This window comes from Xenopus laevis, chromosome 6L, assembly GCF_017654675.1.
Source record: "Xenopus laevis strain J_2021 chromosome 6L, Xenopus_laevis_v10.1, whole genome shotgun sequence".
NCBI lineage: Eukaryota > Metazoa > Chordata > Amphibia > Anura > Pipidae > Xenopus > Xenopus laevis.
Window position 1 is genome coordinate 73,425,102 of NC_054381.1, and position 121,896 is coordinate 73,546,997.

The 121,896-nt window shown below is 40.0% G+C and overlaps 3 protein-coding genes across 7 annotated transcripts; 2 read left to right on the forward strand and 1 right to left on the reverse strand.

Moving 5' to 3' along the window:
* Nucleotides 1-16,187: 16,187 nt before the first annotated feature.
* LOC108719044 (ankyrin repeat and SAM domain-containing protein 6) lies at nt 16,188-81,451 on the forward strand. Of its 2 annotated transcripts, none has more exons than XM_041566174.1 (16): nt 16,188-17,519; nt 26,790-27,295; nt 29,508-29,552; nt 30,162-30,366; nt 30,538-30,644; nt 31,292-31,440; nt 43,821-44,031; nt 52,207-52,256; nt 54,025-54,228; nt 67,651-67,777; nt 68,823-68,989; nt 71,036-71,225; nt 72,884-72,951; nt 76,384-76,500; nt 78,332-78,428; nt 80,746-81,451. In XM_041566174.1, the coding sequence occupies exons 1-16, from the start codon at nt 17,227-17,229 to the stop codon at nt 80,793-80,795; spliced, it is 2,586 nt and encodes an 861-aa protein (XP_041422108.1). In that variant the 5' UTR covers nt 16,188-17,226; the 3' UTR covers nt 80,796-81,451. The 2 variants fall into 2 exon arrangements, with proteins under 2 accessions (XP_041422108.1, XP_041422109.1); XM_041566175.1 differs by lacking the exon at nt 16,188-17,519 and adding an exon at nt 22,812-23,296.
* Nucleotides 81,452-85,369: 3,918 nt separating this feature from the next.
* Nucleotides 85,370-107,569, reverse strand: pdcd6.L (programmed cell death 6 L homeolog). Of its 2 annotated transcripts, none has more exons than XM_018266275.2 (6): nt 106,949-107,569; nt 99,309-99,370; nt 90,686-90,730; nt 88,996-89,148; nt 88,530-88,639; nt 85,370-87,255 (listed from the first exon to the last, which is right to left on the reverse strand). In XM_018266275.2, the coding sequence occupies exons 1-6, from the start codon at nt 107,035-107,037 to the stop codon at nt 87,157-87,159; spliced, it is 558 nt and encodes a 185-aa protein (XP_018121764.1). In that variant the 5' UTR covers nt 107,038-107,569; the 3' UTR covers nt 85,370-87,156.
* pigm.L (phosphatidylinositol glycan anchor biosynthesis class M L homeolog) lies at nt 107,551-121,333 on the forward strand. 3 transcript variants are annotated; one of them, XM_018267637.2, is made up of 6 exons: nt 107,551-107,816; nt 110,238-110,598; nt 111,325-111,884; nt 114,098-114,356; nt 115,835-115,936; nt 119,958-121,333. In XM_018267637.2, exons 2-6 carry the CDS (start codon nt 110,419-110,421, stop codon nt 120,117-120,119), a joined length of 1,263 nt encoding a protein of 420 aa, XP_018123126.1. In that variant the 5' UTR covers nt 107,551-107,816; nt 110,238-110,418; the 3' UTR covers nt 120,120-121,333. The 3 variants fall into 3 exon arrangements, with proteins under 3 accessions (XP_018123126.1, XP_018123127.1, XP_018123128.1); XM_018267638.2 differs by having other exon boundaries at nt 107,551-107,776; XM_018267639.2 differs by having other exon boundaries at nt 107,551-107,734.
* Nucleotides 121,334-121,896: the final 563 nt, after the last annotated feature.

Here is a 121,896-nt window from a genome sequence, read left to right on the forward strand (position 1 = left end):
TCATGCCCCGATATCGATAACTTTGAAGATGAAAACACCCCAACTACGATCATTTAACTGGAGGTTCCCAGCCTATCTGAGCACTAATGAGGATTTCCAATTATTTCTTAAAACTAGCTGGGCTAACTATGTAGATGACATCATTAACCATTGGGCCAATCCGCAACTTCTATGGGCAGTGGCAAAACCGGTACTGAGGGGGCAGATAATCTCGTATTTGATTAATCAAAAAAAATCCTACCAGGAAAAATATACTCTTTTACAGAAACAATTGACGGAAAACTGTACAACGTTTAAAAGAACAAATACGGAGGCAGACAAAAATAAATACAAAGAGACGAAAACGCTTTTTGATACTTTATTGACTGGTAATAAATCAGGAAAACTACTAGCATATATAACGAAAAAACAGTCTAGAAACACGTATATACAAAAACTTAAGTCACCTAATGGCTGGACACAAGACCCTAACGAAATTAGACATATATTGACTGAACATTTTAAAAAACGTTATGAAACTCCGATTGATGATCCCACAGATGGTCTCAAATTCTTGCAGGAAGCTAACTTATCGAAATTATCGGTTCAAGATCGTGAAATCCTAGATGCGCCTATAACAGAAAAAGAAATATCAGATACAATTCGACATCTAAAAAATGGGAAAACACCGGGACCAGTTGGTTTCACTGCAGAGTTTTATAAACTTTTGTTACCAGATATTACGCCCCTTCTCCATACGTTATATTCGGATACATTACAGGGTAACCCATTATGGCACGAGGCTAATGTTGCCAGAATTATATTGATCCCTAAAGCTGGCCATAGATGTTGAGATTTTTAAAAGATCAGATCCTGATCATGAGACCACGATCTTCTCAGAACGATCGTACGATCGTACGAATTTACCATCAACTAAAAAGACCAATTTACCAGGAAAACAAAGGGGAGCTGCCTGCTTGGCCCTGCAAACATAGAGAGATTGCACTGGGACCGACAAAGATTTTTTGACCTAGCCGATCAATTTCCCGACAGATGTCGGCCGAAAAATCGTAAGATGTACGATCGTTCGAATACCACTAACCACACGATAATTGGTCGGGCTTCCCTAAAATCGGTCGTTCGGCAAGAAGAATCGTCGCGTCTATGGGGAACTTAAGGAAGGCAGAGACCCAACAGATCCCACTTCATATCGACCAATCTCACTATTAAATAAGGACTTTCTAAAAAAAAATTCTAAACAAAATCATGGCTGATAGACTACAACGAATATTACCCTCCATACTCACCGAAAATCAGGTAGGCTTTCTTATACATAGATATCCAGTCCGAGCCCTCTGGCAAATCTTAACGGCAATCTACATTAGTAACCTGGAAAAAAGAAAACATGGAATGGAATAACACATATGCACTTGCGTCGGTTACTCAAATTCCAACATTTCGGCATACATATGCTTAATCTTTTTAAAAATTTGTATTTGGCACCTACTACGTTTTTGACTGTGAACAACACCAATTCGGACAGATTTCAAATTCATAGGGGTACACGACAGGGGTGCCCGCTATCGCCCCTCCTCTTTAATGTAGCGCTTGACCCGTTGCTGAAACACTTAATACAACACCATAGCTTACATGGTATCCAAATAGGCCAATCTAAACTAAAGGTCACGGCATTTGCCGACGATATCTTAATGTTCCTTGGACGGCCTAAAACGGCTATTCCTATAATCCTACAACTAATCAAAAGATTTGGCAATATTGCGGGATTTCAGATTAATTTAGATAAAACCGAAGCGCTGCAATTATATCATTCAGACCCAGCGGATTGGCTTCCTCACTTCCCTTTTAAGAAAACCATACACAGCATTAAGTATTTAGGAATTAGTTTGCCGTTGTATCACAAAGACACATATTCCTATTCTATAACATACAGAAGATAATAGATACTATTCTACGGGAGATACATCAATGGAAACACACTAACCTAACATTCCTAGGCAGGATACATTTTATCAAAATGTTCCTTTTTCCCCAAAGTGTTATACCCGCTGCAGATGTTACCTTATTACATAAAGAAAACTGATCATAAGAAATTGAATCAAGCATTTCGACTGTTCATTTGGAACAAAAAACGCTTGAAGATTAGCCTCTATAAATTACAGCAACCCAAACACTTAGGTGGAACCAACCTCCCGAACATCAGGGAATATAATGAAGCAGCACTCCTTCGTTATGCTGGAGACTGGGTTCTAAACAGAGATCTTTATACAACAACAGCTCTTGATTCCTACACAGCACATAATCACTCCCTTAATTTTGCTCTTCATTCGCCACTTCACAAAATGCCCGCCTTCCTTACGCGACAATCCTATATTTATTGACACATACAAAGCTTGGCATGCGGTTAGGAAAAAACAAAAGTTATCTCCGACTGTTTCTCCATACTTGTCATGGTTAGACAATGAAAATTTCAATATACGCGCGCGAAATCCTATTTTATCACAATGGAGAGATAAAGGGCTACAAAATTTACATGACATATTGAATGTTTAGCCTTCTCCCAGGCTAAACTGCTGGACAAATTTCTGTTCACGACACAACATATCTTCCTAACCTTACAACTTCTCCACTTCGCAACGAATATGATCAAAAAAATGTCAGACATTGATAACACGAACCCATTCAATACACTTTGGAAAAATAGACGGGTAAGACAAACTACATCACAACTGTATCAAATGATTAGAACACTGATAGACTTCGATAACACTCAAAGACCAGGTTTTGCTTGGACCTTAGACATTCCGAATTCTACAACTTTTTCCAACAACATACGAAAATAATGAAGCTACTTCCAGTCAGTAGGTACCAGGAAATGTCTCTGCAAATACTGCATAACGTTTACTTAACACCAATAAGAAGATACAAAATGGGATATCTGACAATTGCCTTAGGTGCCAGTTCCCCAAGGCAGATCTATTACATAGTCTGTGGTCTTGCCCCTTCCTACAGACCTTCTGGAAGGAGGTTGCTAACTATGGTGCTCAGATGACTGGTAAACCCATTCAAGCACAATTGGAATGGGCAATGTTTAGTGATGTTACTACTTTGACACGTCTATCGAAGACTGACAAAAATTTTATGGGGAAACTGGCTGCTGCGGCCCGGAAAACAATTCTGCAACAATGGCTCAATACTGATTCGCCCGCCATGGCAGTAGTCAAACAAAAATTACACTTCATCTTTCACATGAACTGGTTGGAAACCACGATAAAAAAAGAACAGAACACTGATAATTTTTTTGCGACATGGTCGACGTATATAGAATCTTTACCAATATTACTTAGACACCTTACGGTACACACATTCCGTTATACAACATGGTATGATACAGTGATACTTACGGAACATCCGATGGTTCTCAGAGACTAGCGACTAGACCATCGACACTCAAGTCAAATGCCCCCCGGGACCCATCTCACTAACAGATTATTAAATTCTTACTCATCGAACCCTATATAGGGATTTTTTTTTTGTCTGTCTTAGTCCTTTGTCTGAGCTATTAGTTTAATTTGTTATTACTGTTCTTGATAAATTATGTCTAATGCATATACATTATGTTACAAAACTAACGTGAACATTTTCTTCCTTGGTCTTGACTTTGTAACTATTATGTGAAGATCCTTTAATAAAAACAAGTTTGAAAAAAAAAAGAAGCAAACCTACCCTGTGAGAATTTACGCATGCGTCCTGTCCGGCGCAGGCGCGCGCGTGCGATGCGGTACGCCGGCGACGGGCGCGAAGGCGTTGGCGGCGGTTGCTGGCGCAAGGACGCGGGCGGAAACGCCTAAGACGGACGTGCTGGCGTCAGTTCCGCAACCCTAGCGTCTTATACTCCTGAATTCTTGTTACCGACCCTTGCCTGTACCTGGACTACGATTTCTTCTGCCTGTCTCGACTCTTCGGCCTGTCTCATCGTTTACGAATATCGCTGCCTGCCTTCTGACCTCGGACCTCCTGACCACGACTTTGCCTAATCCTTTTGTACTTCGCTTGATCGTCTCATTGGCTACTCTCCACAACCCTGCTCCCTGTTCCACTCCAGGTGGGTAGCGGTTGTGTGAGGCGCATGTGGGTTCAATATCTACAGCTCCAGCTCCTTCTACGACTGGATTATACTGGTAAGCTTGACAGTATAACCAGGCCAAGATGGATCCAGCTGACGGAGCATCTCCGTTTGCTGTCCTGACCCAGCAGCTGTCTACTCTCACGCAAGCTGTTCGGGAGCTGCAAAGTGGCTACTCGCAGCTACAGGAGCACATTAGAACTCATCCGCCAGCTGTACTCCCTTCCACGGCTGCTGCAACTCCTCCTGCTCCAGCAGAAGTCCAGGTGATTACCTCGGAAATCTCGGAACCCAAGGTGGCCTTTCCGGAGAAATTCGCTGGTGACCGAAAGGTGTTCCGGAACTTCAGGAGCAACTGTAAGCTGCTGTTCTCGCTCAAACCCCACACATACCCTACTGAGCAAACCCGGGTTGGGGTTATTATTTCTTTCCTCACGGGAGAACCACAGACTTGGGCCTTTCGTCTCATGGATCGTCACAGTCCTGTATTGGCCACAGTGGATTCTTTCTTTGACGCAATGGCGGTCATTTTTGATGATCCACACAGAGCCACTACCGCCGAGGCTGCCTTGCATGCCCTGAAGCAAGGGACCCGTCCAGCGGAAGATTACACGCTGGAGTTCCGGCAATGGGCGGACGATACTGAATGGAACCCAGCAGCACTAAAGAATCAGTATCGTTTTGGACTTTCATCCGAACTGAAGAATGAGCTTGCCCGTACTGGCATCCCCGACAGTTTGGAGGACCTCATCCTCCTTTCTATCCAATTAGATCAGAGGCTCAGGGAACGCAAAGAGGAAGAAAGGGCTGAGAAAGCGGGCCTTCCACCTCAGACTTGGATGTTACCATCCGCTCCTCCTCCAGTCCGAATGCCTTCTACATTTTCTCCAGCTATGCCTCCACCCGTCTTCAGTACAGCTCCAGAACCCATGCAGATTGGAGCCATTAGATCTGCATTAATTCCAGAGGAGCGTATCAGGCGTCGCCGACTCAACCTCTGCCTCTACTGTGGACAAGCAGGTCATTTGCTTCGGGGTTGTCCGACCCGCCCAGCGGGTAAGAAGTTGCTTGAAAAAGACTTTACCTCTTGCCATGTTCCTGTGCCTCTCCTGACAGTTTCTTTGTCTTTACAGTGGGGAGACAAGCGGGTAGAACTCCAAGCAATCCTTGACTCTGGGGCCAGCGGGTGTTTTCTGGACAATAGAGTAGCACTACAGTTCCAGATACCGCTCCAGACCAAGAAGAATCCCATAGCTCTCCGTGTGGCAGATGGCTCTCTGATTACCTCAGGCCCTGTGGTGCAAGAGACTGTCTCACTTTTTGTTTTGTTGAATAAAGGGCATGCTGAAGTCATGAACTTTGATGTGGTTTCTTCTCCTTTATTCCCCGTCATCCTGGGATTACCCTGGTTGCAGAAACACAACCCGTCCATCAACTGGGCTACCGGTGAAGTAAACTTTCTTTCGAATTTTTGTTCTTCTCAATGTATTTCCTCTTCAAATAGAGTCTGTTCCTTATCCCCTGCCTCTGAAATCCAGGACCTTCTTCCTCAGGTTTACTGGGAATTTTCGGACGTTTTCAATAAAAGAGGGGCTGACAAGTTACCTCCTCATTGTATTTACGATTGCCCTATTAATCTTCTTCCTGGGGCTCAGATTCCTTTGGACGAGTTTATCCTTTATCCGAGTCTGAACTTGTGGAGCTTCGTTCTTATTTAGATGAGAATCTGGCTAAAGGTTTCATTAGACAGTCTTCTTCTCCAGCAGGAGCCGGGATTTTCTTTGTTGAGAAGAAGGATCATTCATTAAGGCCTTGCATCGACTACCGGGATTTGAACAAAATCACAGTCAAAAATCGTTACCCACTTCCTCTCATTCCTGAACTATTTCAACGTTTGGCGGAGGCTAAGATCTTTTCTAAGCTGGATCTCCGGGGCGTTTACAATCTGGTCAGAATAAGAGAAGGCGATGAATGGAAGACGGCTTTTCGTACTCGTTATGGGCATTTTGAATACCTAGTCATGCCCTTTGGTCTCTGCAACGCCCCTGCAACGTTTCAACATTTTGTTAATGATGTATTCAGAGACTTCATTGATATATTCGTCATCATATATTTAGATGATATTCTTGTTTTTTCTAATTCTTTGGAAGAACACAGACTACATTTAAAGAGGGTCCTGGCACGTTTGCGCACTCATCAGCTGTATGCCAAGATCGAGAAATGTGTGTTTGAACAATCATCTGTGGACTTTTTGGGTTTCTTCATTTCTCCTCAGGGTATCCAGATGGACTCCAGGAAAATTTCTGCAATTCTTAACTGGCCATTTCCGTCTTCCAAAAAAGCTGTGCAACGTTTTATTGGTTTTGCAAATTTTTACAGAAAATTTATAAAGAATTTTTCTCAAGTCATCCTTCCAATTACTGAGTTGACTCGCAATAATCAAAAGTTTTTTTGGTCCACACAGGCTCAGGGGGCTTTTGAGAAACTGAAGACTCTCTTCACTTCAGGCCCAATTCTTCACCATCCAGACGTCTCCCTTCCTTTCATTTTGGAGGTTGACGCTTCAGAACTTGTGGTGGGTGCTGTGTTGTCGCAGAGAACTGGGATTCAAGAGGATCTTCATCCTGTTGCTTTTTTTTCTCGTAAGTTGGCCAAGAGTGAATGTAATTATGATGTAGCTGACCGTGAATTACTTGCCATCAAACTAGCTCTTGAAGAGTGGAGGTATCTCCTTGAAGGGTCTAAACATCCGATTCTCATCTTTACGGATTATAGGAATCTAGAGTATCTACGTTCGGCCAAGAGGTTGAGACCTAGACAAGGGTAAGAAGAATTTCACCGGCACACAGGAATTGTAGTAGCAGGGCAAGCCCTTGCAATTTTATTATGCAGTAGTGCAACGTTTCGGGGTCACGCCCCTTTGTCAAGCAAAGGGGCGTGACCCCGAAACGTTGCACTACTGCATAATAAAATTGCAAGGGCTTGCCCTGCTACTACAATTCCTGTGTGCCGGTGAAATTCTTCTTACCCTTGTTGTGAGGCTGCCGATTCCTCTATCACTGGGCACCAGGATAAGAACCTTTGGGAGTGTGTGGTGTGCGGCTTCTCCATATTCTATTGGTGAGACCTAGACAAGCAAGGTGGGCTTTATTTTTCATGAGATTTAATTTTCATCTCACATACCGTCCTGGGTCATAGAACGTTAAAGCGGATGCGTTATCTCGAATGTTCTCTCCTAAAGACGAGGTTCCTCTGGCTCCTGAGACGATTTTAAACTCTAACACTTTCCTCCTGCTTCAGTCTACTCTTATAGATGGAATTAAAGACGCATCCATAAACATCTCGGAACCATCATTAGTTCCCAAGGAGGGTTTTCTTCTTCATCAAGGTAAAATTTTTGTTCCAGAACAAATGCGTTTAGAGGTCCTTAAGAATATTCATGATTCCGAATTGGCGGGTCATCCAGGTATCAAGAAGACCATTATCTCGGCTAAGAGATTGTTTTGGTGGCCTGGGATGGCTAAAGACTGTTTAAGTTTGTTTCATCATGTGAAGTTTGCACCAGATCCAAGGACTCTCATTCTAAGCCTATTGGTCTTCTTCAACCACTGCCAGTGCCTTCTCGTCCATGGGGTTCAGTTTCTTTGGACTTTATTTCTGATTTACCATTGTCCTGTGATTGTTCCACCATTGTTGTTTTTGTGGACCGTTTAACCAAAATGGCTCATTTCAAGTCGTTACCAAGACTTCCTTCTGCCTCCGAGACGGCCGATACCTTCATTAAGGAAGTAGTAAGACTTCATGTTCTTCCAGATGAGGTGGTGTCGGATCGGGGACCGCAATTCACATCACAGTTTTGGAAATCGTTGTGTGGAGCACTCAAGATTTCGGTGTCCCTTTCTTCTGCTTTTCATCCCCAGTCCAATGGCCAGACCGAGCGAACTAACCAGACTCTCGAGCAATATCTGAGATGTTATTCTTCGTACCTCCAAGACGATTGGGTGAATCTTCTTCCTTTTGCAGAGTTTGCTTATAACAATTCCCACCATTCTTCAATCAATCAGTCCCCTTTCTTCGCAAACTATGGTCTTCATCCTGTAACTTTTCCCTCTGCCATTGTTGCTGACATTTTAGTTCCTGCTGTCAAGGACCGATTAACTTTTCTGTCCAATAATTTTCAAAAACTTCAAGAAAACGTGAAGAAGGCTCAACAAAGTTTCAAAACTTATGCTGATCGGAGACAGAGAGGTGACCCAGAGTTCAAGGTGGGTGACTGTGTATGGTTGTCAACTGTTAACCTTAAGCTTTCTTGTCCCAGTAGGAAGTTGGGTCAACGTTTCCTGGGTCCCTTTCCTATTATTCGTCAAGTCAATCCTGTGGCTTTCCAGCTTAAACTTCCAGCATCCTGGCACATTCATCCAGTGTTTCATGCTGCACTTCTGAAACCGGCCTCAACGTTTCGTTTTCCTGGGCGTACGGCTCCTCCTCCACTTCCTGTTGTGGTCGATGGTCAAGAAGAATTTGAGGTTGAGGAGATCCTAGATTCCAGATTAAGAGGCAAACGTCTCCAGTACCTGGTGAGATGGCAGGGTTATGGTCCGGAAGAGAATTCTTGGGAACCAGCTTCTAACATCCACGCTCCGGAGTTGCTGGAAAAATTCCATGGAACTTATCCTGGTAAGCCTTCTGGTTGTCGCGTCCTGAGGCCGCTCCTTGATGGGGGGCAATGTGAGAATTTACGCATGCGTCCTGTCCGGCGCGGGCGCGGGACGCCGGCGAGGGGCACGGGCGCGAAGGCGGCGGCGGCGGTCGCTGGCGCAAGGACGCGGGCAGAAACGCCTAAGACGGACGTGCTGGTGTCAGTTCCGCAACGCCAGCGCAAAGACGCCAGTTTGGCGCCAAAGTAACAATATTTAAACCAGATCCAGACTAAGATGCATTGCCTGGTTATTAGGTTGTTTGACTGAAACCCTAGCGTTTTATACTCCTGAATTCTTGTTACCGACCCTTGCCTGTACCTGGACTACAATTTCTTCTGCCTGTCTCGACTCTTCGGCCTGTCTCATCGTTTACGAATATCGCTGCCTGCCTTCTGACCTCGGACCTCCTGACTCATTGGCTACTCTCCACAACCCTGCTCCCTGTTCCACTCCAGGTGGGTAGCGGTTGTGTGAGGCGCTTGTGGGTTCAATATCTACAGCTCCAGCTCCTTCTACGACTGGATTATACTGGTAAGCTTGACACTACCCCACCTCCAGGTCTGTTACCAGGTCTGGGAGTATGAGTAAGGTGAAGGCCTTAATATGACAGTGCAGCAGGTGAGGCAGTGTTGGTAGGAGAAAGCCAGGTTTCAGTAAGTGCGAGTAGGTTAAAGGAATTTGCAATGAAATGGTTGTGTATATCGGTGAGTTTGTTGCAAACAGATCTGGCATTCCAGAGAGCACAGGAAAGATTAACTGGGTTTTTGGGTAGGAGTAAGAGTTCTGTACTGTTTGAATTTGCACCGAAGAGAAGGCGCTCCTGGCCGTGATATAACTGGGATGTTGAAGGGCCAGGGTTTCGGGAAATGTCCCCACCTGCCAGCAATAGAAAGGAAAGATAGACTAAGTGAGAGCGGGATTTGTAAATTCTTAGTTTGTATGAAAAATAGGAGTTTTGTGGAATAGCTAAACAGAGTACTTTTTTAAACTTTATGTGTGGAGAGGGAAGGAGAGGAGAGTAGAGAGAGGCTGAGATTTGTATAGAACTGGGATTTGATGGGGGAGGTAGTGAAAAATGTTTTATGAGGCATGAAAGTGAAAGGAGGAGAAATGCAGGATAAAGCATGTTTGGAGTAAGAAGTTACAAACTGGCAGGTACAAACAAATCTGTGTTCTTCTTATCCCAGCTGGTTCAAAGTTGATAGAAGATAGTCCGGTTCCTTTTGCCTTGTCAATGCTTTGTCCAACTGCCTTTTATAACTGTCATTTCTAAGCACTTGTGAAATATTAGCACTTGGGAAATGTTAGCACTCGTGCCATGCCCCAGACAAGAGTGCCATCCCCAATACTGGGTCTGAATTTATATGTAGCAGAATAAGCAGTTGCAATAGATATGTAGCAGTATATGGATATAGCAGAATTACCAGAATAAGGAGTTGCAATAGATATGTAGCAGTATATGGATATATCAGAATTACCAGAATAAGGAGTTGCAATAGATATGTAGCAGTATATGGATATAGCATAACTACCTGTAGGAATGAGGAGAGATAGGAGTTAGTTCCATGGAACTGCCTTGTATAACTGTCATTTCTAAGCACTTGTGAAATATTAGCACTCCTGCCATGCCCCAGACACGAGTCTCCCCACCTCCCCACACGATTCTGCAGCACAACACCGGGTTGGACGCACCGAAGGCTAGCTGACGTGATTGGGTAAGTCGCAGCACATTGGGCGTGTGTATGGTTGTCATTGTGCGAATGCACATGCCAGGGGGCACTCAGTGTGACAAATGGTGGCATATCCAGTGAATTTTCAGTACAAACAAGTCACTGTAGTATATTAATGGTGCTGATTTTGAAGCAAATTTAGGGAGCCGTATGTGTGCAAGTCATGGGGCTGTAATTCAGGCACATTAATATTAGAGGTAGTAAGGAACCAGCATTGCTGGGATGCTAGTACACATCGTAAATTAAATAGAGGTGTGTGGGATCTTATTCTTGGGTCCTCCAATTACAAGGGTAATATCCGAAGTGTCACTACGGTTGACTCCACCTCGCATATGCCTATATCGCCATTACTGCATAACATAACCTCAATTTATCCAATAAGAGAACAAATTGTATCTCTTGAGATACCAATCTAGATACAATCTAACTCTGTGTACTCCGTCCATGAGCTGATGACGTCGAGACAGTTCTTCCTTCCTAATCTCCTTTTAAATTTATCACGGTTTTGGCATTTATTTTTAGTATTGTAAATAAAGGTTAAATTTTACCTTATTTCTAAAGTGTGAACTTAGAATTATATAATGGGATGGTGCAAATTTATGGGACATACTTTCTCTTCTTTGACTTACTTACCTCTGATTATTCTTGACCCTGCACACCACCAACTTGTTTTTATATCTCAAACCAATGGAAGGTGCTACCTACCACTCTATTGACTCTTCTGGCAGGGGTAGAGTTTCAGGCCGGAGCAGTTATGCGCTCCAGGCCCCTCCAAAAAAATGTTTTTGACGGCAGGGGGTGCGCTCTTGGTGTGCCACTGTTGTAACCAGACACCTTATGGGATATTTGCTGCTTCATCTATCCTCAATAATGATTGTAAGTATTTTATGATTTATTTATAAGTCTTATAGGATATGTAAACCTTAAAAAATGTATGTAAAACTGCTCTGGGTACTCTTTTAAGCACTTTTGCCATTTGCATTAATTTTTTTTTTCAATTTCAAAGCTGTTAAGCTGTTTATAAACTGTGAATGAATGAATTTGCAACAACAGCATTTTAGACTTTAGAAAAGTCATCTGAGGTTTCGATCCCTTTTCTAAAGGAGCAACAGCATATGCCTTGTAGCTTCTCTTTCTCTCTTATCTCCCTTTTCTGTAAGTTATTTTCCCATTACCTTTCTTATCATGCTATTTTTCTCTCCATTTCAGGCTACTTCATTCAGCTTTCACTTATTCTCCACTTATCACTTCTTTCTGTACTGCATCTTCATTATCTACCCATTATTCTGCTTTTCTCCTTTTTTACAGCAAATATATTTCAGGTACAGGGTGTTTCTGAGATGTTGCTGTGAAGATGCAGAATATAAAAATTAAGGGAGTGACACTAAGCATTCTGCAGGAGATCCAAACTCTCCTGCCAAATCGTCTGTCCCAGTGTCTCCCTTGCTCGATTGTGATATGCAAAACCTTTTTATAACCTCCAATCATTTTCCTTTCTTTCTGACAGCCTATATAATATACAGTATATATCTATATCTATCTATCTATCTATCTATCTATCTATCTATAGATATAGATATGAAATTGAGCTTACAACAGTGACAGTGACCAAGTGACAGCTTGGTTAAGATGGATCTTCAATGTATTTGTATTATGGTGGGGTGATGCTAGTTCCCTGTTGAGATTCTGTAGTAAGCTGGATGAGGTACAGCCAAACAATTCCTTCTAATTCCTTCTAATTCAAGATAAAGTACTAAAAGTTACTAAATATACCCTGATGGGAGCAGTTATAAATTTTTCCCAATATTAAATATTCATAGCTATACTGTGCAATTAAGAAAGTAACAAGTGCCTGTATAAAAAAAGAAATAATTAATAATCCTAGGCTTAATTCATTATAAATTCTAGTACACGGTTTAATTTATAGTACCCACATTTACAGTAATTAATTACTAATAAAAATCACTTTCTTGATAAATTTTAAAATTAAAAATTGGCGAATTGGAAATTAAAGGGGATGTTACAGAGAAACGTAGTAAGTTTGATTGAAAAAAGACACGTCCATCAAGTTTGACGTTTTAGGTCTATATATAACCTACTATCTATATATATAACTGCTAGTTGATCCAGAGAAAGGCAAAACAACTATTTGAAGCCTCTCCAATCTGCAATTGAACTAGTCCCTGTATGAACTTTGAGCTATCTTTCGTAACCCCGTATTCCTGAATTTGCTAAAAAGTCATCCAACCCCTTTTTAAAGCTACAGTATCTTATGTATCAGTCAGTACAACTGATTCAGAGAGAGAATTCCACATCTTCACAGCTCATCTTCATTGTAAAAAAGATCTTATGAATATTTAAGTTGGCCATAGATGCAAAGATCTCATCGTACGAATCTGTGGCCAGCTTTTGAAGGAACCTACTGGTAATTAAAGCATTAGAGAGGTTTTTGTACGATCCCCTTATATATTTATACATAGTTATCATATCACCCCTTAAGCACCTCTTCTCCAGCGTGAATAACCTCAACTTGGCCAGTCTTTCCTCATAGCTGAAATTCTACATACCTTTTACCAGCTTAGTAGCCCTTCTCTGTACTCCCTCTAATTTAATAATATCCCGCTTGAGCACTGAAGACCAAAACTTTACGGCATATTCTAGATGGGACCTCACCAGTGCTCTGTACAGTGGAAGAATAACCCCCTGCCTGTGAATATATGCCCATTTTAATACAGCTAAAGACCTTGTTTGCCCTTTATGCTGCTGACTGGTATTTCTTGCTACAGCCAAGTTTATTACAAGGACAAGGACTCCAATGTCCTTTTCCATTATGGATTTGCCTAGTGCAGTCTCATTTAGGGTAAGTGGCATATTTTTACAACCCAGGTCCATGACTTAACATTTATCAACATTGAATCTCATTTGCCACCCTGATTGGCAGTTTGTCAAAATCCTACTGCAAGGTTGCCGCATCCTGGATGGAATTAATTGGGCTGCATAGTTTTGTGTCATCTGCAAAAACTGATACATTACTTACAATACCTTCCCATAATGGACAAGTTAAATAAAAGTGTGCCCAATACAAAGTCCTGAGGGACCCCCACTAAGAACCTTACTCCAGGTAAGGAATGTACCAACCACCCTCTGTAACAGATCCTGTAGCCAGTTATCTATCCATGTGCAAATAACTTCATTAAGCCTAACAGTCCTTAGTTTAGAAAGCAGTTGTTTATGGGGTACTGTATCAAATGCTTTGGCAAAATCCAAATAAATTTCATGGACTGCTCCTCTGCTGTCCAGCATCTTACTTACCTCATCATAAAAAGCAATCAAATTTGTCTGAATTAACCTATCCTTCATAAAGCAATGCTGATTGCTGCTTATAATGGCATTTACTAGAACAAAATTTTGAATGTGATCCCTTAACAAGCCTTCAAATAACTTGCCCAACACGGATGTCAAATTTACCGGCCTATAATTGCCAGGCTGAGATCGTAATCCCTTTTTAAATATAGGAATGACATCAGTTTTCCTCCAATCCACAGGTACCATACCAGATGAAAGTGAGTCTGAAAAATATCTGAAATAGAAGCCAGTCTAAAACTGAACTAAGCTCTCTTAGAATCCAAGGGTGTATTTCATCTGGCCCTGGCTACTTGTTCATATTAATATTTACTAAAGCTTTATGAACCTTATCCTGTGTCAGCCACTGACAATGCTGAGCCAACAGTGCTGCTATGAGGTGGGTCTGGGAACTCTAGCTCTATTGTATACACTGAAGAAAAGACCTGATCTAACACATTTGCCCTTTCTGTATCTGTCACAACCATACTGGTAGTATTATTTAAAAGAGCCACACTCACAACTGGCATCTTTTTACTATTAATATAAAACTTTTTTGGGTTAGCCTCTGCCACTATGCGCATTTCCCCTAAGTTGTTACTACATCTGAGACCCCCCTGGCTAGCAAAGCAAAGATAACTATGACCAGATTGGGCTAATATTTGTGCTCAGATATCCACTCCGCGTGCCTTCACATGGGCCGACACAATGGCTTCAGATGCAGGCACAGTGAAAGGCTGATTCCAGCATAAGGGCTGATTCTCACCCTGTGTTTTTCCGCCCTGTCTGGCATTAGCCTAAGGCTTTATGCAGCACTATAGATATTTTGAAAACAATTGTTTCTATGGTAAAAATAATAAGTAATAATGGTGAACATCCACTTTAACCAGTGTTTTCACTGTAATCAGTAATCAGGCCTGGATTTGTGGCGAGGCCACAAAGGCCTGTCCTAGGGCGTCAAAACTTTAGGGGCAGCCGCCCAGCCGCTTCCCTAAGGAGCACTGGGGACTCAAAGCTCCCCAGTGCTCGGATGCTTGAGAGCGCATTCGCTCGTGCAGTGCCAGCGCTAAAACCATGCAGGGCCATCTCTAGGACCTTGTGGGGCCGGTGCTTTGACCATGTGCCTCCCAAAATCCGGCCCTGACAGTAATGTTACATTTTGATAAATCTGCAACAAATCTGCTTAGTGTTGAATTGCCAGGATTGACATATATATTCTCCTATTTTACAAACTTTTATTGCCAGACAGTTTTTGAACATTGTGTCCTGAAAATAATGAAAGATTTCACAGAGGAAACAATCCAGTCCCTTCTGTCAGTTTGCCTAATGTGCCAACTTCCTTACATGCAGTTTACCCTGTATCCACATCTTGTGGTTAATGTACAATATGAATTCCTTCCCTTGCAGTGAGACTAGCAACTCTAGCTTAGTTAATGATCAACAAGGTTCACTTGCCCCCTGCCAGAGGCTGGTCACTTCAAGAGAATTCCTCTCAGAGCCACGGTTTTGTGGAGCTGCCCATATTACATCACAAGAAGGAAGTTGGGGAATGCAAGTGGAGTTTGCGCAAACTGGAGCCTATGACTAAAAGTGCACTCTGAGCCTGTCCTTAAACACATAAAAGGACTTTTGCAGAACCAAACATTATGCTGTCCATTTTAAGACATCTGTGTGCAAATGACAATGTGTCCTGTTCTCTCCACAGTCTATAATCTCAGCATTACTAATATCATGCCTCCACAGTTAGGGACTATGTTCTCCTCCTACATGTAAGGGAATTGTTTGGGCTGCAGCAGCTTCCTCCTCCCCGCCCATCTCCCTCTGTCCTGCAGTGCTCAGTCATTCCTCCTCCCTGTTATGTACTTCATCTGAGCAAATCCCTACTCCCTCCGACCTCTTCCCCGATTCGTCCATGTTGCAGCATTTTACCTGGTATCTTCTCAGTGTCAGACTGGGGTGTCCAGGGCCCAAGGGGATGGCAACTCAGGGTCCGCCCCAACCCAGTTGCAAGCTCATCTGTGCGACCAGACACCCAATGCCACCCCAAACCCCTCTCCCACTCGTGCAGCGCATACCAGAAACTTTCTCCTTGCGGGTGTAGCCCACAGTAATGGCCCTGGGTTGGTGGGGTCCACAAGGGCTGGGGCCCCCGGTGTACTACCTATTGCAGCATTCTGTTCCCAACGATCTTTATACTTTTTTACTACAAGTTATTTTAAGCACTCACAGTTACTAAAACTTATATTTTGAGCACTGTCTGCAATTAAAATAAAATAGTTTGAAATGTAACAGTAATCCTGTTAACAGTGCTGTTCTGGGGCAGAAGCCCCTATGCTGCTCCCCTCTTGCTCCACGCTGACACAATTAGTTCCCAGAGCAGGTCAAAGGAGGCCACATCGCTAGTGCAGATTATCACTATCAGCTCTTGTAGTTACCAGAGATGGCCATTTGCTAGCAGCGCTGAAAAAGCACATAGCTGTATTTAGGGATTCCTTTATTATAAATTAATAGCCATGTTTACATTTTGATTAGTTGAAATGAAAGTAACATAGTACTGTATGATTGCACTCAATGATTCTGTAAGTTTACAGTTAAAATACAAGGACTTTGGGGATGATTATCCAGGGAGGTGATGTGAGAGTCCAGAGGAATCGGGGAGCAGGTAGAATTCTGCAGCAAATAGAATGCTGAATGAATTATGGAGCAGGATGGAGGGAGCAAGAATCAGAAAGGTGAAAGTATGCAGCAGCCTGGAACAAACGCTTACACATAGGAAGCATGTAGAATGTTTCAGCACAGAGGAACTACAGAGCAGGACAGAGGGAGGCGGCCAGAGAGAGCAGGAGCAGAACAGAGGGGAGTAGGGAACAGGAGGGAGGGAGTAGTAATGAGCAGGACAGGAAAAGTATGCTGCACCCTGAAACAATCGCTTATACATAAACGGATTACTCGCAGTTTAACTGGGGAGGCTCGAAAATAACTTTTTGTAATCGAGATTTGACTTCTATGAGAGCAGGAGGAATACTTTTGCAAACCAATGTCCTAAAATGGAGAACCGTAAGGATAAGGAATGCTGAAACCAATGCGTGGGATGTACCCTTGCTCGCTGAACCGCTACTTCTTTAATCACATTCAGTGCCTCCCTTGACTTGGATGTTGTGCGTGGCATGTTGTTGCGGCCCCTGTGTGACTAAGCTCAGTGGACCAGTTTTCCGCACGTGACTAAGCTCAGTGGACCAGTTTTCCGCACAGATAAATCTGGAAAAACTGCTCGGCATTGGTGGCATGGATTGCTCCCGCACAGCTGTCCCTAGCCTGCTGCCTGTGTAACATGGAGTGCACCATCCCCGCTCAGTGCCAGCTGCTTTTCCGAGCCTGCGAGGACGGAGATTATGAGAGTGCAAAGAGGCTCCTGGAACCGAGTTCCGAAGCGCCGGGGAGTGGGGTAGTGGTGTCCGAGCCGCCCTTGGTGCCAGTAGACTGTACTGATGAGGATGGAAACACCGCACTACAGCTGGTGGCTGGGGGAGGCCATGAACCCATCGTCAGATTTTTACTTAGAAAAGGAGCCTCTGTAGACACTAGGAACCACTATGGATGGACCCCACTCATGCAGGCTGCCAGGTACAGTATATTACCAACTATATATATATATATATATATATATATATATATATATATATATATATATATATATAGATATATATATATATATATATATATATATATAATCTGTGACAAGTATATTTTGTATTAATCACCACATTCATGGTGCTGCATAGCTCACTGAATTAGAAAGGATAACACTGCACAACATCTGTGCTAATATTCTGATCATTTGAACAGTTTGTAATATGCTTCTTCTTCTATTTACTATATTTGCAAAAACAGTCAGTTCTGTATAATCAACTGTGCATTTGCTGGACAAATTAGCTGTTTCTGAAAATGTCTGCCCAGTGCAAGTTGGATCATATGTTACTAAATGAATGGAAGAGCGTAAGAATCAGAGCTGGTGTGATAAGCTATTATTAGCTGATCCGTGTATCAACCAGTCAGTGGAAAAGTTAAATATCTAATGTTGTTTTGTTGTTCATTTTAGTCCTACGTGACTTCTAAACCTTTTACTGCTCTGTTCTCTGGCTAGTTTGTTCTCATATATTGTACTTCTAACAATTCATTGCTGAATTGCACTTGATCTGCAATTCACAGGAACCAGAGCATTAGCATGTAAATAGGCCTCCCAGTCATCAATCATTTGGAAATTTCTTTCCCACTTGTTGATACCTTAGAGTTCCAGAGTGCAATCACACATCTGTGTTAACTGATAGCTATACATCTTTTTCTCTTTGTGTAATTTGCTAACACAAAGGTGTCATAAGCATACCAATAATGACCTCACAACAATATGTGATGTCACAAGCATACAGTATACCAACCCACAATAGTGTTGTGATACTGATGTTTCAGGCCACTGACGAATAACTTCAAACAAAAGTTTTTTCTAATCTCTAATTTTTGATTTTGGTTGGTTCCTGTTTGTTGATCTGTAACTGGGGTAATGAGCACTAGCAAGACCTAGCTGGGTCAGATAGTTTGAGGGGGAACAGATCAGCAGCAGGATGATGAGACAGTTAGCTGGGTGGCAGTTAGAAAATCTAGTGTGGGCAAAAGGAAAAGGGAGACTGCTTCGGGGTTTATATATCCCAACAGATTTGCCAGATTGTGTGAAGAAGTTGGGAGTGCGAACTCTGGATTGGGCTGATCTCTCTAAAAGCTGGAAGACCAGTTTCTCTAGTAGTTGTTGGGGGGAGAGAAGAGCCAGGCCTAAACAGATTGTGGTTGTAGGGGATGTATTTATTATGAAAGTAGATAGGGTAATCTGTCGTTAGAGATAGCTACAACTGAACAGTTTGCTGTCTTCCTGGTGCCAGGGTTCAGCATGTGGTTAATCGGGTAGACAAATTATTGGGTGGAGCTGGGCATGACCTGGCTGGCTTAGTACATATTAGTACTAATGACAAAATTAATGGTAGATGAAAGACCTTAAAGAGTGAGTTAAGGGATCTAGGTTCTAAGATGAATTAAATAATTAATTGCATGCTCCAAAAATAATGATATAATTGGTATTACTGATACCTGGTGGAATGAAACATGTGACTGGGCTGTGAATTTAAATGGTTACACCCTTTTTAGGTGGGACAGAGGGATTAAAAAGGGTGGAGGAGTGTGTTTGTATGTAAAGCCCGAATTAAAGCCATGCACTAAAGAAATACCCATTAATGGCACTGGTGATGGTGTGGAATCCCTCTGGGTAGAGATTTCAACTGGGCAAAAAGGTTACAAAGAAAATTATCATTGGTGTATGCTATAAACCACCTCGTAAAAGTGATGAGAATGAAGCCCAGCCACTTGTAGACATAGAAGCAGCTTTGCAACTAGGTCAGGTTATTACTATGGGTGACTTTAATTATCCAGACATTGACTGGGGTTATGGGGTTGCCAAGACAGAAAATGCTAGTAGGTTTGTAAATCAGGGGAATGACAACTTTTTATTTCATCTCGTTAAAGAACCTACTAGGAATGATTCTCTTTTGGATCTTGTAATAACTTATAATACTGAACTTATCTTTAGCATTTGCGTGGGTGAGCATTTAGGGAATAGTGATCATACCATGGTCTCCTTTGAGATTATGTTGCAGAGGCAACTCTATAAGGAAGTAACTAAAACACAACATTTTAGATGTGCAAACATTGATAGTATCAGGGCATCTCTGCAACATATTAAGTGGGAAATGCTTTTGACAAGGTTAAACACAAAAACAAAAATGAGATATTTTTAAAATGCTGCTTAAAGGAACAGTAACATCAAAAACATTTTTTAAAAAAATCGTTAGTTTATTAGGAAATAACTTACAGAAACTCCTCTTCAGAAAAGGCGACATGGCACCCATCCATTCTGCTGCGCTTGTTTTCTCCATCCTGGCTATTCCACTGACAGAGTGTCCCCCGAGAAGCCCAGCCTCATCTGTCCATTGGGGGAAGCGTGGCTGCCGGCATACTCATGAAGACCAGGAAAAATCAAGTGGCCGTGGTGTCAGCGTGGGCTTCGGCAAAGCCCCCCGCAGAGGAGGCAAAAAGACTGTGCTGGGCGCTGGCGGCCTCCCCAAGCACCAGCTGTGGAAGAGAAAGTCCCGCAACTGACTGACTGACAGGACCCCCTTTCAAAGGCTGCACCGCTGCCACTGTAGCTCTGGGAGTTCGCAGGGAAATCGCGTGTGCGTCGGACTATGACTTCCGGGATCCAACAGTAAATACTTCCAATTGCCAGTGCCTATGGATAAGTCTGAGCCGTACAGAACTGGAATTAGGGTGCACTTACCCCCAGGATGAGCGATTAGGATATCGATCGATGCAGTCAGTCAGTTGCTGGACTTTATCAAGCGCCGCAGAATGGATGGTCGCCATGTCGCCTTTTCTGAAGAGGACCGGAAGTGGAGTTTCTGTAAGTTATTTGCTAATAAACTAACTAACAAATTTTTAAAAAAATGTTTTTGATGTTACTGTTACTTTAAGCAGCATTTTAAAAAGATCTCATTTTTGTATTTGTGTTTAACCTTGTCAAAAGCATTTCCCACTTGGTGGCCACGCCCCCAAATACACGCCTATTTTACAAAAACACACCCCTTTCCGTTGGTTGTAATGGCAGCATCAGAGACACAGTGTGCACTAGCATTTAAAGCAGACAAAGTGGCCCCCATCATTTAATTTGACAGGATAATTGTTTTTAACAGGTCCTTGGTATATGGAAATCATGAATGACACAATAAATTTTAATAGAGCTCTTACATGAATTTACCTATTTATAGAATCAATTCATAATGAAATGCAATTAATAGGCTTCCTTCTCCTCTCTCTCTCTCTCTACTACACCCCTCTGTGATCCTGTGTGAGCGCAGAAGAAGAGAAGACTCCTGCACAGACTGACTAAGGTTTACCATGTGGTTGTGGTGGGTGGCGGCACACTGCAGCAGGCAGTCTCTCCCTCTCTCAGAGTCTCCCCACACAAAACAGACACACAGTCGGAGTCCGACTCCAGCCAGCAAAGCCACGGGGGAGGGGGCGTGCATAACTGTTGTGATGTCCACACTCTGTCTCTCCCCACCCACCCAGTCACTAAACTTTATTGTCACTTGATCCTTACGAGTAGCACAAACTGACACTGGGGGCAGGACGGAAATCTGATGGAGGGCGGAGAGCTCGGCTATTATTGTGAGAAGCAGGTAATGTGAGGCAATAGGCCAACTTCCACTCACCAACCCTCCGCCTCTTCCTGATCTCTGTCCCTCCCGGCATCAGCGCCCCCAACCCCTGTCTCTTATGTGTGGGGAGAGAGCAGGAAGTACCCGAACTCAAAACCCGGAAGTAGCAAGATGCCGCTGCCCGTGCCGGATCCAACAACAAGAACAGCTGGCACGGGTCCCCGGGTCATCTTTGCTACTATCCGGGACAGCGGGACAGGAAGAGGAAATTGTGACTCTCCCGCTTAATGCGGGACAGTTGGGAGGTATGCTAATGATGCATGGTTCACACATGGAAATTTAAAAGAAACTAGAACATGTTAAGATAAACAAAGGTCCGGGACCAGATGGTATTCATCCCAGGGTACTTTGAGCTTAGCTCTGTGATTGCCAAACCTCTTTACTTCATTTTTCAGGATTCATTGAGGCCTGGCATGGTGCCAAGAGACTGGTGAATTGCTAATGTGGTGCATCTGTTCAAAAAGGGATCCCTTTCTCTCTTCCAGTTAGTCTGACATCAGTTGTAGGAAAGCTTTTCAAAGGGTTAATAAGCTTCATTGCAAATAATGTGCCAGCATGGTTTTATGTGTAATAGATCTTGCCAGACCAATTTAATTTTTTTTATGAGAAGGTGAGCAGGGACCTCCATTCTGGTATGTCAGTTGATGTGATATACTTAGGCTTTGCTAAAGCATTTGATACAGTGCCACACAGAAGGTTACTGGTTAAACTAAGGAATGTTGGCCTGGACCTGGATAGAGAATTGGCTAAGATAGATTACAAAGAGTGGTGGTAAATGGAACATTTTCTAATTGGACCAGTGCTGTTAGTGGAATACGCAAGGCTCTGTACTTGGTCCTTTGCTTTTTAACTTGTTTATTAATGATCTGGAGGAGGGCATTGAATAGGAATTGTCAGATGGTCCCTAACTGCTGTGCAAGAAAACAATCATACTTATGAACAGCAGGGGGAGCCCCCGCCTTACTTCCCAGTCATGCAGAACTCAAGCAGCTTTGTTTTTATCCCTGTAGAGCAGTCGGCGACAGTGTCGAGATTTGTATTGGATTTTATTTTTGCCTTTACATCCCCTTTACTTTTTCCAATCCAGCTGCAGGGACAAAGATCATGGAGCCAGATTTAAATAGATAAACTGGGATTCTATTTGGTGGATTATTTTGCTGCAGCGACTGGTTCTGCAGAGTTGGAGAAAGTTTATATTAAAAAATACAAAAACTATAAAATCCACATTAGATTACATGACAACACAGGACCCAGTGCAGTCTGCATATTCTGATTATTAATCAGTCTGGCTGTATTGGCTTCTTGTAGATATTATTTGACTTGTGCTGTTTTTGATAATTTATGATGATAAGCAGCCCAGACCACACTGAGCATGTGCACAGTCTTGCAAAGATGTTTAACAAACCTTCTGTGTGGCACTGTATCAAATGCTTTAGCAAAGCCTAAGTATATCACATCCACGGACATACCAGAATGGAGGTCCCTGCTCACCTTCCGTTGGTTGTAATGGCAGCATCAGAGACACAGTGTGCACTAGCATTTAAAGCAGACAAAGTGGCCCCCATCATTTAATTTGACAGGATAATTGTTTTTTAACAGGTCCTTGGTATATGAAAATCATGAATGACACAATCAATTTTAATAGAGCTCTTACATGAATTTACCTATTTATAGAATCAATTCATAATGAAATGCAATTAATAGGCTTCCTTCTCCTCTCTCTCTCCTACACCCCTCTGTGATCCTGTGTGAGCGCAGAAGAAGAGAAGACTCCTGCACAGACTGACTAAGGTTTACCATGTGGTTGTAGTGGGTGGCGGCACACTGCAGCAGGCAGTCTCTCCCTCTCTCAGAGTCTCCCCACACAAAACAGACACACAGTCGGAGTCTGACTCCAGCCAGCAAAGCCACGGGGGAGGGGGCGTGCATAACTGTTGTGACGTCCACACTCTGTCTCTCCCCACCCACCCAGTCACTAAACTTTATTGTCACTTGATCCTTACGAGTAGCACAAACTGACACTGGGGGCAGGACGGAAATCTGATGGAGGGCGGAGAGCTCGGCTATTATTGTGAGAAGCAGGTAATGTGAGGCAATAGGCCAACTTCCACTCACCAACCCTCCGCCTCTTCCTGATCTCTGACCCTCCCGGCATCAGCGCCCCCAACCCCTGTCTCTTATGTGTGGGGAGAGAGCAGGAAGTACCCGAACTCAAAACCCGGAAGTAGCAAGATGTTGCTGCCCGTGCCGGATCCAACAACAAGAACAGCTGGCACGGGTCCCCGGGTCATCTTTGCTACTATCCGGGACAGCGGGACAGGAAGAGGAAATTGTGACTCTCCCGCTTAATGCGGGACAGTTGGGAGGTATGCTAATGATGCATGGTTCACACATGGAAATTTAAAAGAAACTAGAACATGTTAAGATAAACAAAGGTCCGGGACCAGATGGTATTCATCCCAGGGTACTTTGAGCTTAGCTCTGTGATTGCCAAACCTCTTTACTTCATTTTTCAGGATACATTGAGGCCTGGCATGGTGCCAAGAGACTGGTGAATTGCTAATGTGGTGCCTCTGTTCAAAAAGGGATCCCTTTCTCTCTTCCAGTTAGTCTGACATCAGTTGTAGGAAAGCTTTTCAAAGGGTTAATAAGCTTCATTGCAAATAATGTGCCAGCATGGTTTTATGTGTAATAGATCTTGCCAGACCAATTTAATTTTTTTTATGAGAAGGTGAGCAGGGACCTCCATTCTGGTATGTCAGTTGATGTGATATACTTAGGCTTTGCTAAAGCATTTGATACAGTGCCACACAGAAGGTTACTGGTTAAACTAAGGAATGTTGGCCTGGACCTGGATAGAGAATTGGCTAAGATAGATTACAAAGAGTAGTGGTAAATGGAACATTTTCTAATTGGACCAGTGCTGTTAGTGGAATACGCAAGGCTCTGTACTTGGTCCTTTGCTTTTTAACTTGTTTATTAATGACCTGGAGTAGGGCATTGAATAGTAATTGTCAGATGGTCCCTAACTGCTGTGCAAGAAAACAATCATACTTATGAACAGCAGGGGGAGCCCCCGCCTTACTTCCCAGTCATGCAGAACTCAAGCAGCTTTGTTTTTATCCCTGTAGAGCAGTCGGCGACAGTGTCGAGATTTGTATTGGATTTTATTTTTGCCTTTACATCCCCTTTACTTTTTCCAATCCAGCTGCAGGGACAAAGATCATGGAGCCAGATTTAAATAGATGAACTGGGATTCTATTTGGTGGATTATTTTGCTGCAGCGACTGGTTCTGCAGAGTTGGAGAAAGTTTATATTAAAAAATACAAAAACTATAAAATCCACATTAGATTACATGACAACACAGGACCCAGTGCAGTCTGCATATTCTGATTATTAATCAGTCTGGCTGTATTGGCTTCTTGTAGATATTATTTGACTTGTGCTGTTTTTGATAATTTATGATGATAAGCAGCCCAGACCACACTGAGCATGTGCACAGTCTTGCAAAGATGTTTAACAAACCTTCTGTGTGGCACTGTATCAAATGCTTTAGCAAAGTCTAAGTATATCACATCCCCTGACATACCAGAATCGAGGTCCCTGCTCACCTTCTCATAAAAAAAATTAAATTGGTCTGGCAAGATCTATTAAGCATAAAAGCATGCTGCCACATTATTTGCAATGAAGCTTTTTATTAACCCTTTGAAAAGCTTTCCTACAACTGATGTCAGACTAACTGGCCTATAGTTTTGAGGCTGAGAAAGGGATCCCTTTTTGAACAGAGACACCACATTAGCAATTCGAGATGGTGACCCTCTGTGGCCACCTTTGAAAGCATAAATCATTTGTTTGATTAGGCTTGTGGTGCAGTAAGTTCATGTTTATGTTTAGTATGCAAAATACAGCATTTCTAGCTGTATTCGTATTCTATTTTTGAATTTACTTCCACTTTAAGAAGGATATAAATGAGGTGGAGAGAGTGCAGAGACTTGCTATCAAGCTGGTTAGAGGGATGGAAGACATACATTACGATGGTAGACTGTCAAGGTTGGGGTTGTTTTCTCTGGAAAAAGGACACTTGCAAGGGGACAGACATGATTACACTTTACAAGTACACTAGAGGACATTATAGACAAATAGCAGGGGACCTTCTTACCCATAAAGAAGATCACTGCGCTAGAGGGCACCTCTTCAGAATAGAGGAAAAGAACTTTCATTTGACGCAGTGTAGGTGGTTCTTCACAGTGAGGGCAGTGAGATGAAATTCACTGCTAGGTGTTGTTGTGATGGCTGATTCTGTTAATGCTCATATGTGAGTGTATGGAAGGGTCAATGTCAGTGTGTGTATGTATGGATGCTGGGTTTCATTTGGAAGGGTTGAACTTGATGGACTTTGTTTTTTTTTCAATCTGATTTAACTATGTAACGATGTAAGTAAAAGTTTACATTGACATTTCTTGTAAAACAATTAATCAAATGTGCTTCTAATTTAGAGGAGGTGTTAAATGGCTGCTGGGTCATTGGTCATATGGTATGTTGTAATGCTGAAATTCTAGGAGAGGGCTGCATCTGGAATTTATTTTTAACAAAAAAGCTAATTTTATGACAAGTTTAACAAACTGCTCTCATTCCTCTGGTGTTCCACTGGTGTTGCGGTTGTATAATTTGTTTTTACTGGTAATACATTGTTATCCTAACAATAAAGCTCAGTTTGTCAGAACAATATACTATCAGTAAAGTAATAAGCAGTATATACTAAAGTAAAATCAGTAAACTATACTACAGTAACATCTACCAATAACAGTGTAATTGAGACCCATTGGGTCCATATCACTGACATCACCAGATTGCAATGCAATAATCCATTCTAAACATTAGGATGAAGTACAAAGAGCCTTTAAGATCTTAGTATCTCCCAGCTCTGATGTGCCTTAAAACTTTCCCCAGTCTTGTTCTTTGTAATCAAAAAGGTGCCAGTAGGACTGTGCTTCTACAAGAAGGTACAAGATTAATCTTATTTTCCCCACTCTGATACTTTTTCACGCCTGGGTGGAAAACTATTCTTTGGAAAACACTGTAATTACTTCAAATACAGTTATATTTGTATTCATCAGTATGGTGACCATTCCTTTGAGGTTTTATTTTATAAGACTCACCTCAGGCTTAGGTCATTTGCACTTGGGCCACCTGACTTGACTGGTGAGTGATCTTATTGCTTCTATGTTTATTGTGGATACAGGTGCTGAAATTTAAATAAAAAGATCAAGAATTGCTTTTCTGCATTTGTTCCTATCATTGTGGGTATCGATTCATATAGAATGAGACATTACATTATACATGTAGTACTGTGCAGTGCAATTCACTGGAACATGTGCCATGGCAACAACAGATTAAAATGCTTATAGTTATGGTATTAACGTTAATAGAGGCAGGTCAGTTGTTTTTGTTCACCTTCAATTACACGCATAGGGGGTCTATTTTCCAAAATGCTCTGAACCTAGGATTTTCTGTTTTTTTTTAACATGATGTGGTTCACCATACCTTAAGACTAAAAATAATTTTTATTTTTAGGTCAGGTCATCTACATGTTGCAATGATACTTTTAGAAAATGGTGCAGATGTGAATGCACAGAACCGTCTGGGAGCCAGTGTCCTCACAGTAGCATCAAGAGGAGGTCATGTGAATGTTGTCAAGGAACTTCTAGACCATGGAGCCTTTGTAGATAATTATGACCATTTTGATGTTAATATGGTTAGTAGGAATGGAGAAATTGAGGATATGCCTGATATAACAGCACTGATGACAGCCACACAACATGCCCATGAAGCTGTGGTACGTCTACTGCTAGACTGGGGAGCAGATGTAAATTATAGAGTAAAGACCACAGGCTGGAATCCATTGATGCTTTCTGCACTCCACGGACGTGTGAGTGTGGCACAGCAGCTTGTAGATAGGGGAGCTGATCCTGACCAAGTGAATATTTTGGACAAAACACCTTTTGAAATTGCACTTAACTTCAAGCACAAAGATATGAAGGATTATTTGGATTCTATAACAAAGATTAGACCTAAAACTGGTAAGTATATTTTAGACAAAACTCACCTCTATTAATAGCAGCTTATGCAATTTCTCTGCTCAGATGTCTAAGTACAACCAACAACTGTTTTCACAAGTTGTTAATTCACTTTCTTGTTTAGAGCCACAATTTCTCTTTATTTTGTTTATGCTGTTCATACAACATCATATTATTACTTAAAAAAATATTTGTATCTCTCATAGGCAAAAGTAAAATGAGGCTACAGGAGGCTAAGCCTCCAAAAACGAAACATCATGTTATTATAATCTGTCATACTGGGCAGGAAGTAAGCACAATAATTACCATGTTGCTGGAAACTTGGCTGTTTCTAGTCAGGTGATACTGGGAATTTAAATTGCGCATAATATGTAGGATAGCAAATTTATCATTAGAGGTATGGGATCTCTTATCTGTAAACCTATTATCCAAAAATCTTATAATTGCAAGAAGGGCAGATATACCTAGGTGTGAATTTTTTCCTTGTAGCGCTTCGCCACACTCAGACGTTAATTCACAGTGCATACGCTTATTCATCAAAATGCAAAGTTACGTCTTGGCAGACAAACGCTGGTGAAGCGTCGCCAGCGAGAATTCGTCAGCACAAGGATTTCATAGCTAACTTTCGCTAGCGTTACTTTCTGCCCAGTGAAACTTCGTTAACACGCTTAGGTCAATTTGAATAGGACGGGTACATATAGGTCATATATACGTCTTTATTAGTGATGTTGGTGAGATTGCTGGAAGTGTTAACTTATGGAAACAAAATAAAGACAAAAGAGATCCTCTAATGCCCCAGACATGAGCCCACCCTAATAAAAATGTGGCATGTATTTCAATTGGTAAAAAAATGTAAGCGTCTTTTTTTTTATGACTTTTTCGGCATGCAGGATATGATGTCACTGATATAAGATTGTGAAGGATGTAGCTTCATCTTATCAGTTCGCCTGTTATAACCTGGTGAAGCAGACTGGCGAAAAGGGTAACGTAGTGGAAAATTCACACTTATGAATTTGCACAGTAACTATCGTTCACCTGAGCGAAAATTCACCTGGCGAAAGGGCGCTAACTTCGTGAGGGCTGAGTTCTTTCGCTAGAGAATTGTCCTCTATGCCTGTTAGTAAATTGACCACGTCCCTGCAAAGTGTCGTTTTGTCTAATTTTTGTTAGTGATGGCGACTTCGTTCTTTAATAAATTTCCACCAATGTGTCCATTTTTAGCTAATACTTTTTTTTTCAAAATGGTTTCCTTTCTCTGTAATATTAACAATACAGTGTACTTGATCCCAACTGAGCTGTATGAATCCATACTGGTGGCAAACCAATCCTATTAATATAATTCCAAATTACAGAAATATCACATCCAAAAACACATAGGTCCCAGGGATGATCATTCAGGTGCCATCAACTAACTGACATTTCATGCCTATTGGCTATGCGCTTATATGTATCACATTGATCTGCTCATACAGTTTGCAAGCTTAACAATCTGAAAAAAAACATTGGGGTTTGCACTCCCAGTTTGTCTAATACAGTGATGGGAGTTTATTGGTGAAATAAATTAATGTAAAACAAAATTTCATTGTGCCATCCCACACCAAGCTTATGCCCTATACAGGCCTGGACTAGGAGTCAAAAAAAGCCCTGTCATTACATGTACACATAGGCCCAAACAGCCCCCTACCAGCCCACTATATGATAACTTTCTATCAGTAGCGTTCGTTGAGGGGGGCGGGCCCTGGTGCGTGACGCGCAGCCGGGCCCCGCCCCCCTCTGTACCGCTGCATTTTCAGCGACGAACGGACTGCCGGGGGGCCCTGAGGGGGTGCGGGCCCTGGCCCGCTCGCACCCCCTGCTCCCCCGGTAGTTCTGCCACTGCTTTCTATGGAGCCAAACAGCAGCCCTTCTGGCATTTGCCAGAACCCACAGATTGCCAGTCCGGGCCTGGCCTACAGAACCTTTATTTGTAGAGGTTTGGAGCAAAGTGAAACTGAATCACTTCAGGAAAACAGCTAAGTTGCATAACTGAGCAAAAATGCATACAGCGGCATCCTTGCGTGATCTAAGCATGTTACCTGCAGCAATTCTTCAGCACCCACTATGGCAAGGTATTTTCTGTGTTTTGTTGCCAAGACAAAATGCAGGGAATGAAACGCCACATGTCATTGCCCTTAACAGCTAAAGCTTTCTTTTACCTGTAATTTTTTTTTTGCAGATGAAGAAAAGAAAAGACCTGATGTATTTCACGCTGTGAAGATGGGTATGTTGTTTCTTAATATTCACTTGCTCTGCATTGGAAAGGCACCTTTTGCCAGTGTTGAATGAAATATTATTAGACACAGTAAAACACTGCAGCAGAAGCAAGAGGTTCAAGTACATATCTTACAGTTTCAGTTTTCTTTGTCCACCAAGATTGCAGCTGCAAGGGGAAATAAAATCACTTGAGTTTAGAGCTAGTTAAATGGAGTAAACGTTATAGGATCTGTTATCTGGAATGCTTGGGACCTGGGGTTTTCTGGATAAGACATCACAGCTGCTAGGATTGTTTTGCCACCAAAACCTTGAATTGAAAAATTGTAATTTTAAAATACCAATCCCATTTGCAAATATTATGTATTTATTACAGTGCAAGTCCTGTAAAACTCCTTAATCAATAACGTATAGTGTGAAATACTGGGTGAAAATTTGCAGAAGTGAGTGCTCACATATGGCCCCAAATGAGGAATGGGTTAATAATTATGCCAAATGAGTATACACTGAACTTGTTTTTTTTTACTAGTAAAAGGTTTGACTATTTTAGAAATGTTTATAAATCTCTTTATTAGAAATTTACATCAGCTCAAAGTGCCTATGTTCTGATAATGCCTAGGAAATGTACAGTTGGTTAAACTGATTGTTGATGAAGATCCCAGCCAAGTCAATGCTGTAAATGCAGATGGAGCATCTCCTTTGATGATTGCTGCAGTGACTGGAAAACTGGAGCTGGTAGAACTACTGGTTGATAAAAATGCAGATATTAACAAGCAGGACAGTGTTCATGCTTGGACTGCACTGATGCAGGCCACATACCATGGGTAAGTGCAGGTGTACTGCTACTACTAAATGAGTGGGATAAATGAATAAATTACTTGTGGAGTGTGTGTCAGACATCTGCAGTGAAACATTCTGAATGTTGTACTATTTTGCTTTTTAAAACTACCAAAAAAATTATTATAGTTTCTATGGTGTTTTGCTTTTTGTTTTAGAAACAAAGACGTGGTGATATTTTTGTTAAATCAAGGTGCAGATGTCACTCTCCGTGCAAAAAATGGCTACACTGCATTCGACCTAGTTATGCTGCTAAATGATCCAGGTTTGGATATATTAAGGTTTATGCTTGTCTCTTCCCTCTTGTTTGGAAACTTAAATATAGTTTGAAACACTTGACTATTGCTACTGTTGATAGAATCCCTAGTTGCATCATGACTATGTAGGTTTTATATACTGTAATGTTATTTACTACTAATTAAGACAATAGGTTCTCCCAGGTTTGTGGGATATTCTTATATATTACATTTGCACCAGTGTGCCAAGGTTGCCTGTTAATGTGAATGAGGCAGCCTGCCCCATGCAGAGAAGCACAAGTCCTGCATGCTATACCTGCTATTGACCAAGTGTAAAGAGCCCCCTTTTGCTCATTGTATCCCAGTGCAAAACCATTCTATAAGGACAGGAGAGGCCAGGGAGGAATGTAAATATATTTTTTTCAAACAATTCCAATTTTTCCCACCCTCCACATTTTTTCTGGGGAGAACACTGTCTCTATTCCATTTTTTTCTACCCTTTGTAGTTTCAGCATTAGGCACACACTGGTATAATTGAAAGTTAACTAATCATTGTTTAGCACTGCAATATATTTTTTCAACTTAATGGGCAAACCGTGAAAGAATTGTATTCAACTGATAATTTTCCACCATGGTATAAATTGCTTATCATTTCATTGATTTCTGTTTGTTCTAGACACTGAACTTGTGCGACTGCTGGCATCTTTCTGTTTGCAGATGGACAAGGAAAAGTCCAAGCAGAAAAGTAAATCTCAGTTGCTCAACACCATGAACAAACAGTCTTTTACCATACCACCACCAACTGAAGACAAAGCTGGATTAAAGGTAATATATATATATATATATATATATATATATATATATATATATACTGTAACTTTTTTTTAAATAGTCAAAAAACTCTGAACTATTGCAAGTGGATCAATCCAGTTCACTGGAAGGCTATGGGTGGGTGGTATTAGACGCAATAAGAGAGTGATTATATCACAATATGTGCACAGTCCCTTTTTGAACCCCCAAATCAACAAACATGGGTTCCATGGGTTTTCAGTTCAGCCCACTCATCGCTACTTTGAAGTTGCTCATCTGACAGATATTGATATAGAAATGGGTTCTAACTCTAATAAGAAGTAAAAGGCAAGCCTTTACTGACTGTTGTAACCTAAGGTTTGTGATTGCCCATGGTTCGTGTATGAACATGGTAGCTCATAAGAGTCGGAGGGATGATATTGAGTAGATTTATACTTACCGAAATGTACTTTTCCCTTAGTCCATACGGCAGCAACCATAAGATTATTCATTGCAACCTGCTATATAGGTCAATGAAGAGAAAAGATTAAATAACCCCACCCATAAATAGGCACTCCCCCTAGAAATCACCAGTGAATAATGAGTAACACCTATAATGCTTAATATCTTTTATTATTTGGATGGGAAATTCTTGCTGCCATAAGGACTAAGGGAAAAGTAAATTTCAGTAAGTATAAATTTACTCATTCCCTTACGTCCTTGTACGGCATCAACCATGACAGCTAGCGAGTAGGGATGGCCAAATTTTTTCGCCTTGTTTTGCCGCAAAAATGATGCCCATAGACTTGTATGGCAGTGTGCGTCAAAAAAAAAAAAAAGACGCGTGTCAAAAAAATTTCGCCACGCAACAAAATTTTTTGGACGCCCACAGAATTTAATGGGCGTCAGCGAAATTTCACAGCGGCAAATTTTTGCCGACACGAAACGGGTCATATTCGCCCATCCCTACTAGCGGGCATTAAGGGCTGGTTTCATGGTTACATCGCACTTGTAAGGGCCCGAAGGCGCAGCAGTAATAGTTGTGGACCAAAGAGGAGACAAAAACCAGGTTCGAAGTACAAAAGAGTTTATCCAGAAGAATCGTCAGGGTACAGGCAAAATATCAGTTCAGGCGGCAAACAACGGAGTCAAGGAAACAGGCAAAGATCGGTACACAGAAAATCAGTATTAGAAATCACACCCAGGAACACAAGACAATGGAACCTATAATTGGGCAAGGAAGAAAAGGGCAATGGGGTTTAAATAGTCCATGGCTTGGCGCCAAAATGTTGACGCGCTGGCGTCAGACGCAGACGCCAGCATCCCCACGCTGACGCCCTGACGCCGGCGCCCGATTCTGACGCCGGCGTCCGTTCCGTCGCCGGCGACCAATCCCAGATCGAGAAGACGCCGATGTCATAGGACAGCGCCCAGCAGGAGCCATGCGGTGGAGCAGAAGGTCGCCATCTTGGACGCCATCTTGGGTGAGTGTCATAGTTTCCATTACAGTACCCCCTTCCCTAGGGGGGGCCTCAGGACCACCGGGACCAGGACAAGAAGGAAACTGTTTGTGGAAACTGCGGACAAGGATGGGAGCATGAACGTCAGACTTCCTCACCCAGGAGCATTCCTCAGGACCGAAACCCTTCCACTCAATGAGATATTGGAGAGCACCTCTGGAAAAGCGAGAGTCCAAGATTCTGTTAACTTCAAACTCCGAAAGATCATTGACGACAACAGGAGCTGTGGAAGAAGAAGAGGGAGAAGAGACTGCGGGTTTAAGGAGAGACACATGAAATACATTCGGGATCCTCATCTCAGGCGGAAGAAGAAGACGGACAGCCACAGGATTGATGACCTCGATGATGGGAAAGGGACCGATGAACTTGGGACCAAGTTTAGGAGAGGGAATCTTGAGGCGAATATTTCGAGTGGACAACAAAACCTTATCACCAGGAGAGTAAGTTGGCGAAGCAATCCTCTTTTTGTCTGCAAATTTTTTCTGAGAAGAAGCACTTTTTTCCAAATTAGCGGCCGTAGCATGCCAGATGGCCATCATATGGGCTGCTTGATCATTGGCGGCAGGCACGTAAGTAGGAGGTCCTGAGGAAATGCCAAAGGGTTTAAACCATAAACACAGAAAAATTGAGATTTCTGGGAAGAAGAATGAAGGGAATTGTTGTGGGCAAATTCTGCCCATGGAAGAAGGTCCGACCAGTCATCCTGACACAAGGACACATGACAACGCAGAAACTGCTCTAATGCTTGATTGACACGTTCAGCGGCTCCGTTGGACTGAGGATGGTAGGCGGAAGAAAATTGAAGAGAAATATTCAAGGCTTTGCACAGTGACCTCCAAAACTTAGACACAAACTGAGGACCACGATCAGACACGATTTCAGCAGGAAAGCCATGGAGACGAAAAATATGTTTGATGAAGAGTTCAGAAAGTTCCGGAGCAGATGGCGGAGAGGAGTGAAATGAGCCATCTTACTAAATCTGTCGATCACCACCCAGATGACAGTGTGGCCGGAAGAACTTGGAAGATCGACAATAAAGTCCATGGCAAGATGAGTCCAAGGTCTAGAAGGGATGGGTAAAGGCAACAAAAAACCCTTTGGGGGAGAATGTCCAGACTTAGAAACGGCACAGGTGGAACAAGAAGAAACAAAGTCTTTAACATCCTTCCTTAAAGATGGCCACCAAACCAGACGAGACAAAAGTTCAGTAGTTTTTTTAACCCCAGGATGACCGGCCTGTTTAGAATTGTGAGAATGAGACAAAATGGCAAGACAAAATTCAGGAGGAACAAAAGCTAGACCCAGGGGAGTCTCTTCAGGAGCAGAAGCTTGAGCGGAGAGTAGCTGAGGAGCACAGGCAGGAAACAAGGCTGCGATAATTTTGGAAGAAGGAACAACAGGTTCAGGGTCCTCGGAGCAAGAATCCTCAGGAATAAAGCTTCTGGATAGTGTATCGGCCTTCCTGTTTCTGGACCCAGGGCGAAAAGTAATGACAAAATTAAAACGAGAAAAGAAAAGTGCCCACCTGGCTTGCCGGGGATTGAGGCGTTTAAGGGACTGGATAAATTCGAGATTCTTGTGATCAGTAAAGATCGTTACTGGAACAGCGGAACCTTCTAATAAGTTTCTCCATTCTTCCAAGGCCAGCTTAACAGCAAGTAGCTCCCGGTTGCCAACGTCGTAGTTCTGTTCTGGGGAAGAAAATTTTTTGGAAAGAAAAGCACATGGATGAAGTTTACCATCAGAAGAAGATCTCTGGGATAACACAGCTCCAGCACCGATGTCCGAGGCGTCAACTTCGATGAAGAATGGTTGAAGAGGTTCGGGGTGTCTAAGAATTGGAGCGGAGGAAAATGCTTCCTTGAGAGACTTGAAGGCTTCCAAAGCTTGAGGGGGCCAGTGTTGAGGTTTGTTTCCACCACGGATCAAAGCAAGAATTGGAGAAAGTCTGGAAGAAAAGTTTTTAATGAACTGTCTATAGTAATTTGCGAAGCAAACAAACCTTTGAACAGCTTTAACGCTGGTAGGAAGAGGCCAGTCCAGGATTGCGGAGACCTTGGCTGGATCCATCTTGAAGCCGAGAGAAGAAATAATATAACCAAGAAAGGGAATAGAAGAGACTTCGAAGATGCACTTTTCCAACTTGGCGTAAAGATGATTTTTCCTCAGTCTGGATAGTACTTCACGTACTTGGTTGCGATGTTCCTGGAGGTCCTTAGAAAAAATAAGAATATCATCCAAATAGACGACCACACACTGCCCCAATAAATCTCAAAAAATGTCATTAACAAATTCCTGGAAGACCGCAGGGGCATTACAGAGACCAAAAGGCATGACCAGGTACTCATAATGACCATCGCGAGTATTGAAGGCGGTCTTCCACTCGTCCCCCTCACGAATCCGAATGAGGTTATAGGCCCCACGAAGATCCAACTTAGTAAAAAGGCTGGCACCCCTGAGTTGATCGAACAGTTCAGAAATGAGAGGAAGAGGGTACCTGTTTTTAATGGTGATTTTATTAAGTCCTCTGTAGTCAATGCAGGGCCGCAAACTACCATCTTTCTTTTCAACAAAGAAGAACCCCGCTCCTGCAGGGGAGATGGAAGGACGAATAAATCCTCTCTGAAGATTCTCCTGGATATAGGACTTCATAGCAGAAGTCTCCAAGGGAGAAAGTGGATAGGTGCGGCCACGAGGAGGCATGGAACCAGATAAAAGTTCAATAGGGCAGTCGTATGGACGATGAGGTGGAAGATTCTCGGCAGAACTTTTATTGAAGACATCGGCAAATGCTTGATAAGCACAGGGAAGAGAAGGTTTTGAAGACACAGAAGAAATTTTAACGACAGGAACAGCGGGTAAACAGTTCTGTAAACAAAATGGGCTCCACCTGGAAACTTGTGTAGAGGCCCAATCAATAACAGGATTATGGAGACACAACCAGGGTAGACCTAGAACAACTGGAGTGGAAGGGCAATCAATAAGAAGAAAGGACAGTCTTTCCAAATGCATGGTGCCCACCTTGAAAGAGAGTTCTTGAGTAGACTGCGAGATGATAGCAGAAGACAAGGGACGATCATCAATCGCCAGGACTCGAAGCGGATTCGCCAAGGACTGGAGAGGAATGGCATGGTTTTCAGCGAACACTCGGTCCATGAAATTTCCAGCAGCGCCAGAATCAAGGAAGGCCTGAGAAGAAATCTTTTTGGAACCAAACTGGATCTGCACTGGGAGGAGGAAACGTTGAGCAGAAGAATGGGGAGAACGACAAATCCCACCCAGGTAAGTCTCCCCAAACTTACCTAGGCTTTGGCGTTTCCCGGCTTCACTGGGCATTCATGAGCAAAGTGAGCTTTGCCCCCGCAATAGAGACATAACCCCGCCGCCCTTCTCCGATTCTTCTCCTGTTCGGAAAGACGGGCCCGTCCGATCTGCATCGGTTCCTCTGCTGGTAAAGAAGAGGAAGAAGCAGAAGCCGTAGGAGGTGGAGAGGGCGAGATGTAAGCAGGATCGTAGAGCAAGGGTCTCTGGAAACGGGGGGCCAGGATAGGCTGAAATCGTGAATTCCTCTTGGAGCGTTCTCGATCTAGTTCGACCTGGAATTCCCTCTGGCGGGTATCCACTTTCACGGCCAGGGCGACCAGGTCCTCCCATCTGGAGGGAATTTCTCGGGACACCAGGTCATTCTTTATCCGCATAGCTAACCCATTGTAAAAGGCTGCATGGTAACCATTGTTATTCCAAGAAGTCTCCGCCACCAGAGTGCGAAATTCTATGGCATACTCGGAGACCGAGCGGACGCCTTGCTGTAGTTGGAAAAGCCTTGCGGAGGATGCAGTGGCACGACCTGGAGCATCAAACACCGTACGGAGTTCTTGGACAAATGCCCTGGCGTTGTCAATCAGTGGATCCTCCTTTTCCCACGGCACGTTCAGAAACGAACTGACCTGGCAGCAGGGCGAACTGAATCTCGCACTGGTTGATAAAGCCACTGCACGCTTCCGGATCACCGCTAAAAAGAGGTGGAGCAGGGAGACGAGGTTCAGAAACCTGGAGCGGAATAGGAATGGCCGGAGCAGGCACTACCGCAGGAGCTGCAGGAGACAGAGCAGACAACTTCTCCAGAATTGCCTCAAGGGCCTGGCCAAAATGGGATTGCTGGGCTTCATAGGTTTTCATCTGCGAAGCCAATCCACGAATGGCCCCTCCTACATCGAGAGGTGCTTGGGCCTCCTCCGAAGGGTCCATGGCCCAATTATACTGTAAGGGCCCGAAGGCGCAGCAGTAATAGTTGTGGACCAAAGAGGAGACAAAAACCAGGTTCGAAGTACAAAAGGGTTTATCCAGAAGAATCGTCAGGGTACAGGCAAAATATCAGTTCAGGCGGCAAACAACGGAGTCAAGGAAACAGGCAAAGATCGGTACACAGAAAATCAGTATTAGAAATCACACCCAGGAACACAAGACAATGGAACCTATAATTGGGCAAGGAAGAAAAGGGCAATGGGGTTTAAATAGTCCATGGCTTGGCGCCAAAATGTTGACGCGCTGGCGTCAGACGCAGACGCCAGCGTCCCCACGCTGACGCCCTGACGCCGGCGCCCGATTCTGACGCCGGCGTCCGTTCCGTCGCCGGCGACCAATCCCAGATCGAGAAGACGCCGATGTCATAGGACAGCGCCCAGCAGGAGCCATGCGGTGGAGCAGAAGGTCGCCATCTTGGACGCCATCTTGGGTGAGTGTCATAGTTTCCATTACAACACTCTGGAGAATCTTACTGCCAAAGGAAGCTTCCTGAGAGGCTAAGATGTCCACCCTGTAGTGCTGCACAAAAGTGTTTGTGTTACTCCATGTCGCTGCTTTACAGATATTATCCATAGATACTCCTGCAATTTCTGCCCATGACGTGGACATCTTTCTCATGGAATGAGCTGCAATCTGAAATGGACGAAGAAGATCTTCTTTGATATATGCCATCTGAATGGTTTCTTTAATCCACCTTGCCAAAGATGGTTTAGAAGCTTTTAGACCTTTATTCTTCCCTGCAAAGCTGATGAATAAATTTTCATCTTTGCGAAAATCTTTCGCGTGATTCACATAGATTTTTAAGCTTCTTCCCACATCAAGAAATTGAAGCAGATCATCCTTTTCTTGAACAAGTATGGTTCTTTGGACGACAAAGCTTGTAATTCTCCATTACGTTTGGCTGAAGTGATGGCCACTAGGAAGAGAGCTTTGAAGGATAAACATTTGATTGAGCAGTTCTCCAATGGCTCGTAAGGAGAATCACATAGCTTCCTAAGGCCAAGCACAAAATCCCAGGAAGGAAGGGGTTGGAAAATCTTAGTTCGAATCTTGGATATGGCCTTCAAAAACCTCTTAATAAATGGAATAGAAGTAAGGGATTAACTCAAAAAGGCAGAGAGAGCCGAAATCTGTACTTTGATGGTATTAACTGTAACCGCTAATCCCTTGTCGAAACCTTCCTGAAGAAATTTTAGCAAGTTAGGAATTGAAGTCTGGTCACTTGCAATCTTTTTCCTGCTGCACCAGGCTCTAAACACTTTCCAGATTCTGCAATAAATCTTATTTGTAGAATCTCTTCTAGACTGTACAAGGATATCGATCACCTCAGGGGAAATATCCTTTGACTCTAGAATGGACCTATCAGATTCCAGGCCGTTAACCGAAGTCTGGGAAGGTCGTGGCAGAAGAAGATTCATATCCTTTCTGTCTGACCAGCAATCACTCTACACAGTTAGACAAGGGGAAGGAGGAGGTGTGGGGGAATCTGCAGCACACACCGTACAAACATGCTATCCTCAAAACAAGATAACACTGGTTGTGCAGCGTGATCAGAAAGCCAGCTCTGCCTTTTCAGTGCGCCCCTCCAAAGTCTGACAACATTTTAGCAAATAAAGCTGCAGAACACATTCTGAATTACACAGAATTAAAAAAATATATTTAAAAAAAACCAACAACAGACACTGGCTCCAAAAGGATCCATATTATAACAGTGACCCTAGCAACAAACAGCCATGTCTTGTTTAATGTCTGCCATAAAAAACACAGACACAGACAAGTTTATTTAAAAAAACACAGTAATCTTAAAAAAAATACACATTTGCAGAAACAATCTGTTAAAATAAAACAAACTAAAGTAAAAGACCAGGAAAGTATTATGAAAGCAAATTCCTGTGTACAGACCTATGACAGTGCAGGCATAAAGCTTTCAATGTTAACGGACTGAGCACGAGCCTGTGCAATCAGGAAGACGTCCGTATTACTCTGATTGGCCAGTTAAACTATTCTGAGACTTGGGGACGCAAACCACCAGAGTAATTTGCATAAAAACTAACAGGCACACGCTGAAGATCAAATGCGCATACACACGTTTCAAAACAGCCTCTACTGCGCATGTCACGATCGGCGGGATAAGGAGAACAGAGAAGGGGAAAACGGTTCTGTAGCAGCACATATCAGAGAAAATCAGCCTGTGCCGGGGTGGATACAATGCAAATGCAGAGGTATTTTGAGGTCAGACAGGGTCATTTGCCATCCCACGGAGCTGGCTTTAGATGTGGAGGATAAAACTAGTAAGGTAAAAAGAGGGTTGAATTCTCCTTTAAATCTATAGCTGGAAGTCCCCAACATCTCGTAATTTTCAAGAATATTTCTTGATTTAGAGACCACTCCCCCGGTCTGAATGCATTCCTGCTTAGATGATCTGCCAACGTGTTGTTCTCTCCCTTTATGTGCACTGCCATAATACTGGGCACATTGCTTTCTGCCCACTCCATGATCTTCCGTATCTCCTTGCTCAGTAAGGGAGCTCTGGTTCCCCCTTGCTTGTTTATATAAGCCAACGTGGTGGAATTGTCTGACATGATTTTCAGATGTCTTCCTCTCAGATGCCGTTCTAACGCCAAGATTGCCATGAAGACTGCCCTCATCTCCCTGAAGTTTGAGGACATAGTCCTTTCCATTGGACTCCAGACACCTTGCGCTGTTAATTGGTTCAGATGGGCCCCCCATCCTGATTGGGAAGCATCTGTTGTCAGAACCAACCAATTCATCTTCTGGATGGACAATCCCTTTGAAAGATTCCCTTTGTAAGATTGTGATCTTGAAGCCACCACTGAAGCCGGTGTCTTGTCTCTCTGCTGAGAAAAATCTTTTTCTCCAAGGAGTAAAGCTGGCAATCCCATCTGAGGAGAACCACTGCTCGAAGAGGCCTCATGTGAAATCTTGCCCATGGTACAGCATCTATAGTTGCTGTCATCAGACTTAGCACCCTCATCAATTCTCTGAGAGAGGAGTGAGGTTTGGCAATGATCTATTGCACTGATTGCTTGAGCCTGAGAACTTTCTCTGGTGGTATATAAACTTTCATCTTGGATGAATTGATTTCCATCCGCAGGAAGTTTATCACCCTAAATGGAAGTAATGATGATTTCTCCCAATTTATTATCCAACCTAGCTGTTGAAGAAACGCAATCAATCTGTCCAAATGTTTCCGAAGTAGTGACGCTGATTGCTGTGACAAGCCAATTGTCCAGATAGGGGATTATTGTAATCCCTTCTTCCCTCAATACAGCTGGTATTGCTGCTACAATTTTGGTGAACACCGGGGGAGCCGTTGTTATACCGAAAGGCAGGACTCGGAATTGGAAATGACGAAGCTTTCCTCCCATGTACAGAGCTATTCGAAGAAATCTTCTGTGGTCCTTAAAAAGTGGTACATGAAGGTAGGCGTCTTTGAGGTCTAAAGAAGCCATATAGTCTCCATGATCTTAGACCTTTATAGTCAAGCTATTTTCCATACGGTATGCCAACTTCCGGATGAACTGGTTGACAGAACTCAAATCTATTATTGTGCGGAAACTTCCATTTGGTTTTGGTACCAAAAAAACCCTTGAGTAGGTGCCTTGAAAACTCTGGGATGGAGGCACTGGTTCGAGAACCTTGGCGGCGAGGAATTCTGCTATCGCCTTCTCTAAAGCTTCTTGTTTTACTGGCGATGTAATGGGCGTTATGAGAATTCTGTGTGGAGGAAAACAAAGAAATTTCAGGATCCAAACATCTAAAATTCTTTCTTCCCATTCTTGATAAAAGGCCTTCAATCTTCCTCCCACAGGAAGACAACTAATGGCGTCAGAAGTATGTTTTCTTTTTCTGCCCTGCAGACTTATTCTCTCCTCTGTATCTGTTGACTCTGTCTCTGAAGGGACTAAAAGAACTAACTTCTGTTTTCTTTCAATCCCTCTGTAAAGAATCTCTTCTCGGTGAGGAGCGTCTATTCCGAAAAAAACTTTCTTCTATTCAAGTTCTCTTGAGTTCTCATGAGGCAAATGTTTACCTTCGGCTCCTGACAGTGACTCTAGAATTTTGTCTAGCTCTGACCCAAAAAGATGGCCCAAATCAAAAGCTATAGCACAGAGACTATTCTTTGAAGTGACATCTGCTGGCCATGTTCTCAGCCATAGAGCCCGTCTGGCTGCAGTTGATAACGCCATAGCCTTGGCTGCTAATTTTATCCCTTCAATAGAAGCATCACACAGAAAATCCACTACTGTAGAAATTTTAGATGGTGATTCAAGTAATTCCTCTCTAGGAACTTTATTACTTATGTCTTCATAGAACTGAGAACCAGAGAAATCTCGAGGAATGGGCTACCCCTGAGGCTGCTAAAGCTGGCTTACAAGAAGCTGCTTCCGCTGTATAAGAGCGTTTAGGCAAACTTTCCACTTTCTGATCCATAAGGTCTTTTAGACCAGACCCGTCTTCCACTGGAATGACAGTTTTCTTTGATAGCCTTGCTATCGCAATATCCACTTTTGGTGAAGATTCCCACTTCTCCAGCTACTCTTATTGGATAGGAAACAATAACTTGTGTTTCTTTGTAATAGATGGAGCTCTCTTAGGATTTTTCCACTCTCTTTCCATAAGTTCCTTCATGACAGGATGAACAGGAAAAGATTTTGATCTTTTAGCATCAGCAATATCCATAGTAGCCTTTACTTTCTTAATTGATTTTGCCATATTCTAAGCAGTGAAAAGGGCTAGTTAATCTTCCTCCTCTGATGACAAATCCTCCTCTGTATCCCCCAAAAGCCTCTGATTGGTCAGGGGAGAAGAAGCTTCAGCAATAGCACCACACTGTGTATTCGGATCAACTCGCATCTAGACTAAAATCTCTTGCAAAGAGGTCTTAATAACATCCTTAATCCAATCTGAAGAGGGAGTAGTGGCAGCTGTAACTTCCTTCTGAGCGAAGCTCGCTAAAGATTCCTGGCAGAATCTCCTTTCACATCCATCAGGAAGCGGAGTATCACAAGCTCTACAATGAATGTGTTTTGATATCCTCTGCTTCTTAGCAACAGGAATCTCTTGCTGAGGAGGGGTGGACATCTGAAAAACAATAATTAGCAGACAGTGAATAACTTAATGCTCCCTAGGAACACACCCAGTACACTCCCTCCAGTCTCAGCAAATACCTTACAACCTGCCCAAAAGGCTGCAGCCTAGGCAGGGGAGACAGCTCACTCTGTGACGTCATTGCGCACGCATGTTTTGACACACTCGCGTCTTGACGCAGTGGGAATAGTCGCCTCCATGTTAGAGAAGGGTAAACCCTCGGCTGCACAAGATTTCTCAGGCAGGCAATTTAGGGTAGTTCAATCCTATGGTCATCAAGTCTCCTGGAGACCTAGAGCTTGACAACCCTAGAAAAAGAAAAGAAAGAAAACTCTCCTACACAGGTAAGACAAAAAAACACTGGTGATCTCTAGGGGGAGTGCCTATTTATGGGTGGGGTTAATGAACCTTTTCTCTTCATTGTCCTACATAGCAGGTTGCAAAGATTAAATCTCATGGTTGCTGCCATACAAGGACGTAAAGGAAATATTAATTTCATAGGAGATGATCATTGTGGGATAATCCAACGGCAAATATAATTTAAAAAAATATATATCTCACAAAAATAAACAGTACCACTTTTTAATTACATATTTTTATATTTTTCAAATTTAAAGGATGACTACTTAATAAAATAGACTAGAAATGCTGCATATTTACATTTTGGGGTTCTGCACCAGCCTAAACTTTTAACATCGAAGGTCTGTACCTCCAAATATGACCCTAGTAGCTCACCATCTCCCGATTCGCACTATATCATCTATGTTGCTGTCAGTTACTTGAGCTTAGGCTAATGCCATATGGGACTGATTCTTGGCCTGTGGATAAGCTTAGCCAATGCATTGGCCTTGGTGCAGGCACATGGATCAAACATGCAGCCCAGAAATGCATGCTCACACATTTCTGTGCTGAAATTCACTCCATGCACCTGCACCTAGGCCAACTCAATGGCACCTGGTACAGTCGCAGGAGAAGGCTGATGATTGTGGTGTGGATGATTCACAGTCGGTGTATATTTGCAGGCAGAGAGTCAGCCTAGCTTGGCATTAGTCTTAGGGACTGACTTTCAGTATACTGTGTGTATAGAATATAAAAGTCATGATACAAGGATGATTAGTAAATCAGATTCTCATTACATGACAGCCTTGAAAATAGTGCAGTTTGCATCAGAATTTAATCAATCATGTACACACAGCTTATGTTGATCCTTATTTTCTGCTTGATAATTTGCAATGACCCCTAAGCTTAGCTTCTCAGGAGATAGCCAGAGCATACTAAGCATGTGCAATTTTACAAACACTCCTAACAAATATAAGATATGGAGCTCCTGTGCACAACTTTGGTTCCCTGGATCATTTCTGTTATAGAAATTTTGAATCTTTAGGCTGGTGCTATAATTTCTGTATATAAAAAATGTCTTTTCTTGCAAAAATTTTTTAAATGTTTACTTTAAAAATTACTTATGTGTGTTCTCAACAGTCATGGTGGAACAGGATGTCAAATCGTTTCAGAAAGCTGAAACTCACTCAGACGCTGAGACATGGATTCTCTACAAATCGTCTAGTGCCTTTAACAGAAAATGCCAGCGCATCTTTAGACTCTATGCTAAGATCAACTTCACATTCAGATACATCTAGCCCCAGAAGACCTGACTCTACTACAGCATGGACTGCTACCAGAAAGGACAGCGGTAAGCATTCTGACCTTAATCATAAGAATAAGACATTTTTTGTGATTGGTGTCTATTGAAAAGTCCAAGATGAGAATAGTTTTATGTACAGGTTTGAGAAACCTCAATGAAACATCCATTCTGCTAGTAAACTTTGCATCTCTGCAAACCTGGTAAGGGGTGAATTGACAAACTTGGTGAAAATTTCTCTGGTTTATTAAAGGGAATGTTAACCAAAAATAATGTTTTGCCTAATAAGAAAAAATTCTATGCAACTTTGCAATATACATTCATAACAATTTTTTATGTTTTTAAGTTATTTGTAAATGTATTGTATTGAAAGCAGTGTTTGTGCCTGTCTATTTTCTGCCCTGCTGGCTCATACTGTTGATACAGTGTAAGACAAGGCAGCTTATTAACAAACCTGTCTTTGCTGATGAATAGTGATGGGTGAATCTGTGGCGTTTCGCGAAACGGCTAAAAATTAGCAAAACGCATTGAAGTCAATTAGCGTCAAAATAACTTTGATGCGTGTCAATTTTGACAATTTTTATAGGCACGACTACTTGGTCCAAATGCATTATAGTAAATTTTTCGCCACCGAATTGTCTCCGCAGTTTTGCTAATTTATTCACTTGCGGTGAAATGCTGGAAATTCGCCACAAATTGGTGTCTGGCAAATTTATTTACCCACCACTACTGATGAACTAAGACTTTTGCAACATTGTTTAAAAAGTAACAACCAGGAGTTAAGCAAATGCTTTCAGTAGCAATAGTTTTTTACAAATAACTTTAAAAGCAATGACAATTTTTACTAAATGTATATTAGAAAGTTGCTTCGAATTATGTTTTCTTTTATTAGGCATATTTTTATTTTGGGGTTCATCTGCCCTTTAACAAATAGCAAGCAAATTGCATAAATAGTTAAGTCTCTTGAAAGAAACATTCTGTATATATATATATATATGCATTTTTACTGATGAGTAAAATTCAAACTTCTTTTATGAATTTCTCTGTAGTGTCTTTACATTCCAGGTCTGCAACATTATCAGAGCCAGCAGGAACTGCCTACATTATAGTCAGTTATTTAAAAACTGACATTTATAATATAGTTAGTCACAAGCACCAGTAAGCTATTATCTGTGTCATACAAGGAATATGTTTTGTATTTGTCAGTGATGAATGACTTCATATATTAAAGGTTTGGGCATTCTGTCAGCCCTGCTGTTTTCTGCTACTCCATGGAACTGACTGCAGTTATGGTAAACATTGAGTCAGGTCCAGACTGAGATTCACAGTGGCCATTAGAATTACAAATATACATAGGTCCATACACCCCCCTCCAATAGTGTTTGTCTAGGCTAGCATCTTGAAGCAGCCAAAATCTATAGACTACTAATCCTGATCTGCAACCAATAATTGCATATACTTAAAGGAGAATTACGCCTTCCAAACTGAAATTTGATAAAGAGGCCCGCATAACACAGAAACCCCTAATATACTCATCACAGTTACCTGTTTCTTCAAAATGTATGAATAAATGCCATTTTCTATGCTGCAATCCAGTTGGTTAACAGTTATTCTCTTTCTGCATCATTTGAAATCCTGGCAGGGAGGGAGGACTAAAACACTGATGTTACAAATTGTAACAACTTCTCCACAGTTTACAGACAGCATGCAGGAACTAAATAACCCACAATGCATTGCACTATGATGTTCCGTTCCTTATTGAAATCACATGTGCAGGGAATTGTGGTGTTTGGAGGATGCAGTCTAAGAACAGTTGGCTGTTGATACAAAGTAACAGTAGTCAGCCAACTCAGCAAAGTAGTCAGAAAGATCAGCAGAAGAGCAGGGGGCTAGGCTTAGGGAACTGTCAGAAACCATTAAAAATCATGAAAAGTCAAGGGCACATGCGCGGCGCAGAGTGAGTAAGACGCGACTTCGCTGAGCTCTGAGAACGGGCTTAAAGAAAGCCGGTAAATTAGCGTTTCATTAGCGTATTTTAGCACCGGTCCAGGCACAGAGGATCCGGATCACGATGGGGAAGAAAAAACCCAAGGATACTGCAGGTACGATGTCCCCTTACCTCAGTAAATATCCAGGCCAATCTCACAAGCGTGCAGCCCAAGATGGCGCCGAACATGGAGACTCGAGTGAACACGTCTGGGCTCCTGCTTCCCCAGCTATGTCTGCATTAACAGGCTCCCAGAGCCCTAGCCCACAACGTGATGGGACTCAAGATATGCAATGCACCCAGTCTGAATTTACTCCGGTAACGGAGAATATCTTGCTGCAGCATTTGAACAGTCTTAAAGATTCCTTAACTGATACCATTGCTGAAACAGTGGCTCAGGCTCTCTCCACAATCAAAGCTGATGTAGCTGAATTGGGGGACAGGACAAACAAGGTGGAAAACACCCTGGATGAAATAATATCCTCCTGTAATTCTTTGGCGGAAGACCATAATGCCTTACAAGCAGATCACCAACAATTGAAATTGCTTTGTGAAGATCTGGAGAACCGTAATCGCAGATGCAACCTGCGTATCAGGGGTATACCAGAGACAGTTAAACAAGCAGATCTCAAGGACTATTTTCATAATTTGTTTGTGCACCTGGCCCCAGACCACCCGGCAGAACTGTGGCGCATGGATAGAGCACACAGAGCTCTGGGGGCCAGACCACCAGACGCAAAACTCCCAAAAGATGTGATCCTATGTATGCATTACTATGAGAGCAAGGACAGGGTCATTATGGCTACCAGAAACCGCCGGTCTATCGCATACTTGGGAGCAACTCTGCAAATCTTTAACGATATCTCGGCTATTACTTTAGCTAAACGGAGAGCTTTGAAGCCACTCACTCAACAGCTCCGAGAGAATAACATCCCATATCGGTGGGGATATCCGTTTAAATTAATTGCCACCAAAAATGGCAGGCAATTTACTCTACAGGAAGTCAGCCAGACTAAGCAGTTCCTTCACGCTTTGGAATTATCGGACAAAGCCACTCAGCATCGTCCAGCGGAACGTCTTCCACCTGGCAGAATACAGCCGCTTTGGGATAAAGTACCTGCGTCACGCCAACAAAATGATTGATAACATTGGAGCAGCATAGCTTTTCTTGCCCAGATGACAGAGAGGACCTGCTTTACCTTGGAATTACCTCATTGCCGTTCGGCCTTGGACGGATCCACTGTTTTGCTATCTTCGGCCCGGATCGAGCTCAGCCGGAGTACTTTCTATATCTACTACATTTTTTTTTGGCGTTTTACGACGTCTGAACCCGTACCATACCCCGAGGACGGAGACTGGGGACTACCAGCTGAATATCCCAGTGAATACTCCAACCTTGTAGTTTTACTACTAACGCTGATAGAAGGATGATAGTTGAGTGGATTGTGTCTCGCTGTAATACCTGCTCGCCCTCCCGATCTGTGAGCAGGCCCTACATCATTCTTAGCCGTTTTTAGGCTTTTAACTGCTCCAGGAGGACAGATGAGTACACCTTATATCCACGCTTCCTTCACATTTCATTTTCGTTTCCTAAATGATACTGTTTACTTTGTTATGTTTTTGTTTACAGTTGATTCTTTTATGTTTTGTTTATCTGTACATTTTCGGTTTTGTGAGTGGTATCTAGTCAAAAACAGCTATGGGAATAGTTGGTTGGGGGGGATTATGATGGTCATATGGTTTCATCTGCGCCCACTTCCACAGGGATCTAGGAGAGCTGAGTGTTATCGTATAAATGGTTAATTTTGTCTCGTTTAACCTCAAGGGGACTAATTCTCCTCTGAAGAGAAAATTGGTTTTTAAGGAACTTCAGGCTTTGACGGCAGATTTCTCCAGGAAACGCATCATAAAAAACGAGAGCTTTGGAGACTGACTAATCATGTGTTTCCGAAATACTACTCTGCCTCAAACCCCAGTAAAAAAGCAGGAGTTGCTATTTTAATACGTAACACTGTCAATTTCTCCCTCACTCATAAAGAAGTGGATGCGGAGGGACATTATATATTGCTTAATGGAACCTTGGAAGGGGTAAAGGTGACTCTATTAAATGTATATGTACCCCAATAAAGGGCAGATCCGGTTTATGCACAGGCTCAAAACTAAACTTAGAAAATACCACAATGACCCTATCATTTTAGGAGGGGATTTTAATTTAGAAATATAGCAGTTGAAGGATGTCCTTCGGACTACTAATACTCCCCCACCAAGAAATTCAGAATTTTATTCACAAAAATGTAGGCAACTTATTCGACAGATACCTGTGGTGGATATCTGGAGGGTGAAATATCCTACACGGAAACAGTATACTTTTTATTCCCATCCGCATAACACCCATAGTAGGATTGATTATTTCTTTATCTCCCCCCAGTTAAGTGATCCTGACCTTACGGCTGACATTGGACTAATTACGTGGTCAGACCATGCCCCAATCTCAGTAAGCATACCATTTCGGGATCTTGGACCTAAGAAAACATGTCAATGGAGGCTTAATGAAACTCTCCTGACTTCTCCAGATAACTTAAAACTCATAGGTGACAAATTAGAAGAATTCTTTAGGATAAATAAGGGGACGGTGGATGACGTTTCTGTACTCTGGGAGGCGCATAAGGCCACTATTCGGGGTGAATTGATATCCTTAGCAAGTCAGTTAAAGCGTAATAAATTAACTGCTCTAAAAACTTTACGAGATTTACTAAACACATTGGAGCGTCGATTTGCGCAATGGCCTACTGTCCACCAGTTAGCAAGAATTACCCAAATCAGAAATGATATCAAAAAGATCCAAGTCCAGGATGTGGAAAAGTCCATACAATGGACTAAACAAAAATATTACGAATATGGCAATAAGGCCCATACTATGTTGGCGAATAGATTAAAAGATCGCAGGGCGCTTAATAGACCTCTCATAATTCAGTGTAAAGGTAGGCAGGAGACGCAGCCGGATAAGATCTTAGAGTGTTTCAGGAGTTATTATGAGAAGTTATACAATTTGCCACACCACCTGAACAATCAGCTGCAACATCAACAGGCACTTAAAGAATTCCTTAGACAGAGTAGGTTGCCCACCCTTACTATGGAGGAATTATCTAGATTGAATGCCATAGTTACGGTTGAGGAATTAACTCAGATCCTCAAGGATCTTCCTTCCAAAAAAGCACCTGGCCCTGATGGCCTGACTTATAAATACTATAAATGTTTCCTTACCCAACTTCATGCTACTATGTGTGATCTTTACAACGTTTATTTACACGGCAATCCCATTCATAGGGAAACATTGCGGTCCTTCATTACGATCATACCTAAGGAAGGACGTGACCACACTAAATGCGCAAACTATAGGCCGATCTCTTTGCTCAACTCTGACCTGAAGATTTTCACTAAATTACTAGCAAATAGATTAAATGAGATTCTTCCCAGGTTAATCCACAAAGACCAAGTGGGTTTTGTCAAATTCAGACAAGCAGGGGACAATACCCGTAGAGCCATAGATTTGATAGATATCTTGAATAGAGAATCGACCAGCGCCTTAGTTATAAGTGTAGACGCTGAAAAGGCGTTTGATTGCCTAAATTGGGGATTTATGCTCTCTACTTTGGAGGTGATGGGTTTTCAGGGGCCTTTTGTAGAGGCTATTCGGGGATTGTATTCTCAACCCTTGGCACAGGTTAAGTCAGCAGGGTTACTCTCAAACGCCTTCTCAATTCAAAACGGAACCAGGCAGGGGTGTCCTCTGTCACCACTGTTATTTGTACTTAGCATAGAACCACTGGCAAGTAGAATACGAAATAATCCGGATATTCATGGGATTTCCCTACATGGCAGGTCATTTAAAATCTGTTTATATGCGGATGATGTTTTGTTCACGTTGACTCGCCCTCTCACCTCTCTACCCAATTTACATCGGGAAATTGATATTTATGGCCAATACTGGGGATATAAGATCAATAATGACAAGACAGAAGTGTTACCATTGAATGTACCTTCGGCCACTTTAAAGCTATTACAGCTCAATTTTAATTATCGCTGGCAGACTGACAGTCTTAAGTATTTGGGTATACGTCTCACTACAAGTTACGACACTCTATATAGAGCAAACTATGCAGCACTCTGGAGTGCTTTGTCAAAAGATATTGATAGATGGGGAAAGCTCAATTTGTCTTGGTTTGGTAAAATAGCCACACTGAAAATGACTGCCCTTCCCCGCCTGCTTTACTATTTTGAGACCCTTCCAGTGGCAGTCCCAAGGCCAGCGCTTCAAAGTTTGCAAAATCACTGCTACAGGTATATATGGGGGGGGAAGAGACAGCGAATACGTAGGCGAGTCCTACAGCGACAAAGATCACAAGGAGGACTAGACATCCCTGATTTTTATACGTACTATTTAGCTACACATGTGCGACAGACTATACAGTGGTCCTCTAAATTGGCTTACACCAAATGGATGGAAATAGAAAAATTGTCTCTAGCTCCTATACACCCTAGTACACTTTTATGGACCAAGGGCTTTGGGGCACTGGGACACGTAGCCCCACGTACGATTCATTTTACTCTGAATATATGGTCAAGATGTAAGGACCGCCTGTGCCCCAAAGATAGGCTTGCCCCCCTTACACCTTTCCTTTATAATGCAGCGTTTCCTTTAGGCCAAGAGGCGCACTTTATCAGTTTATGGAAGGACACATTAGCCTTTCAGATTGTGCATCTATTCGATCAGCGAACAAAAACTTTTCTGGACAAACAACAATTGATTGAGGGCTATAATTTAAGTGGTTTTAAAGACTACATGTATTTTCAATTAAGGCATTATGTTAAGTCATTATGTCCTAGTATGAAAATGCCAGTATTGACTATATTTGAAACATTGGGTGTTAAAATTGGGGAAAGAGTAGGTCATATATCCCGTTTGTATAGGACCTTAAACTCTTATCCCATAGAAGTAAAACCTCACTCTTACATGCTGAAATGGGACAGGGATTTAAATTTGAGCATTTCGATAGAACAATGGAAGCTTATATGGATAAATGCTGCAAAGTCCTCTATGTGTGTTTCCATAAAAGAGAATATTTATAAAGTAATGTTTGGTTGGTATCATACCCCAGCTCTCCTACAGAGGCTCTTTCCAGAAACGTCGCCAAATTGCTGGAGATGTGGGGAGACTCCAGCTGATCTTGTCCATATATTCTGGTCCTGTCCTCTGATCTCTCCATTATGGTCTATAGTTAGGACAATTGTAAAGAAGGCTACATGCCTGGACCTCCCAGACAATCCCTTAACTCACCTATTAGGACATCCAGTTTGCGGGGTGGGGAAAAGGATTCAGAAAATTCTGAACTGCATACTATCGGCAACTCGTTGTTCGATTGCTGCAAAATGGAAGGATCCATCCCCCCCATCCCTGTGGGATTTAGTTAATAGGATAGAACATGTTAGGAGAATGGAATATTTAACAGCCTTGGCTCATGATAAGGTGCTGGAGTCTGGTTCATGTGGAACGGCTATTACCGAGAACTTCTAGAATCTCAAAGATAACATAGATAAGTTGTGGAGGAGTGGAGGTGAGAAATGCTCCTCACTTATGTATAGAGAACGGGTTTCCATTTAGCCCCCTCCCCCCCGAAGAATGTCTTGGACCCTCTAGGTTATCAGTCGTTTGGGTTCGAATATTGAGAATTACTGTTGACCAATGATGTTGTATGGCTTGCTTTTATCTTGTACACCTCAAACCCTATGTCATGTATTTGATATTGTGTTGATTTGAAAATGTACCACTTACTTTTTCATGTAATTTTAAATAAAAATACAGTTGAAAAAAAAAAATCATGAAAAGTCTGCATATTTTTAACTGATATATATTGCAAAGATGCTTGAAATTATGTTTACTTTTCAAAAAGCTTAAGTGTTTTTGTGGAATTCCCCTTTAAACTTATTTTTCTACTTATCCATCCCATCCCACAAATCTGATGTATTTCATATAGCTTTTACAGTATTGCTTGCCTTGGTTGAGGCAATATTCTGCAAAAAAAAAAACCACCGCAAAGGAATTCCCCTGTGTTTTTAAAAACTGTCAAACTTCAGAGAAGTATTTCAGTTAATTTTTTAAGCTTACTGTGACTTTCAATATACCTTCTAAATATATGTGCTACTTTGTACATTCATTAAAAGGTTTATCCATGTTACAGGGCTGAGTAGCACAAAGATTGAGAATGATGACATACTATTGACTACTATGGTAAGTATTTTTTAAATCTGTAACAGAGGAACAGTTTTTCATATATTATGTGTATTTTTATTTTAAGGACTTTTGCAAATGTTGTCCATTTGTTGAACTATGTGTTTTAGTTTAATAACTCCTCTATCCTGTGATATTATTTTTGGCTGGTGTTTCACTCAACTCTGTACTGTCTAAAGTCTCAAAGTCTTAATCCTCAAAGGGAGAAAAAAATTCCTTTCTGACGCTAAAATGGCAATTGAACCAGTCCCAGGATCAACTTGTACTAAACTAATTTAAATAATCCTATATTTCTCCCTTGCTAAAAGGCCATCCAGCCCCTTCTTGAAACAACTGTATCTTCCAGTATAACCACTTCAGGGAGAGAATTCTCACTGTAAACAAACCCCTGATCTCAGTGGATGCCCTTCTGTTCTCTTCAAGGGCGTTTATAATATGCCCCCTTATATATTTATAAATACTGATATCTCCCCTTCTCCAGGGAAAACAAACCCAACTTGGCCAGCCTTTGTTCATAAATTAGATGTTCCATATCCTAGTAAACCTTCTTTCAATAATATCCTGTTTGAAAACTTGTGATCAAAACTGCACTGCATATTCTAGATGAGGAAATGGGAAGTATGACCCTTTCCTTCCACAAATTTATACCCCTTGTAATATAGCTCAAAATCTTGTTTTGTTCTTGCAGCTGCTTATACGTATTGCTTGCTACAGCAAAGTTTATTATCTACAAATATCCATAGGTCCTTCACCGTTATGGATTTGCCTAACGCAGTCCCATTACAGTTATCAGAGGCTTGCATATTTTTTACATCCTAGGTCAGGGGTAGGGAACCCGCGGCTCCGGAGCCTCATGCAGCTCTTCATCCTGCTTGCTGCGGCTCGGTCTTGTGGCTTTCATGTTGTCTATACAGCCCTCGCACCTGCTAGCAGCTTCTTGAGTATGCGACCGCAGTAAGCTAACAGTTAGCTGTTAGCTTAACGCGTTCGCACACTCAGGAAGCCGCCAGCAGGTGTGAGGGCTGTATAATCGTCCCAGGAGTGACAGACAAGACCAAGCCACAGCAAGATGATTCATCATGGTCCTAACCGCGGTCACACACTCAAGACAACAGAGGGAAGATAAGCATGGAGCTTTAGAAACAGAAGTCACGTTAAACAGATGAGAACACTAGCATTTAATAGGGCTATTCAGTGTTTAATTTATTTCAAAGTAGGCCTACACATACACACAGCACTTCTGTTTGTTGTATTCTGTTGTTGTAACAGTTAAAATTAAAAAAGGTTAAAACTTTTAAGTTTATAAGCTGTGTCATGTTTTGCGGCTCCAGACTATTTCTCTTTGGGGGAGAGGGTGCAAAATGGCTCTTTTGATAGTAAAGTTTGCTGACCCCTGTCCTAGGTAAATCAAAATAGAAAACAGTTATATAGGAGAAAACTGATATAGTGAATAAAGATATAGAGAAAAAAGATTTTGAGAGGGCCCAGTAAATCATAGTAATGGGAACATTTATTAATTGCTTAATTTGAATATTTATCTACAATTTAAATTTTGCTGCATATGCAATATTATGTTCATGTATTATTAAGATTATACTTACATTTTACTTATATTTTGCATTTGAATTATATTTGACCTGCTAGTTTAATGTTATATAATGTAAATGCAGTAGATTTTTTTTATATATATAATATTGCTGCAAAAAGCAAATTAGCAAATTGTTTTATGAAAATGGTTAAACTTTTTTTTGGATATTTGTGCTTATAGCTAAATAATGGGGCTCCATTTGCGAAACTTCCAAATGACAAGCTGAAAGCTGTGATTCCACCATTCTTGCCTCCTTCAAATTTTGAACTCTGGAATTCTGATCGGTCCAGGATCAGCAGGGATGGGAAAATGGAACAGACCAGAGCTTCTATGGCACCAAGACTCTCAAAACACAGTTTTAACAGCAGTGGGAACTCTGATATTGTAAGTTATGATCCTGCTGCCAAATTGCAATTAAAGCTTAATTACTATGTAACTATAAATGAATAGCTCAGTAATTGTCAAAAAAGAGCATTGTGGTTACCCATGAGTTGAGTTACCATTAGAGGGGAAGGTGGGTGTCCTTTCAGGCTCTTAGTGTCAGTGGGGGGCCCAGACTGCTACAAAGGGAAAGTTGCTTGCCAAGAAGTGCAGTTGTATAGCATTCATGTTTAAGTCTCAGCGGCTAAAGCCAATGTAAACACTACCCTATTGTGTTTATTATTAACATGCTTGTTCATTTTATACCAAAAAAGTGCAACATTGGGATTGGTACATCCCTATCAGTTTACAGGAGTTTCTATAAACTATAATTGTTTTTCAGGTTACCCCAATGAGTGTGCAGTGTGGCTTTTAGCAGATTACTATTCCTTACACTCAGGGGGGCAGATTTATCAAGGGTCGAATTTCAAAGTAAAAAAACTTTGAAATTCGACCATCGAATAGCAGAGTCCGACATTCGAAGTCGAAGGATTTTTAAGATCGTACGATCGTACTTCAATCATACTTCGAAACGAATGATTTGAACGATTTAATCGTACTATTGTACGATTTTACAAAAAAATCCTTCGACTTCTGAAAACTTAGCCAAATACTGGCTATAGGTTCTAGGAGGTCCCCATAGACTAACATAGCAATTCGGCAGGTTTAAGCTGGTGATGTGTTGAAGATTTTTTTAACAAATACTGCTTTATTGAAAGTATAACAGAGGCATGAACATACAGTGGCATGTAAAGTACATTTCTGAGTTTACAATCAATATGCAGGATCAATTGCAGTTAACAAAAAACAAAAAAAAACAAAGAATTGACGTTAAAAAAATTGTTGCTACAATTGTATCTCTGGTAGTGCAAGCAGCGAACCTATGACCATATAACTGCCAGTGTGGCCGTGAGGTCCAACCAGTGATCAGAACACTAGACCGTGACCTAAGTCAGAAGGTTATACAAAAAGAACAGACATATAAGGGATATACATGTGTAATATACTTGCGTACGGGGGGGGAGGGTATGGGGTTACAGGAGCCACCAAACCACTACTAAGTTGACAATGTTTCTACACCAGTGTGGGACCATAATCATCCATCCTCCTCCTCATCCAGCCAGATCCCCCATATTTTATGAAATTTTTCCGGGCAGTTCCTTCTCATGTACGTCAGTTTGTACATGGGCATTGCTTTCCTAATGAGGTCCAACCAAAAGGGGACAGTTGGGCCAGAGGAATCTTTCCATTTGAGGGCTATAGCTTTTTTTGCAAGCATTAGTAAAATAGAAAGGAGAGTACACTCAGCACTTTTAACAGATACTTCCTCTACCCTGTTCAATAAGAGTATTAGTGGATCCACAGGGAGTAACCAATTTGTTTTCCCACTAATATTCTGCAACACTCGCTGCCAAAAAAGACGTATCACAGGACAGGTCCACACCATATGATAATAATCGGCCACCGGTTCAGAACATCTGGGACAGGCCGGTGTTAAAGTGGGATTCATCCTATGCAATCTTTGAGGGGTGAGATAAGTCCTGTGTAGGTATTTAAGTTGAGTTAGTTTGTCCCTACTACATATCATCCCATCTGAGTAGGACTCCAGAGCATCATTCCACTTTTCCTCATCTAGCGAGGGTATATCTTTTTGCCATTTCAGATGGGTTTTTTTAAGGTTAGAGTTACCTATTGACATTAAATGATTATAAAATACTGATAAAGGTTTCCGGAGGTCAGGGTTGTGGATATAGGTCTCTAGCCTCCTGGGAGTGGTGTCCACCTGCCCACCCGGAAATTGCGAACCTATGGCATGTCTCACTTGAAAAAAGCGAAAAAGCATAACATTAGGCAAGGTAAATTTGTCTTTCAGAATTTGGAAGGGGGGTAATTTGCCATCAATAAGAATATCCATAACATACTTAATGCCAAATCTCGCCCATAACTGAGGGTCAGGAATCATAGCAAGGTGTTTCAACTTAGGGTTGCACCAGAGGGGGGTAAATTTAGAGCAGTGTGCAAGGATAGAGGGTAAAAAATTTAGAGCCACTTGCCAAGCCCCCACTGTAGCCTTCATAAGAGGGGTGATATGCTGAGAGTCTGTTATGCCCCTATACAGGAGGTCCTTAAGTCCCTCAAATGAGCCCACTACTTGCGCCTCCAACTGTGTGGTGGCATCTTGCGGGGAGGGGGAGGCCCAACGCCAAGCGTTGACCAGCTGAGCAGCCAGATAGTACAGGAATAAGTTAGGTGCTGCCAACCCCCCACCCTTAACAGGGAGTTGGAGAGTAGCAAGGGCAATCCTAGGTTGCGATTTGTTCCACAGCATTGAGATTTCAAGGCTCCGCAAGACTCGGAACACATCCTTATTAATCTTTAGGGGAGACTGTCGAAATATGTAAGTTAACTTTGGGAGGATAACCATCTTGAAGAGGCAAATTCTGCCGTACAAGGATAACGGTAGGGATGACCACGTTTCAACTTTGGACTCTATGTAGTGTATAATCGGCGACAGATTAAGGTCTACAAATTTTGTTAAATCCCTGTGGATCCATATCCCTAGATATTTAAAAGAGTCTGCCCAAGACAGACCATGAGGAAAAGCAGGGACATCTTGGTGTTGTGGGTCAATGGCAAAAAGAAGGGATTTCGCCCAATTTATTCTCAGACCAGAGTAGGCCGTGTGTCCATTGATAATGTCTAGTGCAGCGCCAAGCGCCCTACCAGGGTTGGCCAAATATAGCAACGTGTCATCCGCATACATGGACACTGTTTCCGTGACTCGACCCAGTTGAAGGCCAACCACCCTGGGATTATTTCTAATTCGACAGGCCATAGGTTCCATGGCTAGGGAGAAAAGCAAAGGGGAGAGAGGGCAACCCTGACGGGTACCTCTCAGAATGGAAAAAGGTTGTGAAATAGTAAAATTTGTTCTGACTCTAGCTACGGGGTTATCATATAGGGCTTGAACCCATCTAATGTAAGACTCTGGGATGCCCACTCTCCTCATCGTAGACCATAGATAAGGCCACTCCACTGAATCGAAGGCCTTCTCGTTATCAAGTGAAGCAATCACCCTTTCCCCCGAATTATCATGAGTAATAGCCAGATTAGTGTAGAGGCGTCTTATATTAGCATCCGTTGACCTCCCCTGCATAAAACCTGTCTGATCAGGTGAAATTATCAAACCCAGCAACGGTGCTAGACGGGAAGCTAATACCTTGGCCAAAATTTTCGCATCTGAATTAATCAGAGATATTGGTCTATATGCCGCACAGTCATGCGCAGCCTTGCCTGGCTTCAAAATCAAAACTATTAGAGTTGTTTGCATGGATCGTGGGAGGGGAGAGCCCGAAAGAACAGCATTATATAATTTAGTAAGAAGAGGGGCCACTTGATCTTTATATAGTTTATACCAATCCATGGGTATCCCATCCAGCCCCGGGGTTTTACTCGCAGGGAAAGATGTAATAGCCTCCTTCACCTCATCTACCGTTATAGCTACAGCTAGGGACTGGGAGTATTGGTTCTCCAATACCGGGATCTCAGTGTTACTTAGGTATGTATCTATTTCCAGGGGTCCCTTCTGAATTTTTGAGCAATATAAGTCCCTATAAAAAGCACAGAAAGCATCATTAATCCTGTTTGGGTCTGAGGTGTACTCTGTTGGAGATATTTTCACAGCTGGTATGGTAGAGGAGACTTGCTCATTCCTAGACAGGTAAGATAATAGTTTGCCATTCTTATCCCCATGCTCAAATATATTGGCTTGTTGATAAAGGATGTGCTTTTTTGTCAACTCAGCCTGGGCAAGATTCAAAGCTAACTGTGCATTTAACCATGACTGCCTAGCCTGGTCCGTGGGGTCCGCTACATATTCAGACTCTAACGCCTGTACGTCTTGCGTGAGTGCATGTATCTCAGCACCTACAGTTGCATTGACCGCTTTAATGTTTCTAATATATTCTCCTCTAACATAAGCCTTCAGGGCATCCCACACTACGTCCGCGGACGCAGAATCCTGATTGACCGAAAGATAAGAGGCAATACTGTCTCGGATGGGTTCTTTCAAAGCTGTGTGATTCACCCAGAAGGGGCTTAAGCGCCATACTCTATCGCTTGGGTCAAAGGACCCCATAAGATTGACAACGAGAGGGGAATGATCAGATATGCCTCTCGTAAGAATCTCAGCGGAAGTGACTAATTTGGTCATATCTGACGTCCCCATCGCAAGGTCAATTCTGGATAAACATTGATACCCAGGGGAATAACAGGTGAATTGTTTGGCTACTGGTTGTCTGGCGCGCCAAATGTCACTAAGGCCATAGGTAGAGACCCATTTGGCAAAATTGGGATTACGGGCCTTCGAGGTCGTCAATCTGTCAATCTCTGGCTTTGGCGCCACATTGAAATCCCCCATTATAAGTACCGGTGCCAGAGGCAATGTTAGAATCTTACTCATGAGCTCCTGCAGGAGAGCGATGTCAAAGGGAGGGGGGACATAGACCCCCGCTATAGTATATAGACGACCGTATAACAACCCGTGCAGAATCACAAACCTACCAAAGTGATCAGTCAGTACCGAATTAGCAGTAAAAGGGCAGGATCTGGAGATAAGTATGGACACACCCCTCGAATATGTGGAATATGTGGAGTGATATGAGTAACTTAACCACGGTTTTTTAAGACTTAAGGTCTTGGTTCCAACAAGGTGCGTTTCTAAAAGTATTATGATGTGGGGTTTTTCTTTCCTAATGAAATCAAAGACCAGCTTACGCTTGATAGCAGTTCCCAACCCCCGGACATTCCACGACATTACCTTAACCCTAGACATGTCTGAAGCATATTGATATAGTTCCGTATAACCTCCCCACACATTACATACACATATCGCTGCCATGTCAAGAAAAATTCCAAACTAAGAACAAAATTGTTCCCCAACAACCCTTCACACACCCACCCTACCCACACAATCCCCAATATAACTGCAATTTTGTGTGAGTTTACGCCCATAACTACAACCTGTAGAGAAGAAATGGAGGTTAGTATCTACTCAGCCTGTCCGAGATTGGACAGCGCTTGTGCCCAAAGTCCTGTAACGTGGTGTAGGCTCAGTGTCCATGAGAGGCCAAAAAAAAAAAAGGAAAAGTAGTTACACCGATATTGACAGGATAAGAGTTACCAGAACCGTCCCGAATCTTGAGTTAACTGCTTAGCAAATACTCATGCTTCTGGTTGATGCTGATGTTGAGGCGGAGGCGATCTGGGTCTTCCCTCCATCCATGCGATCGTGTCCTCTGGAGTGTTAAAGAAATGGGTTTTCCCTCTGTCTGACACCCTAAGTCTCGATGGGAAAAGCATGGCATACGGAATCTGTCTCTGACGCAACAGTCTTTTTGCTTCAGCAAATTGGGATCGTTGCTTCCTGACAGTTGTAGAGAAGTCAGGGTACAGAGAAATCCTATTGTTGTCGTGTAGTATTTCACCTGCCAGACGTGCTGCATTTAAGGCAGCATCTCGGTCTTTATAATTAAGCAAACGTGCTATGAGTGGTCTGGGCGGTACGCCCGGTGGAGGAGGGCGACCCGGTATCCTGTGGGCCCTTTCCACTGCAAAGGCTGGGGAGAAAATGTGCTCGCCAAACTTTGACCGCAGCCAATTTTCCACGAACGTCTCCGTGGCGTTTCCTTCTGCCCGCTCGGGTATGCCCAATATGCGTATGTTATTCCTCCTGAGACGGTTCTCTAAATCGTCTGCTTTCGTCTCAAGAAAATGTAAGTGTTTGGAGAGAGAATCCATGCGGTTTGGTATGGGAGAGGTTAAATCCTCCAAATCACTTATTCTCCTCTCCGCCTCACTGGTTCTTTCTCTCACTTTTTGCAGGTCATGCTTTAAGATGGCAAAGTCAGTGTGAATTTCATCCACTTTTGTTATCAACGTGGAATGATTACTGGTTATAATTTTCAGCACCTCTGCTAGGGTGGGGTCTGCGGGAGAGGCAGGCCGAGTTGGGGTGCCAGGCGCGGAAGGGCCCTCCCTAGCCTCAGGGGTACCGTTTGCGGGAGAGGACATACCTTGTTTTTTCCCCAGAGGTGGCGACTGGCGAGCAAACCTCTCCAGCTTCTTTGGCCTATTCGATGGTCGAAGTACCCAAAAATTACTTCGAAATTCAAAGTTTTTGTATTCGAAAATCCACTTTGAATTCACTTCGACCCTTAGTAAATGTGCCCCTTATTATTTTTTTCATGAAAATGAAAGCGTAATTTTTCCAGCCATCATATCACTTTGGTCTTGGCCAAGACACCTTTTCGTACAAATATTACTCTGCATAAACAATCTGTATAACAATGTATAATTTACAGTGAAGAGGAAGGCAATATACTGAGCATTTATACATACAGGACAATGCACCATCTCATAGTTATCCATAAAAAGACAGTATTTAATTTCTCCTCAAAGTTTCACTTATGGAGCATCCAAGCACATGACTAAATAGTGAAAGATGGAGAGAAAAGAATTATAAAGAAGCAAAGAAACTGACTGTGAGGCATACACTTGTGTCAGGGCTCTTCAGATGATATGTTATGAGAAAACTACAGTATAAGAGGTCATTAAAGTCTGCAAATGCATTGAGGAAAGTGCAATTTTGAGCACAAGAATTCCAGCATCATTGCAGTTGCAAGGGGCCGATGCAGTTGCATTCGATTCACCATAATTAATGCATCTTCTTGCACATTTCAGTCTCATGGAAGTCCTCCTGACATAATTTCTTTCATGTTCATGTGTAAGTGAGGCTGCATCCGATTCTTTAGACCCAAGTGCACCGCGCTTATTGCTGCTGGCCACGAAGGGAGACATTGCGCTTACCGAGTGGTCAGGAGGTGCTGAGGGCAACTATACAGAATTATAAAGAACGAATTTTGACACAAGTACTTTTGATTAATAAGGTTTTACATGCAGCTTACTGCAGGGAAGCCCAACTGTGCTTGCATGGGTAAATGATCGTTATAGTATTTTAACCAGTTTCCTGGGATGGGGATGTTTTCTGTCCATGGGCCCCAGATTTTCTTAAATTTTGTCTGGGTAGTCCTCGCTCAAGTAGGTCAGCTTATAGGAGGTCTGGGTCTTGTTTAGCAGTTTTCACTTTAAGGTAGGTGCAGCTTCAGGACGGAATTTTCCTAGAAAAGAAAAATAACAGCCTCAAAATTATATGCTGTTACATACAGGGTACTATGTTTTCTGCCATCTGCCATACAGATTTGTTTTTTTAGGACAATCCATTCAAATCAAATTCCAATCAAATTGATGGGGTGCAAGATTGTCCCAACAACATTGTCCCAATAGTCCACTGGACAGGTTTAAAATTTTTGGTCGTGAAACAATGAACTCGGTCAATGGATGGAACAATCAGATAGTCATCTGCCTGCTAATTAAGGGGAAGGAGTTAATCAGGTAAATTCTGATCAGGCTTTGTGTTCTATGGTTTAAAACTCTGTGACTTCAAAGCAAGTGTGGGAGCTGCTAAGCGATTGTTGCTTGTAATCTAAGTGTTGCATATGAATTAAGTGTTAAGCCGCGTTAAAAACCTTAAGGCGTTTAAAACCAAAAAGGTGTTTGTGAGGAATTGCACTTGGGAGACTGTAAGTACCCAGTGTAAATATGAGTGCAAGTGGGTTTGCTGGTATTACTCAGTGTGTGTTTTGTCATGTATGTGGTTGGAGCAGCAGTTCCAAGCAGTATTTACATGTGAGAGATGTCGGTGGGTTTTCATCTTGAAATTTGAATTGCAGACTCTAAGGGGGGAACTTGCAGCACTGAGGGCTGTGGCAAACATGGGGGAGGAAAGAAGGCTTGCAGAGCAACCACTGGCAGGGGCTTGTGGAGTGGGGGGAGGAGAAGGGGCAGCGGAGGCTAATGAGGGAGGAAAGTTTGTGACAGTCAGGAGGGGAAGTAGGGGACAGAAGGGTAGGTACACAGTTTGTCCAAAACAACAAATTCACCATTTTGGCTGAGGTTGCTGGAAAGGAAATCTCTGAACTGGCATGTATGGAGCAGGCTGACTCTCTGAGCACCCTGGGAGGCAGTGACTCTAATACGGGTGGTGGGGGGAGTGCAAGGAAGGAAAGGCAGGTTCTAGTTATAGGGGATACAATTATTAGAAAGGTGGATAGGGTAATCTGCGGTAAGGACCCTTCATGCCGAACAGTTTGCTGCTTGCCTGGTGCTAGGGTTTGGCATGTGGTGGAACGAGTGGACAGGTAATTGGGAGGGGCTGGGGAAGACCCAGCAGTCTTGGTACACATAGGTACCAATGACAAAGTTAGAAGAGGTGGTGAAGTCATCAAGAACAATTTTAAAAAACTAGGTGTAAAGTTGAGGGCGAGGACTTCCAAGGTAATTTTCTCAGAGATATTACCTGTGCCACGAGCAACGCTAAGAAGACAGATGGAGCGAAGGGAGATTAATATGTGGCTGAGAGATTGGTGTAGGGAGGAGGGTTTGGGGTTTTTGGAGAACTGGGTTGATTACTCAGTCGGCTACAGGCTCTTTGCTAGGGATGGGCTGCACCTTAATGAAGATGGTGCAGCTGTTTTGGGGGATAAGATGGCTAGATGATTGGAGGAGATTTTAAACTAGGTGTGGAGGGGGAGGGTTCAGTAAAAGATTCAGTGGAAGACAGGTTAGATGAGAGTGCTACATGCAAACACCTTAAATAACTTCATAACATTTTTTGACTCCTGGATTTTACTAATTTATCAACTTTTTTGGTGTTCCGGAATGTACCTGCTTTTTATCAAGGTGTTTACATGTAGCTCCCCTTTGCTGAGGGTTTGGGGCTTGAGGACCCGGACCCACAATGGAAAGCGGTAAGCTTGTCCTTCTACTTAAAATGACCATGCTTTTTATGGTTTTCATTGTATAGATGAGATAGTGGGCAAAGGAAGGGAAAATGGGGAGGAGATTTGGTTTGTGGTACTGTTAAGGATAGGTAGGACCACATGCCATTTGTTCAATATGGTACCAGTATTAAATGTATGTTTGCAAATGCAAGGAGTCTGACTGGTAAAATGGGAGAGCTGGAGGTGCTGGTGTTGGAGGGAAAATATGATGTGATGTGTGTGTGGCCAGAACATGGCTGAATGAGTCGCATGACTGGGCAGTTAATATCAGCGGCTATACTTGGTTTCGAAGGGACAGAGGCAATAGAAAAGGAGAAGGGGTATGTCTGTTTGTTAGGAAGGATTTAAAAACTTTTATAAAGGAGGAGGTTATGTTATAAAATGAGAGGGCAGAAGTCTTATGGATAGAGTTCTTCACCAATTGTAAAGAGTCCAGCAAATTAATTATAGGAGTATGGTATAGACCCCCTAATGTAAGTGAGGAGGAGGCTAAGCTCCTGATGCAAAGAGAAAAGGCTGCTAGTTTTGGTAAAGTATTGCTAATGGGGGATTTTAATTACCTAGATATTGACTGGAGCAACAGTACTGCCAGATCAGTTAATGGGAACAAGTTTATAAACTTGTTGCATGACAATTTTATGGCACAGGTTGTTGAGGAGCTAACCAGAAAAAATGCTATTCTGGATCTAGTGATCTCAAATAACCCAGAGCAAGTCATTGAACCCCTGGGTAATGGTGACCATAATGTTACATCATTTAATGTCTGGTGCAAAAAACAAATATACACTGGGGCAACAAAAACCATGAGTTTCAAGAAAGCTAATTTTAGTGCCTTGAGGTCTGCCCTTTCAGAGCATTGATTGCGGCATTAAGTTTTCAGCTAAAAGCACAGAACAGAAATGGTTGTCATTTAAAATGATATTACTGTTCGCAATTTATTCCCTTAAGGAGTAAATGTAGAAGCTCTAAGAATCACCCTATGTGGCTTAATATAAAAGTAAAGAAGTTAATAGGGAAAGAAGAGAAAGTCATTTAAAAACTACAAGTCTGTTGGGACAGGAGCTGCATTTAATGAATATAAAATATAAATATGAAGTGCTCATTCTTCCACTGTATAGAGCACTGGTGAGGCCGTACAGTTTTGGTCTCCATCACTCAAACAGGACATTATTGTATTTGAGAAAGTCCAGAGAAGGGCAACTAAACTGGTATGGAAAATCTTAGCTATGAGGAAAGACTGGCCAAGAGGCGCTTAAAGGAGAAGGACACCCTAAAAATGAATAGGACAAAAAATGCCATGTTTTATATACTGAACTTATTGCACCTGCCTAAAGTTTCAGCTTCTCAATGGTAGTAATGATCCAGCACTTCAAACTTGTGACAGGGGGTCACCATCTTGAAAAGTGTCTGCAACACTCACATACTCTGAGCAGCTGTTGAGACGCTAAGTTTAGGGGCTGTCACAAATTATCAAGCAGAAAATAAGGCTGGCCTATAATATAAGATGATGCTACAGGGCTGATTATTAAATTCTGATGCTAGTTGCACTAGTTTCTGTGCTGCAATGTAGTAATTATCCATATTAATTAAAAAGCCTTATACTGTGACATTTATATTCTATATATTTTGTATATTTTGAGTCAGTCCCTAAGCTCAGTAAGTGACAGCAACACAGAGCATGTGCAGTGAATCAGCAGAAAAGAACATAGGGAGCTACTGGGGCATCTTTGGAGATACAGATCTTTACTGCTAAAGGACTGGGATTGGTACAGAAGCCCAAAACATAATGTACAACATTTCTAGCTTACTTCTTTAGTTTAAAGTAGGGTTGCACCGAATCCAGGATTCGGCCTTTTTCAGCAGGATTCGGATTCGGCCGAATCCTTCTGCCTGGCCGAACCTAATCCGAATCCTAATTTGCATATGCAAATTAGGGGCGGGGAGGGCAATCGCGTGACTTTTTGTCACGAAACAAGGAAGTAAAAAATGTTTTCCCCTTCCAACCCCTAATTTGCATATGCAAATTAGGGTTCGGATTCGGTTAGGAATTCGGCCGAATCAAGAGTGATTGAAGTTTATCAGAGCACAAGTCACATGACTTGGGGCAGCTGGGATATTGACAATATGTCTAGCCCCATGTCAGATTTCAAAATTGAATATAAAAAAATCTGTTTGCTCTTTTGAGAAATGGATTTCAGTGCAGAATTCTGCTGGAGCAACACTATTAACTGATTAATTTTGAAAAAAATTTTTTTCCCATGACAGTATCCCTTTAACTTTCCTTGTCCTTTAAGGGCATTTGAGAAAGCCATCTGATCAGTTTTATCTTTGAGAAAGCCAGTCGGATGACTACTGAAACTTCTTCAAGACCAGATTTTAAAAAAGTCCAGTTGATTTGACTTATTTCTATAGTTATGCCATGAAGTTAGCAAACTTCTAGCCTGCTCAAAACCCACCACCTGCTCCCTTGACCCCATACCCCCTCGCCTTCTCCACCCAATCTCTGATACACTCTCTCCTGCACTTACCCACCTATTTAATCTTTCACTCTCTACTGGTACCTTTCCATCATTATACAAACAAGCACTAATCACTCCTATCCTCAAAAAACCTTCCCTTGATCCCAGCTCTCCCACTAACTATCGACCAGTCTCCCTTCCATTCGCATCCAAATTACTAGAAAGGCTTGTTTACAAACGCCTGATCCAGCATCTCACTCACAACTCCCTCCTCGACCCCTTGCAATCTGGCTTCCGCCCATCACACTCGACTGAAACTGCACTCACCAAAGTAACCAATGATCTTCTATTGGCAAAGTCTAAAGGTCATTATTCCATTCTAATCCTTCTAGATCTCTCTGCAGCCTTTGACACAGTTGACCACACACTCCTCCTTGACATTCTACACTCAGCTGGCATTCGGGACACTGCTCTTTCATGGTTCAAATCTTATCTGTCTGACCGTTCCTTTAAAGTTTCCTTCTCTAACTCTACTTCTACTACTTTCCTACTCTCTGTTGGAGTTCCTCAAGGCTCTGTTCTTGGCCCCCTGCTGTTCTCGCTCTATACAACTTCACTGGGAAAACTTATTCAGTCATTTGGACTTCAGTATCACCTTTATGCTGATGACACCCAACTCTACTTGTCTGCTCCTGATCTTTCTAATTTTGTCCTTTTCCCAAGTCACAGACTGTTTCTCTGCTGTCTCCTTCTGGATGTCACAGCGCCACCTGAAACTGAACCTTTCTAAAACAGAACTCATTATATTTCCTCCAAGATCTTCCCCTGTCCCTCAGATATCACTCACCGTAAACTACACCACCTTTCATTCCACCACACAGGCACGCTGCCTAGGAGTTATCTTAGACTCTCATCTGTCTTTTTCACCGCACATTCAAACACTTGCAAAATCATGCAGTATTCAACTGCGCAACATTGCTCGAATACTACCCTATCTCAGTTCAGAATCAACGAAAACACTGATTCAGTCTCTCATCATCTCCCGCTTTGATTACAACTTACTCCTCACACGCTCTGCTTCTGATCTTCGCCTCACTTCTCCTCTGATCACTTCTGCCCATTCTCGTCTACAAGACTTCTCTCGGGCTTCTGCTTTTCTCTGGAACTCTCTGCAACAAGCTGTCAGACTTTCTCCTTCTTTCCAAACTTTCAAGCGCTCCTTAAGACCCATCTGTTTAAAGAGGCTTATTCGATGTACCTTAATTAATCATTGCTGTATCAAAAATGACAAAGTGTTTATATAATCCTAATGTCTCAATTGTACCCTAACCTTTTAGTTTGTAAACTCTAATCTCTAGGTCCTTCTAACCCTATTGTACTCTATAATCCTTGTTTGTTATCCACCATTTTATTCCCTGTTTGCTATAACTGCAGTAAAGCACTGCGTATCTTGACAGCGCTATATAAATAAATGATGATGATGATGATGACCTTGATGAATGAGAACCTTCACAGATATAGTCATCAAACGTTCACTGCGCATACTCAAGCTGAGGTTTCCTTTCATACGATAAGCACACATATGTACACATATATCAACATGTCCAACTATGAGAAGGTGCCCTTTTCTGTTAATTTACAGTTGGACAGTATGGCAAAAACCTCCATTTGCACTCAGAAGAGCAGTGTGGGAGAATCATTACATACCTTCATATTCATATCCATTTGTGATCCTTGTGTGTTGACAGCTATCTTTTCACCTTCCTTTACTATTTCCACAATTATGAAATGTCTTCATTATTACTTATTTGTGAACTATATGTTAAGATTACACATTTTTAGACCACTGTACTTATTTTGGTGGATACAAAATATAGTATGCAAAATATTTCATATTCTCATTTTACTTTTAATTTCAAGAATATTTGTTTTTTAATAGCAAGGTTTGAAAACATTATTGAAATGTTGCTTAGAAATGTTCTTTTTTGTAATGGCTCTTTTTTTTTTTTATTATTTATTATAACCAGACTTCTGTTAGCCGGACACCAAGAAATGTTAAATTTCCAAGCTTGCCAAGAAGCCCAACTTCTCCTTCAAACTCAGGAAGTTTTAACCATTCTCCTCATTCTTCTGGTGGAGCCAATAGTGTTTCAGGTATTTATTAATACTGAACTTCAGTGATTGGATGCCTCAATCCAGATATGAGCCAGATGTTTATATAAGGAACTGCTTAGTGCTGTGGAACAAGCGTTGCTGGACACAGAAACTCGGTAGCTAAAAAATTAACTCAAAATAAAAAAGTGGGCAGGCTGTAAGAGCAAGGCCTAGATGCGGACTGACACTTTTCTCTGCATTGAGTGACAGGTTACTGCTCTGTAAGTGAACACTAAGGGGTGAGCTATGGCACTTGTGCCTTGGAGTTGTGTTAATTAAATTAGAGTCATATTACATGAAAATATTGAATGAATATTACTGAATTAATCATCAGACCTGTAACATTAGCTCCTATGACAGATGTAACCTCTATTTCAATAACGTCCAATGACCCTTAAGCTTACCTTAAGTGCTGCCCAGAGCATGCTGAACATTTGTAGTTCCACTGGCACACAAAAGATCCAAACGGGTAGCTGTAATAGTGTAATACAGCATGCCTAGCCATGATTAGTTTTCAATTGTCCTTTAAAGGGGCATAAACAGCCATGTTAACATAAGTTCAAATAATTTGTCGTATGTGGAACATACTTTTTGCATATTGTTTTAATTAAGAAAAATCAGTTTTTTATTTCTAGAGAAAACATATCCCAGGTTTCTAACTTTCTGGTTCTTGACAGGTAAATTACCAGTGCACAGCTTAACCCCCTGCATAATCACTCTGTAAGCCCAAACAGGCACAACAAAGGGGATGAAGGGAGGTAGTGTTTATACTGAGCTCATTATTTCTAGGTAAACTGACTCAGCTAATATAAATAAATAAATAAATAAATAAATATTTTTTTTTTAAAACTAATCGGCAGAATGTATATTCAACATACATTATATTTATTGTGCTATTGTTGAATAAAAGTATATATTGGTTTAACTGTCTCTTTTACTCAATTAAGTCTGTGTTAGTGCTTACCTATTGTGAGATCAGTGTGCCTTCTTGTATAATCAATATCTAATGCTATAAAATCATGATGATTTGTATTTTTCTGAGTAGGAAGTGCTGAAAATGTCCTGTCACAAATAGCAGCTCAAAGGAAGAAAGCAGCCAATTTGTCTGAACAGAAGAAAGCTCAGCTACATAGTCCAAATATTACAACTACTGCTTCGATTGTGCTTGATCAGCAGAGTCCTAACCCAATCAGCAATGGACATTTACCAAAGGTAATGCAGGTTGGTCTTAAAGTTGGCTGTGGCAGTGCCCAGATAAAAAAACACACTTCTTTTGTAGTCTAAAGCAGTCTCACCACCAGCCAACAGTTTTGTTAAAGGGGTCAAATGTGAAGTTATTAACACATAACAAAAAAAAATCCTCTTTTTTGATTGCTGGTGCTGACTGTGTACTTTAAGTGGCAATATTGCTTGGCCTGACTAAACATATAAACATTATCTATACTGGATATTGAGTTTCTGTAAATGGTGCACACAGCATATTACTGCGGTCCCTTACAGGCTCCTGGCACATCGGCAGACAAAGCACCCCCCTCCACCTGTCACCACTATTTACCGCTTGCTGGTGAATAATTAGCATGCAATTGAACGCATATAGAGCAGTGACATTCTAGTATTTCTATCCTGTGTTTATAGTGATATAATACACAAAAGCCATGAATATCCTGTAAATTATATCCTTATAAACGGTGAGTTCTGATGTCATCAGTTATAAACGGTGAGTTCTGATGTAATTTCTGTCACATGACTCATTGAAATTTGTGTATTATAATAAATAAAGTACCCCCAGTTGTAAAATATGAGGATATTAGAAGTTACCTCGGAGTTCCATGACCTGTATAAAAACACTCGGCCTTCGGCCTCGTGTTTTTATATGGTCATGAAACTCCTCGGTAACTTATAATATCCCTATATTTTACAAAAGGGGGTACTTTATTCACTATATAATAAGCTCCACCTGGTCTGTTGTGTTCAGTGGGAATAAACATAACAGGAGTAATTTAAGACACCAGGGTGCCCACCCCAAGCCATTAATGAACAAATTCAAGTGGATTGAATACAGAACCCCACAAGGAGAACCCTACTCTAAGTATAGAATGTACCATTGACAACCACCACTCAGATTTTCTATCCATGTGCCAAACATTATTACAAAGACTGACAGACTTTAATTTATGTCATTTATGATCTATATCAAAAGCTTTGTAAAAATCCAAATAGCTCATATCTACTTCAACCCCACTTCAAGTCCTTTTTACTTTATCGTAATAAGCAATTACATTTGTCTGACATGATCTGTCCTGCATAAAGCCAGTCTGAGTACTACTACTACTAATGTCTTTTTCCATAACCTTGAAAGTGATAACTAACAAACTTTCAAACAACTTGCCCACCAATGACGTCAAACTTAAATGCCTATAAATACCAGACTGAGATCCTTGTATTTAGCATTATGCTTTCAGTTGCTACACTGTGTGGTTTTCTTAGTACCTTACAGACTACTATGATTTGAGGTGATAATTACAGGCTATGGCCTACTTTATCTGCCTTAGTTAATGGTGACAATGGCATTTCCCAGTGTTTCCCCCCTTAAGGTGGCCATAGACGCAAAGATCCGCTCGTTTGGCGATGTTGCCAAACGAGCGGATCTTTGCGTCTATGGCCACCTTTCCCTGATATGCCATTGACAGGCATGGCTATATCGGGGGATCGGGGGTAATCTGATTGTTGATCAGATTACGATGTGCCATTGGCTCCGGCGGGATCGGTCAGGTCAAAATAAAACCTGACCGATCTCTGCCGGACGAAAGATTTCAGCACACGCCACACACGATCGATCCGAAAATTGTACGAATCGAGGATTCGTACGATTTTCGGATCGTGTGTCTATGGCCACCTTTACTGCTTTGCTAAGTGTAATTTTATACCAAAGCCCTAAGTTTGCAACTAAAAGGCTGCTTTATAAACTGGCAGACTTAAAAAAATTGTAGGATTTACAAAAAAAATTTATAGGCTATTTGCCATCCCTCTAAATCCTATAAAAAAAAATCTGAAAATTGACTAATGTTTATGAAGTTCATAGAATAATTTCAAAACTGTACATCTATCAGATTGCCCATATTTTTAAGACAAAACATTTATTTGGCACTAATATACATCAGAGAGTTGGTTTATTGGACTCCTTTGGTAGAGATTTAGAAATGGACTTGTTTGAACATTTTATATTAAAACGTTACCTCCCTCTGCTTTCTTGCTTAGAAAATCGAAATACTAAAAAGACCTCCATCTGGGGCTTCTTCTACCTCTAAAAGCACATCTCCTACCCTGACTCCATCCCCTTCACCTACTCCAAAGGGTCGCCTTGCAGACTCATCAATGTCTTCATCTTCTTCTCATAAGCTGTCCAAAAGTAGTGGGGGTTCTAGCAGTGGAACCATAACTGATGAAGGTATGATTAAGTTTAATTTTCTACAAACTGCTTTCGGTAGCTGCAATTTATAAAAAGAATAATAACCTTGAAAAATAAAGAAAATAAAGGAACATGGGGGATTTTTTCTAAACACTACCTAATATTGTATAAATGTAGGGGAACATTTTTTTTGACGTTGCACTATTTCACAGCTAAATCGTTGATGCTCCAAATGTCCTATATATCCAAGATGTTGGAACATCGTTGTTGGGATTTGCTTCCATTCATATATTAGATGTTTGGCACTGATTTAGGACAATCAGGCCTGGCTTGCACTGATGTTTCATTTAGTGCCACATATTTTCAGATGGATTGCCAATCAAGTTCATCTACTACCATTCCTGTACAGCAATTCTTTATGGACCTTGCTTTATTCATGGTTGTTCACCTTTGTGTTATCTTTTAGTATGATGTAGAGAGTGATATTCTAACACGATATGCTATTGCTTTTATTTTTTTATAATGCATAAGAGCCATGAATATCCTGTAAATGATATCCTTTGAAATGTGCTTAGTGATGTCATTAGTTTTAATCGGAGCTTAGTGATGTAATTTCGGTCATATGACTCACTGAAACGTGTGTATTATATAAATAACGTACCCCCTGTTGCAAAATGTCAGGGTATTAGAATCACCTAGGAGTTCCATGACCTGTATAAAAACGTTTGGCCTTGTTCTTTTATATGGTCATGGAACTCCTCGGTTATTTATCCTTATATTTTAAAATAATACTTTATTTACTATATTATTTGTGGTTTTTGAGTTGTTTAGCTTTTATTCAGCAGCTCTCGTTTGCAAGGTTCCGAATTACCCTAGCAACCATGCACTGATTTGAATGAGAAACACAAAATATGAATAGGAGGCAGATTTATTAAAGGTCAAGTTGAAGTTTCGAAAGAAAATTTTTTTTTTTTTTTTACTTCGACGAGGGAATAGTCCAAATTCTATTCGAATTTGAAAAGAATTTGAATATTCGAATATCGAAAATTTATCATGTACTGTCTCCTTAAAAATTCAACTTTGACCATTTGCCATCTGAAACCTGCTGAATTGCTGTTTTAGCCTATGGGGGACCTCCTAGAACCTATTTGGAGTCAATTGATGGACTTTGAAAAGTCAAAGTTTTTTTTGTGAAGTCTTCGAATCAAATTCGATCGAATACATTATTCCTTCGATTCAAACAATTCGAATTCGGCCGAATGCGGACCTATTCGATCGAAAACTGACCTATTCAACAAAAAAAACTTTGACTTAATTTCGGTTGGTCTTTTTGAATTAGGTTCTCAAAGTTTTTTCAATTCGAAATTCGACCCTTGATAAATATGCCCCTAAGTTTGTTCAGGAGCAATTACCCATAGCAACCAGTCAGATAGCATTTACTGGTGATCGGTTTGGTTGCTATGAATTACTGTACAAATTATTGTATGCCTTTTATTTGGGGGTAAAACCTTTAAGCAACAAACTTGTGTTCACACTAGTGAGTGTCTGTTCCAGTAATGCAGCGTAGCAAGAAAAACAACATGGTTGAATCCCCCTGCATACGCTTAGAAGAGTATAAGAGTACTGATAATTTTTGTTTATTGGCTGCTTAGCATTGAGCGTGTGACCTAATGCTCTTATATGCCTTTTCCTTACAGATGAGCTATCTTCTATTCTTAAAAAATTATCTTTGGAAAAGTACCAACCTATTTTTGAGGAACAAGAGGTAATTAGCCACATTCTTTACCATGTTGGTATTCTTATCAAAAAAAGGTTCAGGTTTATATATATTAATTTTAAAGGTAGGTCCGGTGAGTGTATGGAGTGGTCAGTGTTTTTTTCTGAAAACAAAATAAATTGAGCATAAAATTACAGTCCTAAATAAGGGCAATGCAATTATAGTATGCTGTAAAATCCTAGTAAAATAGCCCAACCATTTGGATGCTTGAGTTGGACTGCTAATGCTGCATAATTCTGACACTTGCATCCACATTCCATCAACAAAAGTGTAAACAACACCTTCAGACCCTTATGAATTACATCTGATATTAAAAGAGTATGGGCATATATTTCAAAGAGTGAAGTTAGAGAGCTCCACAATCCACTAGAGTGAAATTCAGCCACTCTCCATTCATTTCTATGGGGTTTTGAAAGGCATATTTATCAAAGGATGAACTTTCACCCATTGATAAATACTCTTTTAAAAACCCCAGAGAAATGAATGGAGAGTGGCGGAATTTCACTCTAGTGGATTCTGAAGATCTCTAACTTCACTCTTTGATAAATCTGCCCCTAAGAATACGGATTTCCATAGGGTTGCACTAGGTGGCAATATAAAATAGAATGCTAAAACAGTTATGAAATTAGAAAAATTATCAATGATGAAGTAAAATGTTCGCATTTGCTTTGTGCATATAGTGGGAATTACTATACCATAGCAGCTCTCCATAATGTGTAAGACATTCATTTTAGTCACTGGGAGATTATACATGTTTGTACCAGCTTTCTGTTTGGCAGTAACTGGACTGAAGTGGCTGCAGCTCTTTAATAAAAAATATAGAACATTTTCAAGGGTTCACAAACTGTCATGTACAACTGTACCGACAGCTCCCCCATACACACCATTACCCTTTGGACCTTTTACAGCCGAAGCCCCATTTTTTTTTTTTCGGAGGACCAGAAAAAATGGTGTAAAATCTGGGAAATGTATTATACATTATTTATTGGTGGGGCTACAAAAAAGGTGTATAATGAAGGAAAACTTAAAAAGGGGGGATGTAAAATTGAGGTTTCAATGTACGTATGTACTTTTGTGTTTTTGTTTTATTTATTTTTTTTACACATCTATTTTTATATATCATATTGCCTTGTATGATGTATTATGATTGTTTCTTATGATCTCAGATCGCAGTATTACAGCTCAAAATCCATTTTTGCCCCATTGCCTGTCTGCCTGTCTGCCTAGGAGAGCAAGTATATTTAGTGGCATGCAAGTAATTCTGTAATGTATGCTGATATACCCTATCACTATGAAGTGGAAAGATAATCAGCTACTGAGATATTAAATTAAGGCATAATGTCAACCAATTGGTAAGATATTGTATTTGTTCTCATCTTACAAGGTATATACATAAACCAAGTTAAGTGAGCACTAATGCAATAAATGTCAAAGTAATTTTGTACTGTTTTTGAGATTTGAGGTATTGGCATCCAGAAAGCTAAAGGAATGTGCAAGGTGTCTTCTCCAGTGAGAAGCTGCTGTGTGTACACTATATGGCTGCCTGCCTGTCCTACATTTCTTTTTGACATCAGTTTTTACTATTTTGGAAGGCCATTTTACTAGATGTTGAAATATCATTGATGTAATTTGCTTTCATTTAGCCACATGGACACTAATGAGGCTAGGCACTCATTTTGGGCTATTTGGCTTGGCTCACAGTTAGCATTCCAGTTTATTCCACAGATGTTCAGATGGGCTGAGATTAGAGCTGTGTGCAGATTAGTCAGATTCCTCCCCTACCTTATGAGCAAACTAAAGTGAAAACTAAACTAAAGGAAGTGTTCTCCTGGCATCCACCAATATACTACTACAGTCTAATGTTCTACTACAGTCTAATACTATTACAGTCTAATTCACTAACTTGCAGATTTTACTGAGCGTTACCTCTTGTGCCAGACTTGCCTACCTCAGACTAGGCAAAGTGCAATAAAGTCCCAAAAAACGCTGGCATATTTTACTTTTTTAAGGGTGATAGGCTGAAAAAGATTTTTTTTGGGGTACCCTCCTTCCCCCCTACATTTCCTAACCTATAGCACCTAAACTATACAGTGGGCACATGTATAGGGCAAAATAACAACTCTATTTTATTTTATGAAGCTTTCCCAGGCTTGTGTAGTGTAATGTATTTGCTGCTACATATACGTCCATTGTACTTTAACTTGGCGCTGTATGCAACTTCGCTAACTTACCAATTCACTTCTTTTCGAAATATTCACTTCACAATCACTTCCCTGTCAGTTGACCAGGGCAGATCTATAAGGGCAGAAATTGAATAAACTGATTTGCTGGAAAGATGGCATCCTAACATAGCACCATAGTGAAAGTTGCTGAACTCTTCAGTACACTACATTCTGCTGCCAATATTTGTTACTTGATATTACATAGATTATTACTAATAGTAAAGTTTATTTTAAATTTATTTTAGGTATGCATTTATTCAGTTGCGCTTAATTTGTTACGTTGTATAATTTTTTATTTATTAGCCTTTTAGTTGTACTTCTTTGCATCTGTAACTGAAAATGCTATTGGGTTGTCAGCAAAATCACTGGCAAATATTAAATATCTTTACAAATATTAAATATCTTTCTGATCATGTAGCCCCAGCTAATATATTTCTCTGATTTCCATGTTGCCCTGGTTTTTGGAGAGCAGCATACAGTGAATGGGCATCCTGTAGTCTGAAATCCAGCCTGAGAGATGGGCATTCCAATCTATGCAGTTTGAGACACATATTTAGTTAGTTATAAGGTGAAGTGCAGTGGACATAGGAGTGACTTAAATTCCAAATAACTGCCAATTGTAGTGACAGAAATGTGTGACAGCATGCACCAACATGTAAGGCACACAAGAGAATCTCAGATTCATTTGAATGTTCCTATTTAAGTCTCACCTATGGACTCACCAGGCACTGGTAATAGATGATGGCTGCTGTTGTGAACAAGACATAAACTGCTGAAAGAAGCCAAAAATATTCTTATGTACTGTACATGCAAATACATTATCTGGTGATTATTTGCATGCTATATATTCCCTTTAATTATAGTTGAAAAGACATTTATTTGTTTAATGGCACTCAACAAATCTGAAAAAAATAAATCCTACCAAAATAGAACCACTCTTCCCATGTGGCTTTCTCATTGAGCTTCAGTGCATATCCTGTTTTGATATGGATAACTAATTGCATATTTTATGCTGTTAAAACATCATAGCTTCACCCATGATGACTAAATATTATCTGTAAGATTACCTGTGTATCCAGCGTCTCATACATAACACTATGGATCTGCTTTAGACTTATTGTTTGATCCTCTTGTACAAGAAAATGAGTACAAAAAGTAATGGCAAATCTAATATGATATTTCTTATTTTTTATTACAGGTTGACATGGAGGCATTTCTTACTCTCACTGATGGAGATTTGAAGGAGTTAGGAATAAAGACAGATGGGTCCAGGCAGCAGATTTTAGCTGCCATTTCTGAGCTCAATGCTGGAAAGGTATATGCAAAACAATAACCAGCATTTAGTATGTTGGTAATTTGAATCAGGCTTAAACACATCCACATTAGGTATATGATTAACAAGCAGTTTCCTCTAGGAATTCTCCATTACCAAAGTAAGTTAGCTGACTTTTATATACCCTATGTACAGTGTTTACAAGCATCAAGAATAGTGATGGAAATCCACATTAAATAATTTGCCTTTTTGCTTGATGAAACAGAAATGAGTTAGCTCACTGGGCTATATAAAACAGGGTTTTCTGGATAGCGGGTCGTTCTGTAATCTGTATAGTCCTATTTTGAATCTACTAGAACATCATTTAAACGTTAAGGGGGTTATTTATCAAAGGTCGAATTTTATAACTGTGTGAGCTTTTTTAAACCTCAAATGAACTCAACTGCTTGAATGGTTTCTAATTTAAGGAACAACTCGAATGGAAAACTACAGTCAGCAATTTTGGGGTTAACAACCCAAAACCTGAATTGATCGAGTTTTCTGTGAAAAAAACTCAAAACGATTGAATTGATCGAGTTTTTGAGTGAAAGCCACAGAAAAAAACATCATAAAGCTATTAACATCTTCAAATGGTTCAAGGGACCTTTGCCATTGATGCCTACATGACCTTGACAGGTTTTAGCTATTTCCAGGGTCGGGGTATAATAAATCTCAAAAAAAAAATTGTTTTATAAAAAACCTAGAAAAAAATTAAAGTTTTTTTTAACCTGAAAATAAGTTTTTTGACAAAAATTAGCCTCAAATTTTTCATGGGAAAACACAACTCAGCCCTTAATTAATCTGCCCCTATATAAACCCAAGTGTCTCGTTTTCCTCCAACAATGATTAATTATATCTTAGTATGGATCAATTACAAGGTATTGTTTTATTACAGAGAAAAAGGAAATCATTTTTTTAAAAAAATGGATTATTTGGATAAAATGGAGTCTATTGTAGATGGCCTTCCCATAATTTGGAGCTTTCTGGATAATGAGTTTCTGGATAATGAATCCCATACCTGTAGTAATCCTCTTTCCAGCACACTCCTTACTTGATTACCCATGTGAGTTTGTGATTGACTTACAAACACTGAAAGAACCTTATGAGATTTAAATGTTTGTTAAACTGTCCATATGGAGAGGTTCAGTGTTATTTTGCTGTAATAAAAGTTCCAAACAACCAAAACAGTTTTGGAATTTTTATTGGGTCAGCTATATAGGGAATAATGTACCTATTTTAAAATTTACCGTAAGCATTCTACAGGTCATGGAATTCTTAGGTGAATTCTAATATACTTTAGTTTTTTTTTAATATAAAGGTGTTTTTATAATACACAACTTTTAGTGAGTCAAATAACACAGATTATATCACTAAGCTCCATTTATAATGATAAAATCTAGAGGGCATTGATGGCTTGTGTATTTTAAATAAGTTTAGGACTGGCAGAACCAGAGGTCTCTCTAACATGGTTGGCCTGCTTATTATGTATTGCATATTTACTATGGGTATATCTATCAAAGAGATAAACTAGAGCTTGCAAAGTCTGTCACAAGTGATCATATTATGTACACCCCATGGCATTTTCAACAAACAGATATTGGATCTTTATTTGAACAGTATTGATAGATAATGATATAATGTAACAAATATCATGCACCATCTACATTGATGTTGAGTACAACATCAAAAAAAAAGATATATTTAAATCCAGATTAGTTTAAATTTTGATGTGTACAATTCAGAATATGCTTTCAATATGCTTTCTTTAAAAAAAAAAATCATATATGTACGTTGCTTTATGCAAATTCTGGTACTGAATCTAATTTCTTTACAGGGTCGCGAGAGACAGATTCTACAAGAAACTATACACAATTTCCATTCTTCATTTGAAAGCAGTGCTAGTAACACCCAACCTGTGGGAGCTCATCAATGTAAGTGACAGATTGGGTCAATTTAATGGTGACTGTACCCTATTTGCTGTATGAGCAGAGTTTTCATTTACTTTATAGTTCTAAATACTATACATGGTGGCAAAAACTGTTTGGATATGGTAAAAAGTATTGCAGCAGCTGCCTGTCTGAAATCTAATTCCAAAACTTATATGTAGGTGGGTCCTCCCTTTGTTGCTATAGATACTAAATAAATAGATATAAAATACCTTTCATGATTTGTTGGATTATTGGTGGACCTTGCTTTATTCAGCCACAAGAGCATGCATGAGGTTTGGTGATTAGACCTGGCTTGCTGTTGGGTGTTCCAATTCATCCCACAATAGTTTGCTTTGTTTGGTTCAGGTAGGGGTGTGTGCTGGCCAGGGACGTTTTACTGCTGAAATATTAAGGTCTGTCTTCAAACTGTTACCACAAAGTAGGATGCATTAAATTGTAAAGTTTGCTTTCACTGAACACAAGGGACTATATCAAACTATGAAAGCAGCTCCAAATCATAATTCCTTCACTAACATCTTTACAGTTGGCCTGCAGACAGGTAGAGTCCTATTGAAATCCTCAATCCAAAACATTGTTGCACAACATTGTTGGATTCTTTTTAACTTATTGTAAAAGTGGCATCCTATGATGGTGCCATGTAGTGCTTGCTGCCAGAGATTACATGGTTGTGTGTGTAATTATACACCAATGTTAACAAATGGTATGAATTAACTTTATTTATCAAGGGTCGAATTTCAAATTGAAAAAACTTCGAAATTCAAAGACCAACCGAAATGAAGTCAAAGGTTTTTTTTTTGGTTGAATAGGTCAGTTATCGATTAAATATGTCCGTATTCGGTCGAATTTCAATCGTACGAATCGAAGGAATAGCGCATTCGATTGAATTTGATTCAAAGTTTTTCCCAAAAAAATTTTAGATTTTTAATAATAAATAAGGTCTAATTGTGGATTCCAGTTTGGTCTGACTTTTTTTTATTTAAATAGCAAGAAAATTTTGGATTTTGATAAACAACGCCCTTAGTTATACATTTCTCAGCAGCATCTGTGGAATATTAGCAAATATTGTTTCTAACAGTTGCCTTTAATGAAACTCATGGATTCTGCTCAGCAGGGACAAAGATAACAAATGTATAAATTTAGATTCTGAGTCCGTAGCCCCCCCCCCCCCCCCCCGAGCTGCTTTAAGAAGGTGAAAATTTAAACTTCACTTCAATATTAGAAAACGGCCACACATAGAAAATAGAACGTAATTGGGAAAAAGTCTTATGTTGGTTTCAGATAGTTCACCAGAAATAAACTGGAAAAAGAGTTGGGATGTAAACAAACCCCTTTAATAAGCATGTCTACCACCGCTGTTAAAAAACACAGTTTTAAATAAGGTCTAATTGTGGATTTCAGTTTGGTCTGACTTTTTTTATTTAAATAGCAAGAAAATTTTGGATTTTGATAAATAACGCCCTTAGTTATACATTTCTCAGCAGCATCTGTGGAATATTAGCAAATATTGTTTCTAACAGTTGCCTTTAATGAAACTCATGGATTCTGCTCAGCAGGGACAAAGATAACAAATGTATAAATTTAGATTCTGAGTCTGTAGCCCCCCCCCCCCGAGAAAATAGAACGTAATTGGGAAAAAGTCTTATGTTGGTTTCAGATAGTTCACCAGAAATAAACTGGAAAAAGAGTTGGGATGTAAACAAACCCCTTTAATAAGCATGTCTACCACCGCTGTTAAAAAATACAGTTTTACTATAGATTAGGGATGCATCAAATCCAGGATTTGGTTCAGGATTCAGCCGAATCCTTCTGCCCATCCGAACCAAATCCTAATTTGCACATGCAAATTAGGGGCGGGAGGGAAATCGCGTGACTTTTCGTCACAAAACAAGGAAGTACATTTTTCCACTTCCCACCCCTAATTTGCATATGCAAATTAGGATTCAGTTCAGTATTCAGACAAATCTTTCACAAAGGATTCGGGGGTTCGGCCGAATCAAAAATAGTGGATTCGCTGCATCCCTACTATAGATAATAGCACATTATAATTGTTTGTATGATTGTTGTTCGATAGCTGAAATGCTGATATCCTAATAGCGATACAAATATTGGTAGTCAATGAAATTGCATGTATAGGGCTATAAACCAATGCTAATTCCATAGAGAAAGAAAATTAGGGCCAGAGAGTGTCGAAAATGTGTGTTCTTGCATAAGGCCTTGGTTTGGTTTGGGTGTGTGTATATAGTTTCCTATACTACTACTACATTCTCTGAAATCTTGTCTTTTTCCACTTCATACTAAGCTCCTTCAGTCGGCACAAAGCTAAAAGTTCCTGTTTCCAATAAGAGGTAGCACAGTTCCAAAGCAACAGGTTGTGGATCAAAACATAAAGGAGCTTTGTATCCAGAGGAGCAAAGGCTGGTTTGAAACTGCTGACTCCAGCGTCTTGTCCCAAATGGGCCACAAAGACCCTGAAGCAAGTTCTACTAAATGTTCACAGCTGTGCAAAAAGCAAGTTGGTATGCAGCATGATGGCACAATGTGCAACATCAAAAGCAAAGAAGAAAACAAAGCATCCATAAAGGGCCACATCAGTGTTGCAGCGGTGGATCTTATGGAAAGGAAAATTATGGAGAAAAAGACGAAACATCTATTGATTGTAAATATGAAATGAAGGCACATAGTTATAGAAACAGATTAACTTGATACCAACATATTTCACTTATATTTAGATCAGTGATGAGGATTGAGCAGTTAGTAAGAGAAACTATACTTATCCCAGAATTTATTACATTAGCTGCTTAGGCTCCAGACACAGGGCCATCACCATTTTCTACATACAGATGTGTTTGCTAGTGCTGAAGTGTATGTTGGCAGAGGTATTACATTTCGCCCTCTACCTGGTTTACAGAATAAAGATTTGTATGATGAAATTATATATTTGATTGTTGATTACATTTTGCATTAATATGTTGTAAGAGCACATAAATAAAGGTCAGTTCATTTTAGGGTGTGCCTACTCTTCCTTCATCTCACATTTAAAAAAAAAAAAAGAAAGAAACGGTAACAATGTTACGTATATGTGTTTTACATTAAAGTGAACCTGTCATACTTAAACAAGGATCTGGCTTGGTACAAACAACCATAATGCACGTCTATTTTGTTTTTCAGCATTTAAGACGGTTTCTGTTTTAGAAACAAAAACACATGAATGGATTTCCACGTCACCTGTGAAATTGTTTTTATTTGCCCTATAAATATATAGCATCTGGAATGTGCAGCAACTCTGACCACAAAAAAATCCCCACATTTTCTGTGTTAAGACTTACTGTTGACTCCTGTTGTTACAGACCCTGTGGTTATCATAGCCATATTAGACTATATTGAGAACCCACTGCATTTTTATTAAGGGTTACATTTTGTAGAATGGCGTAGGATTGACAGCTTGTATCCCACAATTTAGCATGGATCAAAAGATGGGTAAACTACATAGAGAATTCTCCATCTGATACGGCATGACTGTCAGATGGGAACACAGCATGCTGCGTCTTCTTCCAACAAAATAAACTTTTGTTTTCCATTGAAATACATTGAGGGGGTTATTTCTTTAAATTCGAATGCCAAAAACTTTAGAATCCTTTATTTATTTATTATTTTAAACCGAAATTTTTCAAGATTTATTATACCCCAAGGATGGAAAAAGTTTGAATCCAAAAATCCAGCATCTCCGACCTAACGAGGTTGTATATAAGTCAATGTCTATCCTATTTGGAATTTTCTGTGGTCTGTGCTGGAATAAGCCTGAAAATCAGACTATTCCGGCCTTACAGGGAAAAATTCAGGCTTTTCGTGAAAAAGTCCAAATTAAATTGTGCTTTTTTAATAATAAATAAGCTCCAATCGTGGATTCTAGTTTGGTCGGACTTTTTTAATTAAAATAGTCAACCAAATAAATAGAAACTGTTAATATTAAGTAATTAATTGTAACAATGCTTTTATGGATGTAGATCATAATTGGAAATGATGACTAAAATTTGACCTCGCATTAGTAAAGTATGGGCACTCCTGTTGTACATTATTTGGAGTAAATTTTTGGTAATTTTGTAGTTCTTGAAAATATATAATTTTCAAAAGAATATGCTTTTACGTGGATAAGGCTTTTAAAACAGATAAAATATAGAGTGAAGCATCAGCCATGAAGCATTTTAATACATTTCATATTTTGGGGTCCTTATTTCCTATTCGAATTAAGCAGAATGCATAATTTACAAAAGTACCGTATATACTCGAGTATAAGCCGAGTTTTTCAGCCCCCAAAATATGCTTATATACTCTACCTCAGCTTATACTCGGGTCAAGCGCAAAAACAGTCGCCGGCGTCTAAGAATAGTCGCTGGTGTCTAAGAATAGTCGCCGGCGTCCAAGAATAGTCTCCAAGAATATTCTCCGGCGTCCAAGAATGGTCGCTGGCATCCAAAAACGAGACGCCGGCACCTCCAACGGGAGCAGAAACCCTCAATTTTTTGATTGAAACTTACCAGAAGCTGCTGCATTTCTCACCCTCGGCTTATACTCGAGTCAATAAGCCTTCCCAGTTTTTGGAGATAAAATTAGGTACCTCGGATTATACTCGGGACGGCTTATACTCGAGTATATACGGTATATTCTTTTCTGTCGTAAACTGAACATGAACTGGTACTGTATTCTGGAGCTTTTTGGATAATACAACCCATACCTGTCCATGAAAGAGACTGAATATCCATCCAGGAAAATGGAGCCTTGCTCTAAGTAGTACACAAAATTAACAAGTCTTGAACCACAAACTGAGCGGAGACTTTCTTTTTTTACAAATATTTATTTAGCTTTATAGTAACTTAGATGGAACTTGGTTCTAAAAGATCACAGTTTAATTAAGAACACTGTTTGATAAGACATTATACATGCTGATACCAGATATCCATGCTGCTGTGAGTTGCAAATGTTATTCAAATAAACTTTTATAGAATGTTCTGTTGCCATTATCTGTTAAGACTAAAGATCTAGTTTTTTTGCAGCAAGTACAGAAGTGCATACATTTTTTATATCTTACAAGGCAGTAGCCAAGCCAGTTTAGCTACCTAAAGCAATCTTACCCCTACAAAATTTCAACATTGGCACTAATGTAATTCTGGGCAATGTAAGGGTCAATATTGGCAACAATAACATGATACAGGCAGCAGATGAATTGATTGACTAACAAAAAGGTGCTGTGACCTGCAAATACAATACATTCCAGAGGAAAGATCAGAAACATGCTGTAAAGGCTTCTGATAGTGACGCTTTATGTGTGCCAAATTGCCTGCCTATGTCTTTTTGTGTAATAAGGGCAATTATTGGCAATGGAGAGGAATTTTTGGGGAATGTTGCACGCAGACGTGCAAAAAAAAAAGAAAGAAAAAAGAAATTGCAGGCGAAAAATCTTCTCGTGTGCCAGTGCCCTGAAATTAAAAAAAAAATGAATTCCTAAAAAATGGTGGTTCACCTTTAAGTAAACGTTTAGTATGGAATGGAATGGCCAATTCTAAGCATCTTTTCCATTGGTTTTCATTATTTATTTTTTATGGTTTTATAATTATTTGCCTTTTTCTTCTAACTCTTTCTAGCTTTCAGATTGGTGTCGCTTATTACTACTGCTACTTTTTATTACCCATCCTTGTATTCTGGCCTCTCCTATTCATATTCTAGTCTCTTATCCAAATCAATGCATGGTTGCTAGGGTAATTTGGACCCTAGTGACCCGATTACTGAAATTGCAAACTGGAAAGCTGCTGAATAAAAACCACAAATAATAATAAAAAAAAAAATTGCAAATTGTCTCAGAATATCACTCTCTACATCATACTAAAAGTTAACTGAAAGGTGAACAACCCCTTTAACAGGTTCACTGTACAGTTTTCATTAAGAAAACCTGATTGCTCTAGAGTTCCTCCTTCTCTCCACCTGCATGTATTTTTTAATGAAAAGTGCACAGATTTTTTTTTCTATTAAAGTATATTGAAATATAAGTTTCTTTTTAGGCATTGGACCTGTTAAAGGGATTTTATTTGTTGACGTTACATCCCCTTTAACACACCGATTATTTTATTTGTATGTGTGTTTTAAGCTCCCCATAGACACGACGATTCTTCTTGCCAAACGGCCGATTTTAGGGAAGTCCGACCAATCCTTCGAAATTATCGTGCGGTTAGTGGGATTCAAACGATTTTTCGGTCGACATCTGTCAGGAAATTGATCGGCCAGGTCAAAAAATCTTTGTCGGTCCCAGTGCAATCTATCTATGTTTGCAGGGCCAAGCAGGCAGCTCCCCTTTGTTTTCCTGGCAAATTGGTCTTTTTAGTTGATGGTCAATTCGTACGATCGTTCCGAGAAAATCGTGATCTCACAATGAGGATCGGATCTTTTAAAAATCTCAACATCTATGGCCAGCTTAAGACACTGCTTTAAGTGTAACTATAAAGTAATTGATTCCATTTTTATGGAATCATGTTCCATTGTAGTTATTCAAAAGCAAGATGCTGCATTTTTATGCATCCCATGCATATTCAAAATACAATAAAATAAGAAATGCATTTTAAACTCACAAAGTAAATGTATATATCTTTGCAACATATGCTTTTTGATTTGTTGTTGAGTATGGAAATGGATTGATGCACTGTGTGTAATGGCCCTAAAGCAAGGGTTGATAACCTTTGGGCTGGTCCCCCAAAACAACTGCATTGTTTAGGGTGGGTCATCACTATAATACGTTATAAATGTACTGTAGATCAATTCAAAAAAACTAGACATTTGGGCTCTATCCCTAAAAGGAGCAAGTGTATCAATTTCATTTGTAAGCATTGGCTAATAAATACCATTAAAAACTGGATAGTGCTTATTTTTAGAAGACATTTTCAATTATGCCATAAGTGTGTTTTATTAGAGGAGGTATAAAAACAAACATTTTTTTATACAATGGATTATAAAAACAGATATTTTTTAAGACTTGTACCTATGGAGTTCACCCTTAGTATCACACAAATCAAACAAGTTGGCTTTGTTTCATATACAGTTGCATTCCACATATTACTATGGTTTTTATTCTTCTTAGCAGTTTGTTTACACCAAATACCAAGTGGAACTTTGGCCCTGCATATGTTTATCAGAAAACTCTGCACCACATAAATGAGGAAAAAACCAGTTTGGAACTGGGATCTCATAAGCTACTACTTTGGTTGTGCTTTAAAACTCAGTTAGTGAGCTGCAGTCCATGGGATATTTAATGATGATAGAAGTTTCCTAGTTTCTTTCCCACCATTACTTCTGTAGTTTAATCATTCTAATATTCTGACTGCAGGTTGATTCTTCCAATGTTGAAGAAGAACAAAGTGAAGAAACAAAGTAAAGTAGGTGCTCAGATTCCAGTTAAACCATACATTTGGGGCTTGTGAGAAACTGAGGCAGGTTTATCAAGGAGTGATAGAGGTCACCACAGTAAAATTCCATCACTCTCTATTCATTCCTATGGGATGTTTAGAAGCATATTTATCAATTGGCGAACTGTAACCATCATCCACTGATAAATACACCTATGTGTGTGTGGCGGTTTTACTGTGGTGAGCTCTACTTTCGCGCTTTAGTAAATCTGCCCCTAAATGTCCTTTCAAGTCACTTTTCCTGGCTAGCCATTAGTCACTACAAACTGGTTTACAAGGTCACGTTAGGGACCTGTTTTGGCAAAATCCTATAGTTAGACAACTGGTTTGCATATTGATGCAAAAATAATATTAAAGGTGCATTTTTGTAAAGGATGGGAGTCTTGGGGGAAGTTGCAGCTCCCTTGTGCGTATAAACAAAGCATCATAGTCATATTTACTAGATGGAGGAGCTAATGAAAGAATGTACAATACAGGGTTTAATTGCTTAGAAGTATGCATCATGCAGTTGGAATTAAACAGGTTTACTAGCATCTTTGGTCAGTTGGAAAGCTCCCTCTCGAAATCACAGCAGTGAGTGATTCCTGGCTGATACAACTGCTGTCTCACAACCCAACTGCCTCAATGCTGGAAGACTACTTTTTGTCACCACAATATGAATATTGTCTATCTGATCAAGACTAATCAGGATATGTGATTTCTGCTTGTTTTTAAAGATAAAAATGTTCCTGTTTAAAAGCAAAACACAGAGCCATATTGAGAGCACCTTTGTTTAGGTAATTTTAGCATGAAATGCACATCCTATAATCCCTGCTGCTTGTTTGGAAGACCTACCAAATCCTTAAAGCTGATTTTTAAAAATCAGCTTTTTTTAGCTGCTGTTAAACTTTATACATTTTAGGGTAGTTAGCGCTAAGTTACTGTGCAAATTTCAGTACATGTGTAATATAGATCATCTCATCTGAGATTAAGCAGGATTGAATGTATGGCACTTAATTCAGTTAAAAAAAAGCTTAATAAAACTAAGTATATTGAGCCCCCTGGCACATTGAGAAAACTTGTTATAATAATGAGTTTTCTGTAAATAATATGGCTATGTTAATATTTCTATTGATACAATGTAGTCATCCCTACAGACAGTTTTGAATTTGTCCAAAAATAGAGACGGGGCATGGTAAAAGCAGATATACCAGAAAAGTGCTGTAATCCGATAAAAATTGGAAACCGCAGTCTCTTGGAATAGGTCAGCGTTACTGTTGGCATCATACGACACTAAAGATCATTGTAAGATACTGCTCATAAGAAACTTGTATCCAGCCATCTTGGTCCGTGTCATAGCGCCTGAAAACATCAGTCAGTCGCTATATAGAGAAGAAATATCAGAATGAAAATAATTACTATAGGTGTCTCAGAGAACAAATTATTATGAAACTTGTATTACAAAAACAGTGAGGCTTTATTTTTTAATAATTTACACGTACCAATCTATTGTTAAAGGGGTGGTTCACCTTCGAGTTAAATTTTAGTATGTTATAGAGTGGCAAATTCTAAGCAAAATTGCAATTGGTCATTATTTTCTTTTATTGTTTTTGAAGTATTTGCCTTCTGATTCTTTCCAACTTTCAAATAGGGGTCCCTGACCCCATCTAAAAAACAGATGCTCTGTAAAGCTACAAATTTATCGGTAATGCTACTTGTGATCACCCATCTTTCTATTCAGTCCTTCTATTCAAATTCCAATCTCTTTAAATCAATGCAGGATTGTTTGGGTAGTTTGGACCCTAGCAAACAGAGCACTGAAACTGCAAACTGGAGAGCTGCTGAATAAAAGCTACATAATTCAACCACAATTTCCTGCTTTGAACGGCGTTTTGGCGCATGCGCAGTAGGAGCATTTCCCCGGTACGGATCTACTGCGCATGCGCCAAAAGTCACAATGTAATTTTGGCGCATGCGCAGTAGATCGTACCGGCGAAATGCTCCTACTGCGCATGCGCCGGTCAAAGCAGGAAGAAGATTGCGTGGAAGAAGATGTCGTCTGCGAACTCCCTGGACTGGACCTGAGCAGAAGGGTAAGTAACAAGTTAGGGGCATTTGCCCAGCGGGACGGGTAGGCCAGGGGGGAGGAGGGAGGGTGGGCAACACACGGGAGGGGGGGAGGGTTTTTGCGCCAACTAGGTTTCCTTCCCCTCTAAGAGGCAGCTGCAACTTACTACTACTGGAAATGCTTTATGCATACCAGGCATTTTCAATCCTGGCAGAGCAACTGTGATCCCATGGGATAGTTTATTAGAACTGACCAAAAAGTGGCTGCCCCAGAGTGCTTCAACTACTGATTAGTTTAATGCGTCCACTGCATTGTGACCCACAATGCAGTGGATGCATTTGGTGGGTTTCAAAATAGGCCTTGGCATTTCAAATACACAAAGGGACCAAACAGCCCCCAAGAGGCCAATAAATTGGTAGTATCTTACAGCATTTGCTAGGATCCACAGATTGCCAGTCCACGGCTGGACGCATTAATAATCAAACAAACAGCCAGAAACTTCAATGCTCTGAACTGTTTTCTCAAGACTTTGAACAACAATTGGCTAAATAAATGAAAACAAATAAATGAAAACTTGGAAATATTTACCTGCAGGACAATGCAGCACTGAATGAAGTCATCAAAGGCAACTTGCCCTCTCCTTTGCCTGTCAAATTTTTTTATGAGGACATCATAAAACTGCTCTGAAAGACGATACCCTGAAGAAAGACAAACAAAGGAAACAGTTAATAAGGAATGTGTCATAACCAGCCGTGACTGCTCAGGAGACCGAGACCAAGATGGAAAGGAAGCTGAAATGACTTATTCAAGGACCCAGATTTGTGTTAAAGAGCCATTACTACGCCATACACTAAGCCAGTAGCATCCAGGTACAGAAGGAAACCACCATCTATACAGGCTAAAGTACAGCAGACTAGTAGCAGCATTTTATGTTGTAACAGTAATTGTATTGAAATATATTTTCTTTTTATCCACTTAGACAAGAGTTCAGAAAGATAATCTCATAGAACATGCAATTGTACTTTAAAAGCAGAAAGACAGAAATTACCAAAACCTGACAGAGCTTGCTTTAGTTCATTTTTATCAATCAGACCGGAGTTGTCTCGGTCATAAGTTCGGAATATGTTCTGCCAGTCTGTAATGTACTTCCAGACGCCTGAAAATTCATTGAAGTTCACACCACCCTTGTGGTCCCTGTCAAACATGGCTGAAATAAAGCAAAACACAAAATAAATAAAAACTACAATGGATTTACAGTCAAATGATAAATGTTCTGCAGACAAATACCTCATTTAAAAGAAAGTTATTTGCAATGTACTTTCCAGTAAACTATTAAGATAGAGATTATTGTGTGTGCAGTGCATTCCAGGTCAGCATATTTGCACTTATTCATATGTATGGAGGCTGCCACATTGAGTGGCTCGGCCAAAGCATTTTGGCAGAGCTAGATTGAGACCTGGGCAAACTCCCAATGCAACAAAGTATCACCAGCTCAGACTACTTGGATACATTTCAAGGGGACAACTGGTTAACTTGAAAAGTTTATGGTACAAGTAGATATACACAAAGCAATATGGAGCTGCCTTGTGCAATCTTACATTAAAGTGGACCTGTCACCCAGACATAAAAAGCTGTATAAAGAAAGTCCTTTGCAAATTAAACTTGAAACCCAAATTCTTTTTTTCTTTAAAACATCCATACCTTTTATAAACTCATTTAAAATTCTCCGCTGTCAATTATATATTACCTGCCCCGCCTCTTTGCTTTAGGTATAGAGGTGGGGCAGCCACTTACTTCCACTTTCCATTCAGTACTTCCTAGATGTCACTGCCCTCCTTACATTCCCCTTCACTCCTCACACTATATAATTGTGTAGGGCACTGCGCATAGGCACAAGATTTTGGGGTGATACACAACTTGCCTTGTCCACAAAATAACATCTGCCTGCTTACTATGATTGTGAATTCTAATACTTAACGAAACAATTTAAATAATGAATACAGTGTGAGTCAAGTTTAGTTTGCTCAACTAACATGATAGAAAAGAATTTGGAATAATTACTTGGGGTGACAGGTCCCCTTTAAGTATTTGGAACTGTGCCATATTATTTATGCAGTTGCAGAGCTTTCTATGGAATTGAGCAGCAGACGTAGTATAACATTGTTAAACAGTTGCTACATAGAATTAAGAAACATTAAACGTAGAGAAAGATGGATTTATTGTCCAGACAATATAACCAACATGGAATGCACTCTGGTTTGTAGGGTATGCCTAGATGATGTGATAGAGACCATAATCCGTACTAATACTAATACCATACTAATTTACCATAAAGATAACACCACATTAGCTCAATTTACTTTTTTTTTTTTAATTAACTAACAACCAATCACTACTTTAGATAAATTGCTTTTTATTATTTAGAATTTAGGGAATTCGGGTACAGGTGGTTCAGTAACTGGGTCAGGAATTGTAGCATACACACATTTGGTGTTACGGACACATCTGCAATGCTGTGTTGGTGCCCAGAGACAATACCCATAAACCAGTGTGGAACTCATTGCTACAGGGTGGCAGGTATAAAGAAGGATTCATTAGGTTGTAAAAAAACATAACAAAAAAAAAACAAAACAAGCTATTCTCTAGGGAAGACTGTTGAAGGCTTTGTCTAGTTGCCAGGAAACCTGGTGTTGGGGCTGTAAGACTTCATTGCAAATAGGCAACAGTTCCAGTAAACAACTTACATATGATAGAATTCACAGTTGCAGGATTAAAAGGTGTCCATGTACCTAAAATAAAACAAACAGTGTCATTAGTTTTTCAATTATTTGCCTTCTTCTTCTGACTCTTTTCAGCTTTCAAATGGGGGTCACTGAAGACCATCTAAAAATAAATGCTCTCTAAGGCTACAAACGTATAGTTATTGTAACCTTTTATTACTCATCTTTCGATTCAGGCCCTTTCTAGTCTATATTCTAGTCTCTTATTCAAATCTATACATTGTTGCTAGGGTACTTTGGACTGTAGCAACTAGACTGCAAAATGGAGAGCTGCTGCATAAAAGGCTAAATAACTCAAAAATTAATAAAACATGAAATCCAATTGCAAATTGTATCAGAATATCACTCTCTACATTATAATAAAAGTTAATTAAAGGTGAACAACCCCTTTAAGGTATGGTGATCCAAATTAAAGAAAAATCCCTTATCCAGAAAAACCCAGCACCCGAGCATTCCGGATAAAAGATGAATAAACTGTGATGTGTTTTGGGTTTCAATCACAACTTGCAGAAACCATAAAAGAGATAGTCAGACCACACCTAAACCAGTTTTACCAAACATCTAAATGCAAAATTAGCATGCAAATATTTTGATTAATTCCTATGGCTGAGAAAACAAGCTGCAGCTATATACACTTTCGTTTTCTGTGATCCTTGGATCCTGGGTTATTACTTTTATATTAGTATGGTTTTTACAGGTATGGGATCCGTTATCCAGAATGCTCTGAATTATGGAAAGTCTGTCTCAAATAGACTCCATTTTATCTAAATAGACTCAATAATAATAATTAAAAAAAAAAACAGTACCTTGTACACTATCCAAACTAAGATATAATTAATCCTTAATAAAGCAGTACCAGCCTATTAGGTTTAGTTAATGTTTAAATAATTTTCTAGTAGATTTAAGGTATGAAGATACAAATTACAGAAAGATCCATTATCAGGAATGCCTCAGGTCCCAAGCATTCTGGATAACAGGTCACATACCTGTAATACTATATTACATACCTCACATAGGTACAGTGCAGAGGCACATATACATTTGATACATTTCACACATTTGATACATTTCATACATTGGTTTATCTAAAACTATTCACTGTAACACATTGGTATGTGCTGCTCCTACATGAAATTAGTTACATGCCTTTCTCAAACATTGCAAAAAACAAAACAATTTATTTGTGCCATGCATTGCTCCATCTCATGGCAAATTACTACATTTAAATTGCTTTAAAATGTATAAAATAAATGACCTGGATAAACATTTAAGTTAATATTTGTGATATTAAGTATTTACAGTATAAGCTCCTTAATTCCTGCATTGTTAATAAGCAGACAGAATTGAACTATTGTCCATCAGCACACAGGCAGCAGTGCGCCACACACAAACAACCATTGTTTGGCTGGGCGTTTGTGTTGCTTTGGTTTCTAACAGTGACTAGTTATGGTTGGAGGGTTGAAAGCCTGTGGAAATACAGAATAACTTTCACTAAAAAAAAGTTTTTTTTAAAAAACAAATAGACCATTGTGATATTGGTACAATATTTTGCAGGACAAATAGGATAGGATTCTGGGATTTAGCAAAATAGTGGGAGACGTAATAGATGCAAAGCATAATATGATTTTGGAAGTATTGTCCCAATTGCAGGACTGCTAAACTGCATTATGTTAAAAATTAAATTGTCAATCTAAATAAATAATGTTAAAATGTCAATTTAAAATAAGTCCAGTTTTAGAAAATACCTGTGCAAAATAAAAAGATAACAGGACAATAAGTTACACTTTGTTTTCGGTTTATTTTATATATTACCAGCACAAATAAACAATAATTATTTTCATGGTGCTTTAAAATAACACAAAACATCACAAAATCACCTACACTGTATTTAAAATTTACAAGGCTGTGGTTGTTCTTCTATTGCTTGTGTCAGACAAGGTCCCTTCACTCTGCAGTGCAGAAAAATGTTATATAAATTTTTGTAGCACAAATCTACTTTATTACTTTTAGGCATAAAGACGGACAGATATTTTTTTTACTGAGAATTCTAATATTTACATAGTTAATTTAAGTTGAGTAAACAAAAAGGTCCATCAAGGTCAGTGAGGCACAGTGAGCTTCCTTGCAGCAAATGGGTCCTCTATTCATTTAAGGCATTTTTATGTTCTCCCTATGTTGGAAGAACTTTACGAATTCAGATCATTAAAATAATACTAAAAATCAAAGATTTATTGAAAAAATCTGACTTTTCGAACACCAATGCTCTTTCTCAAGGATTACAAATCTCCGTTGAGTGTAGGGATGCACCGAATCCAGGATTTGGCCTTTTTCAGCAGGATTCGACTGAAACCTTCTGCCCGGCCGAACCTAATCCAAATCTGCACAAAAAAAAGTCCCAAAGGTGCACTTCGTTTCCTGTGTAAATGCCAGGGTGCCAGCAAACATGTAATGGTATATCTGCAGGAATAGCGACACTCACGGGACTCTTCTGAAGCTCAACAAATGTGATACTTTATTGGAGACTCAACGTTTCGATCCCCCACAGGAATCTTCGTCAGGAGAATACAGAACAAACAACCAGAGACCGCATGGTCCCACAGAATTTAAACCCCCAACCGTTTCTGTGCTCTAAGTCCGTTGCTAGGCAACCCTAATTAGCAAGGAATGTGCAGCAGCATATCTATTAGGAGAGGAAAGTGGGTCAGTACGTTGGAAGAAAGTGGAAAAGATAAAGCTTACACGATCCCTTAATAGGGACCGGGTGAAGGAGAAAGCCCTTGCCATGCCAAATAAAAATTACCTCTCCAGTTCGTTACCCAGAGTCCCTTCTTGGACTAACCGCCTTCTACCCAATCCCTGTGCAGCATAGAGGTGGGTGTGCGCTATTGTGCAGCGGAGTTCCGTACGTTGCTTGACAGGAGCCGGGCCATTGCTAGGCAACCGGCATACGCTATTATTTGGCATAAGAGACAGAATCGGCTTACATATGGAGTGCGATTTCCGCGGCATTGCCGAACTTTCTCACGCTGGATGTTTCCAGCCTCTTAGTCATGACTCCTCGATTCCTTATCAAACCCATGCCACTCGTCTCAGCCTACGTTAAAGCAGAAAATATTATTAGCAGGGTACTTCCTTCCAAAACCACATATGTCTGCATGGGGGTATAAAAATATACCCCCATGCAGACTTATGTGATTTTGGAAGGAAGTACCCTGCTAATAATATTTTCCGCTTTAAACAGAAAAACATGGAGGATCTTGGGCCGAAACGTTGGACACAGTGATGTTTGATTAAAAAATTTTGATAAAAGTTTCTGAAGTGCTAGTCTATTTTGAAAGCTACATACTATGTTTGACCAGAGCATCCATCTTAGATTGTGAAAGAAAGAGTGCAGGTACTTATATCTCCCCGCACTTGGCGCTCCTTCCTTGTGCGGGTGTTCTAGCGCTCGTAAGGGGGGTATTTTAAAAAAACCCTACCGTTTCCCCACAACCAGAGTGGGGCTCTATTAGCCCACACCTCTGGTGGGGAAACAATTGTGGGGTGACCTTTAATGCAACAAGCCAGACTGACATGCTTTGTCTCTCTGCATCTGCTCTGAACATGAATTTGGAAAGCCCTTCATTTTAATTCATAAAGGAAGCATAAAGGAAGCTTTTTTTAAACAATTTTAATGATTAATGTTTTTCTTTTACAAAGATTTACAACTCTGATAGGACTTTGCAAAAGTCATAATGCACATAGCATAACATTGTACACACATTCCTATAACACATGAATTTTAGTGCAGGAAACAGCTCTTACTTGTGTCAGGAAACAACAACTTGAAAAACAGTTGCCAGATGCCTGCCGTCACCAGAGATTGTGCCAGGAAACATAAACAAGTTTTTCCAGGTTGCCAACATTAGAAGCAAGCACCTGAGCATCTACATCTTACAACTTCATCAAAAAGTTCAACTGAGTTTGTGCAAACTAAAACTGGCCATACATTACAAGATACAAGCAGATCTCTCACCGATATGCCCGCCTTGAGGTGGGCAATATTGGGCTGATCTGATTTGCAGTAAAGTCATCCGGTATCCCCCCAAAGGCCATGCCCAGAAATTTAAAAATCTCCAAGGACAGAATCATTCTGTAATGACGCCTCTGCCCATAATGTTTTTATACCACTGCATGACTGTAATGCATGCAAGGGGTGTTGTTGATAAGGAAGTATAAAATAACCAAAAGCAAATGTATTACTTTCTTTAATTGAAATAACCTTAAAGAAACACTTTTTAGGCACTATTGGTTTGGGAAATAACACTGCCAATGGTTATTAAATCATTTTTGTACAAATGAGTAGGTTACTTAGAGTTTTTGTTTACCTTCCAAGCAGAATTCTAAGTTTAGTTGTTTTCTAGAAGTAAAGACTTTTTTTCAATTGCTTTTATTTTATTTTATTTTTTACAAAATTGAAGTTTAAAAGTTTCATGTTCCTTTCTCTGGTCTTGACAGCTCAGTAATCCAGATACATATCTGTTACAACTGTTAATATTTGCTACATTTTTCAGCAGCATTTGTGGAATATTAGCAACTATTGTATCAATTCTAACAGTTGCCTTTAATGAAACTCAAACTGCTCAGCAGGGCCAAAGATAAAAAAATGTAGCAACTAAAGTTATCATTTATAACAGTATACAGAGTAGGTGAAAGACATAAGAAATTGAAAAAAATTAAACTACACTTAAATATTAGAAAAATAGTCACTGAAAATAGAAAGTAGTCGAACAATCTGAAAACTGCAATGAAAATTGTTGGTAGATGAACAATCCCTTTGAAGGAAAAATTCTTAAAATGGCTGTCATCTTTTCACCTGTTCCTGGGCTCCCTTGCAGTTGGACTGTGTGATGAGAAAGCCAAACTCTGTTGAGAATGCACATTGCCCAGAGAATGCACATATCTCAGCAAGAGGAGTGCTAGCCCAGGGTCTGGGTAAGAGAATATAATTACTAAAGGGTGTTTAACAAAATGGCACCCCAGTGATGAACCCTTTCCTTGTTCTTTAACATTTGCACACAAAGTTAGATCTCTATATGCATTTCAATTGCTGGGTATTTGCACTTAATATCGCTCACAGACAAAAATGTCAATAACACCAATATGTGACTGCTCTATAGGATTAAACCCATATGGTTTACTCAGGGAGTTACTTATTAAGGTTCAAGTTGTGTTTTCTACGAAAATTCAAGTTTGAGTTGGTTTTTTTTCCCATCAAAACTAACTTTTCGGGTAAAAAATAAAACCTTTTATGAATTTTTTGTGTTTTTTTTTTAAAACACCTATCGAGGTTATGTAGGAGTCAATGGCAAAGGTCCCTTGAAACATATGAATATGTTAATAACCTGCATCATTTTCAAATTGTCAGAGGGTTTTGACTGAAAACTTGAATAATTCGAGCAATTTTTTGTTTTTTTTCTTTTGAGTTTTTTAGTACAACTAAGTTTTTGTGCAAACTAAAGCTGGCCATACATTACAAGATAAAAGCAAATCTTTCATGGATATGCCCACCAATATCGTAATATCGTGCTGATCTGACCGGATTTTCGTAACTTCAACTCGCAAAATCATGTTTTTTTCCATTTGAGTTTTTTCCTTAAATAAGAAACCATTCAAGTTGTGAGTTCATTCTAGGTATAAAAAAAAACGCTTACGGTACATTCAACCTTTAATAAATAACCCCCTTAGTCTGCATTTTCAACCTAACAGCATACTGATCATGCATGATGTCAAGAATATCTGTAATTTGAATTTACATTGAATGGGGAGGACTTTGTTTGTGCAAATGTTTATAAATGTCTGCAGGCATATAAACAAACACATTGCACCAAGGACAAAAATTCTGCACTGTATAAATATGTCTGGTATGTCAATTCTAACAAAATAATTTCCTTCTTTTCTTAATGTATCAAAATTTTCTTTATATAGATGCTTAAAATATAAATTTCTCCACTTTTTTATGCTGATTCAAACTATTAAACCACACCTGAGTTCGATTACATACAGTAACTCAGAAGGCTCTTCTTTTATGTAAATGTGGAGGAGTAAGGGCATGGCCTTAGTAAAAACTTCTGGTTATATTACACACAAGAGTTAATTTTAATGTGATGTTCCCATAAATTACAAACTGGCCAAGCATTACAGTTCAATATTACCTTATAGTCCTAAACAGACTTGTGATTCTGTAGACATTACATACATTACTATTTTACTATGTTACATAATCAGTACTGATTCATATGAGCGGTCAGAGAAGTGCATTTTAAGGTGGGAATCTAGTACAGTACATTCACACAGGACTGCTTTTGTTTTTTCCCCAAACAAAGTGCATGAGGTAGAGGAAAAGTTTATTCCATGTCACAGGCAAGTACAGTGCTTCACTGTAAAAAGCTGCAGCTTGTTTCCTCAACCAACAAAACTGACAGTCAAATAAAAGCTCAGTAACATACATGATTTGAAACTCAAATGGGTAGATTTGGGTATCCCAACTGCTTACTTACCCTTCTGCGCAGGTCCAGTCTATGGAGTTCACCGACGCCATCTTCTTCCAAGCGATCTTCTTCCTGCTTTGACCAGCATTTTGGCACATGCGCAGTAGGAGCATTTCGCCAGTACGGATCTACTGCGCATGCGCCAAAAGTCACAACATTTTCCGATTTCACTTTGTGACTTTTGGCGCATGCGCAGTAGATCCATACTGGCAAAATGCTCCTACTTCGCAGGCGCTGGTCAAAGCAGGAAGAAGATCGCTTGGAAGAAGATGGCGTCAGTGAACTCCGTAGACTGGACCTGTGCAGAAGGGTAAGTAACAAGTTAGGGGCATTTGCCCAGCGAGACAGGTAGGCCAGGGGGGAGGAGGGAAGGTTTTTGCGCCGACTGGGTTTCCGTCTCCTTTAAAGGGCTCAATTTATCATGCTGTGTAAAAAGTGGAGTGAAACATTACCGGTGATGTTGCTCATAGCAACCAATCAGATCTTTGCTTTTGTCTTAACTGCTGAAATCTAATTGCGGATTGGTTGCTCTGGGAAACATCATCAGTAATGCTTCACACCACTTGCATGATAAATAGGCCCCTATGGGTCTAGGGTCTGTGTACCATGTGTAGTTTAGGATTATAAATGGCATATCAGGGGTGCACTTTATACAGTGTTTTGTAAAATTTCATAAAATATCCCATACAAAATTCAATTTGTTTAGTTAAGAAAATATATTCTTTACCATACTCTAAATATATCCAAGTCCTAGCTGGCACTGGATCTGTTATAAAGTCTATTTCTAATGTAAATAACACCATATCTGACATATATTTAGCACAGTTACAGTTCATTCATGCTCCCTTTAAAAGCATCTAACCCTTTTCTAAATAAATGTTGTCAATAAAAAGTAATCCAGTAAAATTCATCCACCCCACTATGAAGCCAGCAGTGATTTACCAAGCAATAACAAACAGATAACAATACAAAAAAAAGGTAAAAAAAAGGGAGGGGGGGGGATAATGTTGCTGTTGGGACTGAGGGAAAAGACATTTACAATAAATATAAATCTTGTCTATGCCTCACCCCCTTCAGGTAGCATTACAATTTCAGTTGTACAGTAAATACAATAGCAGCAAGGTAGCACATTGTAAAGATTTACAGTAAACATACATACATAATATGCTGCATGCAGCAAAAACAGCCTCATAATACTGATCGACTACAGGGATACACATTTAAATACTCAAATAGTACAATAATAGTGGCTATCTGCACTAATACAAACTATATTACTCTACTGAAATACCAGCAAGAGTATGGTAATGATATACTGTAGATAAAAACATTCTGTTTAGCAGAGAAACAGTAAATAATAATAATAAATGAGCTCTAAAGACCCACACACCATACTTCAAATAACTAGGGATGCACCGAATCCAAGATTCGGTTCGGGATTCGGCCTTTTTCAGCAGGATTCGGATTCGGCCTAATCCTTCTGCCCAGCCGAACCGAATCCGAACCCTAATTTGCATATGCAAATTAGGGGCGGGGAGGGAAATCGCTTGACTTTTTGTCAGAAAACAAGTTAGTAAAAACTGTTTTCCCCTTCCCACCCCTAATTTGCATATGCAAATTAGGGTTCGGTTCGGTATTCGGCCGAATCTTTAGCGAAGGATTCGGGGGTTCGGCCGAATCCAAAAAAGTGGATTCGGTGCATCCCTACAAATAACCAGATAGCATCAACATCAAATTAAAAATATATTGCAGCATACATGCAGCATTAATTTGTCAGGTAGCTATGTGCTGCTATTAGAAAAAGTGGCAGCACATAGGGTATTCATCTGATAACCATCCCTAGACTGAAAGGTGAAAAGAAATGCTAGTGGATGGAGAAGCAGATACATGCTAGTGTATGATTTGTGGCAAATCTGGAAATGGCCTGGGTGTTTCGATGAATGATTTAGGTTGATAAGGGGCATGTGTAAAAATGCTCAGAATTTCAAATTTGGCAATGTAATATTTTAACATATTAGTAAAACAAATATGGAGAAAAAAAAAAGTTTTTCTCTCACCATTTGACAGGGCTTGCTGGAGTTCTGTGTCAGATATAACACCGCTTCTGTCTCGGTCCACTCTGCAGATATAAAAACATTTAAATATATAAACATTTTATTAATGGTAATCATATGTTTATATTTAAACAATTAGCATGTGTAAAGACTTTAAAATACCTTTAACTGTGGGCCTGCTCTTTATATAAATATATACATTTAATGCAAAGATGTCAAACCTGTGATACTTTAACTGTGTTGACTTCACCACCCTTGTCCAAAGCCCACCAGAAGCTTAAAGGAGAACTAACCCCTAATAATGAATATGGCTAAATATGCCATATTTTATATACTGAAGTTATTGCACCAGCCTAGCGTTTCAGCTTCTCAATAGCCGCAATGATCCAGGACTTCAAACTTGTCACAGGGGGTCAGAATCTTGGAAAGTTTCTGCGACACTCACATGCTCAGTGGGCTCTGAGCAGCTGTTGAGAAGCTAAGCTTAGGGGTCATTACAAACTATCAAGCAAAAAATGAGGTTCCTTTTCCTGACAACAGGGATTGCATTAGAAGATTGTTGCCAGAATGGGGATAGCAGCATTCTCAGGGGGCAATCATAGTATATACACTATACTTGAGTTTATGCTAGCAAAAGGATTTAACAGGCAACAGTTCCACAAATGTAAAACTAGTTGAAACAAAACTTCCCAGAGTCATTTTAATGTTATGAGTAGGTCACATAGGGTAACTTTTAGAGGGCAATTAAATGCACAACTCAACTTTTGTGATTCCTCATTCAATGTCGGCCATATTTTCCCAAAAGATTTCTTTAAACATAGTTTTTTTTTTTTCCATTTTCACTTTGTGTAACTGAATAAATGAAAGCAAAACACTCATATATTGGGAAATAAAGCAGATTATGTAGAGGTAAGGGTATTTAGGACAAGTAACATTCAGACAAATTAAGTCAAGGAAACCAACTACCGTATATACTCGAGTATAAGCCGTCCCGAGTATAAGCCGAGGTACCTAATTTTACCTCCAAAAACTGGGAAAGCTTATTGACTCGAGTATAAGCCAAGGGTGAGAAACGCAGCAGCTTCTGGTAAGTTTCAATCAAAAAATTGAGGGTTTCTGCTCCCATTGGAGGTGCCAGCATCTTGTTTTTGGATGCCGGCGACCATTCTTGGACGCCGGCGAATATTCTTGGAGACTATTCTTGGACGCCGGCGACAATTCTTGGACGCCGGCGACAATTCTTGGACGCCGGCGACCATTTTTGCGCTTGACCCAAGTATAAGCCGGGGTAGAGTTTTTCAGCATATTTTGGGGGCTGAAAAATTCGGCTTATACTCGAGTATATATGGTAATCATTTTCCAATTATGATTTGCTCCAACAATTAATCAGAAACCCAAATTGGCAGGCTTAAATTCTGCTTCTCAGCTTTTGCAGCATTTCACATAAAAAAGGAATAAGCAGCAAGAGAGCTGTGGGTAGAACGTGGTACATAAAACTGCATGTTTGTAAACAACCAAAAAGGCATTACTAGTTAAACCAATATTTGCAAATCTCCTTAAAATACAAATATATAGACATGCCTCTGTGTAAGCAGCACCAGGGCCCCAGTGGGCCTTAAAGCCGGCCTAGCTGTCAACACTCCCACACCCCTCCCCAACCTTGGCAGACCTGTATATAATTATACCTTAGAATACGATGACTGTAGCTATTGATTAAGGAACTTACAGAAGACCCATTGCTTGAGCCAAAATCAGACTGGATGACACCCTTGCCTAAGGATGTCTGACAAAACTTGGTGATGCAACACAAATGCAGTCAAGCACAGGAGAAAATATAATTTATGAATGTCTCTGCACAAAAGTCTCCTCCTGCATTGCTACAAACCTTGACAGCAACCAACAATGTGGAGCCTTCCAAAAAGTATATACTTTGGCCCACTTACAAGCCTTTGTCAGGAATTGAATACCAGAAATGTAACAAATATAGAACTAAAAAAGGTACACAAAACCTGCTCATCCATGACATATAATTATATCTTTCAAAGACAATCCACACTGTCAGGACTTAGTGGAGGGACCAACGTTCGGCTACATCCGCCTTTGTCAAAGTGATAAAACCAGTGCAAACACACATTTAAAAAACCTGACTGGCTTAATCAATTTGCATAATTATTTTGCACTACTACCTCATAGCTATGGGGCTGCTAGCCCTACCCATTATTATAATACTCTCTTAGAACTTCAAAACCCTCTGTGAATAAAGTGACAATACTAATTAACAATAACAAAACTTGAGCAAAACACTAATTTATAAAACCAAAATATTAACTAAAAACGAAAAAGTCAGCAAGTATAATGAAAACCCACTCCTTTACGTATGTATGAGCCATTATGTTAATCACACAGCTTCCTCAATCATGTTTTTAATATAACTCATATTCAATCAAGACTGATTTGTATATTTATATAGTAACATACTAAAGCTGGCCATAGTCGCAAAGATCCGATAGTACGAATCGAGGATTTAAAATACCTTGTTTCCACATCAAGAAGGTATTCACACAAACAAATGTAGCAGGTTGGGTATCATAGGCAATTAAACGTTATTAAATTTATTGGGAGAAGCGGCACATAGATATGATATCTATGTATAATTATATAAGGGGACCATACAATAAACTCTCTGATGCTTATTTACACAAGGGCCTTGATGGAGATTACACCAATAGTAAAATCCATCATATTTGAAAAAGGGTTATTTTTACAGTAAGAGCTGTGAAAATGTAGGAAATTCTCTTTAAAGGGGAATTTCTCAATCAAGTTAAGTTTTAGGTTATAGAATGGCTAATTCTAAGCAACTTTCAATTGGCCTTCATTTAGTATAGTTTTTGAATTCTTTTTCTGACTCTTTCCAGCTTTGAAATGGGGTTCACTAACTAATGCTGTGAAGTTAGTACATAAATCCTTTGACTCTGACATTTATGGTCCCTCCAACTTGACTCCTCTGTTTTTAAAGGAACAGTAACCAAAGACAAAAAGTGTATCAAAGTAATTAAAATATAATGTACTGTTGCTGTGCACTGGTAAAAATCTGTTTTCAAATGTTTGCTTCAGAAGTCTACTATAGTTTATATAAACCAGCTGCTGTGTAGCCATGGGGGCAGCCATTCAAGATACAGGAAAAAAGGCAGAGGTTACATAACAGAAAATAGATAAAACACCATTGTATTGGACAGGGCTTATCTGTTATGTGCTATGTAATCTGTGCCTTTTCTCATTTTTTCCAGTGTGAATGGCTGCCCCATGGTTACAAACATGCAGCTTTTACCAGTGCATGCCAACAGTGTATTGTATGTTACTTTAGAACCCTTTCATATACTGTTCCTAATGTAATTTCCATGCTGATTGAAAGAAGATATATACAGATATAGATATATACATATATATATATATATATATAGATATATATAGATATATATATATAGATATATATATATATATATATACACACACACACACAGTGGTGTGAAAAACTATTTGCCCCCTTCCTGATTTCTTATTCTTTTGTATGTTTGTCACACAAAATGTTTCTGATCATCAAACACATTTAACTATTAGTCAAAGATAACACAAGTAAACACAAAATGCAGTTTTCAAATGAGGGTTTTTATTATTTAGGGAAAAAATCCAAACCTGTGTGAAAAAGTAATTGCCCCCTGAACCTAATAACTGGTTGGGCCACCCTTAGCAGCAATAACTGCAATCAAGCGTTTACGATAACTTGCAACGAGTCTTTTACAGCGCTCTGGAGGAATTTTGGCCCACTCATCTTTGCAGAATTGTTGTAATTCAGCTTTATTTGAGGGTTTTCTAGCATGAACCGCCTTTTAAGGTCATGCCACAACATCTCAATAGGATTCAGGTCAGGACTTTGACTAGGCCACTCCAAAGTCTTCATTTTGTTTTTCTTCAGCCATTCAGAGGTGGATTTGCTGGTGTGTTTTGGGTCATTGTCCTGCTGCAGCACCCAAGATCGCTTCAGCTTGAGTTGACGAACAGATGGCCGGACATTCTCCTTCAGGATTTTTTGGTAGACAGTAGAATTCATGGTTCCATCTATCACAGCAAGTCTTCCAGGTCCTGAAGCAGCAAAACAACCCCAGACCATCACACTACCACCACCATATTTTACTGTTGGTATGATGTTCTTTTTCTGAAATGCTGTGTTACTTTTACGCCAGATGTAACCTTCCAAAAAATTCAACTTTTGTCTCGTCGGTCCACAAGGTATTTTCCCAAAAGTCTTGGCAATCATTGAGATGTTTTTTTAGCAAAATTGAGACGAGCCTTAATGTTCTTTTTGCTTAAAAGTGGTTTGCGCCTTGGAAATCTGCCATGCAGGCCGTTTTTGCCCAGTCTCTTTCTTATGGTGGAGTCGTGAACACTGACCTTAATTGAGGCAAGTGAGGCCTGCAGTTCTTTAGATGTTGTCCTGGGGTCTTTTGTGGCCTCTCGGATGAGTTGTCTCTGCGCTCTTGGGGTAATTTTGGTCGGCCGGCCACTCCTGGGAAGGTTCACCACTGTTCCATGTTTTTGCCATTTGTGGATAATGGCTCTCACTGTGGTTCGCTGGAGTCCCAAAGCTTTAGAAATGGCTTTATAACCTTTGAAATTGAACTCAGGTGTGATAAACCACAGTTAAGTTATTTTTTAACAAGGGGGGGCAATCACTTTTTCACACAGGCCCATGTAGATTTGGAGTTTTTTTTCTCCCTTAATAACGTAAACCTTCATTTAAAAACTGCGTTTTGTGTTCAATTATGTTATCTTTGACTAATAGTTAACGTTTTTTGATGAGCAGAAACATTTACGTGTGACAAACATGCAAAAGAATAAGAAATCAGGAAGGGGGCAAATAGTTTTTCACACCACTGTATATGTCTATAGATATATAGATATATCTATCTATCTATCTATCTATCTATCTATCTCTATCTATCTATCGATATATATATATATATATTTATCTATATCTTATATGGGGGGCTTCCTTTCCTAGCAGATGTATTACAGCTCACTCAAATAACTGATTCCAGTACAAACAAAATAACTGCCTTTTGCACAAATTCTGCATGTAGAGAGACAGGATGTCTGGTGATTTTAATAGAGTGAGCTCTAATACATCTTCTAGGCAGAAGAACCCCCCTATAAGATATATTTGATCATTCATCTGACACCCAACTCCTGAATGAAGACTGAATGTGGAGAATCCGATGCTGAGGAATAGCGAAGATAAACGTGATTTCAGAAACGGTACAGAATTTTTAATTGATTGTATTTAGAAAGTTTCTTATTTTAGTATGCTGAAGCTAATGTTACATTTTAATTTTTCGTGATAGTTTACCTTCAAGTACAAAACATACAAGGCATGTTATCACTGCCAAAGCTCAAAAATATAAAATACATCCTATGGTAATTCCAAAACAAAATCAAAGTTAAACTACATCAACCAAACTGGAAAACCTAAAACAACCTATATATTAATTGAACCTGGCATAAAGCTGTAGAATAACTGTTAAAATACAATCCAAAATTAACTAAAGTATTGTTTTAGAAAAATAATTGCTTCTGCCATAGCCTCCTTCATAGAAACTCTTAAATCTGATTTGATTGTTTTCAGTGCTTGTATTTATAGTTATTAGGAGTTGGAGTCAGAACAATTTTGGCGACTCCGAATCCAGATACCCAAAATTGCTTCCAACTCCACAGCTCTGTCACTAACCCCAAAAACAAATACTCTGTACGGATACACATTTATTCTTATTGCTACTTATTACTCATTTTTCTATCCAGACCTTCTCCTATTCATTTTTCAGTCTCTAATTCAAATCAATGTAATTTGGACCCTAGCAACCACACTGGTAAACTTGAACTCTGAGAGTTGGTGAATAAAAAGCTAAATAACTTAAAAACCACAAATAAAAAATGAAAACCAAATGCAAATTGTCTCAAAATATCACTCTCTACATCATACTAAAAGCTCATTTAAAGGTGAACAACCCCTTTATATTAGCACAAAATGTATATAGGGACTGCTCAGATTACCGTCCTAGGGTCAGGAAGGAATTAAACACTCTGAGACAAATTATGGGGGTTTTCATCTTCCTCTGCATCAGCTAACAGTTTGGCCAAAGGTTTGAACTCGATGAACATGTGGCGCAAAGTGTTGCGAAGCCTTTGCAGGCAAAAATTCGACCTTTAGTGAATTTGCATACCACACAACGCCCGTCCCATTTTTTTGAGGGACAGTCCCAATTTTGACAGCTCAGCTCACAGTTCCGGGTTTGTTACTGAAATGTCCCAATGTTCTCTTTGATCTCCTGCACTGAACAGCCAGAAAAATATACAAAGTTTTTAACTTAATTGGCTTTGGCAGAGAGCCCAGAATAAATACTTAGATACTTTTGTAGCGGACTTGCATCTTAAAGGGCAATTCACCTTCATTAGCAAAACTGTAAGAACACATAAAAACCACAGAAATGTGTTCAAACGTTCATAACCTGCCAGTTTTTGTAAAATAAACATGGTAATAAGGGGTATGGACACAAAAACGGGTGTGGACAAAAATGTTCAACAGGATCCGCGCGCAAATCTTTTTATCCTTCTTTCTACAGTATTTCCAAAATGATGAGAGTTATGAATTTTCCCCCTAGAAGTATGGCCCACAGCCCCACACACAATCACAACTAATAACTACTTTGGTCTGAACATAGTTGGTTCTGTCATATATGTCACAAAATGTATATCGGGACAATATTTTTTGTTTGTTTCTTTATGGTTTGATGATTAAAGGGATACTGTTATGGGAAAACATGTTTTTTTCAAAATACATCAGTTAATAGTGCTGCTCCAGCAGAATTCTGCACTGAAATCCATTTTTAAAAAGAGCAAACAGATTTTTTTATATTCATTTTTGAAATCTGACATGGGGCTAGACATATTGTCAGGTTTCCCAGCTGCCCCCAGTCATATGACTTGGGGCCTCACGAGGAAACGTCAGGCAATTTCAGAAAACAAATCCCCGCGTGTGATTAGGGAAGGCGTTTGGGGAGATTTGTCGCCGCAAAAACGAGGCGATTAGTCGCCAGGGGACCAAATCTCCCCAAAACGCCCTGTGTGAACTAACCCTAAGAGTGGAAAATGAACACACCATGAACTATGAGGCATGAATCACTGACATGCCTGTCATGATATTGCCTTTAAGACAGTGTTGCTTCAGTTCATGTGTGGCCGTAGATCCCATAAGTGAAGTATCATATAACTGAAACCTATAAACCGACAGGCAATGTAGCATAGTTACAGTAAACACTGGTATTTCAAAAGATTAATTTAAAGTTATTTTAAGCACGGTAACAAAAATATAAAACGTATCAAGGCTAATTTGATATAAAGGCAGCTGAACCAATTAACTGACGAATTCTTGTTATTTGCAATAAAGTATAGGAGCATGGAATAGCAAAGTTGTCCTGCCTTTAGCCCTCTTACTGCAGACGTTACCGGTCCAGGACTACAGTTCCCAGGATGCTTGGTGATCAACAACTGCAGGGGCGTTGTCAGACAAGAAACAGAGAAGCAACTCTTACCTTTGGAAGACGTTCCATAAGAAAGACTGGTCAGGCATGGTGTTCCCCGGGGGCCGGTGCTGCTGCTGCTGCTGCTGGTAGTAAGCCATGGCGCCAACTGGCTATGTGGGTTACTGGGTAGGCGACGCTTCTGCTGCTCTTACAGTTTCACGAGTGGAAGAAGACGCACACGTACAGATAATATTCCCCTCACTGACTCACCGAGCTGCTTTGCTGACACCTTCCTTTCCCCACCACTATTGGGATCCTCCTCTTCCTCCCTGCTCTCCGGGGGGCTCATCCGCTTTCCACCTTTCAATTTCTCCTAGTTACCCAGTACTTCTGGTGTGTCACTCAGGAAGGTGTCACGCCCGTTGCTTCCCGCAGGGTACGGCGTTCGTTTTAGTACTTCTGTATGAAAATCATTAATACACCTTGCTCTCCCCCTCAAAATATCTGTATTGCTAATAAATCCTTATTGCGCTTTTCCTAATGCTTATAACACTTTTGCGACCCCCTTTTATTTTGTGCTGACAGGTCCCAAATGCCTCCTTCTTCCTCGTGATGTCAGTTATGTTAGATTCACTTTTTCCTAAGCGGCCCCAGCTTCCCCATACACCCCCTCGTCACCTTTCATCCCTGGCTCCTCCTTTGAACGACGTCATGCCACAGCCTTTCTCCATCATTCTTATGGGCGACAGAATGCCTCAGCCTTTATGAAGAAAGGAGAGATGTTCAGGCATGATGTCACATGGATGACTTCGGAGGGAGGAGGATGAACAAGGAAGCTGGGCCTGTAAGGCAAACGTAAGAGGCAGGAGGGAGGAGGATGAATGGGACAGATACGAAGTAAGAGGGGAATACATGACCGTTGCCAGTAGTTGGACAGGTATAATATGTACTGAAATATTAGGGTGCAGAGTGTAGGACGTAATTGAATTTAGTGCAACGATATCCGAAAATGGACATGTATGACACCGTTTCTTTTCTAGCTTTCGCTATGATGTTCCCTGTCACCAGGGCAGCCATGGGGGGGGGGGGGGACAGGGGGGAGAGTTGTAGGGGGCCCCGAGGGTAAGGGGGGCCTGGCCACGCCACACTTACTTGATTAGCTGGGGCCCCCATCTGCTGACTTCGGGAAGGCATGGACGTTTAAGGGGCCCTGGCCACCAATTTTCTTATAATGGGGGAGGGGGGCCCTGGCCACCAATATCTTTTTATTAACATGTGGGAACCCTAGCCACCAATATTTTTTTTGTTTTTTTACTGTGTGGTGGGGGGCGGACCTGTAGGTGGGGCTTGCGGTGGGCGCAGCCCAGGGGGCCCAGGAAATTTTGTCGTATGGGGCCCTGTGATTTCTGATGGCGGTCCTGCCTGTCACTCATCAACTACTTAAACTTTCACTTGGCAGGTATCACTTACTTACCTATCTCCATTCTTATAGGTCGCATATCAGTTGAAGTTGATAAAGTATATACTTATAGCCGGTAGGGCTTCCTGTTGGATACCAAGACATTTCAGTAGCAGGCCAGGACCTGAAATCTAGGAATTACCCCACACGCTGGCATGACGTTTGTCATCAATGTCGGACTGGGACATCAGGGGCCCACCCTCAGTACTATTTTCTTCCTCTCCTCACTCAACCTCTATTCTCCTAGTCTCTTTTCTTTACATTCTATAATCTATTATTCCACATATTTACCCACTTTGTTCTCATAGAAATAGGCAATGGCCATGAAATAGGCCAAAAGTTTAGCAACATGGGGGCCCACTGACACCTGGGCGCACCGGAGTTTTCCTGGTATCCCGGTGTGTCAGTCCGACACTTTTTGTCATTAACCTTTGACCCAAAGAATGAAATTACTTTTCTCACACTAATTCCACAAATTAGTTATGTCCCTGCATCATTAGGGGAGAAATCAGCATATGTTTGGCATACCTATCATCAGGACTGCCATCAGAAATCACAGGGCACCATACGACAAAATTTCCTGGGCCCCCTGGGCTGCGCCCACCGCAAGCCCCACCTACAGGTAAACCCTCCCCACCCCACAGGTCTGCCCCCACCACACAGTAAAAAAAACAAAAAAAATATTGGTCGCTAGGGTTTCACCATGTTAATAAAAAATAAAAAGATATTGGTGGTCAGGGCCCCCCATAAAAAAACATTTGTGGCCAGGGCCCCCCCATTAAAAAATATTGGTGGCAAGGACCCCACATGAGAAAAAAAAATTGGTGGCCAGGGCCCCCACATTATAAGAAAATTGGTGGCCAGGGCCCCTTAAACGTCCGTACCTTCCCGAAGTCAGCAGCTCTCAGAAAGTTGGGGGGCCCAGCTAATCAAGTAAGTGTGGCGTGGCAGGGGCCCCCTTACCCTCGGGGCCACCTACAACTCTCCCCCCTGTCCCCTCCGATGGCTGCCCTGCCTATCATGCACTCACAATAACATTTGAAGTAAGTACCTCTCAGAATTGGCAGTGCACATTTTGAACTTTAAAAATATACTAAGACATAGCAAAAATATATCCTGGTTTGAAAACATGTTTGGGTGAATTCCAGTTTCTAAATTCAGGATGCAAAAATCATGATAACGAATCACATTAATACGTCGTGCCTGTTTTGTTTTTTGGATAATGTCACACACTACAGTAATAAAGAAAACCAATGCTGAAATAAATGCTCCACATTTTGCACACATGGAAAAATCATGAGGTCACTGCTGGTACAGCATGGATTTACCTGTCACAGTTTTGTATAATATACATTCAGGAGGAAAATAACTGATTTTTCCATTGTGATGTGAGGCTGCCCTAATTGTAGGATTTGCTTTGTCTTTGGGTAAGCATCTGTCTATATAACCCACCAGTTTGCCCATCTGTTTGTAGCACTTCATCAGGTTAATGAATATAACAATATGGTGGCAAAAGTAACTCTAGGGACACAACCATTAGGCTGGTGCCTGATTGATGATTCCATAACACTCATCAGTAACTACAAATATGCAGGTACCACACTCTACATTACTAGTCAATGCAGAGTTAGGTGTAACAACATTTAGTGGGCTATCCCACCCTTTAACGGGGTGGTTCACCTTCATAATTACATTTATAAATGTCTTTCATGTGTTAAAATAATCATTTTTACTGTTGTTTGTTGTTTTACTATAATCAAAAGTATTTCTGGCAATATGCAGCAAGCAAAGTTTAAAGTGGCACATCAAGAAATGCTTTAAATATCTTTTTCAAAATGCATTAATATTCCTTTAAACCACTGAATTATTTAATTTGTCGTATTTGTATATTTTTTATAGGCATTGCTAATCCTCAGGAGAATTGTGGACCAGTAAAACTGAATGCAATGGCAATTTGTTAAGACCCTTGAAAGTAAAAAAAAAAAAAACTGGTCAATGCGCTGCTCAAAATTCATTTGCAACTTTCCAGGTTTCTGCCAAAGTATATGCCATAACGATCAGTTAACTACTAAAATAAGACATGATGAAGCAAGCTGGAATGTTAAAAGTTTTTTTACAGCATCGGTTTATGTTTCCCACTGCATTCTTTTTAAGAACTGCTCTTGTTCTGTTTGGAGTATACCAAGATCAGACCATGCTGGTGAAATATACTGATATTGACTATCATGTTTTCACAGACGCCGCTCGATACCTCACTCAGGTAACAGTTACTGCATATATTCATCTTTGAGCCCTATCCTAAAATATTTGCTGTTATGCCTGAAAAATTTGAAAAATGAAAGTGAAAATTGCCAACAGAACTGGAATAGGTATTTAGGTCTTTATCCAGACTAGTGTTGACTTTCAGGGGCCTCCAGTTTCTCCAAGAATTCTGTACTGTACTTTTTCAGCAAAATTTGAATTTGAGCCTGCACAAAATCATCTTATACAGTAGAACATAATTGCCCAACACTAATTGGGGATCATTTATAAACACTGAGCAAATTTGCACCTGGGCAGTTACCCATGGCAACCAATCAAAGGTTTGCTTTTACTGCTCAACCTGCAGGAGGCTGAATAAAAGCCAGTCCCTGGTTGCTATGGGGTACTGCCCAGGTGCAAATTTGCACAGTGTTTATAAATCAGTGTGAGGAATGAAAATGGTGCAATAGTTTTCATCAGTGGTAATGGGCTGTATTCCACCTGCTGCAGAATAAATTGAACCATTATATTTTGTTATCAATATAAAAAATTAAAATAAGAATTGTGTTTCCATTACAGATTATCAGAGTTCTTTGCTTTTTTCTAGGCTTTTGTTTCTTTAGTTGTGATATATGCACTCTGATTATCTTTTTAACTGATAAAGTAATCAATTGAATACAAATAAAATAAAAAGATGCATTATCTTAAGATCACCTCAAAATTGCAATAAATTTCTCTTTCTTAGGGGGTCTCACCATACAAGAGAGCGACATATCGTTACACTCCATTGTTGGCCTGGATCCTCACGCCAAACATTTATGTCACAGAGCTGTATGGCAAGATGTTATTTGTTTGCTGTGACCTGATAGCAGCATACCTAATCTACAGAATCCTTGTGCACAGGGGGATAAAAGAAGACTCTGCAAACCTATACAGTGCACTTTGGCTCTTTAACCCTCTGCCCATGGCTGTGTCCAGTAGAGGAAATGCTGAATCAGTTTTAGCTGTGCTTGTGCTTTCTGTTTTGTATTATGTGCAAAAGTGCAGCCTTATAAAAGGAGCTTTAATCTATGGACTCTCTATTCATATGAAGATTTACCCAATAACTTACATCCTCCCTATAGCTTTGTTCTTTCAAACAGAAGAGGTTTACGAGAGCAAAGGAGGAAAAAGAAATGGCTCAAAATTCAAATTTATAAAATCATGTAGGAATCTTTTGTACAGACTGCTTTCTCGTGACATTCTACTATTTGTAACTGTATCAAGTGTGACTTTTGCCATGCTGACATTTTTATTTTATTACAGGTATGTGGATAATTTAGAGATTTTCCTGCCATTATCACTTTCACAGTTCAGTACATTTAGTATATAACAAACATAATTGAAATAATATACGTGTGTGTATATAACTATGCATTATAATATAAATCATTTCAGCCCAAGGGAGAGGTTTTATTATATAATGTGCATTATCCGCAGTAATTCTGTCAAAGCTTTTTATATATAACTACAAGTAATGGTAGAATGGTTTGTATATGTTTATCGTTGTTTCAGTTAATGGAAGAACAATTCATATGTAACATTCTCAGTGCAGCTTGTTGGGAGGCATTAAGTACATATCATTATAAAGGTATGGGACCTGTTATCGACAATGCTTTGGGTTTTCTGGATAATGGATCTTTCTGTATCTTGGATCTTCATACCTTAAGGCTATTAGAAAATCATTTAAACATAAATAAATCCAATAGTCTCGATTTGCCTCCAATAAGGATTCATTATATCTTAGTTTGGATCAAATAAAATATACTGTTTTATTTTTGCAGCAAAAAAGGAAATAATTTTTTAATATGTTACTTATTCAGGTATTAAATATTAATTAAATTGAGTCTATGTACTTCAGAGCTTTCTGGATTCTGAATCCTCTACCTGTAGTATGTATTCCTTTGTGCAGCACAGGGTAAAGAGTTCAGCCTGTAACATCCTCAGTAGTGCACATAGAAATAATTTAGTATGTAACATGCTAGAACAGTTAATGGAAGCGGGTTTTATATAAATGTAATATCTTTTGTACTACTCAAGTATGTATTATAAATCAGAAGATCCATAAATAAACTGTAAATGATATCTTTATAAATTTTGCTTGTGTGATATGACTTAAAACGTTAATTGTAAAAAAAAAAATACCCCCCGTTGTTAAATATGATGATATTAGAAGTCCCCTCAGATTCAAAGACATAAAAAATTTTAAAAGGCCTTTATATGGTCATTGGCCTTTGTGACTTCTGATATCTCATAGTTTGCATTAGGTAGTGTTTTTATTGCTTAAATTATATTAAATGGAGGTGATGTTTTTCTTGTAATACTTACAGGGGAACTATTGTGAAAATGAAAATTTGATAAAAGCTTCAGCATAGTGACATAAGTATTGATGTACAGTGCACAGACATCCAGTCACTACAGCCTATATAGTTTATATTTTTGGCTAACAAACTATATACAGCCTACCTACCTTCCTAACTGGAATCGGTTATTTGAGTGAGCTCTAATTCATCTGCTAGGAAAGGAAGCCCCCCTATAAGATATATTGGATCGAACTTTCAATGAATATCTGACACCCAACTGCTGCAAGAAGACAGAATGAAGAGAAACAGATGCCGAGAGAGAGAGAAACAGCTCAGAATATTTAATTGATTGTATTCAGAAAGTCTCTTATCTTAGTATAATGAAGCTTATATTTTAAATTACACAATAAGTAAACTCTGCGCGGCAGATTTATCAATAATCATTGGATTGATTCAGATTGATCCATAATGATCACTGAATTTACTATTGAAAATTATGATCTACCTCTATCCATTCACCTAGGAAAGTGAGCCTGTATTTAAATTCAGTTAGTATTGGTTAATGTAAAAATTACGTATATCGATCTGTGGGATTCAGCGGCTCAGACCTGATATTTTTTGAGGGTCTAAACTTAATTGACAAGTTATGTTGAATCATTAAATACATATAGACCCTCAAATGACTCTGAATCGAGCAGGAAACCTACAAAATTTCTTTTGATATATGCCTGCCCCTATGTAATATAAATGGACAAACAATAACAAAATCATTCTCTGCCATAGTGCAAATGGGACCTGATTGAGGATTTTAGACTAGTACAGGTATGGGATCCATTATCTGGAAACCTGTTACCCAGAAGGTTCCTAATTGCGGAAAGGTCATCTCCCAAAGCAAAACAGCCTATTGGGTTTATTTATTGTTTACATAATTTTCCAGTAGACTTAAGGCATGAAGATTCAAATTACAGAAATATCACTTATCTGGAAAACCCCTTTTTTTGAGTATACAGGATTTAACATATCTGATACTAGCACAGTATTATCATCACAGTTGCAGAGACAATCACCTAGAAAGAATCCCAAATATTAGTTAATGCTGTACTATTTGTTTAACAGAATATGACACCATTTAAAATGAAATGTACAATGCAGTAACTATTACCTTTTCCCGTACAGATATGGTTGGGAATTTCTTGAACATACGTACCTCTACCATCTGACTAGGAGGGATATTCGGCACAATTTCTCCCCATATTTCTACATGCTTTATTTGACTGCTGAGAGTAATAGCAGCTTTATCCTGGGCCTTGCAGCATTCTTTCCTCAACTCATCTTACTCTTTGCGGTGTCTCTAGCCTACTTCAAAGACCTCCCTTACTGCTGCTTCCTCCACACTGCTATTTTTGTAAGCTTCAACAAAGTGTGCACCTCTCAGGTAAGTGAGTTGACTGTGCCAATATATTTAAAGGATAAGTATACCTTCATGATGTGGTATGATATGGTGGGGGGATAGCCAGCTTAACTGGGTTGTAAATAACACTCATGTTAACACATGGGTCTTCCTATAGCTTGTAAAAAGTGTCTGTTCTAGCAAAGGTATTCCTGACACAAAGCACAATTCATCCTGAAAATTTGACACCATCTACTGCCACTGATCTTGCGCCTCTGAAGAATGTGTTTTATTTTAGTGTCGCATAACTATAAACCAGGTACTATGCTGTTGGTAATATGTCACTTCCCCTGATGATGACATATTACTTACGTCATTGGCAAGGAAGGTAAATAGGGCTGCAACCTACAATGATCTTAAACTGTAATAAGTAGTGATGTGCAGGTCAACAATATCTGACCTTACCTGACACCCTAACCCACCCTATCTCAAACTGATTTGGAGAGCTTGCATAGCATATATTTCTGCTCACCCCATTCTGAGTTAACAAAATGTTGTGTGTGCATCACTAGAAAAAGTTAGAAAGGGTTTTCTTTTTTAATTTTTTTACACATTATCTTAGAAAGGGATGCATGGGCAAATAAGCGCTTACATTTAAAACCTGCATAGTCACCCCATATGCCATTGCTTTTAAAAATGCTATCTTAATACACTGTATTTATTTTATAATTGTACAGGTATTGGACCTGTTATCCAGAATGCTCAGGACCTGGGGTTTTCCGAAAAACTGATATTTCAGTAATTTGGATTGTCATACCTTAAGTCTACTAGAAAAATCATGGAAACTTTAAACCCAATAGGCTGGTTTTGCTTCCAATAAGAATTAATCATATCTTAGTTTGAATCAAGCACATACTACTGTTTTATTATTACAGAGAAAAAGGAAATCATTTTTAAAAATTTGGATTATTTGGATAAAATGGAGTCTATGGCAGATGGCCTTCTGTAATTTGGAGCTTTCTGGATAATGGGTTTCCGGATAACTGACCCCATACCTGTACTTGGCTTCTTCGAGTGGCTTAAAAAGTGTATGCAGTACTCTACTACAGTGTCCAACTTTTCCATGCAGTCTTTATATTATCTGACATACCACATATCTTAGGACCAGATTATAGTGAATTTATGATGTCATACAAAGAAGTATGTGAATCTCTTTCCATTTAGTCTGTGAGCCACCAGTTGAAATAGTAATGTGTTCTTCTTTGGTAAAAACAAAAACTGAACTTTTAGGGAAAAGAAGACACTTGTGTTTTTTAAAAACAGGTTTGGAAAACAACAGTATCAGCCGACTGCAAAAAATTGGAATTGAGATCAGGAAGTCACTTGCCTTTTCTGCAGGCAACAAACGGCAATACATCATAAATCTGCTGCTTTGTATTTTAAGCAAAATATCAGGACATAAATTATTATGTGCACAGAACATTACTTTTTCTGATACTTTGTAATTGTCCATTCTCTTGTAGTATTTCCTGTGGTACCTCTGCCTGCTGCCTCTGGTGATGCCTGGGCTGAAGATGTCATTGGCCAGTGGGATATTCCTTATAATACTATGGTTCTTTGGTCAGGTAAAATTCATGTTATATCAACATTTTGCTCATAAAAGTTTCTTGAAAAATTTGGTGTCTAACCATAGCCCTAGGCCAGGGATCAGGAACCTTGGCTCTCCAGCTGTTAAGGAACTACAAGTCCCACAATGCATTTGCCTTTAGACTCCTTCAAAAGGCTCCATTATTGCATTGTGGGACTTGTAGTTCCTTAACAGCTGGAGAGCCAAGGTTCCTGATCCCTGCCCTAGGCAGTACCTGCTGGGTAGCCTAGGTCATTAATTTGTAGAAAATATGTTTTTTTAAGTGTATGTTTTAAAGTAATACTGAATTTTGTTATACTTGAACCATGTGTGTACCAGGTGCTTGGACAGGGTGTGAGGTTCTGATTGGTTGAAATTACTTTTCCTGGCTGCAACAACTCAGATGCAGTTGAACTGTAGACTTTCAGCTTTAATTCAGTGGGTTGAACAAAAAGATTGCATAAAAATGTGAGGAACTAAAGGCTTTTCTTAAAACAATCTATTTCAGAGGCTCAAAAATAAATTGGACCAGGGGTTCAACAGTAATTGCACAACTGGCTTAAAGGATATTTCATGGGCAGCTGTGGCCAATTCCTTTGTTATGTCTATCAATGAAGCAGATACAAGCCCTGGAGTTGATTTGAGGTGGGGTGCTTGTATGTGGAAGATTTTGCTGTGAACAGACAACATGCGGTCAAAGGAGCTCTCCATGCAGGTGAATCAAGCCATCCTTAAAGGACATGTAAACCCCCCACTCAAAAATTGAATCAGTGAACAGCCTCTTTGAAATATCTATATAACTGTCACTGTGATTGTTCAAAGGTTAACAGTAAGGCTGCAGCATCCCCTTAATCCCTTAGAATTCTTTCTCCTCCTGTAACCCACTCTGCCCCCTCCCTCGGGAATTTGTTTTGGCTGTTGGCTCATGAGCATGATCAGTTCTTCTCAAAGATTAATACATACCCTCCAGTCTAGCAGCCAATGAAGAGATGGCATTGCTGGTTCCCATAGAAACTCTGATCTAGCTGTCTGCTCCTATTTTTAAATCCTAACCCCTCTCCTGAGCTCAGAGTAACCATTACAGTGCTTAATCCAAGCAGGACTTGTCATCATAGTAAAGTCTGCCTGTGTTAGCCTGCATTTTTCAATTGCATGAACTTTATATCACATATGTGCTGTTTGCAGATATAAATGCACTGACAATGTGTCTGAGGGAAAATGGCCCCCTTGTGAAAGCTGCTATTCGTTTTAGGGAAATGTAATGATGCTGGCAAACGGAGGGGGTGTAAGCAGAACAAATAATGCCATTTGGGTGTGGGAGATGTGCCCAAATTATATACGTGGTAGGAAAATGTAGGCTTTACATGTCCTTTAAGCTGCAAAAACAGAAAAAACCCATCCGAGAAATTGCTACAATATTAGTGGCAAAATGTACAGTGGCGGATGATCGCAGAATCATTTCCATGGTGAAGAGAAACCCCTTCACAACAGCCAAACAAGTGAACAAGACTCCAGGAGGTAGGCGTATCAATATCCAAGTCTACCATAAAGAGAAGACTGCGTGAAAGTAAATACAGAGGGTACACTGCAAGGTGCAAGCCACTCATAAGCATCAAGAATAGAAAGGCTAGATTGAACTTTGCTAAAAAACATCTAAAAAAAAGCCAGCACAGTGGAAAAACATTCTTTGGACAGATGAAACCAAGATCAACCTCTACCAGAATGATGGCAAGAAAAAATTATGGAGAGGGCATGGAACAGCTCATGATCCAAAGCATACCACATCATCTGTAAAACGGCGGAGGCAGTGTGATGGCTTGGGCGTGCATGGCTGCCAGTGGCACTGGGACACTAGTCTTTATTGATGATGTGACACAGGAGCGAAGCAGCCAAATGAACTCTGAGGTGTTCAGAGACACTGTCTGCTCAAATCCAACAAAATTCAGTCAAATTGATTGGGAGGCGTTTCATAATACAGATGGACAATGACCCAAAACATACAGCCAAAGCAACCCAGGAGTTAATTAAAGCAAAGAGGTGGAATATTCTTGAATGGCCAAGTCAGTCACTGATCTGAACCCAATTGAGCATGCATTTTACTTGTCGAAGACTAAACTTAGGACAGAAAGGCCCACAAACCAACAGCAACTGAAATCCACTGCAGTAAAGGCCTGGCAAAGCATTAAAAAGGAGGGAACCCAGAATCCGGTGATGTCCATGAGTTCAAGACTTCAGGCTGTCATTGCCAGTAAAGGGTTTTAAACCAAGTATATAAAATAAACATTTTATTTTCAGTTTTTTAATTTGTCCAATTACTTTTAAGCCCCTGAAATGAAGTGATTGTTTTAAAAAAAGGCTTTAGTTCCTCACACTTTATGCAATCTTTTTGTTCAACCCACTGAATTTAAGCTGAAAGTCTGCAGTTCAACTGCATCTTAATTGTTTCATTTAAAATTAATTGTGGTAATGTACAGAACCAAAATTAGAAAAAAATGTTGTCTGTCCAAATATTTATGGACCTGACTGCATGCTCACTTTACTGCTTTTGTTGTTGAGCTTTTGTCGGACATGCACTGCATACTACACAACTTGTCAAAGGACTTTGGGAGCTGTGGGTTAGAGATACCAGGAACAATTTATAGTTCTAGGGCAATTCAACCCTGTAGGTGTTGTTGACCTGCAAACATAGTCAGTGGATTCTAAAGCAGAAGAGCCTCCATTCTACCCACTTGCCTATTTCCATGCTCCAGAGTAAAATGGAAATGTTTCATAAACCAAAAGCCTTTACTGTTTGTATAGAGAATATAGAGAATTTCTGTACACAACAAGGCAAGCTCTGTAGTATAACCTTGTTGTCCTGTGTAGCCTTTAAAGGGGTTGTTCACCTTCAAACAAATAGTTGTTTTCAGATAGATCTCCAGAAATAACGACTTTTTCCGATTACTTTCTATTTTCTATGTATCACCATTTTTCTAATATTGAAGCGTAAAGTGTCATTATTCACCTGCTGTTCTAATTCAATACATTTACAGTAGTTGATAGATTTCTTATTTTTGTCCCTGTTGAGCAGAATCTCTGGATTTCATTACAGGCAGCTGTTAGAATTGAAACAATAGTTGCTAATACTCCAGTGATGCTGCTGTGACATGTATTAAATGTTGTAAAATTGTAACCGTTTAGAGTCTGCACCTGAATTTCAGTTAGACTGAAAACTGAGACAGGAACATTCAACTTTAAACTTAGATTTTGGAAAAACAGTAAAAAATTAATAATGGAAAGTAATTTAAAAAGTCTTTATTTCTGGGGAACAATCTAAAAAAAACTGAACTGAAAAAAGTGTTTGGAAGACGAATAACCCCTTTAGGTTAATGTATCCAGATCATTTGCCAAGTTTAGGATGCCATGGAAGGCTAGCAGGACTAAACTGAATGGAAACTGAATGTATTTATATCAGTACATGCTTTAGAAGCCATGAGATGATAATCTGATCAATATGATATAAAGCATGCTAAACTAGGATGTGCTCCTTTTTATATAGAACTGTATTTCCATAGGCATTTCAAGGCTGTACACCAGAGCAGTGGCTTTAAGGGTAAGGTGATGCCAGATCAAATAGTTTTTACCAAAATGTCTGCCCAGCTCCACATTCTTGCAGCAAAGTCAGGTGGGGTGCTATATGCTCTTGCAGACCATCTGTGTTACTGGTTTGATACATTTTCAGTACAGTGTAAATAATGGGCATGGGCCAGTCCAGTAGCAGAAAAGAGGCATCATCTTAGGGTAAAGGTATACTAAAATTTATCCTTGATTAAAGACAAAAAAAATGATTTATAGGAAGAATAAACTAAATAAAATTGAGTAAGTAAAATGTTTCCATGTCAAGATGGTTACTGCTAAAGGTCATAGCACATGATTTAAGGTGAACATAATTGTATATTGTCCCTTTAGCCCAAATAAATTGCCATATATTTAACTGTCTCTTCTTATATGTGTTTATTTTTTGTACTTTTTTCCATCAGACAATATGGTTGGTTCCTGCATATTTCCTGGAATTTGAAGGCCAAAATACATTTTTATACATCTGGTCGGCTGGATTATTATTTTTGCTTATTAATACTGTTATTGTTGTTCAAATCATCACAAATTATCAGTTACAGAGTAAAAAGACCAAGAAAGCATAGACCGAACCAGTCTATTATATTGTTCTTTTTTGCACTGAATACAGTCCAGACAACTTTTCCCTCCTAATCTTCTTTTAATTCACTATGGTTTTTGGCATTTATTTTAAGTATTATAAATAAAGGTTAAGTTTTACCTCATTTCAAGGTGGGAACTCAGGTTCATACAGTGGGAGGGTGCAAACCTATGGATCATACTTTTTTTCCTCTCTTGTACTAGTTATATCATTTATTATTTGACCCTGCACACCACTAACTTGTTCTTACATCTCAGTCAATGGAAGGTGCTACCTACCACTCTCTTAACTCATCTATTTAAGTATTGTCAGTTGACTGATTGTGGGGTAATAATATTTACTCAAATAACTGTATAACATCTTTCCATACAGTGTTTAAAGTGATACTGACACTAAAAAACTACTTTTTAAAATATGAAAGTATATTTAAAGTTACCTATAGGTCATGTTGATGTTTTTTTCTGAGAGGTTTGTTTTTGTAAGTAATTGTTAGTTGAAGTTCCTAAACCTGACTGTTTTGCCAACCTGACTGTCCCTTATCAACCTTAAGATTTTTAATGCTAACGGACTCCTGCTGCACAAATATGGCTGCCCCCTCATACAGGAACATGGGGCATATGACAGGTAATGCAAAAGCATTGTGCAAATACTTTATGGCAAAGTAGCTTGCAAAGGCAGTATTATGACAGATGTAAAAAAGAGTTTAATTTTCAGTGTCAGCATCTCTTTAAGTAATATGAGAATTTATGGGATTAGTCCTGCGCTGAGTAGAGTTTTCCATTTCTGACTGTTTTCAGATGACAAGGCACCTCCCTTGTATGTTTTTTCCAATTAATTCTAAACCTTTACGAGAGCAATGAGAGAATGAAATTTTGGCCAGGAAAATGTAGTATTAGCTGAAACTGCTTTCTGAGTTAAGTTTTTCCTGTGAAGCAAGGTTGCATAATAGAAAAAATATGCCAAAGAATTTTTTTTTTTACTGTTTTTCTTAACAGTAAACACCTTTTTTAGGCCTGTCAGTGTAGTACTGCACAACCAGGGTTATCTTGCCTGGCAATATTGAACAAGCCCATTGTGGAGAAAGAAAGTATGGAAATATTTTATCTGAAGAGTCTGAACATTGGGTGGTGGTGTTTCTTGGTAACCATGTCATATCAATACCTCTGAACATTTTAAATAAATAAATGTATGTAATTAGAACCAAAGTTTGCATTACAAATTTTGTTTGAAAATCTGACTAGCTCTTCAGCTAAACACGAAGGGGCAAATTTACCAATAAAACAGTCGGCGGCTTATTGGACAGTGTATTGGGGCCCTCCCACAGGCTTCTCCTACCTCACCAGATGGTGATCTGGCAGGTTTAAAATCTGTTTGTTGGTGCAGTCATTGCACCGACCGCCTGCATTACCCTGTTGCTATCTGATCATTGGTCCCTATGGCCCACAATCAGATCAGCCCACTCAGGGCAAGAGACGCTCATTAGGTGACCTGTCCAAACAAATGGATCTGCACATGTCTGGCCACCTTAATATTGTGCTCCAATTTTTCTTTGTTAATTGCTACTTGACGTACTTGCACAGCAATGTAAAACCTTATTGCAGACTAAAAAAAATGCATACACGTATAAACAATTTTGATTATACACACAAACTAGAGTAACAGAAAATTGTTTTTAACATTCCCAGTGTCATGAACGAGGTGAAATCAACATTTTAAAATGCCTTTAGCAGAAAGGCTCTCAGATTAGCACTGAGCGTCATTCA

Coding starts and splice junctions, on each gene's coding strand:
- pdcd6.L (XM_018266275.2), bottom strand. CDS start 107,037: ATGGCTTACTACCAGCAGCAGCAGCAGCAGCACCGGCCCCCGGGGAAC. Junction 89,149..90,685: donor AACTGTGAATTCTATCATAT/GTAAGTTGTTTA, acceptor GCTTTATTTCAG/CCATGTTTGACAGGGACCAC. Junction 87,256..88,529: donor AGTGCTGCATTGTCCTGCAG/GTAAATATTTCC, acceptor TTCTCTATATAG/CGACTGACTGATGTTTTCAG.
- LOC108719044 (XM_041566174.1), top strand. CDS start 17,227: ATGGAGTGCACCATCCCCGCTCAGTGCCAGCTGCTTTTCCGAGCCTGC. Junction 52,257..54,024: donor ACATACTATTGACTACTATG/GTAAGTATTTTT, acceptor TTGTGCTTATAG/CTAAATAATGGGGCTCCATT. Junction 78,429..80,745: donor ACCTGTGGGAGCTCATCAAT/GTAAGTGACAGA, acceptor CTTCATACTAAG/CTCCTTCAGTCGGCACAAAG.
- pigm.L (XM_018267637.2), top strand. CDS start 110,419: ATGATGAAGCAAGCTGGAATGTTAAAAGTTTTTTTACAGCATCGGTTT. Junction 111,885..114,097: donor ACATTTTTATTTTATTACAG/GTATGTGGATAA, acceptor TTTCCCGTACAG/ATATGGTTGGGAATTTCTTG. Junction 114,357..115,834: donor ACAAAGTGTGCACCTCTCAG/GTAAGTGAGTTG, acceptor ATTCTCTTGTAG/TATTTCCTGTGGTACCTCTG.